The 124,662-nt window shown below is 35.8% G+C and overlaps 13 protein-coding genes and 1 non-coding gene across 25 annotated transcripts; 8 read left to right on the top strand and 6 right to left on the bottom strand.

Annotated features, from left to right (window-relative positions):
* Positions 1–1,169: 1,169 nt before the first annotated feature.
* TRNAR-UCG lies at positions 1,170–1,243 on the bottom strand. Its single transcript has one exon. It is a non-coding gene; the product is annotated as a tRNA-Arg (tRNA).
* Positions 1,244–1,739: 496 nt separating this feature from the next.
* On the bottom strand, positions 1,740–3,644 carry LOC121255989 (endochitinase-like). 3 transcript variants are annotated; one of them, XM_041156565.1, is made up of 4 exons: positions 3,511–3,644; positions 2,566–2,893; positions 2,324–2,473; positions 1,740–2,217 (listed from the first exon to the last, which is right to left on the bottom strand). In XM_041156565.1, the coding sequence occupies exons 1-4, from the start codon at positions 3,608–3,610 to the stop codon at positions 1,848–1,850; spliced, it is 948 nt and encodes a 315-aa protein (XP_041012499.1). In that variant the 5' UTR covers positions 3,611–3,644; the 3' UTR covers positions 1,740–1,847. The 3 variants fall into 3 exon arrangements, with proteins under 3 accessions (XP_041012499.1, XP_041012501.1, XP_041012500.1); XM_041156567.1 differs by having other exon boundaries at positions 2,324–2,471; positions 2,567–2,908; positions 3,526–3,644; XM_041156566.1 differs by lacking the exon at positions 3,511–3,644 and having other exon boundaries at positions 2,324–2,471; positions 2,567–3,034.
* A 4,432-nt stretch (positions 3,645–8,076) lies between these two features.
* On the top strand, positions 8,077–12,488 carry LOC121254100 (probable acyl-activating enzyme 1, peroxisomal). Its single transcript, XM_041154064.1, has 3 exons — positions 8,077–8,382; positions 10,552–12,122; positions 12,337–12,488. Exons 1-2 carry the CDS (start codon positions 8,182–8,184, stop codon positions 12,070–12,072), a joined length of 1,722 nt encoding a protein of 573 aa, XP_041009998.1. The 5' UTR covers positions 8,077–8,181; the 3' UTR covers positions 12,073–12,122; positions 12,337–12,488.
* A 737-nt stretch (positions 12,489–13,225) lies between these two features.
* Positions 13,226–25,306, top strand: LOC121256299 (protein DETOXIFICATION 45, chloroplastic-like). Of its 2 annotated transcripts, XM_041157044.1 has the most exons (15): positions 13,226–13,538; positions 13,818–14,153; positions 14,410–14,511; positions 15,112–15,255; positions 15,545–15,684; positions 15,916–16,051; positions 16,362–16,458; positions 16,546–16,646; positions 17,345–17,508; positions 23,276–23,347; positions 23,477–23,593; positions 23,707–23,802; positions 23,919–24,040; positions 24,494–24,551; positions 24,999–25,306. In XM_041157044.1, the coding sequence occupies exons 2-15, from the start codon at positions 13,892–13,894 to the stop codon at positions 25,008–25,010; spliced, it is 1,623 nt and encodes a 540-aa protein (XP_041012978.1). In that variant the 5' UTR covers positions 13,226–13,538; positions 13,818–13,891; the 3' UTR covers positions 25,011–25,306. The 2 variants fall into 2 exon arrangements, with proteins under 2 accessions (XP_041012978.1, XP_041012977.1); XM_041157043.1 differs by having other exon boundaries at positions 24,494–25,306.
* Positions 25,307–27,288: 1,982 nt separating this feature from the next.
* LOC121254119 (MLO-like protein 4) lies at positions 27,289–40,228 on the top strand. The gene is given in 16 exon segments (XM_041154082.1): positions 27,289–27,874; positions 28,411–28,468; positions 28,673–28,890; positions 28,967–29,083; positions 29,785–29,845; positions 30,987–31,078; positions 31,391–31,465; positions 31,721–31,806; positions 31,929–31,939; positions 31,942–31,977; positions 32,063–32,103; positions 32,199–32,369; positions 32,466–32,501; positions 33,215–33,282; positions 33,597–33,657; positions 39,700–40,228. Coding segments are annotated over 16 exon segments (1,695 nt in total). The 5' UTR covers positions 27,289–27,748; the 3' UTR covers positions 40,138–40,228.
* A 605-nt stretch (positions 40,229–40,833) lies between these two features.
* On the bottom strand, positions 40,834–41,369 carry LOC121254120 (ferredoxin-like). The gene has a single exon (XM_041154083.1). The coding sequence runs from the start codon at positions 41,313–41,315 to the stop codon at positions 40,878–40,880; it is 438 nt and encodes a 145-aa protein (XP_041010017.1). The 5' UTR covers positions 41,316–41,369; the 3' UTR covers positions 40,834–40,877.
* A 473-nt stretch (positions 41,370–41,842) lies between these two features.
* On the bottom strand, positions 41,843–49,284 carry LOC121254118 (transmembrane 9 superfamily member 1-like). Its single transcript, XM_041154081.1, is given in 13 exon segments — positions 41,843–42,385; positions 42,994–43,267; positions 44,457–44,830; positions 44,963–45,057; positions 45,287–45,453; positions 45,722–45,856; positions 46,033–46,047; positions 46,049–46,186; positions 46,273–46,370; positions 46,453–46,470; positions 47,165–47,269; positions 47,401–47,593; positions 49,079–49,284. Coding segments are annotated over 13 exon segments (1,776 nt in total). The 5' UTR covers positions 49,175–49,284; the 3' UTR covers positions 41,843–42,317.
* A 2,971-nt stretch (positions 49,285–52,255) lies between these two features.
* Positions 52,256–57,706, top strand: LOC121254979 (serine/threonine-protein kinase SRK2A). Its single transcript, XM_041155244.1, has 9 exons — positions 52,256–52,708; positions 52,968–53,042; positions 53,288–53,389; positions 53,762–53,815; positions 53,924–54,016; positions 54,104–54,196; positions 55,358–55,462; positions 55,581–55,679; positions 56,921–57,706. The coding sequence occupies exons 1-9, from the start codon at positions 52,589–52,591 to the stop codon at positions 57,242–57,244; spliced, it is 1,065 nt and encodes a 354-aa protein (XP_041011178.1). The 5' UTR covers positions 52,256–52,588; the 3' UTR covers positions 57,245–57,706.
* A 556-nt stretch (positions 57,707–58,262) lies between these two features.
* On the bottom strand, positions 58,263–64,063 carry LOC121255791 (thiamine biosynthetic bifunctional enzyme TH1, chloroplastic). 7 transcript variants are annotated; one of them, XM_041156310.1, is made up of 12 exons: positions 63,923–63,969; positions 63,562–63,606; positions 63,376–63,434; positions 63,075–63,260; positions 62,482–62,556; positions 62,079–62,154; positions 61,918–61,993; positions 61,318–61,452; positions 61,003–61,067; positions 60,756–60,883; positions 59,590–59,846; positions 58,263–59,123 (listed from the first exon to the last, which is right to left on the bottom strand). In XM_041156310.1, the coding sequence occupies exons 4-12, from the start codon at positions 63,222–63,224 to the stop codon at positions 58,580–58,582; spliced, it is 1,506 nt and encodes a 501-aa protein (XP_041012244.1). In that variant the 5' UTR covers positions 63,225–63,260; positions 63,376–63,434; positions 63,562–63,606; positions 63,923–63,969; the 3' UTR covers positions 58,263–58,579. The 7 variants fall into 7 exon arrangements, with proteins under 7 accessions (XP_041012244.1, XP_041012238.1, XP_041012240.1 ...); XM_041156304.1 differs by having other exon boundaries at positions 63,075–63,429; positions 63,923–64,045; XM_041156306.1 differs by lacking the exons at positions 63,376–63,434; positions 63,562–63,606 and having other exon boundaries at positions 63,923–64,063.
* Positions 64,064–78,754: 14,691 nt separating this feature from the next.
* Positions 78,755–91,029, top strand: LOC121255752 (ATP-dependent DNA helicase Q-like 4A). 2 transcript variants are annotated; one of them, XM_041156245.1, is made up of 27 exons: positions 78,755–78,895; positions 79,193–79,278; positions 79,685–79,777; positions 79,866–80,039; positions 80,409–80,466; positions 80,749–81,180; positions 81,640–81,810; positions 81,889–82,019; positions 82,225–82,600; positions 82,680–82,811; positions 83,114–83,200; positions 83,304–83,431; positions 86,485–86,605; positions 86,688–86,839; positions 86,906–87,041; positions 87,316–87,439; positions 87,513–87,583; positions 87,722–87,790; positions 87,916–88,044; positions 88,141–88,299; positions 88,414–88,494; positions 88,599–88,760; positions 88,977–89,032; positions 89,533–89,662; positions 89,833–89,927; positions 90,137–90,214; positions 90,291–91,029. In XM_041156245.1, the coding sequence occupies exons 3-27, from the start codon at positions 79,755–79,757 to the stop codon at positions 90,610–90,612; spliced, it is 3,597 nt and encodes a 1,198-aa protein (XP_041012179.1). In that variant the 5' UTR covers positions 78,755–78,895; positions 79,193–79,278; positions 79,685–79,754; the 3' UTR covers positions 90,613–91,029. The 2 variants fall into 2 exon arrangements, with proteins under 2 accessions (XP_041012179.1, XP_041012180.1); XM_041156246.1 differs by lacking the exon at positions 79,193–79,278 and having other exon boundaries at positions 78,764–78,895; positions 79,687–79,777.
* On the top strand, positions 89,525–96,263 carry LOC121255753 (RNA demethylase ALKBH9B-like). Of its 2 annotated transcripts, XM_041156247.1 has the most exons (7): positions 89,525–89,528; positions 92,939–93,131; positions 93,666–94,139; positions 94,834–94,919; positions 94,999–95,309; positions 95,582–95,653; positions 95,980–96,263. In XM_041156247.1, the coding sequence occupies exons 2-7, from the start codon at positions 92,939–92,941 to the stop codon at positions 96,125–96,127; spliced, it is 1,284 nt and encodes a 427-aa protein (XP_041012181.1). In that variant the 5' UTR covers positions 89,525–89,528; the 3' UTR covers positions 96,128–96,263. The 2 variants fall into 2 exon arrangements, with proteins under 2 accessions (XP_041012181.1, XP_041012182.1); XM_041156248.1 differs by lacking the exons at positions 89,525–89,528; positions 92,939–93,131 and adding an exon at positions 93,367–93,439.
* A 455-nt stretch (positions 96,264–96,718) lies between these two features.
* Positions 96,719–105,765, bottom strand: LOC121255567. Its single transcript, XM_041155939.1, has 12 exons — positions 105,742–105,765; positions 105,151–105,403; positions 103,418–103,542; positions 102,410–102,854; positions 102,153–102,268; positions 100,862–101,648; positions 100,053–100,520; positions 99,636–99,824; positions 99,325–99,552; positions 98,025–98,361; positions 97,710–97,893; positions 96,719–97,540 (listed from the first exon to the last, which is right to left on the bottom strand). Exons 2-12 carry the CDS (start codon positions 105,358–105,360, stop codon positions 97,060–97,062), a joined length of 3,570 nt encoding a protein of 1,189 aa, XP_041011873.1. The 5' UTR covers positions 105,361–105,403; positions 105,742–105,765; the 3' UTR covers positions 96,719–97,059.
* Positions 105,766–113,763: 7,998 nt separating this feature from the next.
* LOC121255569 (histone H4) lies at positions 113,764–114,251 on the top strand. The gene has a single exon (XM_041155941.1). The coding sequence runs from the start codon at positions 113,810–113,812 to the stop codon at positions 114,119–114,121; it is 312 nt and encodes a 103-aa protein (XP_041011875.1). The 5' UTR covers positions 113,764–113,809; the 3' UTR covers positions 114,122–114,251.
* A 7,728-nt stretch (positions 114,252–121,979) lies between these two features.
* LOC121254212 lies at positions 121,980–122,768 on the top strand. Its single transcript, XM_041154175.1, has one exon. It carries the CDS (start codon positions 121,980–121,982, stop codon positions 122,766–122,768), a length of 789 nt encoding a protein of 262 aa, XP_041010109.1.
* The last annotated feature ends 1,894 nt before the right edge of the window (positions 122,769–124,662 follow it).

The raw sequence follows: 124,662 nt of genomic DNA, 5'->3' as shown, positions 1-124,662 counted from the left end.
TATAAATAGTATAGTCTGAATTGAGGGTTAAAAAATAAGTTTGTAGTTTGAAAAAACGAAAAAAACGAAAAAAAAAAAAAAAAAAAAAAACACACAGGCCGAAATATCGGCCGGTACCGGCCGAAATATAGGCCGGTACAGGCCGAAATTGAGGCCGGTGTGACCGGTACCGGCCGGTACGGCCGGTATTTTGGCCGGTACGGAACAGATATAGTACCTGTACCGGCCGGACGGCCGAAACGAAAAATTTCGGCCGTACCGGCCGGTACGGTACGAAATTTAAAACTTTGCTTTTAAGGCCGTTTGTACGGTGAATTATTCAAACAAATTAAATAAAATATTATTTTTAATATTATTATTATTTTAAAACATTAAATTATTTTTATATTTTTTTATAAAAATTTAAAAACATTATAATAATGAGATAACTTTCATATTTTTATTTTTATTTTTATTTTTATCTTATCTTACCTTAAATTTTTAACCACGTGAAAGTAAACGAATACGATAAAAATAAGATTTTTTTTTTTATCTTTTTTTTTTAAGAATGATTTAAGATCAAATAGACAAATTAAAAGATACTGATTAATTATTTGATATCATATGGATAAATTAGAAGAATAATAATTAAACTCTTATAAATATTACGTTATTTTTAAAAAATGCTTATTGTAAACGTCTGGTACCAACGATGTACAAACGTAATTAACGTGGAGATACTGATGAGAGAGAGATGAAAGAGAGCTGTGGAGAGGGAGACCGAGATAGTTGATGAGAGAGAGACCTAGCTGATAAGAAAGAAAGACCGAGCTGATGAGAGAGGAAGAATTCATTTTAAATCTGACGTGATATGGACGACTGTACGCCGGTTGTATCTACCAACTGTATATAGAAGAACTGTTTTTAATAATGCATAGAATTAAAAGAAAACGTAAGATTTCTCTGTTTTTAGAGATGAAATGAAATGAGTTGAGATTAAAGTTAAAAGTTAAATAAAATATTATTAGAATATATATTTTTAATATCATTTTTGTTTTAAAATTTAAAAAAATTAAATTATTTATTTTATTTTATATAAAATTTTAAAAAAATTATAATAATAGTGTCCTATTACTTTCGCCGTCTTGCCGAAAGGTTATAATAAAAGTGGACAAAAACAAATAAAAAGTCGACCACAGTGGGAGTCGAACCCACGACCTTCTGATCCGAAGTCAGACGCGCTAATCCACTGCGCTATGCGGTCAAGATGCTTGATATGTTTATTTGCAGAATAAGGTCAAATTCTTCAAGCAGGGAGCTTCTTTGGATAGGCATTCACGAGTGCTTTATTTGACGTTATTTTCAAACCATGGCCGCGCCTTGTTGATCATGACTCTCCGTTGCATGAAAAGCTCCAGAATATTTGTTTTTATGTGAGCTGCGCGCATAGGCAACAATATGGAGTCCACCTGCATGTGGGGATTCGGAGGATGATCCAATAAATTAAGCACAATCACATCTTAATTAACAAACCTACAGAACTGGGCAGAAGCGTAAATCTAAAAATATCAAAGCTTCAGAGAAGAAAGCTGTTACCAATCATTGTCGATTGGTGCATGGGTCTCGACTGTAACAATTTTTCATTTACTTGCTAATTAATTAAAGTAACTCGAATATAGTTTGGTTAAGATCATATATGACAACTTCATCACCAAGAATTTATTCATAATTAATTCTTTTTTATAAGTACTGATCAACAATTTATTCGTAATTCATTCCTTCTTTATTCATGTGATTTAGAAGCTGCTTTCCCTCCAAGAAAACATATATGATCTGCCTGAGCTCGACAATATATCAATGTACGTAGATTAGGCAAAAGGCCTTTGATTATAGCAATCTAAGTTGTCCCCGTAGCTTACTCCCAGAATGTCACAATATCTCTTATAGAACCCAATTCTATCAGCCACTCTATTATCGGCACCGCGCCCACATTCAAGCCCACCGTTGATTATGTTAGTGATGACACCATAGCCTGGGACTCGACCGGCGGACCTGTCTGCAGCGGATGGTGTCCATTTCCCTATGATGACATCGTGGCTGGATGGCTTGTTTGCCTGTGGAGTCATCCAAAACCAAATTGCTGTCTTGAACGATATGGTCGGGTCTGTGGCCACCAGATCCGGATTGTTTATGAGATCAGCTCCTATGGCTTTACCTGCTTGCCCGTAATTGTAGTTGCTGACGAAGTCAATGCAAAAAAGAAAATCCAAGTCAGCATCAAAGTGCATGTTTAAATTACAAAATCCAGCCAAAAGAGCTTGCATCAGTAGTTGCAGAGACTTACTGAGTGAGTTGAATAGGACCCCGGCCATAGTATTGTTTGCCAGGAGCGCATGGCCAATCTTTGGACGTACAATAGTCTGCCTTGTTATTTTCCGTAATAAAACAATATCCCCATGCATATGGGCCATCCGGTGCACTTGACCACCCTCCTACACAAAGTAATTATCTTTTGCTAATGATTCTGATCGTGACCGCTTTAATTAACAAAGTTAGTGTTCAAAGCTGTATAACTAATAGTAATTACCTGTGGTCTCATGAGAAGTTTGACCCAAGAAAGCTGCAATCTCCCTTTTGCGAATATTAGCATCACCAGTTGTGCCAAAGCCACTGAAAGATCGGGCAGCAGCGATGAAAGCATTGTAGGTGTAGAATCCGTTGCTTTTACATCTCCCATCATTCCGATACTTGAGCAGTTGGTCAAAGATAGACGCGCTGATGATGCTGCTAACATCGCCACCACCACTGGGAGTAGGGGATGGGGTTCCACCAGGGCTGCATTGGCTCTGGCACTCAGTTCCACAGTGCTCAGTTGTGGTGCCACACCATCCAAATCGGCTGCAACATAGCCCATTTGGACAGACAGCACCTCCGGCCTGTCTTCCACACTGTTCTGCTGAGGTTCCAAGCAAGAAAGCTAAGAAGAGAATCAAAGAATAGAGCTTCATTTTCATCTTTGAGTGTCTGTATGATATGTACGTTTTGTGGAAGTGAATGATACTGGGTATTTATATTATGTATCGGTGGGGTTTTTCCTTGACCATTATTGTCAAGTTTCAAGTTTGGTTGGCTGGAACCTGACTTCATCACCCTTGGAGAAAAGATCAATAGTCCAGTCCAGCTGCCTTATCTTGCGGATAAACCTACTATCGTAGGGCCCCACTTGATTTTGGTTTCACTCCTGTCATCCACCAAAACACGTTAGCAAACAACGTAGTGTTCAAAATAAAGAAACTCGAGTACGCAAGAGGTGTGGGGCGCAATGTATAACTATATACATTGGAAGACTGCCTCGTTTCTTTTTGAGATAAGTTCTGATATGAGATAAAAATTAACAGTTAAATAAAATATTATTAAAATATATTTTTTTAATATTATTTTTTATTTTAAAATTTAAAAAAATTAAATTATTTATTTTATTTAATATAAAAATATAAAAATATTATAATAATTAAATTAAACATAGCGCATTTGGACAGACAGCACCCCCGGCCTGTCTTCCACACTGTTCTGCCGAGGTTCCAAGCAAGAAAGCTAAGAAGAGAATCAAAGAATAGAGCTTCATTTTCATCTTTGAGTGTCTGTATGATATGCACGGTTTGTGGAAGTGAATGGTACTGGGTATTTATACCATGTGTTTGTATTTTTAATAATTACTTTTCTTTCCATGGGCTTTAGTAGCCGTTGGTTAACGGGCTTATCTTTATTAAGGCCTTAGTTTTACTTTATTGGTTTTGATCGTAAGCCTTTATTATATTTAGACGTTGGCCTTTGATTCTTTTTCTGTTATATCCATTTCATCTAGAATTACTCTTTGTCCCGTTTATATATATTTGTTTTGTCTTTTAGTATGGGGTGACATATATTGGAGAAAATGTGAGATAAGAAAAATAAGGTTAGAGAATATATATTTTTGAGAGTATTTTCAGATAAAAAAAAAAGATGTTGAGCTTTGAGCTCAATCACTTGTGTAGAGTTAGTTCTGGTTGTCGAGTTCTGGTTATACGACAATCAGTTGGATTGTTGTATCCTGGAGGAGTCAAGTCAAGAAGAGTTCTGCTGTACCGGTTAATTTGAGACTTTGTATACTGTAGAGGGTTTGAATCTTCTTAAAGAGAGCGATATTTTCATACTTTAGTCTAAACTTGTTTCGTTTAAATGTTAATTTTATTGTAATTTTTATTACATTATTGTAGATTTTACTAACATTATGTATCGGTGAGGTTTTTCCTTGACCATTATTGTCAAGTTTCAAGTTTGGTTGGCTGGAACCTGACTTCATCATCGAGAACCATACTCGGATCAAGTTCAGTTGTGGAAAATATGGGCTCTTGGAGAAAAGATCGACAGTCCAGTCCAGTCCAGCTACCTTATCTTGCGGATAAACCTATTATCGTAGGGCCCCACTTGATTTTGGTTTCACTCCTGTAATCCACCAAAACACGTTAGCATACAACGAAGTAAAGAAACTCGAGCACGTAAGAGCTGTGGGGCGCAACTATATATATTGGAAGACTGCCTCGTTTCTTTTTGAGATAAGATCAAGAGATAAAGTCATAAAGTCAGAACATTGGTATTGAATTAATCAAATATTTTTTTTATTTTTAAATTTAATAAATATTATCTATATTTACTCTATATTAAATTAGTTAAATTATTTTTATCTAAATTATAAGTTATAATGAATCTATTCTTCTTTTTAAATATGAAAAGAATTATAGCAAGTCTAAAAGTATTTTTTGAGATTATTATATTATAGATATGAAATTTTTATTCATATGAGATTTTATCATCTATATACATATGAGATTATTATACTATAGATTGTTAGATTGTGAAAATAAAAATGAATATGATTGTTGGAAGTTATTGAATATTATAAAAATAAAATATAAATTAATTAAAAAAATATAAATAATAAAAAATAATAATATTTTTTTATTATAGAGAGTGTGATGACTAATTCAATATAGATTTTAAGTTTTAAATGATTAGTTAAAAGTGAAAAAGTTACATATTAATCAAAATTTAAAGAATAAGCTGGTTAATTCAATATTAATGCTCTTAATAATTGAATAAAATATTATGAAAATATATTTTTTATTTTAAAATTTAAAAAAATTAAATTATTTATTTTATTTTATATAAAAATTTAAAAATATTATAATGATTAGATAAGATAAAGAGAAATTATAAAAATAAACGTGGTTATATTTTAAAAGATTCAATTTTTAAAGATGGCTGAGGTCGTGCTAAGTTTCCCAGTTCCCACGAAACCATTCCATACATATCCTCATGAATTATGAGAAGTGACTAGGCCGTCTATTGTCTTCGTTCCAATCCAGTTTATTTATTATCACTATTATATATAATTCATACGTACTAATCATTTATTATATATATCAGAAAATGATGGAAAATAATTGATAATTAATTTTAATTGAAGTATAATAACTAAATAAAGAATATATATAATGCGTATAGTTTTATAATTTTAGTCGGTCCGACTGTCCCATATATATGTATTTATATTTTTCAAGTCATATATCATGTTGCATCACCCAAATAAATAAAATACCAAAAAGAATGAAGATATATTATAAGATATATATTTTCAGTACAAGTTGTACTCTTCTTCAATGGACAAAATTTTAATTTAAAGACCAGTACTAGTACTGCTAATGCAGGTTGCTCTCAAGTGATGTCAAGCATTAGCAGACGCTGTTTTTTTTTTATCAGATTTCAAGACAAATGAAGCAAGTGATGTCAAATAGTTAAAAAAAGTCACGAGATGGTGGATCGAGCATTATGCTATACATACCATTTAACAATAATAATAACAATAATAATAAATATAATAATAATGAATACTTCGATCTGCGTAAATATCGTTTAATCGTTTTAAAAAAAAATTACTATTAAAATTAAATTAAATTTTTTATGTGAATTTTGGATTTATATATATATATTTTAAATAAATTATGCGACACTTACGTATTCTACAACTATAAATATCATTTCTTTATACGTGGGCAATGACTCACCCTCATTTTCACAAGCACTTGATTCAGTGCGCTGCTACAGGTACGTACGAGCTAGCTTGCGATCGAATATTTCTACACGTTGACGTCTTTCAGTATCGAATTAATTAAACAATATATCTCGACTATATATATATCTTCTAAAACTTTATCTAGACCAATATAATGGGAAATGCATGATTATGCGTATGTATATTTTGTACAAATTATATATGCATTAATACTTATAATGGTAATTTTGATGATTTTATATATTATATATATCATGTATACACAATCTATAATCAAGATCTAATAATAAATATTGTGATGGTTCATGCATGCATGAATATATATATATATATATATAATATTATATCTAGAGACAAATAAAATGATCTTTGCAGTATTAATTAAATATTTAACGATACTCAAAAGATTCATTCAGAATCTCAGATAATAGTAAATTCGTACATTCGAGACTTATTTGAAGTGTTTATTTCTGTCACACTCTAGTATACGTATGTCCAGAAATTGAAGAGAAATTTTAAAGCATTATATTAATCCCACAGTACTGACAGATAGTGGAATATGCTTGATTATATATGCTTGAGGAGACAACCTAAGCTGCTTGCTCTTGGAAATACATCATAAAACGACACCTAATTAATGAAACATTAAAGAACAGACATGAGGAGCGCAGCATGCATGTCATTTTTTCTTTTATTTTTCTTTTTAATAAAAAAAATCATATATGTGTTGATATGCGATTTGATGTGCCAAACTGCTTGTACATAATAAGATTCTTTTCTAATTAATTTTCTTCCAAATATCCTCCATTTTCGAAGCTGATCAACGGATAAATTTTTTTTTATTCGTCATTTACACAAGGTTATAAATCTTTAATTTTCATTTCCTAATTCTCATCCAGATATCGGCCTCCATGGATCCATCGAGATATATATATATATATATATAATTTCTCACCAAGTACTATACAGGTATTGGCTTCCATTCATGTCTGCTAGCTTCTGGGTTTCTCAAAAGTCACGTACGGTTCCTCAAAATGGCCGACGTTGGATGACAAAGCAAACGGGTATTGACGAGGATATTCATGGTGATTTTCTAGTTTTTGATGTTCTCACTTTTCCTTTTTCCCTAGCAACGAGCTGGGTCGATAATTAATCCGGCCAGTATGGGAATGTGAGATGATTGTGTAACTAAATCATTTAATTTTGTAAAGATTTTTTGTCCAATTCTCAGATCGATATTTATATTTCATAGCCTTGACACGCACGTACAGCAAAAGAAGTTGTAGTACAAACTCATATTTTACCAAAAATAAAGATAATCGGCAGCAGGAACGCTGTATATGAACAGGAATATATACAATATTCGGACATAATATTTATTGGACGGCATTAAGTACTAGGTAAATATGGTATAACCCACCATAAGTGTTTATGTTTTTTTTTTTTTTTTTTCACTCTTAAGACATGACGTTGGATCGAATTTGGACAAAAAATGTATTTTAGGTATATATAAAATATATAGTATGGGTATTACTTGTACTTACAGTTTTACTTATAAGATTAATTTTCTTAGTTTTATTTTAAAACTTAAATATTTTTAAATTTTAAATTTTATAATTTTTAACGTATCAATAATTGATATATAAAAAAATAAATATTTTTATAAATTTTTCTTAAATACATTTAATATTTTTAGCGTTCATGACATGTTCATGACATTTATTCATGATCTCGATCTCTAATTACTTGGATCCACTGAAACACGCAATAGGTAGCTAAGCGAAAATCAATAAATGCTAATAAATTTAAGGGATATTGCTGACGAATGAATCCATTAATGAGTTCGTCCTCATCACAATCAATGACGTTCTATATATATCAATAAATAATACATTGTAATATAAACAAATATATATTATTATGGCCGGGTTATGGTCTGAGTCAGAGTACATTGTAGTGCGTGGAAGTATGTAGTAGAATCATTCTATATAAATAAATGTTGTGTGTGGAAGTATGTAGTAGAATCACTTAAATCTTGCAGTCAGCTTGGGGAAGAACCTGGCCGGGTATACGTACGTAAGACGTCATCAATGGAGGGTCTTGTTCAATGCTCTGCGAACTACATTGCTCTGTCACCCATAAGCTTCTTGGAGAGAGCCGCCATTGTTTATGGTGATGAGGTTTCCGTCGTCTATGGCTCTGCGAAAACTTCGTGGAGAGAAACGTATGAACGCTGTGTCAAGCTTGCTTCTGCTTTGGTTCTCCATCTGGGGATTTCTCCTGGTGATACTGTAAGTACTTTTGGCTTTTTGGTCCTCGATCAGTACTTTTATGTATTTTTTAAGCACTTTTCATGTCAAGTGATCAATGTATTTTTTAATTAATTGCACAAAAAAAAAAAAAGCAGCTTCTTCCTTAATCCCAACAAAACGAGTACTGATCATCTTGAGCCTGGCCTCCACAATCATTCATATATGCCTGCCTAAACTAGCTCCATGGCAGGCCCGAATCTCCAAACACCATATATATATATATAATCTATTTCACGGCGACTGCATGCATGCCGGAATGCATGCTCATGACCTGAGCCCCTCGATCCGTTTCGATGAATAATAAAAACTCGATGATCTAGCTAGTCACATTCCGATGATCAAAACCATTGTAATCGTGTGGATTATGTGACAAATCTTCGAATTTTTTTCTTTTTTGCATGTCTATGTGCAGTGAAATTATCAGAGTCGATCGAAATATTTCTGCCTGCCGCTGATATATATAATAATAATAGTAGAGTTGTTTAATTTGTTACATCAAGTTTAATTATGTTTTTTTTAAAGTTATTTTATAAACTAACATAATTTTGGTATATCACATATATATAATAAATATTTTATTTATTTTTATAAGGTTATAATTTCTCTTCATAAACATAGCCAAAACTCTTGATAAACAATAGATCATTTTTATGATCTATTAGTAATTGCACTATATATGCTAGCTGCTCTCAAATTCCTTGGCCTCAAATAATTAAATATGAAAGGCCTGAGATTGTATTATATAGTTAAACATGAACTCAAAGTCATGGTTGCTAACTAGGGGAGAGCTAGGGAGATCTAGAAATTAGAACTCAAAGAAGCCGGAGATGAACATTGAGCTTTTTCTAGAGAGGGGAAAGCCTTTTGGACTCGTTTATTTATTAGAGTTGCGTGCCAGCTTGCATGCATGTGGTGCTGATGATCAGTTTCAATAAACTACCACCCCTTTTAATCTTACTTGCGTCGGCATATATTTTCAAGTGCTTGTTTTAGGTACGTAATGCTGGACATCATGACTTCATCAGGGTCAGTGCATGTCACTTTTACCACCAGCGTTCTTATACCTGCTGCATGCCTTCTCCTCCTTTTGAATACTACTGAAAGCAGCTAGCATAACTTGCATCACCGATCACAACAATTTAATTTCCAAAGGAAGCAACATATATATATATATATATATATATATATATACACACGCGCACGCACGCATTAAAAATAACTTATACAAATCTCAAATATATAAGTTTCCTGCAATTTCTTTGTAAAGAATTTGGACCCACCTCAAAAAGTGTAAAAAATTCTATTATTATTTTTTTTTGAGACTTATATAAGTAATTTTTGATCTTTTAGTGGGATCTATATTTTTATAAAAGGAATATATATATATATATATATATACAAGCCAAAATATTATATGTTGATATGGGAAATATTTGATGGTCTAGCCACAACTAGGTGATAAAGTGACAATTAAGTTGCAGTTTGGACAGTGAGATGAGATAGAATATTTTTAGTTAAAAGTTGAATAAAATATTGTTAGAATATTATTTTTTAATTTTATTATTGTTTTGAGATTTAAAAAAATTGAATTATTTATTACATTTTATGTGTAAATTTAAAAAAATTATAATGATAAGATGAGATGAGATGAAATACTTTCACTATTCAAAACGGGGTATAAGACGATAAAAGTCACGAAGCTGAACTTATATATAGATACATATTACATATATCTTTATAATATGGATTGAAAAAGAAATTAGAAGGGACTTTTAATTGGAAATGTTTTTTATGAGTGATATTTTTTTGAAAAATTTTATTCATCATTTTTACACACTACACATCACATTTTTTTAAATATTTTTAATTTTTTACTCTTATCAAATGTGTAGTATGTAGATGATGAGTAGAAAAATTTAATAAGTTTAAGAAAAATAAAACTAAAAAAAATCTTTAAAATTTAAAAAATTAAAAATAAAAAAAAATGTGGTGTGTAGAAATAATAGGTAAAAAACTCTATTTTTTTAGCATTGATGTTGACAGTTGACACTTATAATTTTTAAAAGAAAAACGAAGCTTTATGCACCAACCATCTTATCACCCCATAATTTTTTTTTTAAATTTTTTTTTTTTATTTTTTATGAGCAGGTTGCGGCATTTTCACCAAACGTTCCTGCACTCTACGAGCTGCATTTCGGCGTTCCAATGGCCGGGGCAGTTCTTTCTGCACTTAACACCAGGTTGGATTCACCTATGTTGGCGCTGTTATTAGAACAGTTGGAGCCCAAAATAATTTTTGTATACCATGAGCTCGTTGAGGCTGTCGAGAAGGCACTAAACATACTCTCCGAGAGAAAAAGCAAGCCACCCCAGCTTGTTCTAATACGAGGGAATTATGATCAAACATCATCCTCAACTCTGACAGAAACCCCAGCAGATAGCCTGGATTACAATGGTCTTCTTGCAATAGGAAAAGCAGATTTTGAGACCATACGGCCAAACAATGAATGCGATCCTATCTCGGTGAATTATACTTCTGGCTCAACAGGCATTCCCAAAGGAGCAATATACAGCCATAGAGCTGCCTATCTTAATTCAATAGCAGCAATTTTTCGCGCTGACATGAGACAAATGTCAGTATTTTTATGGACTGTTGACATGTTTCGCTGCAATGGGTGGTGCTTCACTTGGGCAATGGCTGCTGCTGGTGGCACCAATATCTTCCTCAGAACTGAAGTACTCTCAGCAAAACTCATATTTGAAGCAATTGATATTCACAAGGTAACTCACTTCTGTGGTGCCCCCACCATTTTGAACATAATTGCAGACGCTCCGGCTAGCCACCAGAGGCGGCCATTGCCATCCAGGGTGGACATTATCGTTGCCGGTGCATTACCAGCACCCCAGGTCCTCATGAAGGTTACCGAACTAGGCTTTAACCTGAGCCACGGCTATGGTATGACAGAAGCCCTTGGCCCAGCCATTGTTGTTCCATGGGAACCCAGATTGCAGTACTCAACAAAATCGGATGAACAAACAGAAATAACAAAACTTCGTGAAGGGAATCACAATCTTCTGATGGATGGCGTTGATGTAAAGGATCCGAAAACCATGAAGAGCATACCTTATGACGGGAAAACAATTGGGGAGGTGATGTTTAGGGGCAATGCTTTGATGCTGGGGTACCTTAAAAACTCAAAAGCAGGTCAAGAAGCTTTTAGGGGCGGATGGTATCACACTGGGGACATAGCAGTCAGACATCCAGATGGGTGTATACAAATGAAAGACCGTGCAAAGGATGTTATAATCTCTTCTTGGGGAGAGGCTATAAGCACGATCGAGGTAGAGGCAGTGTTGCGAAGTCATCCAAAGGTGTTGGAGGCTGCTGTTGTTGGGAGAGCAAGTGATGATGATGATCTCCAAGCAGGGAAGACGCCTTTTGCATTTGTCGAGTTGAAGAAAGGGATCAGTGATGCATGTACGGCGGAGGAGATTATCAAGTTTTGTGGGAATCGATTGCCCAAGTATATGGTTCCGCAGAGTGTTATTTTTGGGGATATACAAGTCACTTCAACCGGTAAGATACAGAAATTTGTTCTGAGAGAGAAGGTCAAGGCCATGGGCCGTGGTTCTGGTATGGCTGATCATCTCCAGAATGGCATCCAGTAATTGTAGGCAGCTTGCATGCGCACAAATCTTTTGCTGAACTTAAAAAAAAAAAAAAAAAGAAAAGAAAAAAAAAAAAAAGAAAAAGAAATGATAGTTGCAGTCGTACGTGTACAAGCGTTGCGTAATCACTTTAAAAAAATAAATAAATATGAGACTTATATGAAAAAAATTAATTTTTTAATAGTGAATCCTACTCTTTTTTCAAAACAACTGTACGGTACTTGTGCACTCTACGACTGTATGTAATATTACTTTAAAAAAATATATGTATGTAGTATAATTGATAATAGATGATTTGGCTATGTTTGTGATTATGCTATCTATCCAGAATATATAAGTTCACTGGCAGAATGGTACTGTTGATCAGTGGTTATTGATTTTCTATTAGTACTAATTGTCTCTTTATTTTCCCCTCACTTAATTCTTCTACCATCTTATTACTACTTTTTCAATAAAGAAAAAACAAAACAAAAAACAATTTTATTATTTATCTCTTTATTTTTATTAGTTAATTTTGATGTATATTGAAATATAAAATTGTCGTTTCTCAATATTATAAGAATATTTTTATATTTTAGATTTGTTGTAACATAAATTTTAAATTTATAACGGTCCACCCGATTCTTACTGCCGGGCATGATGGAGAGCTCATTCTGCATTTTTTTAAAAATATGTTTTATGCCTACTTTGGATATTTTTTATAATATTTCACTACTATCTATTATTATTTTTTATCTATTTTTCATAATTATTCAGTACTATTTAATATTTTATTATTATTATTTTATTACTATTCACATAATACATACCGCTAACCTTAAACATTTAAGATGTATGTGTGATGATATATTACATCGTAAAGAGTACCCAAACAGAATTTATAAAGTGCAGTGCTCGTCTAAGAATACAATATCAATAATATGATATCACGTAAGACGTGGCCTGCTTTTACTCATGTGTTTAATGCTCATGCTGATTATTGGTGGCTCGAACATGTTTGGTGAATAAACACGACGAATCGACTCTTGGACATGATTGGCGAACGACAACATACATCAACTTTAAGCAACCGCAATCAATGCGCTTAACTGCCTACCTACCCACCCATATAATTTCCAAACTGTCACGTGGTGTGTGAAGCACAGGCAAATTCATGGCCATCCGTTATTCTTCTGTCAATTCCTCATCGCTCTCTACTAATGCTCCTACTACATCCCACTTCCCAGGTGATCTCAGTGTCCCGCATTTTCTAATTATTCGACGAAGCTTTCACCGACAGTCCGCTGAGTGTCGGTTCAATTTCCGGAAATACAGCCGCTCAGCATCCGAACGGAAATGTGTTACTTTTTGGGGAGCCTTCCTCCTTTCCCAGCTTTGTAATGCTGACCGACAATTGATGGGTTCGATATAGTAACAGTTGCAGAGCAGAGGTTACTGAGGTTGTCACTGGGCTTGTTATGCATAAGTTGTCAGCTTTGCTTCTTCTCTTTTTTCCTTTCTTTTTTTGCAACATTAGTTGTCTGTGTGGTTGCGGAGAAAATTGGAGATAAAAGTTAAACTATACAATTTTATCTTATGCTTTATGTGTTTTCAGAATCCATAATAGGGGAAAGTCCCATGTTTTCTTAGCATCCAAACAGTTGGGTCCTCAAATTCTTATATGAGAGCATGTCTTCATATGAACAAAATATGGACTTTGAACGAAAAATAAGAATAGAGGGGTATGGTATTAATGGCACGTTCTTTTATCATTTGCAGAGAGATCGCTACTGATCTTTACTCCAGAATCGGAGCTTTTCGTAGTTCGGTTCTCTGCAATATGACAGTTACTGGACTCTCTGGTTCCATTACTTGTAATATTAGCATTAACAGATGCGGAAGTAGATCAATTAAGAACGCAGCATACAAATTCGGGTCCAATACCTCAAGGAAAGGTCGTTATGATCGTTGCTTTGCCCCGTGTGATCCTAGAGGATTGAGCTTCAACAATGTTGCTAGGCGTTGTGGGTTGATAAGCGAGCAACAAACTTCGGATTATGAACTGAGTTCCTCTAGCGTGGAGGATAGCGTAGCATCGAAAAATGGGACTTTACTGAGTGAGAAAATCTTGTAAGATTCTTGACTTACAACCGTTTTTCATTTTATACATATTTGGAATTCATTTATTGCTATCGAATTTTGTTTATACATATTTGGAATGCACGAGAGCTCATTGGAGTTCTGAGGATATGTTGTAATCACGGAATTGTGATTCTTGTATTCCAATTATTGAAATCCTGAATTGTTTTCGCAGTGAGATTGCTGGGACGCCTACACGCAGTCAATCACCCTCGTCAAATGTCCAAACTGAGCTTATAATGCTTTCTTTACCGGCAATTGCTGGACAAGCAATTGAGCCCTTGGCACAACTGATGGAAACTGCCTACATTGGAAGACTGGGTTGGTTTCTTTACTCGACGAATACTTTCCATGAATAAATCTCTGTGGTTTAAAAACGTTTCTTAATTTTATCAGGGTAATTATAGATTGTGGGGATGAGATTGACTTTATGACATGTGCCTCATCCACAATTACTGCAGGGCTCCTCTTAGCTTGAAGCCTCGCTTGTTAGTTACGTTTGTTTTATTTGGGTAGCAGTTTTCTATCTTTATTTTGGTTGATGTATATAAGTGATCATTGAGTATTGACAGTTTTTTTAACTGACTAATATGGATCATGTAGGCTGATTAACAAAAGCTCCATTTTGTCACAGAAATAATGAAGGAAATGAAAATCATCTAATTGCTTGAGAATTAGCTTCCTCTTATGAGCAATTTAACAATTTTTTTTCTATCCTTCATTCTTCGATCTTCTGGAACTTTTGGGTAGGCCAATTGATAGATTCTTCACAGTAGAGCCATTAGATGTGAGGTGGAAATGGTGAATGCAGTTCAAATTTCATTTATTGGTTACTTCCTCATAATGATTATTTCCTTCAGATATAGTTATTAATATTGAGGGCATTACTAACTAAGCCTTTGATTTTATCTATTTGAAAAGGGCCCTTGGAGATGGCATCAGCTGGTCTTTCTATGTCAATTTTCAACATCATATCGAAAGTTTTCAATATCCCTCTTCTCAGTGTGGCAACATCATTTGTGGCCGAAGATATATCACAGAATGCAACCAAGGGATCCAACTCAGGTAAAACTACAATAGAAAATGATACACACACAACCCTTTACAGGTTACACAGCCCTGATTTAAATGAGGGGCATTTTTGTATAATAACTTATAAAAATAACATCGTTTTACAGAAATACCCCCAATTTAAAACATGGTTGCATAAAGTACAATATATGCTAAATGGCCTTCTTTTTTGTTGAGGTTAGACTGGTGCCATATCGATTTTCCCACATATATTGAGAAAATAAACACAAGAAATTACCTGAATTTTGAATTTTCATTCTAAAGTTGAAATAATTTGTGATAGGTATTGAAGGAATGGATGAAAGAAAGCAACTGCCCTCTGTCTCTACTGCATTGCTTTTAGCAGTTGTTATTGGTATCTTCGAGGCTTTGGCAATGTACCTTGGGTCTGGAGTATTTCTGAACATGATGGGCATTTCATCTGTAAGTAAAGTCTTTAGAGTATTAAGTATACATAAGATATCAGTGCATTCCTTCTTGTTATTTACCTTTTGGTGGACCAGTTGGATTTGATATCAGTGTCATCTCTTGGAAGAACCTATTGTCGTGGTGATCTCATCTTTGTACTCTCATCTGCTTCCATTTTTGCATATTTGTCCTTTTTCACTGGTAGAGTAAAGTATCTCATCTCCTAAAGCGCATTTTTGTAAACAGGCTTCATCAATGCGCATTCCAGCAGAACAATTTCTTTCGCTTAGAGCAATTGGTGCCCCTGCAGTTGTTGTTTCTCTGGCAATTCAAGGCATCTTCCGTGGATTTAAGGATACAAAAACCCCTGTATTATGTCTAGGCAAGTGTTTAGTTTTTCTTCTCAGACTTCTATGAGAAGAAATATGTAGGTTGTTATTACCACATTACTATTGTAGAGTCAAGCATGTGTCACTGTTTCGACATATCACTGTATCAAAATATCTGCAAAATCAAAAAATTTTCAAAATGCTAGGGGAATAGTCTGGTTATCTTTACATAAAAATTTAAAAAGCCTAATTAAGTATGGATCATAAGAATAGGATGTTGACCTCACAAGATAGTTTGTGCTTTAAATCTACCCATTTCTCTTCTTTTAATCTTAGTAATGGATGTAGATGATTGACTTGCAGGATTGGGAAATTTGTCGGCTGTTTTCTTATTTCCTTTTCTTATGTATTTTCTCCGCTTGGGCGTAGTTGGTGCTGCCATTTCCACTGTTGTGTCTCAGTATGTGCTTTGACTGTTTGTATTCATCTTTTTGCTTCTGTTATCTATGGTCTCAAAATTGATAATATGTGCTTTCACATTTTCCAGGTACATTGTCACATTTTTTATGATCTGGTTTCTTAACAAGAGGACTGTATTATCACTTCCTAGTATGAGAAGTTTGCATTTTGGTGGTTACCTAAGATCGGGTGAGTGTTTCCTGCTTACCTAAGATCAGGGGAGTGTTTCCTGCTGAGAGAGCTGGTATAGACAATGCCTTCTTTAACTCTTTAGCTTGATTCCATCTGCCTTTGGCTATTATAATATAGTGGTCATTTCATTGGACTCTTTATGTCTTTGACATGTTCTACATGTTAGGTACTGGTCCACAGAGTGATGTTGCAATCTATATTATCAGGTCTGAAAAATTTCACAGCATGCTTCTCTTGAACCCAAGACCAAATACATATTATTAACATTAAATTTTTATTTATGTCTCTATTTATCTGTTAAAAAATGGAGGATATATTAAACAATGTAGGATAGTGATTCACATTCGAAGTTTTTCCTTTTTTGTTTCAGATTGACTGGCTTTAATCATGCTTTGATCTTGCTGGCCCCTTAACAAATCTGAAGCTAGATAACATGCTGATTCTCATTTTTGGATGTTAGAAAATCATTTGATTATTTTCTTTGGGTAAGTAAGAATAAAATTGTATTGATTGAACAGTAGACATAGCTCAAGTATACAGGAACTACACACAGAAAATACCTAGCATTTGATTCTTTCTTCTGAATCCAAGTTAATTATTCAAATGGTAAATGGGAACATTAATATTTTCTAGGCTTAAGTGCGTACTTCTCTGTGCATTGGTTCCTCACATATACTACATAATTTTTTGCTTAGGTGGTTTTCTTCTTGGGAGAACCGTAGCTGCTGTTTTGACCATAACTTTGAGCACATCAATGGCTGCTCGTTTAGGACCATTATCTATGGCAGCTCATCAGATATGCTTGCAAGTATGGTTATCTGTATCTCTCCTTGCTGATGCGCAAGCTGCGTCTGGTCAGGTAAACAATGTGTAATCTCAAACCTTTTCAGTTTATTTTCTCTCGCTTTTACCTACCTAAAACCATTTATAGTTTCAAAATTGTGTTAAAAAAAACTTCCAAACATTGTTAACATCGCATCTGTGATACGGCGGCTGGGAGAAGAGCATAGGAACTGAAGTGAAGTTTAGTTTGGAGATAACCCTAAGTGGAGGGGACGGTCGGGATGCAAAACAGAAGTGATCTGCATCATGGGCCGTGAGTCGAGAAGGCTGGATCATCAAATGAAGAAATAAAATGGGCCGTGGGCTGTCTGAAGGCCCAACATCTATCTTGTTTTTATTTCAGTTAATCTAGTGTTGTAAGGGCCATGAGCCCATTTAAAGTAAGGACTTCTTAGTAAATTACTATTCCAGTATATTAACCTGTACGTGGGGTAGTGGGAGGTGATCAGAAAAGAATATTATTCTGTTAGACTCTGGAGGTGCCTTCCCTCGAAGAAGGCGTGGTACTGTTCATCTTCTGTTCCATTCTCTTGAGGAAAATACAGTTATCCATATTCATCAATATCAACCTTTTCCAATTAATTCTAAACTATTACAAGTGGTATCTCAAAGCCCAAGGTCCTGCAATGGCTGAAGGAACCCGTTTGAAAGACCTCCAAGAAGGATTCACTTCCTTCAAACGCACCACTGAAGCTCACATCAAGAACTCGGAGTCCCAATTTAGCTCTATTGGAGGTGAGTTGGGTGCTATGAGGCGGCAGATGGAGGCCATGATGCAGCAGTTTTCTACCCTCACTGCCATCCTGCACAAGGAAAAAGAAGCCAACTCAGAACAAACAAATCGTGAAGAGGACCAACAGCATCTCATACCTCATGGTGGTGAGCTACAACCAAGATCTGTGAGGCTTGATTTTCCTGTATTTGATGGAGAGGATCCACACGGCTGGCTTTACAAGGTAAACCAGTTTTTTACATTTCATCACACACTACCACAACACCGTTTGAGATTGGTCTCATTTCATGTGGCTGGAAGGGCATTAGTTTGGTTTCGGGATATGGATGAATCTGGCTTGTTATGTGGTTGGGAGGAGTTTGTGAAAGCCTTATTAATCAGATTTGGTCCTAGTAGTTATGATGACCCTATGGAGCAACTTACTAGGCTAAGGCAGGTTGGCTCTGTTGAGGAGTATAAGTCAGCCTTTGAGACACTCTCCAACCGCTTGAGAGGCTTATCTGAGCCATACAAACTAAGTTGTTTTCTCAGTGGTTTGAGGGATGACATTCGGTTAACAGTCAGAATGTTTAATCCCAACAATTTAATCCAAGCCTATGGCTTAGCCAAAATACAAGAAGAGAAATCCTCACTCCACAAAAAGACCCAAACACGACATTCCTTCTATCAACACACAGAACCTGCAGCAACCAAGTCCCAAACACAGCCTAACAATCTGTCCACATCACCCAATCAAACCTATCAAAAAGCTGTTGTACCGGTCCAGAAAATAAGCCCAGACCAGATGAAAAAACGTAGAGAAAAAGGATTGTGCTACCACTGTGATTCCAAGTGGCACCCAGGACATCGATGTACCAGTCCTAAGTTGTATTTGATTGAGGAAGTAGAGGATGAGGCTGAGCAACCTCCGGAAGGGAAGGACCAGTCCGCTGGTCAGGTGAGTGTCAAACCCCTTGGTCTGTTGGAAGGGACCCCTGAAATTTCTCTACATGCCATCACGGGTTCTCGGAACCCTAAGACTATGCGTGTCAAAGGAAAAATTGGTAGCCAATGGGTTGTTATTCTCATTGATTCGGGAAGCACCCATAATTTTTTGGATCCAGCAGTACTTTCAAGGGTTCACATACCCTTAATACCTGAAGAAAAAATTAGAGTTAAGGTGGCAAATGGGGAGTTGGTGGTTAGTGAAGGCAAGGTGACAGGAGTGAATGTTTCTATCCAAGAGTCTAGTTTTTTGGTGGATATGTACGTGCTGGTTCTGGCAGGATGTGATATGGTTCTTGGAATTCAATGGTTGCAATCATTAGGACCAATTCTGTGGAACTTCAAGGACCTAACAATGCAATTTACTTCCAAACAAGCTACGGTGCAGCTGAAGGGTCTTAATAGCAACACTTGGATTGAAGAGGGGTCCATCCATGAGTGCAGCCAATTGGAGAATAAGGGAATACTTTTACAGTTTATCGAAAGTACAGCCAAACACCAAAACAACCAGATTCCAGAATCTGTCCAGAAACTCATTAGCCACTATCCTGACATTTTTGCCAACCCAAAAGGCTTACCCCCAAACCGTTCCCATGACCATGCCATTACCTTACAACCTGGAACCAACCCTATCTCAGTTCGACCATATCGCTACCCTTACTTCCAAAAAGATGAAATTGAAAAAATTGTCAGGGAGTTGCTGGATTCTGGGGTTATTAGACCCAGTCAAAGCCCGTATTCATCACCTGTTTTGCTGGTAAGAAAGGCAGATGGTACTTGGCGGTTATGTGTCGATTATAGGGCACTAAACAGTGCAACTATCAAGGATAGATATCCTATACCAGTGGTAGAAGAGTTGCTGGATGAACTACATGGGGCTAAAGTATTTTCAAAGCTGGACTTGAGATCGGGCTACCACCAAATAAGGGTGAAACCCGAGGACGTTCCAAAGACTGCATTCCGGACTCATGAAGGGCACTACGAGTTTTTAGTTATGCCATTTGGCCTAACTAACGCTCCATCAACCTTCCAAAGCTTGATGAACCAGGTTTTTAAACCGTATCTCAGAAAATTCATTTTAGTTTTTTTTTACGATATCTTAGTTTACAGCCAAGATGCAGCAGCTCATGTAACTCATTTAAAAAGCACATTTGATACATTGAGGCAGCACCAGTTGTATGCTAAACTGAGCAAGTGTAGTTTTGGGTGCAAAGAGGTGTCCTACTTGGGCCACCTCATCTCGGGAAAAGGAGTAAGGGCTGACCCTGAGAAGCTGCGAGCAATGTTGGAATGGCCTACTCCACGGTCAGTGAAGGAACTGAGAGGGTTCTTGGGCCTCACAGGTTACTATCGCAGGTTTATAAAGGGGTACGGAGCTGTTGCAGGGGCGTTGACAGACTTATTAAAGAAAGAAGCTTTTAAGTGGACGGATAAAGCCCAGGCTGCCTTTGATCGCTTAAAGGAAGCCGTGACACAACCCCCTGTCTTGGCACTACCTGATTTTCAGTCACCATTTATTATCGAATGTGATGCGTCGGGTGAAGCGATTGGTGCCGTTTTGATGCAAGCAGGGAAGCCATTAGCTTTTTTCAGCAAGGCTTTGAAGGGTAGAGCTGTAGGGATGTCTACATATGAGAAGGAACTTTTTGCACTTGTTTCAGCGGTGCAAAAGTGGCGACCATATTTGTTGGGTCAGGCCTTTGTGGTCAAAACTGACCATCAAAGCCTTAAATTTCTGTTGGAACAAAGGATTGGAACCACTATGCAGCAAAAGTGGATTTCTAAATTGTTGGGATACGATTTTGTGGTGGAGTTTAAAAGGGGTAGAGAGAATGTTGTAGCGGATGCCTTGTCTAGGCAGAGAGAAGATACTACAGCAACTTTATCTGTGATATCCCTACCTAGTTGGGACTGGGTTAATGACATTAAGGCATTGTATGAAGAGGATCCAGCATTGCAAGAGTTATTAAAAAAGCATCAAAGTGGTGATTTGAATAGCCACTATACAGAAAGGAATGGATTGCTTTTCTACAAGAGTAGAATCTATATACCAGCTAATCAGGGCCTCATTCAGAAGATACTGGAGTTAATTCATTGTAGTCCTATAGGCGGGCATATGGGTTTTGACAAGACTTTACACAGGCTCAAAAGAGATTTCTATTGGCCTGGTCAAAAGGCTCATGTTAAGGTTTTTTTAAGAGAGTGCGATACATGTCAAGTGATGAAGGTTGACAACTCTTTGCCTAGTGGGCTTTTACAGCCCTTGCCTATCCCTTCGAAACCATGGACAGATATCACGATGGATTTTGTTGAAGGGTTGCCAAGTTCTGGGAAATTTAATGCTTTATGGGTTGTTGTTGACAGATTTACCAAGTACAGTCATTTTGTGCCTATTAGTCATCCCTACAATGCTAAGGTGGTAGCTCAACTTTTTATGAAGCATATATTCAAGCTGCATGGCATGCCAGTTTCCATAGTGTCTGATAGAGACCCCACTTTCACGAGTAAGTTCTGGAAAGAATTATTTTTGTTACAGGGGGTCCAACTGGTTTTCAGTACTGCTTACCATCCACAAACTGATGGACAAACAGAGGCGGTCAATAAGTGGGTGGAAAATTACTTAAGGTGTTATGTGGGTGACAAACCAAGGGATTGGGCCCAGTGGATCGAATTGGCAGAGTGGTGTTATAATTCAAGCATGCATGCATCTACAAAAATAACTCCATTCGAGGCATTATATGGGTATAGTCCACCCAAATTAACCAGTTATGTTCCAGGCACAACACGGCTAGAGGAGGTAGAAGTTACCTTAAGAAACCGTGATCAACTGTGGGGCTTGTTGAAGCACAACATAAATAGAGCTCAAGAGAGGATGAGAAAATATGCGAACAGCAAGAGAAAGGAAAGGATTTACCAGATCGGAGAGTGGGTGTTCCTCAAACTACAACCCTACCGTCAGTCCTCGATTAACCGTCGCCAAAGCCACAAGCTTTCTCCGAGGTACTATGGTCCGTATCAGATAGAGCAAAGGATCGGTGAAGTGGCTTATCGCTTAAAACTTCCGTCAACGGCCCAGATCCACAACGTTTTTCACGTTTCCCAGCTCAAACCGAAACTCAGCCATGGAGTTCTACCCCTTACAACGCTACCCCCTGTAGACAACAGTGGAGTCATTAAGCCTGAACCCGAGGAAGTGTTGCAAAAAAGGTTCAAGAAAATAAAGAACAAACCGTGGGAAGAAGTGTTGGTTCGGTGGCAAGGACAGAAGAAAGAAGAGGCTTTGTGGGAGCTGCATCACCGTTTGTGCGAAGACTTTCCCCACCTTGTGGGCAAGGTTTTCTGAAGTGGAGGAGAGTTGTGATACGGCGGCTGGGAGAAGAGCATAGGAACTGAAGTGAAGTTTAGTTTGGAGATAACCCTAAGTGGAGGGGACGGTCGGGATGCAAAACAGAAGTGATCTGCATCATGGGCCGTGAGTCGAGAAGGCTGGATCATCAAATGAAGAAATAAAATGGGCCGTGGGCTGTCTGAAGGCCCAACATCTATCTTGTTTTTATTTCAGTTAATCTAGTGTTGTAAGGGCCATGAGCCCATTTAAAGTAAGGACTTCTTAGTAAATTACTATTCCAGTATATTAACCTGTACGTGGGGTAGTGGGAGGTGATCAGAAAAGAATATTATTCTGTTAGACTCTGGAGGTGCCTTCCCTCGAAGAAGGCGTGGTACTGTTCATCTTCTGTTCCATTCTCTTGAGGAAAATACAGTTATCCATATTCATCAATATCAACCTTTTCCAATTAATTCTAAACTATTACAGCATCACAATTGTTTTCCATTAAGGAGATTGAGGTTTTTGGCAATTCATAGCCTTTCATGACTAGTTGGTCTGCCTACATTTGTGTTTTTTTGGTAGATATTTGTAGTTCTCTTGATCAGATAATTGCAAATGCTGCAAATTATTTTCTTCGCTTTTGTCCTTGTTAAATCTTGTGATTGCATTATGATTTTATAGAGCTTGGAAACTTTTAATTTACAAACTTGTCTGAAGAGCCTTTGTTGAATGTAGGCTCTTATTGCAAGTTCTTTTTCTAGAGGTGACTTCAGCACTGTGAAAGAAATTACTTACTTTGCGCTAAAGGTAAGTCATTTTTGCAAGTTCTTTTTGCTATTGTTTACAATTAAAAGACTATGCTTGATTTTCTTTTCTTTTTGCCCCATTTCCCCCCTTTCCAATTCCCTTTTATAACTTGTCATATATGTTTCTCAGACAGGGTTATTCACTGGCGTTTCCTTAGCCATCATATTGGGTGTGTCTTTTGGTTCTTTCGCTACGTTGTTCACTAACGATTCAGGAGTATTAGAAATTGTTAGATCTGGCTTGCTGGTGTGTATATCTGTTTGATTTGGATATTTCCTTTCTTTTTTGGGCTTACGATTTTCTTCTCTTTGGTGTTTTTATCATTCTGTTTATAAGCTCCTCTCTAAAATATGCTGCAGTTTGTAAGTGCCAGCCAACCTCTCAACGCTTTGGCTTACATATTTGATGGTCTCCATTATGGCATTTCAGATTTTTCATATGCTGCTTGCTCTATGGTCAGCTGCCTTCTCATATTGATTAATTATTTGGATAACATTGTATTCTTCTTATTACGTTTGCATTTTTTTTTTTTTTTATATTTTCTTGTAACAAATGTGCAAATAATTGACAGATGGTTGTAGGAGCAATTTCCTGCACATTTTTGCTCTACGCTCCCTCTATGATTGGTCTCTCAGGAGTTTGGTTTGGCTTAGCTCTTTTCATGGGCCTGAGAACAGTGGCTGGATACATGAGGTATGTACAGAATTGCGTCAGGTCTTTTTTTTCCCTTTATTTATCCCCACCTTTTTGGTAGTCTCTTGCCAACTGCTACAACATGCTAGAGTTTCAAATCTCTTTAAAATTTGTCCTGTGAATTTTATGCTAATTAGCAACCAAGTAAGTTGGTATGGTGCATAGATGATCATCCCTTGTGTCAAGCTCATCCCACACTTGTCATAAGTGCGATCGTGCTGTATTTGTTTGGGGTTTCGAATCTCGATCTATCAATCATGCTCTAGTTCGATGTGGATTAATTTGGATGGGATTAAGTTTAATCTGTTCATTTTGCTTAGCGGAAAACAAACTATGATCTTGACATGACTTACCAAGTCTATTTAGATTTTATGTCATCATGCTATGAGGTTATAGTATTAGCATGTCCAATTGTTCAAATTTCAACTAGGCCTTTTATTCGTGTCTTTCCAGATTATTATCAAAAAATGGTCCGTGGTCGTTCTTGCAGCAGGACATCCAAGACTTTGAGGTTGGTTCAGAGAGGAAGTGAATCCTTATTCATTGCATCTTGATAACTTTTCATTAGATCTTTATGCATCATTCATTAGATCCTATTCTGCCAGTTTTAGCAATGGCTACCATACAAAACCCTTTTTTTTTTCCCTCATCGAATAGTGCAAAATAGGATGGATCAAGGATACCTTTACTTTCTTTTTATAAGTGCAAGGGCAATGGCACCTTTACTACTAGAGTTGTTGATGAGTCCAAAATACTGATTAGCATACAAACTGAGGTTTTTAGAGGGGGTCCTTATATAAGTTGAGGTTAAATTGTGAGAGGACTCTCTCTCTCTCTCTCTCTCTCTCTCTCTCACACGCGCACACACGTGTGCAATAGCAGACACTGTCACTCTATGAAAATTTCTTGTAATGGACTCATGAGGTCTTAATAGTCTGTTTATTACTTGTGCATCCAGATTGCCACTTGAGCTGAGGACCGTGCGGCCATACATGCTATAGTAGATGTTTGGGATGTATACTCTTCTTTTCTTTTCTTTCCTTTTTGACCCAGATTGCAGGTTAATATGGTTGCCGATGTATACTTGATGTTTAGGCACTCAGCTCTGCAAATAGTTCCTTTTTTTTTTTTTTTTTTTTGCTACTTTCATTTGATATGGTCTTTAAATGTATGCCATTGGATCATAGATCTCATCACAAGGGATAAAATATGTTGAATGAGTTACTTTCAACTTCTTCAGTTTGGCATATGATTTTTAATGTCTTATTCTTGCCGAATATTACCTGAAACTGCATTACTCCTTCCTGCAAGCAAAACGAAAACATAAATAAATTATTATTTTTTAAAAAAACGCATATATTTTGTCAAGCATATTAATGTTATTAATGAACAAACCAAAATAAAAAGTAAATCAGGAAAGATAGATTTAAAAAAAAAAAAAAAAAAAACAGGCAATTGGAAAAATAAAAATGATGATAAATGATAAAATAATAAGGCCAAATGGGCTTTGCCTTTTTCCTTAGATATGGGCCTGGGTGGGACCGAGCAATTGGACTGAGTCGGGTGGGGTGAGAGTTTTTGGGTTGGGCTAGTTGGCCCGATCTTACTTAACAAGTCCAGCATAATAACAATTAATTTTTTATGGGCCAAGCAAGAAATCTCTACCGACTGTGTAAAACGCACTTTTTTTTTGTTTTTTTTCAAATATTTTTTATAACATCATTAAAAAAATATTTTCTAATCACGGAGTAAAATAATTTTTTTTTTATTTTACTTCTTGATTAAGGAAGTATTTTTTAATATTTTTTTTACTTTATGATTAAAGAAATAATTTTTAATGATATTCTAAATTTATTTTATTTTTTAAAATATTGAAAAGTATTAAAAAATTTATGTAAAAAATAATTTTAAAAAAATACATATTAGAGCCGGCAATAGCTCAAGTGGTATCTCTAACATTGTCCATTTTCTTAACGTAACCAAAAAAAAAAAATCCATACAAAATTTGGGTGAGTATTTTCGGTGGAAGTAAGTGTTTTCCTTTTTTTTCATTGGGTTGCGAACGAAGATGCCAACGGCTTGTCAGAATAGTAGCCCTATTTTAGGCTATTGGTAGATGATTTGTGAAAACTTCGCACATTTTTTTAAAAAAAAAAATTAGAATTTATTATTAAAAAATTAATTTTTTCTTACAAATTTTATATTTATTCATTTTGTTTTTAAAGAATGTGCAATTCTATGATCGTATCCCAGCATTACTCTTAAAAAAATATTATTCATTGATCACTAATCTCCAAGCATGGTGCTGTTTATGGCACATTCGCGGAAGAATCACGGCGACTGGAGAGGAGTGGACGTCTGAAGTAAGATTAAACAATATTTGATGCAGCTAGAACAATAATTGCATAGTTTTCGACATGAGATTGAGAAGATTCCAGGTCGATAATGTAAGAATTGAGCCAAGTTACTTCCAACTGTTAAGATGCTTTTATTAATGGATTACTTCTGTGAACAGTGTTTAATAAGAGGCTTTCGCGTTTGTCTAAGTTGATCGCTCCGAGCAAGAATAGTAAGGCCATTGTCATTGTCCATATGTTTCGGCTTCGACTCTTTAATTTTGTGCAGGCTTTAAAAATCTAACAATCATTCTGGTAGTGCACAGATCGATGTTGCTGATTTCGCTTCTAAAAGTTTACACTGCCAAGCTACACCTTGCTCCATCTCGTACTACTGCCATGATAGATAGATATGTTGAACAAAGCATTTAAAAAGACTCGTTTTTGCAGACACTCAACTCAGATTGTTTTTTATAATATGCTCCTCTGTTCGTGTTAATGGGACAATAACCGAATATTCAGAGGCTGATGTATTCTTGAATTTACACTGGTAGATTAACACCAATGAATGCAGGGAAAGTGGCTGTAAACTTTGATTCTTTTAAGGTCGGACCTTTGGTAAGTAATATCGTTGTCAGCATCTTCTTCATCTTTTTCCCCCCTTTGAAAGGGCACGGATTGGATTTCAGAAGCCTTGAGCTATTCGTTATAATATGCAGATACCTGCTAAATCTAAAGGCACCTGGAACTGGAAGAGCTCGTGGTGGGTTGGGAATTACATAATCGGATGAAGAGTTGCGGTAAGCTAGTGTTCGGGACATGCTGTTCATATAATTTTGAAAAGCACGAGGATTCGCAGATTTGGATGGCATCTTCTATTGGGTGAATCCGCTTATCATCTCATATCTATGAAAAAACGTAATTACTACGCAAGGAAAGAATATTCTACGTCTCCGTCAGGTCTTCAAATTTTCACAAAAAAAAAAAAAAAAAAGGAGTTTTGAGAGAGAGATGCCGCTCCATGTGGGTTGGTTGATTTGATTTGGAGAGATGGAGCGGCAATTTCAATGCAATGTAAGGTGGGTTTGTGTTGAAAACCACACGGAAATAACAATAAACTATAAATGAGCACATGTTGAAGGCTGACTATAATCCGACCACGAGATGATGCATGCACACCTGCACCAAATAAAAAAACTACACAAGAAAGTTGTCACATTTGGAATATTCACACTTCCCCATCTCCTGGATCTTCACTTTTCTCCATGGGAGTTGGGTCTCCTTTTTGCCCAACCGGTTCTGTTTTCCCGAGAAAGTGTTGAAGAATTCAACTTAATTGGGAGTTCACGGGCTGTTGCCTTTAATGTGAGAAATGGAGGACGCGATAAAAGAAGGAAGGTCTCTATCGGAGACTCCAACATATTTGGTTGCTTCAGTGGTTACAGTCATGGTCTTTGTGTGCTTTCTAGTGGAGAGGTCAATCTACAGACTTGGAAAGGTAAGCAGGAAAGAGGTTCTTAATAATCCTGTCCGGTATTTCAGAAAATGTGGGAGAAAGGGAGAGAATTTATAAAATGTGGGAAGATGAAAGGAAGATTGTGTTGTAAAATCAAGTATTTTCCTTTTGTTTTTTTTAAAGAAGACTTTGGACCTGTATGACTATTTAGCTTGAGTTTAGTGCTCAAGGGAACGGGGAGCAGCAATCTTGTAATAATGCTCTACGTGGTTGCTAAGAAAATGTGAGAAAATGATAAATGTCTCGGGTACTAAAGGAATCATCTTTCTTGGTTTTTGAGAGAAAAATTAGGAGAGTAAAATTTTTATAGTGATAACCTGTTAAGCCGCTGAGACAATGTGGGAGAAAAGAAATAAAGCCTACTGTTGAACTTTTCCGGTTATTTTGGATATGAAATGCTTATCTAGTTGAGCTAATAAAATTTAGGAGATTAAATTGGTTAAAATGAAAACGATCAAGAGAAATAATCTTTCTTCAATTTGAGGAAGAGATCTCAGTCTCATGTTTGTTGGGCACAGTGGTTGAAGAGGACTAGGAGGAAGGCTCTTTTTGCTTCTTTGGAGAAGATTAAGGAAGGTGATTAATTCTTGATGCCAGCTCTCACTTATGTTAATTGTTGTGACATATCTGATATGGATTCTTGGTTTCAAGCTTTGGATTTTTATTTTATTTTTTTAATCTTTGATGTAGTCATGTGAGTGAGAGTTGAGACACAATGAAAGCATCATTTATGTGGGGTTTTGACTTTAATTCTTGTTAACATTTTTTCCTTCTTGCTAGAGCTGATGCTGCTTGGGCTTGTATCTTTGCTGTTGGCACAAAGTGCAAGATGGATCTCCGAGATTTGTGTAAATTCATCTCTTTTCAGCAGTAGGTTCTATCTTTGTTCGGAGAAAGATTATGGAATTGAAGAGAACACTATGCTTGAAAGTTCTCTCTCTTCTACCAATGCCACTTATATACCATCGAGAGGTCTTTTATCCCATCAATGTGTTGAGGTAGACATGCTCAATATTTGAAAATTTAAGGATTTTATGGATGATTGACCTCACTAATGCTAGTGGTTGATTGCAGGGCCATGAACCATTCGTTTCATACGAGGGTCTTGAGCAGCTTCACCGCTTCTTGTTTGTTCTTGGGATCACTCATGTTCTCTATAGTTTTCTAGCAGTTGGTCTGGCTATGAGCAAGGTGCAGTCTCTTATCCCTGATCCCAAGAGCAGGCTCACATTTGTAGCCTCATGTGAGCGATTGTCGTCTTTGCTCCTTTGAGGGGGTGTTCAGATATTGCTTGAAAACAAGCCAACACGTTTTTTCTTTCTATACCATGAAGGAATGAATGCATTTCTATATGTTTGAAGGAATGAATGCATCCTTTGAAATGGAGACATTTAAAACTTAAAAAGATGAAGCCATTCACATTTGGAGCTTATGTATGGTTTTTTCTCCTTTGAGGGATTGCTCGGGATATTGTCTGAAAGAGTTCGATCTTTGTAGTTTTTCTATAATATTTGAGTGCATGGATCCCATCTCTGAAATAGAGCCTTTTAAAATCATCTAATATGAGTTTGTTTGATGATTATGAATAGTATAAGACTGGGTCATTACCAAAATGACATGAAAGCGCAAGCCAACTTTTTTTTGGAAATATGATATAGTTCAATTAGTGTCACCAGATAGACTCATTTGCTCTCATGAATTTTGATTCCAACCAGTACGGGTTTGCCACAGATCTTTTTCTACCTTTTTGTCTATCTTTAGGTCCATGCTTCCCATTATACAGATTCGGATATCTCTTAGAATACAGTAATATAAGGTATATTTATGTAAAGTTTCTTTACCCCTAAATTATTTCAGAGGTTTATCTGTCTCCAAATTGCTTGTCTTTGTAGATCTACAGTTGGAGAAAGTGGGAAACCCAGGCTACATTAGTGGCTGAAGGGAACTTTCAAGGTACACAGCCTAATTAAAGATTGGAATTATTAGTTGACTCGAGGCTTTGTTCTACACTTAAGTTAGTAACATACTGAATTTTTTTACCATCATATTTCTTGGTATGCCTGTTTACTAATGGAAAGTTCTGAGATATTTACCTGATCTAAGAGCCCAGACCTGCCGTCCCATCTTGCCTGCTTGTCCAAAGTTTGCTTAGTTAAATTAATTTTCCACTTGAGCCAAGCAAACTTGTACTTTGTTATTTTCAAGCAATATCTTAGGGTTGTCAATTCTGACATACATAAAAAAAGTAAAAATAAAAATTATGGCATACATATAGTGTCTCTAACATGGTAACCGCAGAAAATATGACCATGGAGAAATAAATATTGTGTTTGGCATGAATGCGTGTTAGACGTGAAGAAAAACTAAAATATGATGTTCCTTGTTTATTGTACCGAGTTAAAACTTTAATCACATGTTTCATCAGATTTGAGAAAAATGAAATCGGAGAAATTCTACCAAGTGAGAAGGTTGTTGAAAATTCCTTAGCAAAGCATGAAAACAAAATAAGAATACCAGTCTGCTATACAGCTTTGAAGTATCAGATATCAATTGTATGTAACTTGATGCAAGGAATCTGAATTAATACAAGTAAAATGAAGTACATATAAAAAAAGGTGTAAACCAATTTTTTTTTTTGTCTCAGTGATCACACTTAGATACAGTAGGCCATAAATGCAAAAACATTGAATAGATTTTTTAGTTAAGGTTTTGGTGATGCTTTCTTGCTGGCCAATGCACATAAAGGTTAGGTGTCTAAGATACATCCGGGCTAAGGTAGTTTGTGTACCCTTAGGAGTTGCTGCTTGATCATTCAGATCATGTTACCTAGCAGTGAGATTAGTAACCTTCAGAAGCTTCCTCTGCCCCTTCAGGTGAGACTTCATTCATGTGCTAAGGACACTCAGTGGGTGTTACTAACCTGTTGTATATCATTGCTTCTTTTCAATCTGTAGGTCATTCTGGTTTAATTTCTTGCTTTACCTTACCAAAATAAATCAAGACGCATGCGTGCATTTTCACTCTGATCCATAGTTATCTTTCCATATCCCTTTCCTAAACAATATTAGCTCTTTGATCTTGATTCTATCCATAGCAAAGAAAAACAAAGTGATGAGGAGACAGTCCACCTTTGTTTTCCATCACACATCTCATCCTTGGAGCAGGAGTCGGTTTCTCATTTGGATGGTAATTTTCATCCTCGAAATAAATATGAAAGCTTAGAATTAAAACTGATGTACTTCCTTTCCTTTTGACCTTATCTGTAATTGTGCTTCCCTTCTTGTTTGAACTTGTGTAGGTAAATGAGCTTAAATTATTTTTTTCCAAAAATTAAAATGGAGCCTTGAAATTCTATAAATGCATCTCCATTCATTAAGTTTTTCTGATTTTAAATCATCACAATCATCAATGACAATGAGTTTGGTATGCTCTTATAAATTAGTACACCGTACCAACCTAGTGTTTATATTTCTAATGATTTTCATTCCCATGATGCAGCTCTGCTTTCTATGGCAATTTAGGAGTTCTATACGAAAATCAGATTACTTGGCACTGCGTTTGGGTTTTGTCCTTGTGCGTATTTAACTTTTATTGATACCTTTGGTTTATGTTGTGCTTTGCTATATGGTTCTTTCCATAGCCAATAAATATATTTCCAGATCATTTTAATAAGACAGTATACTTTGCTTTTGTCATATATTGTGTAATGAGAACTGTAACATCATTGCATTATAATATTTTCTCCTCATCATGGAGTCATTTATGCTCTAGGTTAAACATCATATTTTATTTGTACTGAGTTTAGCCCTATTGTTCTTTGCTATTCAGAAGCACAAACTGCCACTTTCTTATAATTTCCATAAATACATGGTTCGGAGCATGGAGGATGAATTTAACGGCATTCTAGGGATTAGGTATGCACTTTCCTGAATTAGACCATTACTTTTACATGCAACTCTCGAATGGACCTCCTCCCAAGTCCAAAAAAGGGATCTTGATGGCTCAGTTGGAACTGAGATACCATTTAACTTTGCAGCTGGCCGCTTTGGGGTATGCCATAGTGTGCATCTTCATAAACATTCACGGTAAACTGTCCTATCTTCCAAACACAAATGCAGAGAACCTTGATTTTTTTGCTCATTAAACGGCTAAGTCATATAATTGCTGCAGGTCTGAACATATATTTCTGGCTTTCTTTCATCCCTGCCATTGTAAGTATACTGGCACCCGACATGTCTTTATATGGAACTCTATATTCATCTAAATTAATAGTTTCCCTGTTCAATTGTTTCACATTTTGAAAAAGCTTGTCATGCTTGTTGGAACAAAACTCCAACATGTTGTCTCCTCTTTAGCACTTGAAATTGGGGAACAAACAGGTCCATCTGTTGCTGGTCAAGTAAAGCCACGTGATGATCTATTTTGGTTTGGGAAACCGGATATATTATTACGATTGATACAATTCATCATATTTCAGGTGGTGACATGTGATTCGTATTTATGTCTCATTTAGGATTTGGATTGTATTCTCTTCATCTGACTCAAATCCTCATTGGCTTTCATGTGCATGCAGAATGCCTTTGAAATGGCAACATTTATCTGGTCCTTGGTAAGAACATGTCCTCTTTCCCTCTCTCTCTCTCTCTTCTCCCTTTGTGCATTTAATGGCAACATTTCAGTTGCTAGTATTACATTTTGGGGGGGGAAAAGGTACATAGATTTTTATAGGGGAAAAACTACTTAACTCCTTTCTTTTCTTTTTACAAATTTGTATGAGAATCTTTCATGCAGTAAATGTCATTATCACAAAAAAGCACCACTATGGGTAAAATGTTGTGGCCCTTATCAACGTTGATGGGGATAATGCACCATCATGGTTATCCCATATATCTATATGTCTGTGCATGTGCACTTGATCGCGTGCATTTGTGAGCATCTCAAGTTCTTAAAAAGTATTAACCAGTAAATCTAAGGATCAAAATCAGAAGATAAGGAGATAGCATTGAGAGTCATCATTATCCAGTTACTAAGGAACTTACGAATGAAATAGACATTATATATATATATATATATATATATATATATATTCAGAACTGCATGTCATGACTGACTTAAATCCACAGGATGTAAGTTCATGAAACTACCACATATTCAGAAAAAATACTTTGTAGTTCTATCTAAACTTCAAAAAACTTAAATAAACATGTATTTTCCTTATGAACTTCCATAATGGTTATGGCATTAGATATTATTTTAATATGTTGTTTTCAAACTTAGAAAATGCAGTTACAATGGTTATTTGTTGATTTTTTGTTTGTTTAGTGGGGATTCAAGGAGAGGTCATGCTTCATGAAAAACCATTGGATGATAGTCATTCGGTTGGCTTCTGGGTATGTTTCTTCCTTATTATGCGGTTCTGTTGCAAATGTGTTAACTTACAGTCATGCCACTGCTTTTGGTAGGGCTCATATGAATGCAGTATATTGCCAGGACTCTCAATACGAAAGACACCTGTGTGCGTGTGTGTGTGTGTGTTACCAGGTTCATGGACTTGGATGCAATTTTGAAGTTTTGGGGAATAAAAAAAAGAATGATGAATGGCTGGTGTTATAACTCAAATTATTTTATTTATTTATTTGGTGATCATTACGAATCCGCTTGGTGGTCATATGCATCTTACAGTTTTCCATTTTGGTAACTGCAGTATTCTTGTCCAGTTCTGGTGTAGCTACGGCACGGTACCGCTTAATATAATTGTTACCCAGGTTTGTTTATACTTTTCAAATGATACAGTTTTAATTCTCTAGGATGCCAGCATTATTTACATACACTAATATCTACACGTTGCATTACTTTGAATTGGTAGTTTAGACAAATAGCATATGCTGCATATATTAGATAACGAGTACTACTATACATCAGCCCTTATAGCATTGCACTCTTCACACACCTTACGTGGCTTTCTTTTTTTTTCAAAACCCTTTTCTCTCTTCTCACCCATTTCCCCCTCTCCTTCCCGTTTCTCTCTTCTCACCCGTGTCCCCGTCGCAGCCCAAATCCGTCGCCACCCTTCCGTTCGGCCTCCCACCGCAGCCAATCACCCTCGTCAAAGGGTGAAGAACTTGTTGACTATTATGAGTCCCCATCCTTTTCTTCCTCTCCTTCTCACAGTATTTTTCACAAGGATATTGAAATCCTTATACTTACACAAGTCAGTAAAAGATACACAATAAATTTAAAATTTACAACCTTTTCAATCTCACATGTCAATAGTGTGGAGAGTATATATATATATATTTATAGGTAAACAAACTTTATTAATCAATGAATAGGCATAGCCAAGTACATTACAAAGGTATGCCCTAACTATGTAGTCGCAATAGAGACAAGAAAAGCATGTAGATCCAGGCCAAAGTCAACAGCAATAGCCTAAGTACATAGAATTCTAATAAATAAAGCTTTTAGTTCCTCCTTCGATCTCTCATTGTCTTCGAACGTACAATCATTGCGCTCTTGCCACAAACACCACATGATGCATATAAGAACCATCTTCAACACATCTTTAATCTGTTGAATGCCTTTTAGATTTGTCCAGCTTGCTAGAACTGCCACCACTATCTCAAGCATAACCCAAGCCAAGTCTAGTCTACTGAACACCTCATTCCATAACACTCTAGTTGTCTTGCATTGTAGTAGGAGATGGTCCACAGACTCACCCTTGTTCCTACACATCCAACACCAATCTGCGATGATCACCCCGCGTTTCCTCAAATTTTTGGTTGTGAGGATCTTACCCAAGGAAGTTGTCCACACGAAGAATGTTGCTTTGGGAGGCGTCTTATGTCTCCAAAGCCTTCTCCATGGAAACTGAATATTCGGCTCTTGTGTGAGAGACTTATAGAAAGAGCAAACCGAGAATGAACCTTTACCTGCGGGTGTCCACCACAACATATCTTCTTGCTGGTTGCTCGATTTTATGGAGTATAAAAGGCTGAAAAAATCTTCAAAACTGCTCATTTCCCAATCTTGTGCTGCCCGACTAAAATTGATATTCCACTGGATTTGCTCCCTTAATATCACCATAACTTCAGCCACTAAAACATCTTTGGCACTTGCAACCCAAAAAAGTGAAGGAAATAAATTCTTTAAAGCACTATTACCACACCAAATATCACTCCAGAATTTAATCCTGGAACCCTCACTCAAAAAAAAATCTTGTATGTTGAGCAAAGACCCCTTATTCTCTTCTTATGTGTTTCTACAACCCCACTTCATAAGCCCATCTCACTTCTTTAGAACACCAACCTCCCCATAAGCCTCCATATTTGCTCTCAATCACCAACTTCCATAGGGCTTCTTATTTCTTATTGTATCTCTATAGCCATTTTCCAAGTAACTCTCAATTAAAAATTCTCATATTTCTAATGTCCAAACCACCATTGGATATGAGGCAATATACCTTCTCCCAATTGACTAGGTGGAATTTGAACTCCTCACCCACTCTACTCCACAAGAAATCACGTTGAAGTCTCTCAATTCGGAACGCCACACTTGCTGGGATAGGGAATAGAGACAAAAGGTAAGTTGGTAAATTAGATAATGTACTCTTGATCAAGGTAATCCTCTCACCTTTCGACAGGTACATTCTCTTCCATCCTACTAGTCTCCGCTGTACTTTCTCAATCACTGTGTCCCACAATGAATTCGCTCTCAAGACAGCCCCCAACGGGAGTTCAAGGTAAGTCATAGGAAGAGAGGCAATTTTACACCCTAGAGTGCTAGACAACTGTCTTATAAGATGAACACCTTTAATTGGCACCATCTCTGATTTGTCAAAGTTCACTTTCAACCTGGACGCTGCTTCAAAACAAAGGAGAAGGGCCTTCAATGCTCAAACCTAGTTATGATCTGCCTCACAAAAAATAAGCGTCATCTGCAAATAACAAATGAGAAATATTAATAGTTCCTCTAGGCTTCCATTTATCAGATTTGAGAATTTCATCCTTGATATGCACCAGTGGATCCACGACCACCATCTCTACCTAAAACCACACCTCCCGAGAAGGTAAAGAAGAAAATCTCAGTTAACGTGATCATACGCCTTCTCCATGTCTAGCTTGCAAATAATCCCTGCAGTGCCAACTTTAAGTCTATTGTCAAGACATTTATTGGCGATAAGAACTGCGTCTAAAATCTATCTACCATTTACAAAAACATTTTGGGGTTTTGTAATTATCTTCCCCAATACCTGACCTAGACGATTCGCAAGCACCTTGGAAATTATCTTGTATACCCCATTTACTAAGCTAATAGACTGAAACTCCCTAATCTCCGTTGCCTCAACCTTCTTTGGTATCAATGCAAGAAAAGTGGCGTTCAGGCTTTTCTCAAATTTTACAGTCGAGAAAAGATCCTGAAACACCTTCATAAGATCATCTTTTAACATGTCCCAACATGTTTGAAAGAAGCCCATAGAAAAACTGCCAGACCCGGTGCCTTGTCTTTAACCATTCTCCTCACCACTTCGTGAACCTCTGCCTCCTCAAAATGCCTCTCTAACCAACAAACATCATGTAGCCCAATGGAGTCAAAACCAAGCCCATTAAGCGTAGGCCGCCATCCCATCATGTGGCTAATTCTTCCTGTGTAAGAGTTTGATCCTCTTCTATCCTCTCTAACTCCTGGATCTCCAACACCTTGCTTTTCTTACATTCCCCTATATCACCAAAAGATTACATATTCCGAAACTTTAAATATTTTTTTAAAACTTTCAGTTTACTTGCAAATATGAAGCTAGGGGTACCCTGTATCTGATAAGAGGACCACCACTGTCTAACCCTGTCCACAAAGCCTTCAGATTTTAGCAACATATTTTCAAATTTAAAGTACTGACGCCTTCTTTGGAGACCACCACAATCCAACATGATAGGCCAATGATCTAAACAAAGATGAGGCATTCTCTTTTGCCATACCTCCGAAAAATGACTTTCTCATTCTGGTGATATTAAGAATCTATCCAGTCGAGACCACTTACAATTATTAGACCACGTGAAAAAAACCTCCCGTTAATGCAGATCCACCAAGTTCAAATCAAATATGCACTCTGAGAATTCTGACATGGCTAGCCGCACTCGTCTATTTCTAGAACATTCACTTGGAAATCTTATGATATTAAAATCCTCATCAATGCACCCTGGAAGGTCCCACCAGCTATGTACTCCAGCTACTTCTTCTCACAATAGTCTTATGTTGTTGTCTAAGTTTGGTCCATATACACCTGCAAAAGCTCACAAAAATTTATTTGTCACACTCTTAAAGGAGCATGCCGTCGTGAACACCCCTATGAATTCCTCCCTTTTCTCCACCACCCGTCTATCCCACATTACCAAAACACTTCCTGACGCCCCATTAGATGCCAAAAACACCCAATCCATGTGTACACAACTCCATAAACTTCGCACAATTCTTCTAGTAATTATTTTCAGCTTTGTCTCCTGTAAACATACAATGTCCGCCTTGCACTCACAAAGCAAGTTTCTTATTTGGAGACGCTTATTGGCCTCATTGAGCCCGTGGACATTCCACGACACAATTTTGGGTTTCATTGGGGGAGGCCAGCTCCTTCCCTTTTGACTTGTCCCTGTTGAAACTACCCTCATAATTCATCGACTATGTTAACCTCTTAAGCTCTCGCTGTTTTGTTTTTAGCCAGCTTTTCTATGTTTTTGGTGCCCCACTTTAATGGTGGTAAGTAGAGCCATAAACTGTTCCTCGAGCCTTCATAGTCCATCTCCACACATTGTTATATTTCCTTTTCCTTGTGAAATACTCAGTCTGAAACACTAGATTGAACTTGTAACATATAATTCAGAGGGATAGGCTCACCCACTCTGAATTCCATCGGCAAACCTTGTGTCTCTTCTGCAAAAAAAATTTCACCCTCCCCAATAGGCTCACTGAGCACCTGGACGAGTCTCTGTGAATTCTCTTCTTCAGAAAAAGGCAGTTCTTCACTGTCAATTGGGAAAGGTCATCTGAACACGCCTCTAAATTTTCCTCTGAGTGTTTGTCCATCTCAGAATCATTGAGGGTCCATGTTTGGGGGTTTGCCGGAGTATACCCTTCTCCCCCACATCCCATTAGCGCTTTTTGGCCACCGCCCAATGGTGAAATGACACACGGAGGTGTAGGAATGCTCATCGGATGCTCCACCGCCATTTTCTGGACACACGACATGTACTGACAACCTATTGTCTGTTCACCACCATCGCCGACGTCTTTTGTGTCCCCGTCGATGGATCCTCCACAGTCTGCTTGCTTCTCATCAAGTTTTTCGGTGGAAGAGTATGACTTCCGCCATTGGATGGAGCCCATTTGCGTTCTCTCCACACGGGTTGGGTTCTTCGATCATACTGCCCCATGGGCTAAGGCCCAACCCATAGGCCCACTTGACTTCTCCCCATGGGTTGAATCTCATTATTTCTCCACACTGGCCCAGGCCTTCGAGCCTCACCCCCTTACTTGGTCCAGCAAAATTCGAGCCCACCCCCATATTCTAATGTTTATTTGTGACCTTATTGGGCCTCTGATCACCTAAGCCCACCCTAGCCCATTTACTTTCCCGGTCCCTGTCACTTTCCTTATTACCCTCAACACATATCAACACTTTTTCCACCTCATCTTGCAACTTCCACAATTGTGCCTGCATATCCACCAACGTGATGTGTACGTCAGTCTCCTCTAGGCCAACACCTTCCCTACCAACGCCCCCTTTCCGTAGAGCAAAACGAGGGCTCGATGCATGTTTCCAGTAGTGTACCCATTTTCAAACCTACCACAGCCATTCCCTACTTGCAGTTCACAGTGAAACACTGCCAGCATGAGCACCTCCTTATAGGACCGTGTATTAGGATGAAGCTCTTCCACCATTGGCCTCAACTGTGCTCCTTCGCGAGACCCATCCATGTTTATCCCTTCCTATAAATACTCCCACAATGCCTCCCTCAATCTCCTCCATCCCTTCCCCCTCCTCTTCAGATATAAAGATAAAGCTTTGCCTTCCTCCCTCACTATATTATACTATCACCATATATCGACCACGACTATTCGAGCACTGTTGTGCTATAAAACTATGATATCCCTCCCTAATCGTCTCATAAAACTCCTTTTTAGCTCCTTTCAAACAGTCCTCCAATGCTATCTCGAGCCATTGCACTGTGGAAAATCCCAGCAGTAACTCATGCTCAATCTTCCAACCTCTCTCTATGATACGTAGCAAACATTCTTCCTTCACAAGCGAAAATAACTTTGATTCAATCACAAGCTCTCTTGTAAACCCCATCGGGCCATCTGGATACCACCGTTGTGCTACTACGATCATTAACATAGCAACATCATCGACGGAACGGAGAAAAAAAACTAATTTTCGCAAGTGTATGGAGAGAAAGTGTCCCGCTTTCTATACTGGAGGATGTGATGTGGAGAGTATATACTTTACCAACTTGCCAATATAATTTTTCCCTAACTACCCCACACACAAAAAAAGAATTCGTGTGCATAGTCGCCCACAAAAAAAAAAAACATAGAGAGAGAGAAAGCTAATTGTCATTCATAGAAGTTGGCAGAAACCAATTAAATGTGAGGATCAACTTGACCCAACCCAAAATTATAAACAAGGCCAAGTTCAAACCGAATTAAAAAAATATGTCTGCAACGTGGGCTCGGGTTATCGTAGAAATCTTGATAGTCATTGCTATTTTTGTACCATATCATATATATAATGCTATTAGCCTTAAATGACTTTTCAGATGGGATCGCGGTATAAGAAAGCGTTGGTTGCGGAGAGCGTGAGAGAGTCACTCCATAGTTGGTGTAAGAGAGTGAAGGAGAGGTCTAAACAACGTGATTCTTTGCATTCACACACCACAAGATCTATCTGTTCGCTTGAATCAACCATTGATGAGAGGGATGAGATAACAGTTGCATCCGCTACTACTTTATCCCGTAGCTCTTCCTTGGGCTCCCTGAATCAGGTAATTGTGGCTTCAAATGAACTAGCCGAGACTGTGCTTGAGACTTGTGACACACCTGTCAGAGAATACTCATTTCGAGTGGTTGAGTATTTATCTAACTCTGCAAGGGTAAGTGCATCAGTACTCCCTCCCACCTATGATGAAGAAGAAAATGCAGGCTGTATGGATGAAGGAAAAGTTGAGACTCTCTTCGACTTGTTTCAGAAGACTTGAAGATACTTGTACATATATCCAGTTAAGGTTTAAATTACTCTTTGACGGCCTTGTACTTCAAGCTTCTGAGAAAAAGATTTTTTTTTTTTTTTTGAAAAAAGCTTATACTTCAAGCTCTCATTGTTGGCAAGATTGGGAAGTTAATCTGATTAGCCTTAGTTAAACACACTCAAAGGCCCTACTGAACCAAATTTTGGTACACGTATTGAGAAACCAAAGCATCACTTTGCTTCTGCAGCTTCCAAGATGAATATATAATTATATATAATTAAGGGAGAAGTGAAAAAAATAATACATTTTTTTCTTTCTCCTGTCTAGTTTGATTCATTCCCCCCACCAGCTGACAGATCTCTGGTTGCTTTAGCTGAAATATGAGTGATCTTTCCCTCCCCTTGTTTTCATTTTAAATTCCTCTTTCTATAGATTCATGGCTTAATTTGTAGGTGTGGTATATTGGTTCAAACAAACTACAATTTCCCACTGAACCATTCTGAAAAATCTAAATCCACGTATTTTCCCTTTTTATTGCATATAAATGGAATTCTGAAATGTATCCATTGCCTGAATTAATGACATTTAGTAATTGTGTGTGTGCGAGCGCACGCTAGGGGGGCGGAGGGGGTCACTCATTCAAAGCATAAATACGACCATGTCCACAGAACACGCTAAAATCGAACCAACAAAAATGTTGGGAAGTGAGAGAGCAACCAAAGTGAAGATGGACTAAATAATCAATTTTTCTAAGCAATGAGCTCCTCCTCCTTGTGGGTCTCAATGACAACGTTTGACTGTGGATAAGCAACACAAGTGAGGACCCAACCACCGTCGACCTGGTCATCATCGAGGAAGCTACTATCAGATTGATCCACAGACCCTTCCACAACTTTCCCTGCACATGAAGAGCAAGAACCAGCTCTGCATGAGTATGGCAGCTCTATTCCATCCTCCTCGGCCTGGTCTAGGATGTAAACATCATCCGGGCAATCAAACTCCAGTGGCCCCTCAGGTGTAATGAGCTTAACTGTGTGAACAATAGCTGTTATACGCCCTCCGCACACCCCCTTTACCCCAAAAAGAGCCTGCCCTACACCGGGAAATGACCGTAGGCTTGTCACCGGCTGTCGGCGAAGGAAGGAGGTGCTAACCATGGTGCCAGAGAGAGCAGCTGTGGTTGCCATTTTTTGTGGTTGGTTGGTAAGGGTGAAGAAGAGAGAGTTGGGGAGATTATGAGAGGCAACCGGTGTTTATAACGGGGAGAGCCAGGGCCTGTGGAAATAGTGTGGCCTGGAACGAGCAGACAGTTGCATCACAGCAAAAACCCCCCCACCCCTATCTGCCGCGTGGGCAACCTTTGGAGGCTCGCTTTATCCTGTTTTTATCACCTCAGAATTATAAATGGTGACTGCGGTTGACACGATCCTCCTTCTCATACGTTTTATGTTGTTGGCATCTATTTCATGGAAGTCTGAACTTTGAAGGGCTTTTCTTTTTTCTTGACTGTAAATTTCTTAATAACGGGTCGATTTCTTTCCTTGGTCTAATTTATGGATCGATCTGGATAGTTTTCGCCACCACACAATTGCAGCCAAGTGTTTAAATAAACCGAATACACGTGTTCAGATGAAAAAGACAAAAGGAAAACATATAAAGAAATGAACGTTGGGCACACATAGAACCCAACCATCTATCCACAGACGCAGGTATAAACAGATCAAGAGACAAAATCTTATAAATCCTCACATATTATGAAGCACAAAAATTCATTGCTTAAGTCCTCCCTCCCCTTCACAAGTTCCTTTGCCCCAGAGTGTGCCAAGTAGCAGAACAAAATAAAAAAGAAAGAAACGGGGAAATTAGGCATCGATCCTTACACAGGCACTATTTGTAATGGGGCAGAAGAAAATAGCTAAATTGACAAGCGAGTCCCATATTTGCTAACCTACTAGACTGTAAAAACCAACTTTTACATCCTAAATTAGGGCTTTCACTTACAGCCGGGGAAAACACGAAAAATCTTGGGGGCATCATCCCCAGTCTAGAGAAAGAAGAATGCATCCCCATCACTAAACCATGTGATTTTAATCTATAGACAATGTGGAGGCCCTTGTAGACGACAGCAAGCTTCCCCTCAAAATAAGTTCTCAGGGGAAGTGTACGTATCTTTCCTCTTCAAAAGAGTCCTAATCACACTTGATGTTTCTGTAGATCCTCCTTACAAATAAATTCGAGCCCAGGTACCCAACAGCCCCTACACATATTAGATGACAAATTCAATGTTCACGGAATAATAAAAAAAAAGATAATGACCCTTCATAATTTATTTGGCCAAAAGTAGGAGTGACCTATCAAACTGGCGTTCATGGCTTTAATATTAGCAGTAAAATCCACAAGCATGAATGCAAAAGAAAAATCAAGCTCAGAAGTCAAGCATGGAAAATTCAATGTGAATATGGACAGAGCCTGAGGCCTACTCAGAACCACAGGCTCATAAAATTTGTAAAGATCCTCCAGAAAATTTCATTTCCACGTTAGCTTAAAATTCAAACCAAGTCTGTTCAGTTCCTCTACAATTTAAGCTTAGATGAAGACACCAATAGAAATCACGATTTTCATACAATTTTAAGCACACGAGGATTCAGTGACAAATAAATTATAAGTTGGATCCTCAAAAGAGCACAAGCATTCCAAGATTTTTTTTATATAGGTAAAAGGCAAAGAGACAACCATTCCATGAAAAATAAATAACATCTAAGGAGGAAGGTCTTTTCACATTATGAAATCCTAAAAGGTCCTCAAAGAAGCAACAAAGAAAGATACATATTAATCTAAAAATTCCATTAAGCTGAAGAAACTCACCACATAGGATTCCTAATCCGAGGCAAAACATCAAAGTGTATCCAAAATAGAAGCTGGTCTGAAAGAAGCCTGACATCTTGGTCTTTACGTAATAGTAGTATATTGAGTACAGATATACGTACACAGCGGTCGAGGCAGCAGAGAAGAAAGAAGTCCACTGCCAATTATAGTTTTCAGCATTTAGCAAAAAGTATGTCCCCACAATGGTCACGCAAACTGTGACAATAATGAGAATCAAGAAAACCAGCAGCATAAATCCGTATACATAGTACACCTGTTGCACACAGAGCAAAGAGTTGTTACTCAAGTTCATCATTTATTGAACTTGTAACTTATCAAAAAAATCATTTATTGAACTTGTATTGTGTACACCCACTCATTATTATTTTCAGCAAAAAAATTTAACATCCATCTGTCTGAAAAACTGACAAAGTATCCTTGGGCACAGACATGTATGTCACAGTTAATTGTATGTCAAGAGAGAGGCAAATTGGTTCCAGGAAAACCTTTATCCATACTTGTTAAAAAGCATTTTACAATAGCACAAAATGACATTTTTCTTCTTAGGAAAAGCTTGGGGAATGAGATGAGATGAGAAATTTGTGAATAGTAGTGAAATGGTTTGAGTTAAGATGTTTTATGGGGTTTTGGGAAAGGAGGGAAAAAAGTTGAATAAAAATATTATAAAGTTAAAATATGTTAGAATATAATTTTTTTAATATTTTTTTGTTTCGAGATTTGAAAAAGTTGAATTATTTTTTGTGTTTTGTTTGGAAGTTTGGAAAAATTGTAATGATTAGATGAAAAAAATTTAAATTTTTTTATAAGTAATAGTATTATATATATATATATATATATATATATATATATATCAGTAGGAGTAACCAAGTATACTGGACGTATACAAGAAAAACACCTAGCCCATACAAGAAAGCCCCTAATGACCCAAAAGCCCATAAAAACCTACCCAAAATACACAAAGTCCGAATTGGAAAAACTGTCGATACACCTCCCTGACCCCATCCCCTAGATTCCATGAAAACAATCCTCTACCCAAACATCCCACTATGAGAACGTCTTCACAAAGCCCTCCCTTTAGCCTTTCCTCGACTTGAGCTAGCTCCCTTAGTATCGTAGTTGATTGCCCAAGAAAGATAGATGAAAAAATTAAAAATTTGAAACTGAAAAATATTGGTGTTTGAGTGATGTTTGGGAAGGAGATGAGATGAGATGAAACCATCTCTATCCCCAAACAACCCCTTAATCTTCACCAGCTAAGTATGGTAGTGATTCCACCATCTTCTGTAACACCAAAATGAAGTACAGATTCATGCCTTCAAATGCCACCCAGAATAATCACATACTACAAATGATTCCCAAATCTTTCTTGTCAACCAAATAACCCTTACAAAAAATAAAATAAAAAAATAAAAAAAAATAACCCATAGAATTGTACAACTCACCTTGTAATTCCAGAAGGACGTGAAGACAAAATACATCTCAATGAATATGCTGCCAAAGGGTAGCAACCCACCCATAATTGAGACTACAGATGGTGTAAGATACCATTTCTTCTCAGGGATTGGACGAGGGATTGTCTTCACACGACAAGGATTGTTTGGAGCACCACTCCAGTTTCTTCCAACAACAGTACCAAGAAGTGCCAAAGGGAAAGAGATGAAAGCCCATATAACAAAGACAACTACAATTGTGCCAAAGGGAATAGCTGCTAGAGACCCGTAGAAGATAGCAATCATGTTCAAGATGAACCCAATACCAAAGCACATAAACGGAAATAGAGATGCTGTGAGGATCATGGACTTTATCCAACTTTTACCTGGCAAAATGAGTGGTGTCATGATAAAATGTGCTAATGCACAAAATTCACCCATGAAAGGCATTACAAAGCTAAACCAAAATCCTAATATATGAAGTAACAGAATCAATATTTGTTAGTACAAATGCTTACCCCCATTGCGTGAGTACATCCCACCGCTCACATAACCAGAAATGAATGATGTAAGAGCATAACATACAATGAATGTAGTGACAATCGCTCCTCTCCTGAGCAACATAAATAACGATTGAAGAACATTATGACAGCAATTAGAAAATGAAAGGAAAACATGTGCAGTAATTGATAGTTGATAGTGGGAACTGGAAAGATTGAGCTACCACAAAAATGTATGTATGTAGCCCAGGATTTACACACCAAAAAAATTATAAGGTAATATGATGAAGCGAATGATACGAAATAATGTCCCAATTAGACATGAGTCACTTCTCAACATACCCGACATACAACATTCCAACAATTGCCAATAAGATGACAAGGAGAACGAGCAACGCTAGCTGGCCACCTGTCCCGACAACAGCCGAAAGAAGAACTAAATTGCGAGGAAGCCGAAAAACATCCCCATGCACAAGTTTCCAACCAGACTCTTCACTAACATCTCTTTCCTTAGAAATAAGTGCCAAAATAACAACCAAAAACTTCTGTTAGTAACAGTGACAGTTTCTTCAATTTCCAAAAAGATAAATTAAATATAAATGTATTCCACACACACATACACATAGACATATATATATATATATAGAGAGAGAGAGAGAGAGAGAGAGAGATAGAGAGAGAGATCAATAAACCATTAAAAAAAGGAAAAAATGTCAACAGAATTTTTTGCCAAGTACCAAAAAAAGACGACATAAATACAAGTGAATAGAGCATTACCAGAGTCTCTAGGTCATCATCTTCCCGAGCATATTTTGCATAGTCATTCCTAAGAGTTCGCATTAATATCATTGACACCAAACCAGTGAGGAAGATAACCATCATGAAAGAATTAAAAATAGAGAACCAATGGATCTGCACATCAACAATGCACACGCCATCACAATAACAGAAACAAGTATCGGTGGATAATCAAGCAGCCAATGAAAACACCATAAAAACGTCTGAAATGCTTTAGTCAGAAACGTGAGATTTGTAGCTCATGATATTGGAATAAGTGATGCACAACTAGAAAAGAAGCAACACATTACCTGGTGCTCAAAAAAAAGGGTAATCCAAATAAACATCAAAGCGACGTGCAAAGGTCACATTAGTTGGACTCCATTTGACAGAATATGTCATGTCTAATGCTTTTCCAACTGGCAAGGGCTTTGGGATCTCTTGAGTGAGATTCACGTGAATAATCTACAAGAATAGAAGCTAAATTATGATCCCAGGATGAATCCAAAATTCCGTCACAGAATTCATATGCAATTTGAAAAACCACAAACCTGATCTTTGTTGTACTGGATGACAATATTCTTATGAGTATAAAGGACATGCTTGCCATTATCACCGTTCTTATCAGAACGCAAATCACCAACATAACCTGAAATATTGGAAACAAATCATGAGATATTGAATTCTATCAAGACACAAATACAGCAGACAAAAGTGAGTCAAATGCATACCCCATAAAGGCAGATCATCTGTACTTGTATTTGGCGTGCCAAGACCAGCATTAGAAAAAGAGGCAAGATATCAAGAGTAAGTGCTCCAATAAAGTAAACAATAAAGAAAAAGAAAGACCAAAAGCAAGCCAAATGAATGCATAAGACATATATACTACCCACAGATGCATTTTCTGATATTTCTATAGTACAAGGCTACTACAAGGCAATACTGCCATTAGATTAATATACGTACACTCGCATAGAAATATGCAACAACGAACATGTGTAAATTGTGCATTCAAGAATACTAAAAAAATATATATACCCTCCACCTTGCACCGGGGGGAATAACAGTGCCTCTGGCAAAGTATATTGTCTCCCTCTCTCTTTTTTTTTTTTTTTAAATTTTTCCCAAGTAATGCAATTTTATTAAAAGCGTAGAGGGGTGCAACCCTAGTACAAACTCTATTCACTACAAGAGTCAAAATCAAGTGTCAAAGCTTCAATGCTGAAGATTGCTGGAATGTTGATGATGACTACATGCATGCTCCCAAAAATTGGACTTTCTAAAGCATTCCCATATGCAACAGCTTATGAAGAATCAAAACCAAAACAATCTTCACATTCTGTTAGGAGAATATCAAACAGACTTATCATAAATATATATAGACAGGTACAGTGAAGAACATACCCACGAAGAATTCTAACCAGTAATTAGTGAAGAACATACCCACGAAGAATTCTAACCAGTAATTATTCTCAATTGCCTCCTTGAACTGTTTAACGTTTGCTTCATCAAGGTCCAAATGGCAAATGACAGCCTTGTCCACATTTTCTGTGCAGGTGAAACAGTCAATATATAGAGCTAAATTCAGCTCAACTAAGCCTTAATCCCAACTATGCTAGGCTCAATCAAATGACCCACTTCAACATCAAAATAACGGGATAAGATATAATTTTACATACTTTTAAACTTTATTTGAATCTGGCTATCGATCAGTTCATTTCCACCAAGGACCTCACCGAGACCACCCCATTTGTGAGCAGCACTGCCCGGAGGACGGCAAAATGGAAGGCTGTAGTAATTGTATGTTTCTTGTGGGTTATTATAGGGACCAACTTTATTTACCCAAAGGGTAACTGGGTCATCTGGTTGATACTGCAGAACAAATGAAAGAGGTGAAAATGGTATCGATTAACTTCTGTAGCAGTTGCAGTTCAGATTAGAATGTACATACAACAAAAAAATTAGAAAATCATTGGTCTAGGCTGAAGAAAAGGCTGCACTTCCGGCTAGTTTTTTTTAGGTAACAATGGCTGCCATTTCCAGCTAGTGTACACGTTATAGGTTCAGTTCATCCAACACAAACTACGAAACTACAATGCATAGACAGAAGTTAATTGGAAAATATGAAAAGTCCAACTCATCTTATAAGTTATAAGACTTCCTTCAAAAAAAAATGTGTAGTGATAGTTAAAACTTAAACCAGAAGAAAAGAAAATGGAAAGAAAGAAGGATAGGAAAAATAATAAAAATAAAATAAAAAATTCATGCACCCATATCAAACTTGTTACCTGCTGCCCCTCGTTTAAGAAAGGAGTAAATGCAACTTTTGACTTGAACACCATTCAAAATTAATGTGCTTCTCATGCGACAAGCAACCAAAGGAACAAAAAGGAGAAATTGCATATGATAACTACTAGTGTACGTGTCTTTTTTCTTGAATACACATCAAAAACATCTTCTCCTTGAATATAGATACTTCACAAGGAACCACGATAATGGCATCTCCCAAACCTTCGTGAATAACAGTTGGAGGTGCATATTGGATAGCTCTGTCGTTCATTATTGTAACACTTGTGGGTGGCCCTGCTTTTGAATTGTAATTAGATCAACTAAACTATACGGGAGTGATCCCCATCTATGAGTCAAACTACTGATTACTATTTTCAAAAACTGTGTAGGTTGAGTCTCTCAGTATAATTTACATACTCACGTACAGCATTATCCTTCCAAATGAAAAATGCCTCAGGGTACATCCAATCAGAACCAGATCCATCTTATAGAAGTGGGTCACGAGCAATCTCGTGTCGTGAAATCGTATGATGGTGGTCGAGATTCAAGGTACATAAAACTCATGAAAACATGTCTTAACTCACAATCACGGGTGCATATATAACTACAGGAAATCAATATTACCACTGTCGCTATTAGAATCATCAGCACCACCACAATCCCATCATCCCCACAGCCAATTTTGCCACACCCTCACTGGCAGGTCAACTATCCTGCAACCAATGTCTATTGCGAACCCAACTCAATCACATAGACAGAGATAACACTCGTAGAATGTTAAAACCCTCGAGATCTATATATGTATACGAAATGTATGCATTAGGTCCCAGCGCTTGAGCAAGAATACTACTAAAACCACCTAAATGAAATTCCAAATCTTGGGAAACGAGCCAATGGGAATGAAATCCAAGAGCTTAACGGTCGCGAAATTGGTCGATCTGAATCTCTAACAGCAAATAAGAAGCATTTAAAAAGATCTACGAGTTGAATGGGCGAGTAAAAACTCGGAAACAAAGTCATTGCTAGGGTTTGGATGGAGAGCAAGATAAACAGAGAGAGCAGCTTTACCTTGTGATCCGACTCGGAGGCGAACACGGAAGATGTGATGAGGAGGAGCAGGAAGAGGAAAGGGAAGGGGAAGGGAGATCGGACGGCGGATGACATGGAGATCGACGGTACCCAAGGTCGCTCTGAGACTTTCTTTGCTCCAATTCCTGAGCCCCCAGTAAGAGACTCGAGAAAGACTCATAATCTGGCTTTTTTCTTTTCTTTTTTTTTCCTTTTTTTTTTTTTTGGTTCAGCATCTCAGGCCCGATTATACCCAACTTTTGGTTTATTCTTGGGCTGAGATCGGCCAGACTTCGTTCCTCGCCCCGCTAGGTGGTTCATAAATTAATTACTTAGTTGGGCCTATCAACCCAATTTGTTCTTTTTCTTGCCCAATAACCCAACAAATTTATCCTCCAGTATACGATCACAAGTCACGCGTGGATGGGAGGATTACACCCAATGTTTTGAATACCGTACCGGATAGCGTACCGGTCAAGGCACTGGAACGAAATATTTCGATACCGGTATCGTTTCGAAATAGCGTTTCGAGATAACGTTTCGGGATAGTCGATCTATAAATAAATTATATATATAAATATATATAAAAATTATATTCTAAAATAATAGTCTATATATAAATAAATTATATACAAATACATATATATATAAATTATAAATAGTCTAGTCTGAATTGAGGGTTAAAAAATAAGTTTGTAGTTTAAAAAAATGAAAAAACGAAAAAAAAAAAAAAAAACACAGGCCGAAATATAGGCCGATACAGGCCGAAATTGAGGCCGGTACCGGCCGGTATTTTGGCCGGTACGAAACAGGTATAGTACCTGTACCGGCCGGACGGCCGAAACGAAAAATTTCGACCGTACCGGCCGGTACGGTACGAAATTTAAAACTTTGATTGCACCTCCATCTGATATTAAGGCTGGTTTGTTTAACAAAATCAAATTATCTAGTCTCATTTTATTTTATATAATTATTATAATTTTTTAAATTTTTTTATATAAAATATAATAAACAATTCAATCTTTTTAAATCTAAAAAGATTAGGCCAAATACTTTTTTCCTATAGTAGACCAAATATTTTATTCATTAATTATTATATTTTCAAGTCAGTTTGTATGACACACCATTCATATCACTTAAATTGTAATATTTTATTTGTAAAATTTAAATTTTAAAATTTATCTTTTAAATTAAATAATGTCATTTAAACATTTTACTACTTGTACTCTACACACATTCACTTTGAGAATACAAATTTTCTTTATACATTTTGGTATTCTCAATGTCTTACCATAAAAGTATTTCATCTTACTTGTATCACCAAAAACATTTGTTTTATAAACGAATATTATAAAAGTAAAGTTTATAAACTAATTTAATTTATTGTAATAGATTAGATCGTAAAATTTGATCCAGCATATTATATTTAAGTACATTAATATGTGAACTTTACTTTTACGAAATCTCTTCATAAAATTAACAATTATATATTAAAAAAAATGATTCTCCAGTTCAATTAAACCTCATTTGTTTTTGTAGGTAATATGAGATGAGTTGAGATAAAAGTTGAAAGTTGAATAAAATAATATTAGAATATATTTTTTTTAATATTATTTTTGTTTTGAGATTTGAAAAAATTAAATTTTTTATTTTATTTTGTGTGAGAATTTAATAAAATTGTAATGATTATATGAAATGGTAAGAGATGAGATGAAAAATTTCATGAAAGTGAACGAAGTCGACACAAAATAAAAAAAATGACTCACGTGATAGTGTCTTGCAAAATAATCAAGGAGGTGATCTATGTGACGTTTCAGAAGGTATCCTCTAACGATTAGGTGCTGCCCTTGTGAGTTCAAAGGTTCAGAGAGAATATCGGAGAAACCGAGAATGAGAGTATGAATGCCCTTTAGTCCTTACTAGATTTGTTGGATAAAAACTTTTACCTGCGATTGCAACTAGGAATAGCAGACAACTTTGTTTTATTTGCATCAACAGACACGTTTAAATCGACCAAAAAAACTAGACATTAATTGAGATGGGACTCTTCAACCAACATGCTATTCCAAGTTATCCTCAATGTGATTGTTTGATCACATGATGAAGGGAAGCTTGCGTGGAGAGATTTGGAATGGACACTGCCTCCGAATAGAATTTTAGTTGGCTAGGTGGAGCCAAGTGGATTGGTGGTTCGGCAAGTGGAACAGGAAAAGCACCCAAAATAAGATAAGTTGCTTTCTAGTTAAGTCATAATCTCTTACGTAATTTCAGCTATGTTCATGTACGCAATTTTTCATACAGCTACGGGGCAGGTCTTGGACGGAGAGATCAGATGGTCGTGGACGCAAGTGCACGTGCCCCTCCTTAGCCCCATGCGCGCCAACCAGCCATCCAGGGCCACCACTCCCACCCACTTTCAATTGTCATCATCATTTCAAGCCCTACTTCAACTTGCATCATGTTTTGCGGCTGTTTGTTTGAGAGAGTTCCACACAATCTTTCTTTCTTGCTCCTGTGCCAGCAGCCAGCGTTATTCGCCACACACCTCTTTTTTTGTGATTTTTTAATTATTTTATCTTACAAAATATGTGTTATATCGATAATGAGTAAAAAAATTTAATTGTTTTAAGAAGAATAAAATTAAAAAAATTAAAAAAAATTGTGATATGTGAAACTTATGAATAATAATACTCTACAAAAAGACACTACTTTCTTGCTCCAAAGACAACGTTATAGTATTTGACAGATGCAGGACGTGTTCTTCCAAAAGTTTTACCAAATTATGTTTTTTAAGGAATTCTCGCTAATTAAAAGGCACGTTTAGATAAACACTTTTAATTCATCTCCTCTTATCATTATAAATTTTTTAAATTTTCATATAAAATATAATAAAAAATTTAATTTTTTTAAATTTTAAAATAATAATTTTATTCAATTTATTTAAAATAATCTCATCCAAACTGTCTAATTGAGACTTGGAAAAAATAATTACAAAACTATTTTTAGTACATACAATATATAGAGATGTCACGTTCACACGAACGGCGTGCGAGATTTGTAAGCTAAACGTTTTTTAGGGGGTAGAAAATCACGCAATAAAAAGTAGATTGCCCAATGACGTCGATGATAGACGACAATGCTTTGCGACGCGTGTCACTCTCTCTCTCTCTCTCTCTCTTTATTTGCTACCTTACTGTCTGCTAAAGGAGACATCGCATGCAGTTTCGCATCTCTCCCTGAAACAACTCTCTCAGAATCTTTTGCTTTCCTTCAAATCCCCAAGTTCCCCCAAAATTATCCCTCTCTCTCTCTCTCTCTCTCTCTCTAGGATTCTGATTCTTAGTTAATTAGGGTTTGGAGTTGGAGATTATTGCCGTTGGATTTTGTGCTTCTTCGCAAGCTTGAAGTCATGAATTGAGTGAGGCCCAATAACCGGGATTTCTTAAAAAGCGTGACACTGAAGTTAGGGTTTGGCACATTACGAGAGGCGAAAGATAAGAGATAATATCGATGGAGAAGTACGAGCTGGTGAAGGACATAGGGTCTGGGAACTTCGGAGTGGCCAGGCTTATGCGCGATAAAGAGACGAAAGAGCTCGTCGCCATGAAATACATCGAACGGGGACACAAGGTATCCGCCCGTCCAAGTCCATTCCATATGCCAAATAAATATCCTCATATATTTGTTGCATTCTACTTGATTAAATTGATAATTTTTAAGATTAACTTCCCCGAAGCTACCCTGAAAAAAAGCCATAAATTGATTTGGGTAGTTCAGTAATCATCGAATCCCCATTTCCATTGTCTAAGCAATCGGGAAATTTTCAGAATGTCGTTATGCATGCTTGGGCGGCGACTTATTACCTGTGTACCTGCTTGTTTGTTGGCAGATTGACGAGAATGTGGCGAGAGAAATCATAAATCACAGATCGCTCTGCCATCCAAACATTATTCGGTTCAAGGAGGTGTGTGCTTGCGTTGCGTGACGTATGAATAAAGTTTTTTTTTTTTTTCCTTTTCCTCTTTTGATTTCAACACTCAGCGCGCACACACAAGATATGTATATGTTTCTATGTACGGTTTTGTTTGAGTTTCGAAGATAGTTTTAATTCTATAATTTTCAGTGGTCCAATTTGGTTTTCTGGATTTTTCTATGAATAAAACTTCTTGATTACTGATAAAAAAAAAAAATGGTTTTCTGGATTTTTAGGTGGTTTTGACTCCTACCCATCTCGCTATTGTCATGGAGTACGCGGCAGGTGGAGAGCTATTTGAGCGAATTTGTGCTGCTGGAAGATTTAGCGAAGATGAGGTTTGATCCTTGTTCTTGACTGATACTGAGCTCCAATTTCATAAAATTTCTGGTTCCCGAATCATTGATTTATACTTTCATGTTTGTTTGCTGGGAATATATAGGAAGAAAACAGAAGAATTATATTTGGATCTTGAAATATATGTGATTTCAAAGACCTCCCTTTATCAGAGTGCAGTCTAGCTAGTTGGCTTAGTCGGGCTGATGTGGCTTATGAGATAAAGAATTTGCAACATTATAGAAAAAATGAAGATAAAGATCTGAATTACGTTTCCCTTTATTTTCTTTGCGGTTTCCTTTGGTTACCAAGCAACCAAACAGAAGTGAACTACTATGAATCTTATTCTTGTATATTTCTCTGCATCTTGTCAGGCTAGATATTTTTTCCAGCAGCTTATTTCTGGAGTGTGCTACTGTCATTTTATGGTAAGAACTATTAAAGTATCCATGATTTCCTTTATTTTCTTTGCAGCTTTCTATTTCCTTTCTCTACTTGGAGTTAACTTTTCACTTTAATTTTGCCTTGTCCTGAAGCAAATATGCCATAGAGATTTGAAGCTGGAGAACACCTTGCTGGATGGAAGCCCTGCTCCACGTCTGAAGATTTGTGATTTTGGTTATTCAAAGGTTCAGTTATAGGCTGTACTTAGTATCTGAAGTTTTCTATGAGGTAACTATGAAATTTATAGCCTCTGATTAGCTTTGTTTGTGTAGTCATCTCTGCTACATTCAAGACCCAAATCAACCGTTGGAACTCCAGCATATATTGCACCTGAGGTTCTTTCTCGGAGAGAGTATGATGGCAAGGTAAATTAGATATTGGATATTGCTGAGCCCTTACATTTTTAAATAAGTTTTTCTATACATGCTTCATTTCCCAGTGGTTAATAAGTCAGATTTACTTTGTATTTAGACCAAAAACGATGTTTTGAATACTGTACTTTTCAAGATTTTCAGCACTTTTTCTTTTCCTAGATAGGTGGATCTCTTGCATGCTTCATGCAGACGGAGGTAACACTGTCTTCTGTCATGTTAATATATATCCTATCTCAAAAAAAGGAGGCAAACAAAAAGAAACCTTTACAATTTTAGTGGTCTTGGGTGAAATATTTTATAATTATACAGATGATTGATGCTGGTTTAATGACTACACTATTATGTCTCTATGAGGCCTTTATTGTCACCATAATTGCTGCTATGCTACAAATTAGAATGAAAAAATTCTATAATTTGTAGATTGTGTTTCCTCAAACTTCTCAGTTCAAATATTGCTCTTTAAAACTTGTTCAATATCACATCCAGAAAATATATACCTATCCAAAAAAAAAAAAAATCCAGAAAAGATATGCTTTCTGCTTTGAGGGCTTGATGCTTGAGCCTTTGTGCATTTGCCCTTGGTTTTCTGCCCACTGATGTTCCTGTCTCAGTAAATTGCAAATCATCTATTGCATACATGACTGTAGTCTTTTATCAATTGATTGATTGGAAAATTAAACCATATGAGCTAAATGGTGTGTGCCAACCAATAATAGCATATAGGATAATGATCCCAATTTCTCCATATTTTAATGAAAAGCCAATGGCATAGTGCACAATGAGGGTCTTGCTTCCCTTGTTATCGTATGTCTTTTGTATGACTTCTGTTATATGTGATCCCTGTTGGTCTTCTTCCTTATGTTGCTGACTTTTTATTTTGTTTATAAATAATCACACCTACACCAATTATAGTATGATCAATTGAGACTATCCTTTTTGTAATAAGATACAGACTTCAGTGACCACAGAGCCCATTCACGTATGAGACACGTTCAGAAGGAAAGCAGTTAAACGCTTGTCCGGCCTGGGAAGAACAATAAAACTTCTTAAATTACATTTTGCCCTCTTGTTTGACGAGTTTCTTACTTGTGCAAAGAATATAAATACCATTTGCTTTGCAGGTCTATTTAATTATGCTTTGTGTATGTTCAGTTGGCGGATGTATGGTCATGTGGAGTGACTCTTTATGTTATGCTGGTGGGAGCATACCCATTTGAGGATCCCCAAGACCCGAAGAATTTCAGGAAAACCATCAATGTAATTCATCTTCATTTGGATGGCCTTAAAACAATTAGGTTTCTTATTTTGACAGTTCAATATCTTTCTCTGTCATTCTTTTGCAGTGAATAATGGCTGTTTTTTCATTCTTGTGCAGCGAATAATGGCTGTTCAGTACAAGATTCCAGACTATGTTCACATATCTCAAGATTGTAAACAACTTCTTTCTCGCATTTTTGTTGCAAATCCTCTAAGGGTATGTGTGAGACTAAGTTGCTGATCTTTGCTAAGAATTTTCATCAGCTTATTCTAGAAGGACATGAATGACATCAAGTTAATTTGCATATATAACTGTTCTAAAAATGATCTTGTTACTAACTTGGAAGATTGATTTGCTGTTGTTAGGTATGCTACTGTGCAGTTTTGTTGATTTCAACATCTAGTTTGTAGGGTCCACTTGCCATGTTCAATTAAAGCAAGAGAACTATGGTTTTTGAAGGCTGTGTCGTTGGCTAAGAGAGTTATTAGGTATTTTATGTGCTGGGACATAGATGGAATTTATGAGATTCCTACTATCTTAATAATGTTTGCTCTGATTTATAGGGCCAAGAGTCACAACCTTTAGCCCCCTAAAGATCACCATAAGCATTATTTACAGATTTCTAAGTCTGTTGTATGCCATTGTGCCTTCTAGAAACATGGACAGTGGTCCCTTTTTCTAAGAGATAATTGTAGGAAGGGACTAGTAGAGTCTCGTGTTTGTGGCAGAAGCACCATCCATAAATCCTGAAAGGTTCTGATTGTTATTGGCTTTATTATGCTCACTTCTTTTTAAGATGACACCAAATTTTTGGGCAGTGTGCCAAGTTACTACAAAGTTCCATTTAGCAATAGCTGCCAGGCTATGGCACAACCTTCACACTGGCAGCCATGCTGAGGCTGATCCTTGTATGTTCTTTGAAGACGATACTACAGAGACGCTGTTTTAGGTTTTTTGTCCTAGGCTCAAAAATCATCTTTCTATACCTGCCTCCTTTGGATAATCTGCAATGTTTGGATATCATCTACTCTTATTTAACCTTGTGAAATTGTTTGGTACCAGCTTCCGTGGATATATAAATTCTCTCTTAATGCCTGTACCCTTGGTGACAGTAAATCAGATTTGTATGACGAGCCATTTTATGGCCATCCTAATTGACAGAATTCTACTATGAATAATCCAAGATAATTTGAAGTGCACAATGCATATCTAAAATCTAGATTCATGTAATCAGTTGCATGAAAAATTTCATGTTCCGCGCTAAATCTCATGTTCCACTATATGATTTCCATTTGGAACAATTCTACATACTATTTCCTGTTCATTTTTTAAAGTGAGCAAAGTGGAAATAATTTTGTTATAGGTTGATTGTTGGAGTGGGGTTGTTTATTGTTATTGTATACAATAATGTGTCATATAATGTTTGATTTCCTTCTTTTTCCTTTCCCCCTTGGCAGAGGATCACCATTAAAGAAATCAAGAGCCATCCGTGGTTTTTAAAGAACTTGCCAAGGGAACTAACAGAAGCAGCTCAAGCCGTGTACTACAAGAAAGAGAATCCTAGCTTTTCCCTTCAACCTGCGGAAGATATAATGAAAATTGTCAAAGAGGCCAAAGTTCCTCCTCCAGCTTCCCGATCTATTGGAGGTTTTGGCTGGGGAGGAGAAGAAGATGGTGACGGCAAGGAAGAAGATGCTGTTGCTAAGGAGGAGGAAGAAGAAGACGAGTATGAGAAGAAAGTCAAGGAGGCACAGGAAAGTGGAGAAGTTAATGTCAGTTAAGACCAACTATTGGTTCTTAATTATTAGAGACCTAAAGAGTTTTGAGTTCTTAAATCTCCTTTGATTTCATAATGGTTTCTTATTTGTATAAAAGTCCAGTTTTCTGCTTAGGTCATGGTGTTTGATAAATGTTTGTAAATTTAAAGTGTCGTGGTCGGTCTCAGCACCAGAACTTTAAGGGAATGTTACTCTTGTCCTATTACTATTATCCTGGAAAGATTGGGATTTGAAAATACTTTTGTGAGTTTGACTTGGTATAGTGGTTTTTCCCCCACTCGTGGGTATGGAGGGGATGGGGTTGAGTTGTAAGGTTGGCCTTGAATTAAGGGTTTTGCGTGGTATAGGTTTTATTAGAGAACATAAAATTATTGTAAGATGAATCCACCCCCCTTCAGTTGTATGTACGGAGGCTTGTACTGATTAAAGGGCTATATCAATAAAATTGACTGTTAGTTTATTAAATATAGTTTTTTTTTTTTCAATCTTGTTTGGTGGACTTTGTATTCCAGGATAAGGTATACCACCCGAGATATACAGATGCCTGATTTGTTTTGTTGCATGAGTGTCCGAATCGGTGAATCAAGTGAATGGCGAATAAAGGCGCACTGCTGGAGAATGGAGTCTCTCTATTCTCCATTCTGAGCTGATAAACGTTTTCAACTTGGATCTTTTCTTTAAAAAGAATCAAGATGGATCTTTTGTCTGGGTATTATGACGTGTGGTTGGCTATGACGCAAAGTGAGAAAATAAATTGGGGATATTCTACGCACTATCCTTGCCAATGCCACCCATAAAAGTAAGAGAGCGACTTCGATTTTCTTTTTCTTTTCATTTTTCCCCATTTTCTCCGAAGGTTACTCGGAGTCTCTGTGTGTTAAAAATGGCTTGATGCGTTTATTGGGAGCCAAAAGGAAACATATCGGGATATGACCGATATTGCCTTCAACATGTACCTGGAGAAACTTACAAGCCAAGTAAAATAACCAATCTGTCGACCATACATGCAAAAGCCACAAAATACTCATGAGCCAATTATCTTTCACAAAGCAAGCATACAGATCGATCATCAAATGGCCATCATATATCAATTCTTTTGTTTAGATTGATTGGCTGAAAGGCAGCAACTTGCCTTTTAGTTCCAATTGAAAGCAATTGACGCAAGGCTGGTATCACTGCCCCCAAACACAATCAGTTATATCACATTGTTATTCTATGGAATATGCACTCGTTGTACCAATTATTAAACATACCAAAAAAATCATTTCTTCAGCCCCAGAATCTTTTGATGGGTGTGATAACTTAAATCTGCAGAGGATGAGCCAAACTAATATCATTTCAATGGGTCCTCTGTATTGTCATCGATGCTGCCTTCTTTAGCACTGCATGCAACTTCCTGGTTTCCGTCAGAATACATTCCCTGTCAAAAAGGGCCGACACAACAGCAACTCCCTTCAAATTCTGCACGGCAGTTTCCATCACAGAGCCTGCATTTGAAGCACCAATACCACCAATTGCAACCACAGGTAACTTGGAAGCCTTACAAACAGTTTCCAACCCCTCCAGGCCAACAGTGAGATTGGTTGCTTTAGTATTAGTTGGATATACACCACCACAACCAATGTAATCAGCACCGTCAATCCATGCTTGATGGGCTTGCTCTAGTGTCTTGCATGATACACCAATGATTTTTTCAGGGCCAAGAAGAGTGCGGGCCACACGAGCAGGCATGTCTGACTGACCAACATGCACACCATCAGCGTCACAAGCAAGGGCAATATCAATGCGGTCGTTTATGAGTAGAGGTATTCCATGTGAATGGCAAATTTCACAGCATGCTTTTGCTGCTTCCAAAAACTTCTGAGTTTCAGCATCCTTTTCCCTGCCAATCAGAGGAAAATATTATTAATAACTACAAAACTGAATTCATATACAAAAAATTTTGCACAGGCAGAAATGAGTGCAGAAAAACAATCCTATTACGGTACCATTCAATTACACACATGGGAGAACATATAGGAACAATAAGGGAACTCTTCAAACTTGTGACCCACAGTGACTTTTTGTAAGCTCACAGAAATGAAAGTGGGAGGCATCTTTTTGCTACTCTTAGGGAATCTAAGATGACATTTAATAGACAAAGCAGAATGTGCAAAATTAAATGATGGCTGAGGCTGACCACTCAAATTAGAGGCAGCACTTTTTTTTTCTGGAGGTGGAAGGAGCGTGGAGCAGAAAATCCTCACTGAGTAAATTGAACAACTCAAAACTTTCCATGAAAATTGAAGTCAACACTAAAATATAAATATGATGTGACTAAGGAGCAAAGTATATTAGGAGCAACAAACCTCAATTGAACAATGGTAGCACCTCCCTCTATGGCAGCTTTAACAGCATCTGTAATAGAACGGCCCCACTTTTCATTCATCCCAGAATCCGTAACAGCATACAAGAACAAGTCACTTGGATTAAATCCAACTTGCCTATGGGACTTCTGAACATTACTCTTAAGCCTAAAAAGGTGGTCAAAGGGGCCTTGGGTCCCATTTCCAATAGCAATGTCTTTGCTGTAATCCAAGGCAGTCTCAACATAGCGTTTAGCAACCTGTCAAAGCTCAAATAGATAAACTGATGCTTATCCTCCATTTTATTTTAAAGACAGCAGAATTACGCACATGGACATAAATGTTTAGCTACCGGCCAACCTTGGATATATATAAGAACTGACATAATGATGGGAAATTCAACCTACCATACTCTCATCTCATTTTCATCCAACTATGTTGAGGTGGCATTGCCTATCAACCTTTGGATTTTTCTTTTTAAGAAAAAAAAAAAAGGATGATCCAAGGGTGATAAAAATGCCACATTTTACATGATAGTGTGGTGAAAGTGAGATGTAGCATTACTCTATGATGATACCACTTTTTATTTTAAATACATGCACACTGATATCCACTCGCCACTTGAAGGGAGTCACACAAAGCATTGGGAATTAGGTATTGCAGACGAATAAAAATTAAGTTACCATCAAGGTTCAAGCAAAATTAGAGGCCAAAAACATACTTCACATTTCTAAGCTCACAAATAAATAAGCAAAGCATGACAAGGTAGTAAGAACTAAAGCCACATAAATTGGAAGTAGTTAAGGTGGACTTAATGCATCTCCCTCTCCAAATGGCAGGGGTACAGATTTGTTGATAAAATTTATTATTTTTCTCAATGTTATTTTTCTTCTTAAAAAAGACTCCAACTGAATAGTAAAGCATGCGGTCATTGTACCCCCTTACAGGTTTCTATTCCACCCCATAAGTGACACCTGTCTGCACCTATACAAGCATGCTAATCCCCTAACTATTTCTATTATGTCTCTTTTGGAATGCTTTTTGATAGGTATATTTTTGGAATACTGAAAACAAAGAACAAATCATACTGCATAAATAACATAAATAAAGAACAGTGAAATAAGCACCCGCCTCATGCAGGAATTAGAAAATGAGAAATACCGAGTCACCTTAACAGCAGGGAGCATTGAAGAACCTTTTGCCAGCTCAGCTGCTATACATGATGCCAAACTGCATCCAGTACCATGAGTGTTGCGAGTTCTAATGCGTGAGGAACGCAGCTCATAGAAGCCCTGGCCTGCAAAATCCACTCTTAAAGTTGACTATGTAACTACATGAACTATTCCCAACTACATTGAAAGGACAGGAAACAAAACTATCATTGTCGGTGAAGGATTGCAAAGAGTCTAAGCCTACCATCAAAGAAAATATCAACAGCATCCAATGAATCAGGAAGATCGCCACCTTTGACAATCACATATCTGAACAAATTAACAGTTTGGTTAAACACACTGATTTACCACCAATGGATCTCAAATTCGGCAGTCAAACCAGCAGGTTAAAGCAGACCTAAGCACATTTTTCTAAGATATTTCAATGGGTTTATTGCCCCAGCCAAGGGTATACAACATAGATTGATGCCTATAACGGCAAGAAATACAAAATAGAGCAGTTCCATAATGTCAGCTCATCAAGAGAGAATTAACATTCAAAGAATTTTCTAATATCTACCTTGGCCCCATCTCATGCAGCAGTTTTGCAGCAGAACGCATGTCAGAAACTGTTTTCAGTTGCTGACAACCAAGTAAAGCAGATGCCTCTTTTAAATTTGGAGTGATTATATCAGCCATAGGAAGAAGCTCCTCTCTGCATGCAGTAACTGGAAAGTATAATTACCACAGATTTCCTCTAGGCCAGAAATAATATACAAAGGAAATTAAAATGGGACTTCTTCACTCCTTGACCAATAACTTTAATCATTTCAAATACTTATAAAATTAAAAAAAAAAAAAAAAAAAAAAAAACCTTTAATCATTTCAAAAACACAACAAACAATGCAATAAAAAAAATAAGATGCAAGGATTTCTGCTGAAGATAGGAAAAGAATTACAAAAGATGGATAGCAGTGAGAAGCTATAGAGATACAGACATGCAAAGAGAACAAACATAGTGTCTCTGCAAAGGACTCAGATGGGTAAGAACTCACTAACAGCAAAATCACGTGACCGAGAACTCATGGGTATCAAATTAGCCAAAGGGTCACATAAAACTGACAGAAATAGTTGCCAGGACTATCAATTTCACGAATGTTCCCCAGAAAGTTTAGCATACCGAAATTCAGCAAGAATGGAAGGATCAGCCAGTACATCTCCACTTGTAGATACCATGACAGGATCAACCACTAAAGCTGCCTTCATTGATATAACTAAGCCAATTAGAATGCCACCAGGAGTTTTATCATATACACAATCCATTACCAAAAGTAGGCATACCTTGAACCGGAAATTCACGTAGACTTTGACTAAGAACACTGACTATGCCAACAGATGGTAGCATGCCAGTTTTCACCTATGTTTATTTCATAATTTGGTTAGAAACAAATCAAATCGTAATAACCTTTAGAAGGAAAACAGGATTCCGACTAAACATGGAACAAATGTCATGTCAAGTTAAGTGGAAACCCAAAGTGACCAGCTGTTTTTAATTTATAACAATGTGTACCACACCACCTATATCAAATTATCCAAAACTACAAACTAAAATGTCTTTTTTTTTTTTTTTTTTTGCACAGTATTCTTTATTGACAAGGAAGACATTATTGCACAATTTTTTGAACTCTTGTATACATCCAGTGTACATTCCAAGAATTTGTGGCAACCACCAATTCTGACTTACCACGTCAACTTGCATATCAGATAAAACGGACTTTAACTGCTCTGCCACAAAATCCTCAGGCACGATATTTACACCCTGAGAATTTCAAAATAATTACAGACAAGAACACAAGCACCAATGCAAGTGTGAAAACTGTAATAACCTGCAAGGCATCAAATTGTAAAACCTACATTTAAGGTTTGGCAAGTGGGATGAGACATAAAATTCTCATCTCATCTCATCTCATCATTACAGCTTTTTCAAATTTTCACACAAAATATAATAAACAATTCAACTTTTTCAAATCTCAATTCAAAATTTTCAAATCCAAAACAATAATAATTAAAAAATAATATCTTAAACTTTCATCCAAAACAAAAAATTCTCATCTCACAATCCAAACTAGGATGCATGGTTCAAATAAATAAAACAGTTACAAATGTAGGTTTGTTTGGTTTTGTTATGTTTAAACGATTCTAAACAACAAAACAAAGTTATTGTATTAGGATTAAGTTGAATAGAGCATATGCTACTCGAGCGATAAAGCAAAATATAATTTCCTCTCTCAGAAACAAATGGTGCGTGGCTCGTAAAACTTAATAATGAACAGAAACCTGAACTCCAACAGTGTTTTGGGCAGTGACAGCAGTTATGACCGTGGAACAGTAGACTCCACGTGCTGCACAGGTCTTAAGATCGGCCTGGATTCCAGCACCGGCACCCGAGTCAGAGCCAGCAACGGTCAATACATGTGGAGTTTTCATCTTGGAGTGATCACTTGTAATCGGAACTCTATCTTCCTGCATCTCCACAAAAAAAAAAAAAAAAAAAAATAGTGTTTGAATGATATGGCTGATTCTTGAAATAAAAAATGGTAAGATCAAACCCAAGATTGTTGAAACCCGAGTAGAGCACCTTGAAATAGATTTAATGCCAGGAAATTCTATGAAGACAGAAGTGAAGAACTTACTGCACTGAAATAATCAAAACCTTAATAGTGTTTGATAGCTAATAAAATAAAATAAAACTTCTAGCTCTTCTCTGAAATGAAATGCTTTTGCAAGGAAACTATGCTCGTGCAAGAATAAATTCACTATTAACTGGGTGCGCACTCTTCCGCTTTTACGCGTCATTATAAGTGAGTACCTAAAAGCACAATCAAATACTATTATTACTCTTTTGTATTCTTCGTTTTCTATTGTTTCGTGGAGTCAGATTTTGGCTCTCCTTCTTTTCCCAAATTTTCTAATCACCCAAACGGAATTTATAAAATATATAAATAATCGAAAGAGGACGAAGAAACCTGTCTCCATTTGGACAGTTTCAAAAATGAGACAAAAAATATTAGGTCAACGAGTTGAAATGGACAATGGATTTTTTTTCTCCGAGTCAAGAGTTCGATTCCTTACCATTCTCCGAACATTTTCTAGGACACCAAACAGTGTAAAACAAAGTAGCGTACCTTGTAGAACATGCAGGAAGTGGAGAGGACCTGCGTGTAGGCCATGGAATGTTACGAAGGAGGACGCCGCTCCTTGAAACAGATGAAAAAATACTCATGGATTTGAAAAGCGGGCTGTCGTAAGATGGGCCGGATCAGAGCAACTCGTTTGAGTATTAAAATCATTTTAACTCATCATTATAATTTTTTAAAATTTTAATACAAAATATAATAAACAATTCAATTTTTTTAAATCTCAAAATAATAATAATATTAAAAATAATATTTTAATAATATTTTATAATATCAACTCAACTCAGTTTAACATCTAAACGCAATCTAAAATCTTAATATTGGATTAGATATTAGTATATAAATTTGTGAATGAGCTACACTAACTCAACAATTATATTGAGTTACCTTTTAACACTAGTCCTTCTTTTCTCTCGTGGAAAGTAAGGCGGTTTTCCTTTCTTAGGCAAGGAATTAGTCTCTCTTTGTTGAGAGCGTGGAGTAGAAAGCTATGGTGGCGGAAGAGGAAAATCTGAAGAATCAGTGGGAAAAACTTCACTTAACTAATGAAGAAAGTTCAATTTTTCATGCTTCTTTTGCAAATGAGGATGGAATTCATGGAAAACATTGTGTAATTGATAAAATTCTGACAGAAAAATGAATGAACAATGAAGCTTTTAAGAAGACTATGGCTCAAGTATGGAAACTAGTGGGATGGGTACGGTTTAAGGAATTGGAGGATCAAGAATTCCATATTGAATTCCAACACTTATCTAATAAAAACAAGGTACTCAGTGGGAGACCTTGGTTTTTTTATAGGAATTTATTGACAGTACTAGAGGTGGCAGAATCTAATGTTCTTAACTTAATACAATTCAAATTTGAACCTTTTTGGGTTCAATTACATAAAATACCTCTAGCAGCCATGACTGAGGAAGTGGGAAGTCAGTTTGGAGAAACTATTAGACATATGATCAGGGTAGATGCGGACTCAGATGGTTTAGTGTGGGGAAAATGTCTTAGAGTGATAGTTGCTATTTATATAAATAAGCCTTTGCTGAGAGGTCGTTGGCTGAGTTTTGAAGGGCATCAATATTGGATTTATTTCAAGTATGAGAGACTACAATCTTTTTGTTTTCACTGTGGTATCTTATTCCATCAAGGGAAGGGTTGTAACATACCAAGGAATGAGCAGATGAGAGAAAGGGTGAACAAAGAGCAACTTGGACCTTGGCTTCGAGCACAACCAAGTAATACCAATATATTTGACTATAGGAAGTATGGTGGTGTAACTGAATCTACTCAGTACCAATGGGAGTCAGAGACAGAAGCATGTGGTGGCAGAAGGGATGAGGTTAAGAGAGAAGTACTGAGAGGGTGGGAGGTTCAAAGGATGATAAGAGTGAGTTTATTCAACAGCAGGCTACCAATCAAGAGAATCCAATGAGGAAGGGGGTACAGGTGGCTGCAGAGTTAGGAGACTATGAAATAAAAAAGGCAATAAAAGACAGTTATGAGGACCAAGACAAAGAGGCAATAAAAGATAGTCATGAGGGACAAATGGAACTGGAAGATACTCTTTCTGGCTTGTCTAGAGTCACCAATTCTCAAGATCTTATGACCTCAGCACAATCAAACTCAGCTATGGAAGGGATTAAATCTAAAGGGTCCACATGGAAAATAGGGGCCAGGGCAGCAAATTGTAACTCTCCAAGTGGTTCTGAGATGAAATCTTTGAATAGTAAAAAGAGAGATGGGAATCTTCATCTATATGATAGGGACCAAACTAGTAAAAAGCAGAAAATTGGGGAAGTTTTAGAAAATTGCAGTTATGAAACTGGGTTGGTGGAGGCTGTTGTGCAGCTCCACCAACAACAATGATGGGCCTGAGTTAGAACTATAGAGGACTTGGGAACCCTCGTACAGTTCGAGAACTTCATCTTTGGGTGAAGACTAAGTGTCCCAAAGTGGTTTTTTCTGATGGAAACCAAGTGTGGTAGAAAGAAAGTATAAGAAGTAAGCAACCTAGTGGGGTTTGATAGGAGTTTTGTAGTTGAGAGAAGAGATCTTAGTGGAGGACTTGCCTTTTTTTTGGAATAATACTGATGATATTAATTTAGAAACTTTTTCTCAATACCATATTTCATTATCCGTTAAAACGAATGAGACTAATGAGGATTTACTGCTGACTGGGTTCTATGGTCACCTTTCCACTTCTCAAAGGGAGAGTAGTTGAAAATTGTTGAGAATGCTTAAGTCAAATTCAGATAGATCTTGGATCTCCTTTGGAGACTTTAATGAAATTTTGCATCAATATGAGAAACAAGGGACAGCTTTAAGGCCTTATAATCGAATGGAAAAATTCAGGGAGGCAGTAGAGTCTTGTGGCCTCTGTGATCTAGGATATAAGGGGGCTAAATTCGCTTGGAATAATGGAAGGGAGAGAGATTTTTTCACCAATGAAAGAATTGATCGAGTTTTGGGAAATATAGCCTGGATTAACCAATTTTCTGACACATGGGTTACTGCTCTTCCAGCATACTCTTCTGATCATAGTCCACTAGTTTTTTATATGGGAAATGAAAAGGAGAGATAGAATTGAAAGGGGCGGTAGAACTATGATATTTCGATATGAGGCAAGCTAGGATCTAAGGGATGAATGCAAGGGACTTATTCACAATATTTTGACTCAGAATTCATGGCAAGGAACTCATTTGGGGATTGTGCAAAATAAGCTACGAAATTGCAGGGATTCTTTAATTCAATAGAAAAAGCAATCTTTTATAAGCAAAGGAATGAGGCTCAACAAAAACTTTACTTTCTCAATTGTAGAATGCTAATAGTGGTGATCTAACTATGGAAGTGAAACAACTACAAAAGGAGGTGGAAGTTCTATTAGAAGAAGACAATGTAAGATGGAAGCAAAGAGCTAAGCAAACATGGCTCAGACATGGCGACAGAAACACAAAATTTTTTCATAGAGCTGCAAATCAGAGAAGAAAAGTTAATGAGATCCAAAGAATTGTAAAGGAAGATGGCAGTGTGGCTTGTATCAGGGAGGAAATTTCAGATACATTCAGTTCTTATTACAAGAATCTTTTTTCCACCTCTCTACCTGACAAGATTTATGAATGCTTGATGTATGTAGAAACAAGGGTGGATAAGCAAATGAACAACCTTTTATCAAAGACATTCACAATTGCTGAGGTAAGGACAACTTTATTTCAAATGAATCCATTAGGATCTCCTGATTTTTATGGATTCTCAACTGTGTTTTATCAAAATCATTGGGATGCTGTAGGTGTAGATGTTACTCAAGTTGTGCTAGAAGTTCTTAATTATAATGGGAATATGTCCTGCATAAATGAGACTTTCATAATGCTTATACCTAAGGTCAACAAGCCTCAATCAGTGTCTGATTTCAGACCTATATCCTTATGTAATGTCATTTACAAGATCATATCAAAAGTCTTAGCCAATATACTTAAGCTCATCCTGCCCCAAATCATATCTCCCACTCAAAGTGCCCTTGTACCAGACTAATTATTGATAATGTGATGGTGGCCTTTAAGGCTATGCATTCCATGAACTCTAGATTAAAGGGGCATCAAGGATATATATCTTTGAAACTTGATATGAGTAAAGCCTATAATAGAGTGGAATGGATATTTTTGAGAGCTACTTTGACAAAGATGGGATTCTGTTCAAGATGGATTGGTTTGATGATGAGGTGCATTACAACTGTATCTTACTCACTACTCATCAATGGTGTTCCTTAGACATATTTTCAGCCTAGAAGGGGACTAAGGCAAGGAGACCCTCAGTTTCCTTATCTTTTTATCCTTGTTTCAGAAGTTTTGAGTTCATTGCTGCATCAAGCTAAAGTCTCTAAGCACATTCATGGGTTCAAATTTGGGAGGAGTAATTTAAGTATTAACTACTTATTTTTTGTAGATGATAACTTGTTATTTTGTCGTGCAAATGCTATGGAGTGGGCCGAGATAATTGACCTTCTTAATCTGTATAAAAAGGATCTGGTCAGAAACTCAACAAGGACAAAACTTCAATTTTTTTCAATGCAAATACTAAAAGGGAGACTCGTGATTATATCAGTGATATGGCTGGATTTAGAGCTACCTCTAGTTATGAAATATCTTGGCTTGCCTGTCTTTATAGTCAGGTCAAGAGTACAAGCATTTAAAGGGATTTTGGATAGAGTAAGAGCACGGACAAGTAATTGGAAAAATAATTTGTTAACACAAGCTGGAAAATAGGTCTTACTTAAGGCTATCATTCAAGCACTGCCCACCTAATGTATGAGAGTCTTTAAATTGCCTAAAACTCTTATCAGAGAACTCAATAGAGTCCTGCACAATTTCTGGTGGGGTCAACAACAAGGGAATAACAAGATACATTGGGTGGTTTGGCAGCAAATGGGCAAGGCTAAAAGTGCTGGAGGGTTGGGATTCAGAGATTTTGATAGCTTTAATTTGGCTTTATTAGCTAAACAAGCTTGGAGAATTGTACAGCAGCCACATTCATTGGCAACCCAAGTTCTCAAAGTGAAATATTTCCCTAAAACATATTTTACGAAGGCCAAAGTTGGTGGTTGTCCTTCCTTTATCTGGAGAAGTATATGTTCAGCTAGCATTTGATTGTAAAGGACACCATGTGGAGGATTAGTAATGGACATAAAACACTAATTTGGCAAGACAGGTGGTTGCTTATCTCCTCTAGTTATAAAGTCCATTCTAGACCTCAGTTTCTGCCTAAGGATGCTAAAGTTACTAGTCTGATCAACCATACTATGAAAGAGTGGAAGAATGATCTAGATAGGGAGCATTTTGGAGAGGCTAAGGCTGAAACTATCTTGAAGATCCCTATTAGTTGCACTGGTACCGAGGACAGATTAGTCTGGTTAGGAACTAAAGATGGGATCTTTACTGTCAAGAGTGCATATCATCTCCAAAAGGAATTAAATACTTTTATGAGTGGTCAATCTTCTTCTGTTGTTAAAAAGAATATTGATTGGACTAATTGTTGGAGTTTTCAAATTCCTAATGCTGTAAAGACATTTTTGTGGAGAGCATGTCTCGAGTCTTTACCCACATGGGTTAACCTGGCCAAGAAGAAAATTTGTGAATCTTCTAAGTGCCCTATTTGCTTGGGTGAGAATGAAACAATGATTCATATTCTATGGAATTGTCCATCTGCTATGGATGTTTGGTGTCAAGGTTCAATTGGTTCGCAGAAAAGTTCTATTAGACCTGCTACTTTTAGTGACTTAATTGAGGCTTTAATCTTAACATGTGATCAAGATACTATGGAATTATTTGCTAGAACAGCAATAAACATTTGGCACAGGAGGAATCAATTTATTTTTGAAAACTCTTTTATTCATCCTTGTGTCTTGTTTCAGACAGCTCAGAAATCTTTACTAGAATTTAAAGCAGCTCAACAAAAACATGATATATCTTCTGGAGGGATGACAGTGGACCCTTGTAACTGGAATCCTCCTCCTCCAGGTGTTACTAAGATTAATTGGGATGCAGCTATGACTGAAGAACAAGGCAGGGCATGTTTTGGTATTGTAGCACGTGATTCTCAAGGCAGAGTGATGGCCTACAAAAGATTTTCTAAACCAAGTTTTTTTTATCCACTTCTTGCTGAAGCTCAAGGTGCATTATATGCTGTACAATTAGCTATTGAGCTGGGATGCAATTCACTTATCTTTGAGGGTGATTCTCTTTCAATTGTCAAAGGATTAAAGCTACCTATGGATAGATGGGAATAGGGTGGGAATGATCCTCAGGGATACTAAGATATCTTTATCCTGTTTACAGAACTGGAAGGTCTCTTTTGTTAAACGAGCTACTAATACATATGCTGATCATCTGGCAAAATCTACTCTATTTCTACCTCAGGATGTAGTTGATCTGGCTGCTAGTCCAAAAAACTTGAATTCTGTAACTCTTGTTTAAGTGAATGAAGTTTCTCTTTTCTCAAAAAAACAAATATATTGACCTGCAGTAACTTAGGTAAATGAATTTTATATTATTTCTTATTCTTTTGTGAATATATTTTGTAAATATTTTAATATTTTGTATTTGAAAATGAAGTTAGTTTAGGTTGATAGATGAATTTTATGTATTTTAATATATAGCTTGTTAGAAATTATGAAGATAAAAATTATTTAAAATATCTAATAATTTTAAAAATATTATTAGATATTTTAAGATTTTGAAAATATCTAATAATTCTTTTTAAGAAAATTGATTTAAAACTTACGAATATTTTTTATTATCTTCCATCGAAAACTAGATAATTTTAAAATTCTTTTATCATTCTAGGAATAGTGGTCACATATAAAATAAATAAATAAAGAAATAATTTTAAAAATAGTGATCCCATAAAGGTTTACTAACTCGGCCTTTTCATTTTTTAGATATATCTTGTAGGTTAAGTTTTGATAGTAAATTGAGATGAGATGAGTTGAGATTAAAATTGAATAAAATATTATTAGAGTATTATTTTTTAATATTATTATTATTTTGAGATTTAAAAAAATTGAATTATTTATTATATTTTATTTAAAATTTTAAAAAAATTATAATAATTATATGAGATGAGATGAGATGGATTAAAATAAACTCTGAATCTAAACGGAGCCTAAGCTTACATGGTCAAGGGACTCGTAGAGTAGTACGGGGGATTGCGTTTGAGGGACTATACATAGCATAGCTCGTGCGTAAATATTCAAAGATGAATTGATAGAGTAGCTCTTATGATAGACTTACATGCGGTTTGGATAGTGAGTTGAGATGAAATTTGAAAGTTGAATAAAATATTATTAAAATATTATATTTTAATATTATTATTATTTTGAGAATTGAAAAAATTAATTATTATTTATTATATTTTATGTTAAAATTTAAAAAATCTATAATGATAAAAATTAGATGAGATAAAATATTTTTACCATCCAAACATAACCTTAAAGAGAAAAGTTATCAGACCACCTCTTTCTTACCGCTTGACTTATTCCTTGATATGCCAAGTTATTAAAACAAAAAAAGCACACGAAATGGAGGCCTTCTCCTTTTTCTATATTTTCCTCACAAATACGGATATCATAGAAATGACGAAGGAAAGGAAAAGGCATTTGCATTAGACCAATTCATGTTGGCCATACATGAGATTATATTCAGCAAAAGAGTACTGATATTTGAAGGCTTTTAAATTGTACACCATCAATATATTTTGATTTGACTTATATTATTTAAATTTTAAAGAGAAATGTTACTTATTATTTTCACACCAACATGACTACTAGGGGTGTATACAAATCGAAGAAACTGACTGTAATTGCCTTAAACTGGTTGCCGAAGCATTGAACAAGTCGAAGTTGACGTAGAACTGGTCGGCCAACAACATAATTATGTCAAAACCACCGTCGGCCGGTTCGGTCCCAGTTTGAAGCTGAACCGATCAATTATATAAATTATATATTCTTTTAAATTATACATATATAAATGAAACAACGTCATTTTGAAACGTCATTTTGAAAAAATATATATAAATGAAATGGTGTTGTTTGATTTTAAACCAAACGACGTCGTTTCGATTTTAGATCGTCTTCTTCCCCTCCCTTCTTCGCCGGAGCACGGAACCAGTCAAAACCGGCGTAGAACCAATCAGCCGGTGGCAGAATTATATCAAAACCATCGTTGGCCGGTTCAGTCCCGATTTGAAACTAAACTGGACTGCTGAACCGATTGATTATCTAAATTATATATATTTTTTAAATTATACATATATAAAACGATGTCGTTTCACTTAAGTAAGTGAAAAAAAAAATGGTGTTATCAGTTTTTGGAACGTCAGTTTGAAAAAAAAATGAAATGAAATGACACTGTTTGATTTTAAACCAAATGGTGTCGTTTCGATTTGAGATTATCTTCTTCCCCTCCCCTTTTTGCTAGAACATGGAACCGACCGAAACGGGGTGTAGAACCGATCAGTCAAAGGCAAAATTATGTCAAAACCGTCGTCGGCTAGTTTTGTCCCAGTTTGAAGCCGGATCGGACTACTAAACCGACCGATTATATACATTATATTATATATTTTTTTAAACTATACATATATAAAATGATGTCGTTTCACTTAAGTGAATGAAACGACGCCGTTTCATTTTAAACCAAATGGCGTTGTTTCGATTTGAGATCGTTCTCTTTCCCTCCGCTCTTCTTCTCTGATTCTCTCTTTCTCTCTCTCTCTCTCTCTCTCTCTCTCTCTCCTCTGCAACACTATCTCTCTCTACTCTCTCAGATTAACTTCGTCGTTAGGGGGATAGAGAACCATCGAAGTCGATACGGCCGGTATTTCTCCTCCCCATCGACCAGTACGGTTAGTTGTTTCATGCAAGTCTCCTTCATTAGTCATCGTCAATTTTGGTAAGAAACTAGGCCGATAGCATCGGTTTTCACTTCTAATGACAACATGATAACATGTGATTTATCATTTTTATTATTTTATTTAAATACACATTTTTACATATGATAGCTTGTGTTTAAATAAAATGACAAATCACATATTAGTGTGTAATGTAGGGGATGATAAATATAATTTTAAAATTTATCTTTCAAATCAAATTATGATACGTAAATAGTATATGGTGTAAAAGTGTGGAGATTTGTTCCCTTCTCATTAGTTTATTCATTATATTTTTGAATTTTTTTATCTCCAAATTCTCACTTTAATTTCATTGCTGAAGCACAATAAGAACTAAAAATTCTATTTCATTTTCGTCTTAAGAAAATGCTAGTTTATCCCTTGAGTTTGCCTATTGGCTTTGACTGTTAGTGCATTTTTTTTTTTTAATGTTTAAATAAGTTAGTACTAATAAACTCGTGTATATTTTTAAATGTTTATAGATGTTTAAAAAAAATAAGAAATTAACTAGTTGTCAAGCTCAGTGTTAAGAGTTGAATTTGGGTATGAATGTTTTGGGTGAATGTTTCTCGGTGGTATGGATTTTGTTGGTTAGAGGTTTTGATTGGATGAATTTTTTGGGCGTATTGTAGGGGTTGGGTGGGTGAAGGTTTTGGGTATGGGTTTTTTGCAATGAAGTCTGCCATTGTTGTTGAGAGGAGTGTTGCGCTGTTTTTCTTTTCTTTTCTTTTTTGCAACTTTATTATTTATAAAATCGGTGCCAGATTCACGTGTTAGTGAGTTTGTTCCCATTTTATAAATAGTAGATGATGTTTTCAATCCTATAATCCAAGTGATTTTCTTAGCAAAACTCTCGTTGGATAGTAAAAGTGTTTCATTTCATCTCATATAATAAACAATTCAAGTTTTTCAATTCTCAAAACAATAATAATATTAACAAAATAATATTTTGACAATATTTTATTCAACTTTTATCTCAACTCACTATTCAAATGATACATGAATCTCAGTATGATTTCCATGTCAAGATTTTGAATATGAGCAACAGATTATAAAGTGAAACTTCTCCATTACCAAACTACCAAACTCTCTCTTCCTAGCTGTACAATTTGGACTCTATGTCTCTTCCCAACAAAAAGAGAAAAAGGGAGAGAATAAAGAGGAGAGAACGTGGGGAGAAAAGAGAGAAAGGAGGGTAAGCTGTAATTCACTAAACTCGCACATACTATAAACACACATCAGTTTTATATGTGTTGTATTAAGGCACATGCCTCAGCACATGCCTTAACACATGTTGCTTGTCCAAAGCCTTCTAGAAGACCTCTTCAACAACCAGACACAAACACAACATAAATGCTCACAACAAATGAATAACAAACTCTGCCAAAGGAATATTCTAGAATAGGTTTTTCTATTTTCTGGTTGGACACTGTGATCTATAAGTATTGTGTAAATATACATATTGTATTATTGAGGAAGTATTGAAATACAAAGAGCTGTGAATAGAAGCTACAATTGATTGTGTCATTTTATCGAACACATATGGTGCTTTAGCATGGTATCAGAGTTGTAACAAGGACTCGCGTCCCTTTCTTCCTCTACTCCTCGCCATGGAAGCCAAGAAAACCACTCCTTCTGTAAGTCCTACAATCCTTAACTCAGTCTCTCATTTTATCACCCTAAAGTTGTCCACCGACAACTATATACTCTGGAAGGCACAAATCCTTCCATTTCTCGAAGGCCATCAACTTTTCGATTTTGTTGATGGCTCCATTCCGAAACCTTCCCTCACCATTGATGGCCATAGCAACCTAGATTACAACAAATGGGTGCTACAGGACCAGCTTATCATTTCGGCAAAATTTGTCACTCATTGAAACAGTGCTAGCACAAGTGCTCGATTGTACCACCTTAAAAGAAATCTGGGACACTCTTCACAACTTGTTTTAGGCTCAGACCTCCACCCACCTTATGCAAACACAATATCAGTTGGCCACCCTTAATAAGGGTTTTCAGTCCATCATAGAGGACTCCCATAGAGCAAAGTCCCTAAGTGCCTCCCTTAGTGCCGTTGGCCAACCCCTCTATTCCTCATAAATTATCACCTATCTTCTAGTAGGATTAGGCACTGACTTTGAGTCTATAATTACCTCAATCACTACTCAGCTTGAACCATTGACTTCTTCCCAAGTGCACAACTACCTGTTAAATCACGAGTCCCACCTCACCCACCAAACCCATACATTACTCTCAAGCAGCTCCCTTACTGCCTATACCACCACGGTTCGACCCTCGTTTAATCCTTCTAATCGAGGTCATGGTAGAGGTCCTCGTCGAGGCTGTGGAAATTGTCATGCTACCCAATTCTCCCTTTCCAGCTTTGGTTTTAACAATTCTTCCTCCCGACCTGTTTGTCCTGTGTGTCACAAAGCTGGCCATACAACCTTGTCTTGCTACCATAGGTTCAACCAATCCTATCAAGCATCCACCCCTCCATCCCTCATGGCTCACTAAACAACTCTTCCTCCTCCCAAGCCTCACTCACCTCACTGGTTCCCATACAAGGTTGCCACCAACCATTTTACCAATGACTTTGCTAACCTCAATTTGTATTCTGTTTCATACCAAGGCACAGACCAATTTAGCATTGGAGAAGGCTCCTCCCTCCCAATTCAACACACTGGGACATCTCACTTTCATACCACTAATGGCAATTTTCTCCTTCATAAACTCTTGCATGTTCCATTGATTACTCGTAACTTGTTGTCTGTCCGTCAGTTTTGCTTGGATATTCCTGTCTAATTTGAGTTTAATTCTTCTGGTTTTTGTGTGAAAGACCTGCATACTCAGGCACTACTGCTCCAGGGTCCCGTTAAGGATGGCTTATACGTGCTGCCCACCGAAGCCGAGTCACTTACTTCATCGACCGAGTTTTCCTCTCCCACTGCCTTCCTTGGCGAAAGAACATCATCTCACATATGGCACTTCGTCTTGGGCATATCTCTTCCCGAACAACCTCTTACACCATCAACAAATTTCAACTCCCAATTATGTCCAAAGTTGCACCTCATCCTTGCTCCGGTTGTGCTCAAGCCAAATCCTATGTTCTCCCTCATCCTCATTCCCTATCTCTGTCTCTCAAACCTTTTGAATTATTATTTTTGGATGTATGGGGACTAACCCCGATGTTATCTACTGGCAGTCATTGTTTTTATCTTTTAATTGTTGATGACTTTAGTAAATATGTCTAGTTATTTCCACTTCATACAAAGTCTGATGTATCTTCCGTTGTCTTAGCTTTTTTACGTTATGTGAGCAACACATTTTCATCAAATGTTATTTCAATTCAATCCGATTGGGGCGGTAAATTCCGTCCTCTTCATCCCTTACTTCACTACTTTGGTATTTCTCACCATGTTACATGTCCCTATTCGTATGCACAAAATGGTAGTGTCAAAAGATGCCATCGCCATATTGTTAAGACTAGGTTGTCTCTTTTGGCCAATGCATATGTTCCAGCGAAATATTAGACAAAAGCATTTCAAACTGTTGTGTTTCTCATTAATCGCATGCCTACACCCGTCCTTCATAATGTCTCTCTTTTTCAAGTCATTTTTGGTCGCCCCCCAGATTATTCATTTTTACGAACCTTTGGGTCTGCATGTTAGCCTAATTTATGCCTCTTTAATCGACACAAAATAGATCTCCGATCTCAATTATACGTCTTCATGGGCTACAACCCAGACCATAAAGGCTACAACTACCTTCATATACCCACAGGTCGACTATATACCTCTAAAGACGTCTAGTTTAATGAGACCTTATTTCCCTTTTCATCTCTCTCTAGCTCGACCATTTTGGATAAGTCACATTTGTCAATGCCTCTTTCCTCCTCATTGCCCCTATTCTCCATTGGGCCTCCTCATACGTCCTCTAAGCCGACACCTGATTATGAGCCCACCCATGCCTCTCGCTTTCTCACACATTCCGACTCTATTGTTGGGCCATCCCCTTCTCAATCACTTGCATCCTTGTCTGCAATACAACCTAACCCTAGCCCGTTGTCTCTCACCAGTTCTTCCTCTTCTACTCCACCATCTCTTCCCCCACGGCCTCTCATTAAACACCCTATGGTTACTCAATCTTAGAAACAAGTTTATCAGCCCTGTCGCTGCATTGCTGTTCTTGCCCCTTTTCATCTCTAAGCATTGCCCACTCTGTTTCAATTCCTGAGGAACCAACCTATTACACAGAGGCATGAAAGTTCCTTGAATGGCGTGATGCGATGGCATCCAAATTCCAAGCCCTTCTCCAAAATCGCACCTGGTCTTTAGTTCCACCTACCTCCACCCAACATGCACTTGGCTGCAAATGGATCCTTAAGACCAAGAGGAGTGTTGATGGCATCATTGAGCGCCATAAGCCTCGCCTTGTCGCCAAGGGTTTCCATTAGCAGGCTGGTCTAGATTATACAAAAACGTTTAACCCGGTTGTTAAACCAGCCACTGTTCGTTTTCTTGTTTCCATTGTTGTGCAGAAACAGTGGCCTCTCCATCAATTCGATGTACAAAATGCCTCCTTACACGGGGACCTAAAGGAGGACGTCTACATGCAACATCCCCTGGGTTTGTGAACTCTAACCTTCCTCATTATATTTGTAAGCTGCAAAAGTCTATTTGAGTACTAAACTGTCTACCTTAGGTTTTCAAGGTTCCAAATCTGATTCTCCTTAATTATTTATTCAAATTCATATGATTGCATCTATGTTATTATATATGTTGACGATATCATTGTGACCGATTCTAATACTTCACTCATTATCGATTTTATCGCTACTCTTCGGTCCTCCTTTCTAGTTAAAGATTTAGGAAATTTGCATTACTTCCTAAGGATAGAAGTTTGTCACAATACAAAGGGTTTATTCATGCCTCAAACTCTCTATATTTTCGAGCTTTTAGTTCGGACAAACATGCATAATGCGAAATCCATGTCAACTCCAATGTCTGTATCTATCAAACTTTCGGCCATTGATGGTATCTCATTTGAAGACCCACAACTGTATCGCATTGTTGTGGGCACTCTTCAATACCTTGTCTTTATTAGGCCCGATATCTCTTTCGCAGTCAATCAATTCTGTCAATACATGCACTGCCCCCATCTCCCTCATTGGCAAGCAGTCAAGCGAATTCTTTACTATCTGCGTCTTATTGCTCATTATGGTCTCTATTTCTCCTCTGCCTCATCAAATACCTTGACAACCTTTTCCAATGCTGATTGGGCTTGTTGCTCGGATGATCGAAAGTCTACCGGAGGGTTTTTTATTTACTTTGGCTCACATTTGGTCTTTTGGGGATCTAAGAAACAACCAACCATTGCCCATTCTTTCACCGAAGTTTAATATAAAGCCATGGCTAATACGACTTGTGAATTACTTTGGTTACAATCTTTACTAATGGAACTTGAAATTTTTTCAACTCTTCCACCTACTTTATGGCGTGACAATATTGGAGTTACTTACTTATTTGTAAATCCTGTATTACACTCTAGAATTAACATGTTGAAATTGATCATCATTTTGTGAGGGATCGTGTGGCTGCCAAAACACTCCAAGTTTCTTTTGTTTTAAGTAAAGATTAGATTGTGGACATTCTCATCAAGTAACTCTCTTCAGCACGGTTCTCACTTCTTCGATCAAGCCTCACAATTATGCCTGTGCCGCTTGAATTGAGGGAGGATATTAAGGCACATGCCTCAACACTTATTGCTTGTCCAAAGCCTTCTGGAAGACCTGCTCAACAACTAGACGTAGACACAACAAAAATGCTCATAACATAGGAATAACAAACTATGCTAAAGGAATATTCTATAATAGGTTTTTATATTTTCTGATTGGACATTGTGATCTATAAGTACTGCGTAAAGATACATATTGTATTATTGAGGAAGTATTGAAATACAAAGAGCTGTGAATAGAAGCTTCAATTGACTGTGTCATTTTATCAAACACCTGTGGTGCTTCATCATGTTTAAATTCTATTGAGTGGTGTAACGTGAGAAATAACATCCGGCTAGTTTGAAATTTTTGTCTTCTTTGTAACATAAGACCTCGTTTGTTTTCATAATTCCTCTCAATTAATTTCACCTCATCTTATCATTACAACTTTTTTAAATTCTCACATAAAATAAAATAAAAAATTTAAAATTTTCAAATCTCAAAATAAAAATAATATTAAAAAAATATTTTATAATAATATTTTATTTAATTTTTAATTTTAATCACAACTCAATTCAATACAAAAACAAACGAGACCTTATCTTAAAAACAGGCGCGTGGTAGGTTCTCTCGTTTGTAAATTACTATTTTGTCCCTAACCTCACCTCAATCAAACGAAACAAAATATCCCGCCACTCCCACACCACGCAACATTTTAAAGCGCTCTCTCTCCCCGGAAACTCGCCACAGTTCTGTCCGGAGCGTCGCTGTCGAAGACTGATCTATCCGCTAAACCCTAACAAACATCACATTAGAAGGTCAGTCCCCCCTTTGAATCAATTTAAAAAATAAAAAACTATTCGTTCTCCGAATCATTTCCATATTTCACACGCAGACAAATATTATATCTTCCATGACGCTTAGGGTTTCAACAGGGGCGTGTTTGGAACACTTGTTCTGCTCCTTTTTTAGATATTCCTTACTGTCAATGCCTCCTTTATGCGTCACTCGGCACTCTTACTTACATGTCCTTATAAGTTACTTCTACATGCCTTTTTATTTTTGTTATTTTCTTTCATTTATTAATAGCAAATGTTGAATTGAATCATTTTCAGGTTTTTAATTTTTGGATGTGATTTCTACATTGCGGAAGTAGTTGAATATTGTCACCTTTGAATTAGAAGCAGAAACTAAGACGCATTAGTAATGGGTCTTGTTTTGGTTTATTTACTGTTTTTTGTTTTTAACTTTGAATTTCATTACGTTTAGTTAGTATGGACTGATAAGTCTTTTACCTAGGAGCTTTCAATGTTGACTTTTCTATATCACTAAGGGTGTGTTTGGATGTTAAAATGAGTTAAGTTGAGTTGAGTTATGATGATAAAATATTGTTAGAATATTATTTTTTAATATTATTATTATTTTGAAATTTGAAAAAGTTGAATTGTTTATTATATTTTGTGTTGGGATTTGAAAAAGTTATAATGATGAGTTGAGATGAGTTGAGGTGAGTTTGGTAACCAAACGCACCCTAAAATTAATCGTAGACTTGAATTCTTTTCTTTTATTAAAGGAGTTAAATTTTAATCGACATGGTTTGATATGACAGGTTTTTGTGTTATGATGTGGCTTTCAAGAAGGGGCAGCCACTAGCCTAGTAGGCGAATATGTTTACCAATGACTGCAGAAATGTGTATAAGGCAAGAATAGGAATTTTTTCTTTGCATCTTATTGCCTTTCCTTTCCTTTTCATCCTTGAGTGGTTGAGCATTTGTTATTTATCTGCAGTGGAAGCAATCCTGGTCAAGGGTTCAAATACAATGATAAACTTCTGAAAGTTAATTGGTCACAACATGCTAATGCACACGAGAATTTCTCATGCCAAAATAAGTTCTTGAGTTCAAATTTCCTCTTCTCATTATCATCACAAAAACCTTGTGCTGAAGGAGAAATGGGTACATGGTATGTTGCCATTAAAGATATTGTTTAATTTTTATTTGGTTATGTGGAATTTAATATCTAGTCAATTGAAAATTTCTTTTAGATGTAAAATTTGACCATGGGAGTTTGGACTGTGTAGTTAGTAACTTATTTTACAATCTTATAGTCACAACCTGATGCAAATTTTTGTATTCAATGATTGTGGTCTTAAGGTTGATATAAAATACGCCCTCGTTTGAACCTAATCACAAGATTTTGCTGGTGTTGGATTATTTTTTTTTGCCAAGCTACATGTCTACTTGCTTACTTGGGCTATGTCTTTTGCATTTCTTAATAAAATTTTTGATTACTCCAAAAACTTCTTTTAAGATTTTCTTTTTCTTTTTCCAGGTCAATGGCTTGCCAAAGTCAAAATATTCAAAAATTGCAGAGTACACAATTGGAAAAGGTAAAAATTGCTAGGCAGGATCCATGCTCATTTTCATTGGTGCTCTTTCATTTGAACTTTTTTTTTTATCAAAATACTTTGTTTAATATACAAATCAATCTGTATTTTCTATTCCTTCTCTTATTGATTTTGTAGTCAAAGCAGCCCAAATTATTTGCATTGTTAAGGTTAACTCAATAAATAGTTAATGTTCTAAACTTTTTTAACAATTTGATGGCCATTCAGTGGTAATATATTATGACTTCTGATTAGGTAATTACTTTTGATGGAAACTTTTTGCAGGCTTGGCATGTTCTTTCCAATCTTCAGATTTCTGGCAGGAACTACATAAAACCTGGAAAAACTGTAAAAGTTAATAATCTTGGTAATAGCATGTCTCTTAGCATTGGAAAAAGATCTATATCACAAAGCTCATTTGGCATTGATAGGGGCTCAGAGCATATGCAAACCCATAAAAATTTCAGTAAAAGTAATGGCAAAGTCAGTGAATCTGTAAGCTGCATGGGCAATCATTTTCCATCAGGTAACGTTAGAGCCATGGAAGCCGAAAAGAGTCTTGTGGGCCAAAGCAAGATTAGAGCATCAACAGTCGACCATTCTCATTCTCAATTTTTGGATAGATCATTCAGCAGTCATACTGTTTATATTGGCCAAGTAAGAGAGTCTGCAGCAGAAGTTTTGGCTGGTGATGTGGATGATGATGACCTACTTGAGGTAATTCTTATCCAATATGAGTTGCATTGAAACTTTGTTAACGTGAATTAGCTCTGTTCAATTGAATTGGTTACTAGTAATTCAGGATTCTGAATTCTATAATTGTTTTTACATCATCAAGTTTGTATAGTTTTCACAGCATCAAATTATCAATATTGTTTAGCACGTGAGTTAAAATTTCTGTTGAATTTGTATGTATCTGTTTAACTACATTCTAAATAAGGTTGCTATTACTGTTATTATTTTTTGTTTTACTTGTGCGCCCATACAAACTGAAGATTTTTTATTTTTCTTTATGTCTTTTATCAAGGTAACTGGTTAAAATTTATTTGTTGTGCTTCAGGTTTAAGTTGTGAAGGACTCCCCATGCTTATATCTGGAGTCATGTCATAATTGTTTCCTCTTTTTAATGTTGATTTCTGTACATTCATCTGTCTTGTGTACTTATTTTGGGCTCAGAATATTGATGTGGACCAAATAGTAGAACAGTATCAATCTACTTGCACACCACAACCATCAATTTCAAAGCTGCCACCCATTACTCCAACTTTAGATGAAGACAATTTTATGAGACAAGATGGGAATGGTTTGCCACCAGAATTGTGCTCAAACTGCAGTCATGGTCTTAAGGTACGTGATTCTGTACTATTGTGACTCCATCTTAATTTGCTGTTAGCTTGATACGCCTGATTCCTGATTTTAATACAGCTAGGACTGTGCCCCGAAGCTGCAACTCATTTGCAGGAAATAAAGGACATGCTAATTGTTATATCAAATGAACTGATTGACAATGTTAATGAACTCAGCCAGGAGCAGATTGAGAAGCTTCGCCAAGATAGGTTTTCTTCCCACTCTATCTCATCATATTCTTATCGTTGTTGTTCTGAGTAAACAAAGAATTAAGAAAACAGATAAAATGAATAAGCAAACCAATGTGCAGTAGTTTATATTGCTCATTGTTGTTATTCTTATTACTGGCACTTTGTCATATCTTGTTACACACTCATCCCCAATGAGAGATACAAGTCATTTTTTTTTTGTTAGGTTACAGCTGAATAAGCAAATCCAGCAGCTTGAGAGGTATCTTCGTGCCAATTTAGTCGATGCGGAAAGGCAAAGATCGCATTATTCTGCATCCACAGCAGCTGCTGTATCTTTTCAATATGGAACACCTCAAGCAACTACATTTAGAACTCCAATGAAATTTGATGCCCCGGTTAATCTACCTAATGAGGTGGGAGGGTATGAAAGGTGGAATTCTCCATTGGTTTCATTCTCTTCCATAGATAGCTTTGGTATTTCTTCAGGCCCCATAGAGAGGGAACCGTACATTCCCAAGTATGTTGAAGTTAACTATATTGAAGGTTCTAATGACAAAAAATGGAGTAATGTGAATTTCCCGTGGACAAAAAAGCTAGAGGTGCTTTTCTGAATTATTTTCGAGTTTCTTATTTGCATAGATGTCATCCTAATTGTTGTTTACCTACTTCCACTCTCAGGCCAATAATAAGAAAGTCTTCGGAAATCACTCATTTCGCCCCAACCAAAGAGAGGTTATTAATGCTACAATGAGTGGATATGATGTTTTTGTTTTAATGCCAACTGGAGGGGGAAAGAGTCTGACATATCAGGTAAAAGAATTCTTTTGCGAATTTCTTATGATTTAGGGTTCTTAATTAAAACACTGTTTTCTAGTTTCATTATCGGTAGATCTTTATGGTTTTTCCATCTTAGTATATTGTTGATTGTGTGTGCATGCTTTGCTGCTTCATTTTCTTAGACACAATAGTTTTAGTGGTATTCTAGATCAAACAACTTGCATCTCCATTATCAAATTTTTTGTAGGTTTAGATTCCTTGTCAATGTCAGGAAATTAAATCCCTTTTTCTGTTTTCATTATGGGAGTTTACACTTTAATTTTGTTATTTTGCAGCTCCCTGCTCTTATTTGTCCAGGTATAACATTGGTTATCTCTCCCCTTGTGTCACTTATCCAAGATCAGATAATGCATCTATTACAGGTAATGTTTAGTTTACACTAACTTCTACCCGTTACTTTCATCCTTTACAGCATACCTTATACTTGCTTTTGAACCTTGTTCTTGCTTTTGAGTTGCGCTATAGGCAAACATACCTGCTGCCTACTTAAGTGCCAACATGGAGTGGACAGAACAACAAGAGATCCTCAGAGAACTAAGTTCTGATCATTTCAAATACAGGCTATTATATGTCACACCGGAGAAAGTTGCTAGGTGAGTGCTTATTATTTACATGATTACTATATTGCAAACTTCATCCATTAATATGCCCAAAGGGCCCTGCCTTGGTTAGGTTCCACATAATAAAAGAACTGTTTTCTAGTTTTTGCTTCGATTACATATTCACAACTGATAGAAAAATGACTAACCCAATTGTATGTAAAATAACCCAATTTAAGCATTTTTTTTGGTGCTTTAGTTTCCCTTTGACAATCCTTTTTTCCCCCATAAAAAACCAATTAAAGTAAGTGGAGATATTTAAGAGAAGAACCAAAGGATGCTATGTGAAATCAAAGTTAGGCTCAAGTGGCTTGTGACAATGGGTTGCAATAGCATTGACTATTGAGGCATTAACTCGGTTGTGCTAGCAAGCTTCAATGTGCAAGGTTAGCAGGTAGAGCAGCCATGACAATGATGTAGCTTAATGGCTTGTGATAGAGATTTTGGTTGTGGGTCTTTTGATGGGTTAAGGGTGAATGTTCATGGTTGTAAGTTTGTGCAATGGTGATAATGGATGGGAGTTTGCAATAAAGATGATGGGGTGATTTCAGGTTGTGACAATGGGGGTCACCAGCGGTAGGTTTAATTTGAATGACAGTGGGCATTTGAGATGTTGAGGTGGCTAGGTAGACAGTTGAGTGGCTGTAAAAACTGTGGATTCTCTGAAGATGGTGAGGTTTTTGCGTGATGGTTGTGACAATTTGTGTGGTTTGATCAAAACAGATATATGGCGATATTGGAGACTGATGATGGTGGTATCCAAGAAAGATGCTGATGGAAAAGTTGGGTTGTAATGATGAAAAAGTGGTGCTTGGATTTGGATTTGAGGTCTGCAGATTGTTGTTCAACTATCTTACAATTGGAGGATGGTGGTGGCTTGGAATAAAGTTGGGTATTTAGTGTAGATTAGGGGCAATGGTCTATTTGCAACATCTGAGGTGAGTTATCCTGTAATGGTAGGTCTCAAAATCATGTGATAGTCACATTTAATGGAAATTTGGATGAAGATGCTATTTACCATGCACTCTGACTTTAGGAGCTATGAAGTTGTACTTCACGGTGGTGCCATGTCCATGTGTCTCATTGGGTTTGAAACTTTTTTTTTTTATAAGGTAGTATACCTTTGGGTTTGAAACTCATTTACCATTGGGTTTGAAACTTTTCAGACACTTCTAAGGTAGTATACCTTTAAATAGAAGTATGTATTTGATTTGGAAATGAGTTGGGCACAAGCACAACTTAAATGTTATTTATAAACACTTAAACATCAACTAAGCCACTTAAATTTAGGTTTTTATGAGTGCTGGCTTTCTCTTTAAATAATATATATTTTTTTTTGATACGTAAGAGATAAATTTTATTAATATGAATGAAATAGGCCTAAACCATGTACACAGGAAGTATACCACAGGACACCTAAATACATTCTAAGAGCGATGAACTAAAGACAAGAAGTCATGAATATTATCCCCAATTAAAACAATAGCAGAAAACCAAAGCAATAAGGTATTTAGAAAGAAATTCTTCAGCTCCACCATTGTGCGTTCCTTGTCTTCAAAACAACGCGCATTTCTTTCCATCCAAATGCACCACATGATACACAACGAAATCATCTTCCAAACTGCTACCACTTGATGACAGCCCTGCAATTTGCTCCAACAGCCCATCAAAACCAGCCTCAAAGGCATTACCTAAGCGACGCCAACCCTCCGAAAGATCTCATCCCACAACACCCTCGCTACATCACAATGTAGTAATAGGTGATCCACCGATTCTCCATTCTTTTTGCACATGTAGCACCAATCCATCACTACACATCCTCTCTTCCTCAAATTGTCCGTGGTCAAGATCTTCCCAAGAGCGGCATTCCAAACAAAGAAAGCAACTTTGGAAGGCACACGAGACCTCCAAATGTTCTTCCAAGGGAATGGAGTATGGTCCTGTGTTATCAAAAGTTTATAATACACCTTAACAGTACATAACTTATGCTCCCTAGACCTCCACTTCAAGCTATCATGTTGTGCCCTAGTAGTCCCCGAGAAATGTAATAGGCTGAAAAAGTCAGTAACCATATCTAGTTCCCAATCGTGAAAATCCCTATTAAACAGAATATTCCACTGATAAACCATGAGAGAATATCCGCACATCAGCTACTGAAACCTCCCTATTAGCTGCAAGACGATATAAAGCCGGAAAAACCCTTTCTAATGCATGATCTCCACACCACACATCCCGCCAAAAACTGATTCGGTTGCCCTCACCGACTACAAAGCGAATATGATTTTCAAAACATATCCACCCCTTCCTTATGTACTTCCATAACCTCACTCCATACCCCCCTCTCACTTTGTTGGAACACCATCCGCCTCAAGCAACACCATATCTCGCATCTATAGTTTCCTTCCACAATGCTCTCCCCTCCCGATGATATCTCCAAAGCCATTTCCCCAATAGTGCTTTTTTAAAGGTTCTCAAATTACAAACACCCAAACCACCATTCACAATTGGGGCACATATCGTCTTCCAACTAACCAGGTAGAATTTCTTCTCCTCCCCTATGCCTCCCCATAAGAATGTCCTAAAAAGTTTCTCAATCTTATTCACCACCCCTGCAGGCATAGGAAAAAGAGATAAGAAATACGTGGGGAGGTTAGTGAGTGTACTCTTGATAAGAGTGAGACGCCCCCCTTTTGATAAATACACCCTTTTCCATCTCGCCAGCCTTTTCTCTATCTTCTCCACCACCCCATCCCATATAGCTCTACTCTTGAAAGATGCTCCTAAAAAGTTTTCATTACAAAATTTTTAAATAATGAATCTAAAAAGTTTTCATTACAAAATTTACAAATGAACAAAAGAGTTGCATTTATATTACTTTGCTGATATTGTTATATTTAAAGAAATATGCACTTGTGTGTCTATGCTTAATAGAATAAAAGTTGATTGAACAAAATGGATGGCTTGAAGGGATACTGCAAAGTGCAATCAAGTCTTTGTTTCATTTTCTTTATTTTGTTCATTTTGTAAACCGTTCTTTTTTTCTGCAGGAGTGATGTTCTTTTGCGGCACCTGGAGAGTTTACATGCTCGTGAGTTGCTTGCCAGGATTGTTATTGATGAAGCTCATTGCGTGAGCCAGTGGGGGCATGATTTTAGGCCAGATTATCAGGTTGGTGCTTATAAAAACTTTTCAACTTCACGCTACCGATAATATAACTGCTTAGTGTTAATCTGTTCTGTAAAATGTGTAGGGTCTTGGAATCTTGAAACAGAAGTTCCAAAATACTCCGGTGCTAGCATTAACAGCTACTGCAACAGCCAGTGTAAAAGAAGATGTTGTGCAAGCTCTAGGTCTTGTCAACTGCATTGTTTTCCGGCAAAGTTTTAATCGGCCAAATTTGTGGTAAGTGTTGAATAAATGTAACTTGTCTCTGACTGTTAAATTCATCACTCATTGTGAACATCCTAGGTATTCTGTTATTCCCAAGACTAAGAAGTGTGTGGATGATATCGACAAATTCATTAAAGAGAACCACTTTGATGAATGTGGAATAATTTATTGTCTTTCAAGAATGGACTGTGAAAAGGTTGCAGAAAAGTTACAGGTTAGTTGGCAATAATTGAACAATCTTTATTGTTCATGTGCTTGTTGCATTTAACAGGGTGTAAATGACATTTATCCATCTAATTTCTAAGATGTGTATCCTTTTTCAAAGTATGATTTTGAAATGGAAAATTCTAGAAAATGATCAAATCTGACTATTATGGTGGTGAGAATTCTATTTTGAGGCCAAAGGGTGAGCCAAACTCAAAAAATAAAATCAACGTGTCTGTTAGTCTCTTGTAATTCATGCTTGCTAAAGAGTCTATTTCATTCAGGAATGTGGACATAAAGCGGCATTTTACCATGGCAGCATGGATCCTACTCAACGTGCCTTCGTCCAAAAGCAGTGGAGTAAAGACGAAATTAATATAATTTGTGCTACGGTGGCATTTGGAATGGGTACCATAAACTGTTGTTGCTTTCAGCTTTTTTATTAACTACAAAGAACAATGTACTGATGTATGCATTGCAGGTATCAACAAACCAGATGTCCGATTTGTAATTCATCACTCTCTCCCAAAATCTATTGAAGGCTACCATCAGGTAATTACTATAAAGCATACCACTACCTTGAAATTCAGATACTTGTGCCAATAATTTAGATTTGAGATACAATATTGTGGGACTTTTTATATTTAGCTTACTAGTTCTTTTAGCTTATTGCGTTCCATTATGTTTCAGGAATGTGGCCGAGCTGGTAGAGATGGTCAGCGTTCATCCTGCGTGCTGTATTACAGTTATAGTGACTATGTAAGTTGTACCTGTAAAACTAATTCATCTTGTTGATTCCTGCTAATTCTGTGCATGGAGGAGTTTGCATACAAGAGTTGCATCCTTATTGCTTTTTCTCCCATGTTTCTCATCTTCTTTTGCAGATACGGGTCAAGCATATGATTAGTCAAGGAGGAATTGAGCAAAGTCCATTGCCATCTGGATCTAATCGTGTAAATATTAGTAATTCAGGGAGGATACTGGAAACAAATACAGAAAATCTTTTGCGCATGGTACTGAATATGAGCTTTGCATCATAGTTGTTGTGTTATGATATCTATATTAATTCAAACAAATATGTTCTAAATCAACGACTTAAACTGTCTCAGGTCAGTTATTGTGAAAATGATGTTGATTGTCGACGTCTTCTACAGCTCATTCATTTTGGAGAAAAGTTTGATTCTGCAAACTGCAAAAAAACATGTGACAATTGTTTGAAGATTAAGAGTTTTATTGAGAAGGATGTCACTGACATCACAAAGCAATTGGTTTGAAAGTGTTTTCATTTTGTTTCTTGCTGTCCCCACTATATAGTTACTGTTGTTTAATTTTAGTACACTGTTTTCATTTCCTTTTTTTACATTTTTATTTGTCGTGCTTAGGTTGAACTGGTGAAGTCAACACGGCAGCAGTTCTCATCATCTCATATTTTGGAAGTCTACAGGGGCTCCTTGAGCCAATTTGTATGTTCTAATGAAACATATATTTTGCCTTCTATGCCCATGTCATTTTACATTCTCTAATTTTCTGCATGTAAAAATAACGTTGTCTGCCTAATGTCAACTAGGTCAAGAAACACAGACATGAGACTTTGAGCCTGCATGGAGCCGGGAAACATCTAGCAAAGGGTGAAGCTTCCCGTATATTGCGTCATCTTGTTACTGAGGATTTTCTTGTGGAAGATGTCAAGAAAAGTGACATCTATGGATCTGTATCATCAGTGTTGAAGGTTGTTTTAATCCTTTTTATGTTTCCTTTCTCACTTTTTCATGCATCATTTTGCTTGAAAAGTGTGATGAAATTGCTCCTTGATGCCGTTTGCTATGATAAGTTTATGCACATATTTTTTTTTATAGGTATGATAAGTTTGTGCATATAAAACAATCTGCCTCTGTTGATTTTGTTTCTTGGTAGTGACATTTTGTTTATCTTAATCTTTGTTCAGGTGAACGAGTCCAAAGCCAAAAATCTCTTCCTGGGTGGGAAGACAATCATATTAAGGTCCTTTTCTATGATGTTTCTTGCTTAGTTATGAACCTGATATGTGTCAAGCCTAGCAACTATAATTGCAATACTTTATGTCCTATTGATTTGTAAAAAGTTTGTCAAATATGTCAGCTGTGTTATGTGCTTTTGCAGTTATTTGACTATTATTTTCAGGTTTTGATCATTTTTTTCAACTCTGTCGGGTGAAATGTGAAGTCTAATATTTATGTGTTTTTGAAGGATCCAGATATTATAGCTATTTAAGTGGACAAAAAAGTTGTATTAACACTCATTTGATTGAGGAAATCATGTTCCAACTGAAAATCTTTTTAATAATGTGCTTTTCGTATTTCAATCCTGTTCCTTTATGAGGTTGTATCGGGATGGGTAGACCCGAGCCATCCCTGACCTATTATCCTACTGTTTATTTCCTAAATAGAATTTGTAAGCCATTTTTGCCAGCTGGCATGTATTAATTACCATATGTTAACACTCGCATCTTGTATACCATGTAGATTCCCGTCCCCTGTAAAAGCATCTAAACTGAGCAAATCTGAAGTGACTCCAGCAAAAGGCTCATTGATATCTGGGAAGCTAAGTCCTCAAATCGATACTCCTGCCCAGCCTCAACCTGAAGTAGACTTGGTATTTTGATTAGATATTATATGCATACATGCATGCATAGATATATCTGGACACATTTCCCATCCTTTTGAGTCTTTTGCCTTGTGAAATTTATGACTTCGATGAACAGCTAAACTAACTCTTTTTGTTTTTTATTTTATTTTTTCTTCTACCAACATGTCCTGCTGCAGAATCTCTCTGCCAAACTATTTTCAGCTCTGAGAATGCTCCGAACTATTCTTCTCAAAGAAGCTGGCGAGGGGTTCTTGGCATACCACATATTTAGGTTTGTTCTTAGCCATTTAATTCTGTTCTTGTTCTTGCACATTATTTTCTGTTAAGAATTATTTTTTTGTTGAGAATTTTGAGCAAAAAGGAACTCTATTGAATTTCTAAAATTCCTTCGGGATACAATATTTGTTTCTATCTCCTCTCTATCCCACCACTCCATTTTAAGGCAAGTCCTGACAAGTTTCCTTTTTATCCTGGACTTAGTACTGCTACGCTGCAGCATATCAGCATAAGGATTCCCAGAACAAAGGAAGAACTCCTTGACATCAATGGCATTGGCAAGTAAGTTGCGAGGTTGGTTTATCTTCTGTTGTTTACTCCCAGTGACAGGTTAGTGATCTTGCTGGCTCTAATCCAGGGGTAAGGTAAGCAAGTATGGGGATCGGATACTACAAACCATCGAGTCTACCGTCAACGAATACTACAGGACAGAAAAAAATAACAGCAGTAGCAATGACAGTAATGATTCAATAAAGAGAAGAAGGGATACAGATAGAGACCGAGATTCAAACGCTGAAGATGATGACTTCACCAAGAGTACTGGTAGATCAAAGAAAAGGGTGGCAAAAGGGCAGAACAAAACTGCTGAGCTTTCTAATTATATGGAGCCAGATGTTTACGACCAATGCATAGATGATGATGTAGAATTTTATGATTGTGCTTTTGAAATCAATGGCTGATGAGAATGGTGGCGGTGGAAGAGTGCTTCCATCATGGTCAGCTCCTGGAAACGGGAAAGATTGTTGATTGTAAAATGTTTCCGAGTATAGTATGCAATTATGTGGATATATATAGCAATTTTTCGTTGCTCTATTGGGATTTAAAACGAGTAAGAATCTCTTCGCGGCAACCGTGCATCTCTGGCTGTCCATGACAAAGGCGGCTGCTGCTGCTGCTGCTATATGTACCATCCTTGAAGTGGATTGATTCTGTCACGAATTCACATAACTTGGCAAGCAATTTTCGAATGTAAGTGTGATAATGAGAGGTACCTCTCTGTTCAGGCAAGTAATCTACGTATCTAAATAGGATCTCATTGTACGACGAGTCGAGTTACGTTTTTTTCTTTATTCTTTTTTATATTTATTTTTGTCCTTAAACATTCGTGACTGTCTTTTAACAATTTATTTTCATTTTTGACAATAGAAAATTTCTTTTATTATATAAAAGACCGGAGCTAAAGGGTTTCATTTTGTATTTTTTTTTAAATGACAAAGCAACCAACAGCGGCAGAGCCTCTAGAACAATCACATTTAAAATATATTTAAAAGTTAAATATGTAAACTTTTATCCAAAAAACACCTCCAATGGATGGATCACGTAAAACTCTTCTATTTTACATTCAAGTAAACCCAATTGGGTACTATTCACCCTGTAAATAATTTTTTGTTATTAATATTTATTTACTCTTATTTTCTTTTACTTTCATTTTCACTATCTAAGCAGGTTCTTTTTATTATTAATCATCTAGATCAGCTCTATTTCTTTCACTCTTTTCAACAAAATATTTTCGTAACATTATCCTATTTTTTCATCTTTTGATTTTATTTTTACTTTTTATTGTGAGTATACAAGATTTAATTATATTACATTGTATATAAAAATATATTACAAATATAAAAAGATATAAGGATATTTTAAATTTATTGATAGTTATAAGAAATATTTAAAAAGAATAAATCAGATTAGTTAAATGATATATGGATAGAATAAAGGAACCTTTGAGAATGTTCTTAGAACTCACCCATAAAACCTGAACTTTGGAAAGAATAGCACAGCAACCTACCGCCATTACCCCCACTTAAATTGCAGTTTCCTTTCTTTTTTCTTTTTAAATAATGCATTCAAAAGTTGATGAATATTATAACATCAATTTAAGATAAAAATAGAATAAAAATATAGTATATAACATTTTTTTTTTTTATGAAGTTTCCAGGAATAGCACGATTATAAATTGCACCGTTGCAGCAACTTTGACACATAATTCTCATCCTTTTCTCGGCGCCCACATTTTCGCATGAACCAACCCACACGGCTAAAGTTAAACCCACTCATGTTTTCCGAGATGGTCTATAAAAATAATTATTGAATAATACCCCCTATTCAAGATAAAAGAGTGTATTCATTCATTAAAGAACTTCATATTTTATTTTAAATTAAGTTTATAAAACTTGAGAAATTGTATTCGATAATTATTAGAAAAACAAAAATAAATTATTGAGACATTGGCGCTAGATTCTATTTAAATACGGGTGTCGTTTATTTTTACAATTGCTCTCAATTTATCTTATTTTATTTTATCTAATTATTATAATTTTTTTAAATTCTTACATAAAATAAAATAAATAATTTTAATTTTTTAAATATTAAAATAAAAATAATATTAAAAATATATATTTAAATAATATTTTATTTACCTTTTAATTTTAATCTCCATACATCTTATTCTGAATAGTTCAATAAATACACAAAGCAAAATGTCACGAAGTAATCCGCTTTTATTAATCATTAATCATTTGCCTACAAAAGCAATGATTTGATGACAAAGTAACGAAGACTTCTTTTCTTTTCTCTTTTTTTTTTTTTTTTTGAATGCAACGACTTGACTTGGTTGAGTTTTTTGCATTACGATAAGGGAAAGTACCTGGGAAGTATCACTGCTTCATCTGACGTTCTCCACGTGCAGGCAAAACATATCCTACGGTTCATAAAATAGCACGTCATTTTTGTACCCGCGTTTATAACAGAATGACAAGCAGGAGGACCAAAGCCATGCTGTCGTTCTTGCCTGCTCTGTTCTAACTTCTCTCTTAAGTTCACTCTCTGTCTCTACCTCTGTCCCCCTCTCTCTCACTACTACGAAGCAAAACAAGCTCTGAATTCCATCTTACCCGAAGACCCAGTAGTAGTCTTTGTTGGATTTCGCATTTGGTTTCTGAGTCAGAAGGAAGACATCGAAGAGAAAGTCTCAAAATCCCACCTCCTCGTACAACAACCAAGGCCAAGATGATACCAGGATCGAACAGAAACTTTGAGGATCGTCGCCGGACGTATCGCCATCGCCATAACCATCGCCATCTTCGAAGTCCCGGAAGAGGACCATTACGGATGCTCGAATGGAAGAGAAGCTCAGGAGAACATAGTCAGAAGAGATATTGGGATCATTCTGAGTCGCATCTTTCAGAAATAAGGCGACAAGGTACAAGCTTTTGAATTGTTATTTTTCTTAAATTCAAGTATTAACTTGAGTTTCAGGATTGCTTCAGATTTCTGTTAGAATATTTTCTTTCAAGAATTTTGGCCCAAAACCGAGAAGTAAAAGTTTTTTTCTCGAGTTCCTTAAAGGTTGTTCCTTCTCTTTTATTTTTTTTGTCTCAAGCCAAGTTTATTTTTTATTTATTTTTCATCCTTCGTAGATTACCATAAATACTACGTGAGGTAACCAGAAAGAATCGAATACAATACACAAATCTTCATCTCCTTCTTCTGCGCATACTCTGTTTTCTTGTAAACCTTGCTTCTCGTCCTCTTCCTTTGTTCGATCAAACTTTTCTCACTGCTTATGATTTACGTTCTGACAGTTTCTTTTTCCTGTTTAATTCAATTGAGAAAAATCGAAAGATTCAAGTTGTTTCCTTTTTTGAGTTCTATGTTTTACAAATTACCCAGAAAGTACTGAAACGTGTACAAGCTCCAATTGACCCTTTCCTTTTCTGGTTCCTTTTTTATGCAGAGAATGTCAGGGAAATACCCCAGTCAAATGATAGCATTGAACGTTCAGAAAATTTCTATAGGAAGCCTTATAAGCGAGTGCGTACTTCCGAGAGCATTCCCCAAATGCCTGAACCTATCTACTCGTCTCGTCAAAGACGAAAAGGGTTCGGCTCTGATTCTTTGCGTGAATCAGCAAACAACAAAAATAATTCATATGAACATTCGGATTCTGAAATAGTAGGGAATGATAGAGTCAGCAGAGTTCTATCTGGGGCTGATAATGGGTTGTCTGAGGAGAAAAAGGAGCATATCCGAATATCGAAAGTTTACAGGAAAAAAGACTTCATCTACCTTGACAGAATAGATGGAAAACCAACAAATGTGCTTCAAGGTGTAGAGCTTCATACTCGGGTTTTCAATGCCGAGGAGCAGAAGAAGATTGTGGAATGTATCTACGAGTTACAAAGAAAGGGGCGAAAGGGGCTGCTGAGAGGTTTTTATAGAAATTCTTGCTTTCTTTTGAGATTCATTCAGAGGCTTCAAAATTTTTTTGACTTCAGTAAATTTTCCTTCATTTAATATATTCTACTGCGCATTGCACCTTTCTTTTGTGTTTTGCATTTAAGTTCCGGGGTTTTATCATGATGCTAGAGTGACAGTTAGTCCTTGGTGTTTTTTTTATAGGTTTATGAAGTAGGATTTGACAATAGAGAAATTTTATTTGCAGTCCTGAGTAAGGAAATGCATGTGCAGTTCATTGATGAATGGTAGTAAAAGGAGAAAAATTATCATTTTAAAAAAGATATTATTGTAATTTTAAATTTTTGTAAAACATAACTGTATGGACTTGCATGGACTGTATGTAGACTAACTCTTGACAATATTGCACCATGTTGTTCCAACAAGAGAACACGTTAAATTGAATTCACAGAGAGCCTGTCCTTTTTGGTTAGAAAACTTTGATAGGTCCTCAGAATATACTTTTGCATTTGTTCTTGAAAGAAAGGCATTGGTACTTGATAATTAAGCAATCTTGCACATCATGTGCTGTCAATAGCATAGAAGAAACACGTTTCTGGTGGGAAAAAAAGTTATGATTCATGTGAAGCTGTTTTGATATGTGCTATGAGCTTGAGAAACAAAGGATGAAAATGAGATGGTTAAAGCTTTATCTCATGTGTGAACAGAGCGTACATATTCAGAACCTAGAAAGTGGATGCGCGGCAAAGGACGCGTGACCTTACAATTTGGCTGCTGCTACAATTATGCAGTGGTAATTGGAATTCCAATGCTTACATCTTTACAACCATAGCCAAAAGTGTGTCTGTGATATTAATTTAGCGACCTTACAGGATAAAAATGGGAACCTTCCAGGCATTATAAGAGGGGAAGAAGTGGATCTGATACCGCCATTGTTTAAGCAAATTATCAAGAGGATGGTCAGGTGGAATGTCATTCCCCCAACATGCATCCCTAACAGCTGCATTGTGAATATATATGAAGAAGGCGATTGCATTCCCCCTCACATTGATCATCACGACTTTGTTCGACCCTTTTGCACTCTTTCCTTGTTGACAGAATGTAACATAGTTCTTGGGTCGACTTTGAAGATTGTGGGACCTGGAGAGTTTTCAGGGCCTGTCTCTATACCTCTGCCTGTCGGGTATGCTTCTGTACTCCTCTTTCAATGAGAAATGCTTTATTAGTTTCTTGGTGCTTTTTTTTCTTCTCAAGGATCATAATTCCATAAACAAATACGCAGTAGAATTCATTGTTATCTATCTTAAGATGTTGCTCAAACCAGTTCATCATGCAAAAAAAGTTCAATGCTTCTATTGGGGATATTGAAGTAGGAATTTAGTAAGTTGTATGTTTGATAACTTTCATCTTTGATCTCATGCTTAAAAAAAAATCTGCCATTTTTCTTGTTTGCAGGTCAGTGCTCGTTCTAAATGGTAATGGGGCTGATGTTGCTAAACACTGTATTCCAGGTGTCTCAAGAAAAAGGTACCCTTCAATTTGGGGCAGTGCTAGGGCCAGTGAGAGGTGTCCCGACATTGCCCACCCATAAGTGTATTTTGCACTTTTTAATTTTGTGTAATTTTTTTCAAGCATTTTTTAAATCATTTTAATTGTTTAAAAAAGATTACAAATTCATTAAAAAATACTTCCTTGATCATTAAGTTTAAAAAAAAAAAAAAGTCAATATCGGGAGAATCTCTCGGTGGCTTTAACTTTTTCCTTTCATTTGCCTCTCCCATGAGCAAAAAAAGAAAGATGTTTATATATTTAATGGAAATCATTCCTTATTTTTGCTTATCTTAAATTTGCAGGATTTCCATAACTTTTAGGAAAATGGATGATAGGAAACTACCCTACAAGTTTATGCCCGACCCTGAGTTAATTGGAGTGAAGCCTCTAACACATTCTCCGGTAACAAGGTCACAGATCCAACATGACCGGCATGGAAAGAGTCTGTGAGGCAACAAAGCCAGATCAAGGAAATGGAGGTTTTTTTTTTTTTTTTTTTTTTTTTTTTTTTTTTTTTTTTTTCATTGACTTCAAATAATTTGGAAGATTGAATTTGTTGGTGTATGGAATGGGTTATTCTTATTAACCTCGTGTGACTTGTTGCCTAGAAAATGAACGAGTCTGTTTACCTCTTTTCTCCTCTTTTACTATAAATGATTCTATTTTCTAAATGAATTTCAGAATAAAATTATGAGTTTTGCCAAACAGATAGACATTTATCTTAGGACCTATAATTAAAAAAAATAAATAAATCAAAATCAAAATACATAGTTTCATGGTAATAATTTTTTTTTAAATTAATTAAAGAAATCAAAATAATATTTCCAACTCTTAATATGATACGATATATTTACTTCATAACAAAAATAACTTTAAAATATAATATACCGCATTATGTCATCAATTTTTGGATTCACTTTTATGCAATACGTCTTATCTACTGATAAGAGAAGCTTTAGAAATGGACATGGAAATATATAAAACATATAGAACTGGCCTACTTTGAATCAAAGAACTGCAGCAATAGAACAAGAGACAGACTGCGAGAGAGTTTGCTGTCCTTTTTATTCAAAGAAATCGAATCCGTACACACATATACATAACATCCTTTCGACTTTTCAAAACTTCCCACATCAATTAACCTACGACTTTCCAAACGAAGGGAAGCAGTTGAATAAATACAGAATCAAATTAGTCTTAGATACCATTTACATCTTACCTTTTTACATCAAATCATTCTGCATAATAATAATAATAATAATAATATTTACATATACGCTTTCCATGTACAACTACCCACACACACTAGTATGTACAGCTGTGTATGTTTTCATTATCATTGTCTTCTGTACTTCCTACACTTTTTATTCTCTCAAATCCAATCACATATTAGCAGTCAGATGGGTATACCATGGCTCATGAACACCAATGGTAACGGTGGCAGCCACCACTAAAACTTCGGCCGCTTCCACCACCCTCTGTGTCAGCAAAACAGCTCCAACTCGACGCAATGCCATTTCTGCTAATTTCTTTCCCTGAGGCCCATTTCCCCCCAGCATGACTCCTCTGGCAGCCAAATAAACCGCACGAGACACCTTTTGAAACACGGGATCCCCCGCTTGCAAGCTCTTTGATAACATCCTGGCCGTGACCACCCTCCGCAACTTAAGTTTCTCGGTGTCTGCCTTCTCCTCACCCTCTATTGGGAACTCACTAATTATTTCAACAATTTCTTTAATACCTGCATCTTCAACTCGATCCAGTAGATCCAAAAGTCGCTCAACACACTTTGCGACTATGCTTTCCATGTCTGTTGGGGCTATTACTGCCTCGCTCAGGAGGGTCTGCTGGCAAACTAAAATACTGCATTTTACATAACTTCAAATTAATAAAGCATTTCAATCAAGAATAAGACATGCAATATTTCATGGCTAACATATATTAATTAAACTATCAAGATAAGATACAAATTTTAAAATAATTCAGAATTAGATCTATATATTGTTTTCCCCACACAGCAAAGCTATTTTACCTTGTGGAAATTACAATAATCTTCTGAATTTGAGCTTGAACAGACCTCAACCTAGAGAGGTTAAGCATTAAAGTTTCAGGCAGAGCTGCTTGTGTGAGACCTTCTACCCCATTTACTAATTTCAACACCCCAAGTCTCACGAGTAAGTCAACTTTTGCTCCCTTGCATTCAGTTAGTTGATCACCTGATCCAACGACAAAACAAAGAGAGTATCAAGAACTCTTGCATGTCTATTATCAACTTACACAGAATACTGGAAACTCAAAACCCTTTGAATATATACACAATACTTAAATGTTGATTCCAGGATCATACCATTACTTCTAGCAGCTGAAGTTGTAATTTGATTTCCATTTGTTTTGACCAGAAAGCTTCCACCAGTTCTTAGGGCGGTGGAAGGAAGAAACCCTGGAACTGAAATTTCACTGCCCATCAAAGAGGAGAGGAAATTTTTGTGTTCTTCCCATTCCTCATCTTTGCAACCTATAATGGAAGAAAGCCACTGCACTGTCAATGGCAAAGAGGTATTCGCATCAGATGGAGATCCATATCGGTTGGCAAAAGCATTTCTAAGATAATCCAAGCCAGTAGGACCCTTTAACAAAGGCTCCATAATTCTTAAACGTGCTTTGCTTATCTCCTGCTTAAGCACCTGCCAGAAAATGTCCAGATTATATTAAACGGTTGCACATTTAAAAAAGGGCAAACAAAAAAAAAAAACTCATATTGGCTATTAACTCCATGCAATCACTAAAATGTATCTCAATGTAGATATATATATACAAACAGTACAGTACAAAACCTTTGCCGATCTCATTTTAAAATAGGAAAATGATACTGTGCCGCCTCAGTTTGCCCGCTTATGCATTTTATTTAATTTTTTTTACTTAATGGTTAAGGAAATGACTATTAGTGTATTGATTTTTTTTTTTTTAAATGCTTAAAGATGCTTCAAAAAAGTTTGAAAGAAAAAGCAAAAAAAAAAAAGAAAGTGCAATTTACACTAGGGGGCACGCCCAGTGGCCAAACCTGGGCGGCATAGTAGAACTACCCTTTAAAATATATCAGAACTCCTTTAGCAAGGTGCAAAAGATATCCTATCGCGCTCGGCTATACCAACCAATAAGATTGGTGGTCAGCACCACTTCTGACTCATTTTACTCAAAGCTTGGCTATAATTAGCAAGTGTGAAGGCATCAAATATAAGGAAAATTACCTTAAACATCATGATACAAGAGTAAAGTAATAGCAGAGTCCCATAAAAATATGGCGGTAGCCATGGGCCATCAAATGATTCTTAAGGCCATCATAGACTAACCATTTGTGGGCATCGAACCCCATAATAACCAAAACTACAGAAACAATATAATAACCAAGAAAGTAAGGCCGTATATATTTATATGCCCTGGTCAATTAGCAATTCGAACTAGTGCTGCCGCTGGGCATGGAGATAAAAGAAAAGAAAATTTCAAATCTCAACGTTTTACTAGCATATGATAACTTTAGACGTGTTTGAGCAACATACTATGAAGAAACACATTTTTCTTCTTGCAGGGTAACTTAAAAAGGGAAGACAAAGTGCAAAACCAATAGAAGAAAAGGCATGAAAACACACCTGAATCTGCTCTAGGACAAAACGCAGGCCCCTGATCGTTGCAATTACGCAGGAATATCTTGACTCATCACTGGCTTTACATATCTCGGATAACTCATTCATTAACATCTGATGGTTGGCCTTCAGTTCATCATCATTAACTGGAGCAGAGAGCTTTTGCAAAGCGACCAATGCAAACTCTAGAATCCTTCCAAGGTAATCAATGTCCAGGTTACCTGACTTTAGCACCTTCAAAAGGGGAAAAGATGGGTTAATATCAATATATGATGATTTTATGAGTAATTACTGGCTGCAGCTAAGGAAGGAAGTACCTGAGAGAAAATGTCTATATCAATAGCATCAATAATCTCTTGCTTCCAGTTCTGTGGAGCCATCTCGCAAATTTCATCTCTCACCTCCCTCATGAGTTGAACAATCCGATCATAGTCAGGATCATCCTGTTTCATAGATTCCATCACGCCATCCCAGAATGCCTTCTCCATTGCCGCTTTTATGTTCACCTACACAATAGTAAGCCAAGAAAACATATTACCACCAGATGCTTGTAACTAACAGTAATAAACTACATGCTTTTGCATATTGATGACAGGAAAAATACAAACTTTTTTTCACAGGTAAGTAAAAGATGACCGTAATATATATAAATGGATCATGGAGTTCTGCTAATTTTCAGTGACTATTTTTTATGTAAGTGTTGTGCAGACTATCAAAAATCAGTAGATAATAACCTTAATATTCTTTTGATCTTCATCAGTGGCACTCAAGCTATCATTAAAAGCATGGCGTTGCTCATGGAGGAATTCATTTACAATCAGCTCATTCTCGGAGATCAGATTTTCATCTGATGAACCCAGCTGACGGTCTAAACTGCTTCTATGTGAGGAGAAACCGAATCCTCTTGTTGAGGAAGCATCATCTTCCTTGAATAAGGTGCGAACTACGCGGCTTGGCCGTTCAACACTTTCACCCACAACACTTACTTTATCTGAGCTAGCAACATAAGAAGGTTCACCTGAGGAGCTCGATGGGCTAGGAGAAATGAAGTGTGTGATTGGAGATTCTATGGGGCTTCCATTCTCCTTCGCTTGAAAGTATTTAGACCGGGTTTCAGATAAAGCAGATTCCATACGCTCGATCCCAGCATCCCCACTCAAATGTCTTACTTTTTCCCGCAGAAGTCTTTGATCTTCTGTGACCTGCAGTTCAAGAAATCCAAACATGACAATTAGCAGGATGTTTCTACAGAACTAGGAACCATCACAATATTATCAACTCCTTCTAAAGTCATAAATTAAACTGATAGCAAAATTCAGTACTTTCAACCTGCAAGGCTTTATCAAATCGAAGATGGAAAAGTTCACAGCCATCAAAACATTGACTATTGGGACTGACGGATCTTTCAATCTTTTCAAAAGTCCAAAAATTAAATCTCCAATTGAAAACCGCACGCATATGTGTAGTTCACCAAATTGCAACAACTTTAATTGCATGTTTGGTGATTTCCCAAAATAGATTATATAAAGGGTCAAGGCAAGACCTGTTTCTGAATAGCCTTCATGTCATGGGTAAGAGCAACACTCTCTCCTCCTGGAGTTAGCTTACAAGTTTGAATCATAGAGAGCTCAAGCTGGCATGCTGCCCTCACCAAATCCTTCTCCAACAATTGAGCATCCTTAACTTTCCACACCACAAAGCAATTTAAGTAGGAGCACCATGCTTTGTCAAATGCTTGGAGCTGAGACCTGAAGGTCCAACACTTTTTTAATTTGAGGTCAGACTCTTCATCAAAACTTTGTACTGGACCCTCCAGTACAATCTTTATCAAAATCTCAAACTCTCGGATAACATCCTCCGCAGACTTGGCCAAAGCAATTTCACGCTCTCCTTGGTCACTGAAAACCGCATCTGGATGACCCAATATCATGTAAGCACAAAGAACCACTCTCACAGGATACCTTGATAATTTATCTGGACTAATGGCTGCCTCTCTGACAAAACCTACTTTCTTTGCGTCTTTGCTCCTCCTAGAAGTACTGGGAGTATCCCTTCTCTTAGGGGAGGCAACTCGTTTGAGAAGGTGGTCAATGTTATCCATAAAGGACGGGTGATGATTAGCAGCAGAAATAGCTCTGGAGACCTTCAGCCGGCTCTCAAACCTGTCAAGTAAAGCTTTCACTGTCTGAAGGGTGGCAGATGATTCGATCAGAAGTGCAAGCTGCTCAAATGGCAATGATTTCACAGACTGCTTATTCATTTTCAATGCATCATAAGCTTTTGCCAAGGTTAAGGTAGTTTTCCTCACCCTAAGGAAACGCCTCCAGCACCTAGTGAAAGCAACACAATTAGAATATGTTGTTTCATCCTCGAAATAATGTGCAGTATTGTACAAGAAAAAAAATCTTGGATATGTTTAATATCCATGCACAGCACTCACTATTTATATGTTTGAATTCATATTCGATCAACTAATATTGCCAAATATATGAAAAAATATTAAAAAAGAAGTCACATTAATGTCCTACAGAAAAAATAAAAAGCTCTTAAAATATAAATATTTTCATCTCCAGATCAATACCTGTAAAACTGTATAGAAAATGTCACAAACTCAACACTCTGAAATGTACTCGCCAAATATGCATTAGATCACCTCATCAGGTTCAGGTTCAGGTTCACATACCAAGGAAAAAAAAAAACTAGCAACTACGAATACAGAGCTAAATACTTAACCCAGCTCAGCAAATCTTTTAAAAGTTTAACAGTGATGCTTTAACTTCTGCAGTTTCTTTTAAGATAAATAAAAAATTCTGTAGTAATGACAGGCTATATACCTTGCTAACTTTCGGGAAAGATGATCAGCCTGTTTGTGCAACCTATTCCACTTTGGGGGAACAAGACCATGCAGCCTACCTCGCTGCCTCAAATATTCTGCTCTTTGTCTCTTTGCCTGATTATCATGAAATTCAATGAGAAATGATAATTAAAAAAAAAAAAAAGCCCCATAAAAGTCACAACTCACACCAAGTGAAAACTAAATAAACACCACACAGTAAAGAAATTATAACCACAATTCAGAAAACAGGCATACCCTCTGAAGTCGATCTTCCAACTTATCCCTCATACTCCTCCTTTCAATCTCACGTTGGTGAGAGACAGACTTAGCCACCCGTCGCACTTGCAACATCCGAGCACGTGCCCTCTTTTTCTCTGCTTCCAGCAAACCTAGTCGCTTTGTCTCAGCAGCTGCACGTTTTTGTTGAATTGCAGCACGAACACGCTCCTTGTACTTGCTATCCCGAGCCATCCTTCGCAATAAGGATTGAGATGACCTCTCCTTTAGTGTGGCTCTCCTTTGCCTGTAAGCCTTAAGCATAAGCATTCTATTTGCCGCTGCCTGCTGAACCCGCGATTCCACTTTTGTTCCAAGCTTCTCCCGTTCTTTCTCATAACGCATTTGTACCCCACTTTTAGCTGCTTGCCGCAACTCATCCAACTTAGCTAGTCGCATCTGGGCCTTTGCCAAAATGCTCAACCTGGTGATGCAATTATCGGTAATTACCATTCTCTTTTTGGGCTGCACTCTTTTAATTTACATAATTGACACAAGTGTGATAGTTTCTTTTGAATTTTATTATGGAAAAGAAACGGCCCACATGAAATCCACTGACAGGCAAAAGAAGTTGAAAGTCACAAGCAAGTAAATTTCAGACATCAGTCCCATGCAGAATTATTGGTCTTTTAAAGTTATGCAATCCGAGTAAATTTGAGGCATCTGGCATGGAAATTTGGTAATCATGGTAGAGATGTTGTGTAGCAGTTATTGAGATCACTGACAGGTTTTTAAGTTATAAAGGTGAAACTTAGCGATGTGGATATTGGGAGGAACTCAAAAGTTCCAAATATACAGTTCAAATAACTAGTAGATAATCCAAAGTACATCCATAGATCATGACAATAATAATAACAAAATTGGTTACAGCAAACAAAAAACGTGATGCACAAAAAAATAATACAGAAATGCCACAACTTAATTGCAGAGCTGTGGCATGAATATAGAAATGTGGAAGTTGTGGAAATTGAAACACATAGATATTACCTTTTCTGCTCAGCAGCTTGGAGCTTTGCTTCAAGACGCTGGCCAAGATCTTCCTCATGAGATGAAGACCGCGATGGGCTTCTCGGCTTTGCTCTAGCCTTGCTTGACAGTTTCTCATAGTATTGCTGCATCCAAAACAAAATTGTAGTGTAAGCCAATGTAGAATTCGCAGAGATTTAGACAAACGAGGAGTTTTAAAATTTTCACGTTTGATTATGGTGCATGCAAACCAAAACCAATGACCTATAGGATTCAAAGACAAAAAATAACACCTAGAAGTCGCTGATTTTATCAAAATCAAAATAGGAACGAAAATTTAATAATTTACTTAAAAGAAAAGGTAAGCATGAAACATCAAAGGGACAAAAGAATAAATGATAGTTTCAGAAAGAGAAATTCAGAGTTGTGCCCTCTGTGTTACTAATAAGATTGACTTACTTATCAAAAATCAAAGAGAAATCCAAGTAAGGCCAGCAAGTATTAATTATTACCTTAAATTAAAGTGTTTAGAAGCATTGAGCAAAATAAAAACCAATGATACCAAACTTCTTAGACGTAGAGGAGAAGAGAATTTAGGGCATGTTTAGATGCTTGGAGTATTCAGAATTTTGTGAATAGTAGTAAATAGTTTGAGTAAATATGTTTTATTGGGTTTTGAAAAGAAGATAAAAATTTGAATAAAAATATTATAAAGTTCAAAAATTGTTTAAATTATAATTTGTTAATATTATTGTTTTGAAGTTTGTAAAGTTGTATTGTTTTTGTGTTTTGTTTTTAAGTTGATGTAATGATATGATGAAAAATTGAAACTGATAAGTGTTTTGTAGCTGAGTGATGTTTGAAAATGAAATTATGAGAAGTTTTTGAAAATTCTCATGTTTGCCAACATCCCCTTAATCAATTTCAACACAAAATCAAGTGAAGAAAATATATTTGATATGTGGGTGTCATAGAGAGAGAGAAAAGGGGGGGGGGGGGGGGGTGTGTGTGTGGGGGATGTTCTTGCGAAAAGAAAGAGCAAAACGGACATATCCAAAGTTCCAAACAGAATAAGCACCCACTCTCACCTAACACAAGAAGGAAAAAAAAAAGCTTCGGTACAAAGTTTTAACCAAGAGAGATAAAAATTATTTTTTACAAAAGCAATATATATGCGACAATTCAATGAGATTCAGAGTGAAAAGTAAGTAAGAACGTTTTTTTGCCGTGTTTGGTTGCTGAGAAAATTAAGAAAACGGTCATTTTGATAAATTTAATCTACTTCCTGAGAAAATTACGGACTGCACTAAACTGATCAACAAAATCACAGGAAAAAAATTAATTATTTTAGGTGTGACTTTCTCAGGATTCACAACGATCGGAAAAAGAATATAAAAACTATAATCATGAAGTATATGTTAGCAAATCGTTGTAAAAAGGTACCCGATTTGACAAAATTATCAAAGAATGAAAAATATATGAGTCAGAAATTATTTAGTAAATCGCGCGAAACCAAAAAAAATCGAGAACGAAACAAATTAAAGAGCTGAGGAAACAAAAAAGAAAAAATCACACGAGTCTTCAATTTCGAGAACGAAACCAACAGCAGTGCAGCACCGAAAAAAAAAATTGTGGAAGAAAAAGAAAGCCTCAAAATTCTATGTTATTTCTTCATATCCTCGGTAAACAAACAGAAAGTCGGACAAAAATCATAGTCGAAGTGAAAATTAGGGAAAATATATAATAGTAGAAACCTGGCGCCGAAGATCAGCGTCGCGGAGCTTGGCTTCGATTTCTTCAACTGTACTCTTCGGAGGAGACCTACACTCCAAGAGCCTCCGCTGAAGCCTACGAGGTAATCTGGGAGAAGAGTTCGAAAACGAAGTCGAATCTTCAAGGGGAAAATCCATGGCAAAAGCAACAGCCTTCCCGTCCTCCGGCGACGACTCCACTCTCGCAGCCATCACATCTAATGATCCCTCCCCACCACGACGCCGACGGATGACTCTGAAAACGTATATACGAAAAAGACAACGACGATGATGATACGTACGGATGTATGTATGGATATCCGATGATGATGATGATCTGAGAGTGAAGAGAAAGAGAAATCAGAGGATGGTGGAATGGAAATTTTTTTCCTCTCTCTTTGTTTTAGGGGGGACGGTGTTTGGTTGAGAGAAGAACGTAAAGGGATAGATAGTAGAGTTTTAGAGTTATGGAGAAGAGACTATAAAGCGGTGCGTAGGTGTGCAAAAGTAAACGTTGTGTGCCGATTACTTATCCGAAATATGAGGGTGGACTTTGCCACGTCAGCGGAGCCCCAACGGCACTCTTTCGGTTACCTTTCCTTAATTCCTCTGCCTTCCTCTGTCTCTGATGCGGTGCGGTGCGGTGCGGTGCTTGCTTTCCCACTCCTCTCTCTCTCTCTGCGACTCCAACCTTTTTTTCTTTTCTTTTCTTTCTTTTTAAGTAATGCATCTCCAAATTTTCAACTACAATCATGTGCACACAAAAGAGGATTTTCAAATAAGAAAGTGGCTTCTTTGTGTGTTGACACGTGTTAATTGGCGTGCAAATGGCCAGCTACCTTTATTGACCATGCCTTCGTCAGGTGGTACTTAAATAAGAAAAATTATGCACATCTATCATTATTTATTATTCTACATTTATAAAAAATATTCTTACATTTTATAAAAGAAATTATAAATATAAGATATGAAAGTAAATAATGACTTATGTATATAATTTATTTTTAAATTAATTATTTTAAAAAATATTATAAAATTTATTTATTTGATTGGATTATTGATGAATTAATATTTCCTTTATTTTTGGGCTGAGGAAATTCATGCGTCAAACTATCATATCTTCAATCCAATGATGGTTATTGAATCTTCCAAGTAATGGTCTTCAGATTGGAGAATGAGAATTGGGTCATTCTTAAATGATTGCTACACGATTGTAGAGGTTCAATATTAGGTTAGGTCGTGTTTTTTTTTTCCAAACAACCTTTTTGAGGTCAAGGATTTTGATTGGTCGGTGAAAGATTCAATGGAGCAATTAAAACTGTCAAGCATTAATGCTGTTAGTTAGATGTCCTTGAAGATGCTGCATTGAAAGATTAATGTTACTCCTCGATGCGTGTGCTAATAACTTGACTATAATGTTTTTTACCTCAACTAATCACTTTTGCTTTTTAAAACCAATTACCCGTGACGACAAGAACTATTTACTGTGTTTAAATTTAAATAAATAATATTTTATGAAAAAATTAGGAATGAATTATAAATTTATAATTGAGTTGTCACCAAATAAGAAGGTTATCATTTATTTTAAATGATATGAGATGAAATAAAATATTTTATTAAAAGTTAAATAAATTATATTAGAATATAATTTTTTAATAATAATTTAAATTTAAAATTTGAAAAAATTAAATTTTTTCTTATATTTTATATAAAAATTTAAAATAATTATAATAATTAAATAAAACGAGATAAAAAATTTCGTATAAAGGAGCTCGAAAGCTCCGAAATAGAAAACTACAGGCTCTGGAAGCTGGGTAGGTGAGGCCGCACGCTCCATTCATATCGTGTTTTCTTCATTTCAATATTGGATGAGGGGTGATGTTAGGTACTTCAAAAGTGACTCTCGTTCATTTTGTTTTTTGTTTTTTTTTTTTAAATATTAAATAATAAATAAATATACAAATTCGTTAGTAATAAATTTGTAAGAAATTAAAAAAAAATGTACTAAATACACTTTTAAGACACTTTTTAAGAGGAAACTCGCATTTTTCTTTTCTTGCATGAATGGCCTCTACGGGACCACGCGTACCTTTCCTATCAAATTAACCCAAGGGTGGGCCATCTGTGGCTCCCTCTTATATACCACGGCCGCGCATTTATTTATTTTTAAGAAGTAAATGGTCCCACCGAACCCCACATGCCACCTCGGTTTTGTTTAAATAAATGGCCCACATTCCGTGTCTGCCTTCCTGCCTGCCTGCTGGCTGCTCCGACCTCCGTATGCTTTTTGTGGCATTTCAGGCTCGGCGTTTGAGCCCAACTCAAGTGCTTCGTACATACACCACGGTATCTCGGCTGCTCCGCCCACTATTTTATTGATTGAAAAGTGTGTTAGAAGGAGCGAGTACTTTTGTTTTTGTTTACGTGTGGCGAGTGGGGTTGGAATTCCTTCCGTGTCCTGGTCGAGAACAGACGTCCCATGACGTGGTTAACGTACGCTGAAAGGACGTGTAATTGTAATGCTCACAGCGTTCTTTTTATTTTCCTCTCTTTTCGGTGGTCTCCGAGAGTCATTTATTTAGTAAGCTATTGAAAACAGAGATTATTAAAATTAAATTTATAAATTAAAGTAATTTTATAAAACTTATTACATCTACTTTTTTAATAAAAATAATTTTATAATTTCATATATTATATCAAATTATATCAATTTATATATTTATTTTTATATAATTTATTTATAACTATAATATTTTTTAATCGAAAAATATTTTCATTTCATCTTATTTTATTATTATAATTTTTTAATATTTTTATACAGAATATAATAAATAATTTAATTTTTTAATTTTTTAAATAATAAAAATATTATAAAATATTATTTTATTAAATTCGTTTAAAACTATTTTATTTTATTTTACCATCCAATTCAGACCTAAATAATAGTCTTAAATTATTATATTACTCTATTTGATTAATTAATAGTCACGTAGAGTTTTTGTTACTTAGTCGAGGTTCATGCACGAATTTTAAGGTGTAAAGGGAATGGGAATATATAACGTGTTGATGTGAATTTTTAAATTCTTTAAATAATTTAAGCTAATGTTTGAAAACTAAACCAAACTCAATAATCTCAATTCATCGTTATAATCTTTTTAAATTTTAATATAAAATATAATAAATAATTTAATTTTTTTAAATTTTAAAATAATAATAATATTTTAACAATATTTGATCATCTCAACTCAATTCAATTTAACATTCAAACGTAGTTTAAAATTGATCTTTTCAAAAAGGCAATTTAATATTTTAGTAATCTTTACTTAAAATAATCGGAAAATATCTGTCTTTTATTACCTTTTGAGAATGTTATATTTTGTCATCTCGATCTGAAAATTTTCAGCGATTATTTATTTAACTATAGACATATTAAGTTATTTAAAGTGACATCTAACAAAATATATTAAATACAGAATATTAACTGTTAACTGCTTTACTTTTATCTACGTCTCTGTACCACATCAAGAGCTAATCCACCGAACACTATTTGAAAATTAAAATGGCTCTTCTATTTAAAAATAAAATGTTCTAAAATATTTTTAAAATTTTAAGAAATACTTTAACAATAAAAAAAAGTTTCATAAACTAGAATCATAAATTAATATGATTTAATATATTACGTCAAATTGTAACTCTATGTTTATTTTAAAATAGATCGAACGTATTACATGAATCTATATTAGTTTATAATTTTATTTTTATAAAAAAAATTTATAGCTAAATCATAAATTAATATGATTTAATATAGCTAAAAATTTTATACTACGATTGTAATGCTACATACAATTTTGGAGTACCCAGGCGTCACACAAATCTTTAAAAAAATAATAGGGTTCATTGTTAAAAATTAATTTTTGTATATGTATTTCATATTTGCTCAATTTTTTAAAGTAATTGTACTGTGTTTGCGTATTTTAAGATTATAAATATTATTTATCTAAAAATTTTAATGTTAAATACAATGATATAGTATATAAGTCTCAAAAACTTATTTTATAAAATTATTTTTTTAATAATAAATCCTTATTTTTGAAAAAATAATACCTAAAATTTATCCTTCTTAGTACTATTCATGCGTGAAATAAAGAATGTAAATTCATAAAGGTGGTGGGAAAGACCCTTTGGGCCTTAAAAGAGAGAAATTTCAAAAAGAGCGGTGCAGCGCCGCTCCATTTGACTGTCATGTCAAATCAATCTTTTTCTTAATTTTTTATCATGTTAAAATAATTTTAAAAAATATAAAAAAGATATATTAATACATTAATAATTATTAATTATTAATAATAGTTCTCTATTATTAATTATTAATTATTAAATATTAATACTAATTATTATGAGAAATTAATATTTTAATATTTGATGAATCAATTATGGTTCTTCATCTTTGGTCAACTACTGTAGCAAAAAGTCTAAATTATTTTAGAGATACCTAATCTAATGTGGAGTATTTTTGGCACTAACTATCTAAATTTTAACTATCCTTCAACTTTGATCAAGCCAATAAAAATGCTGTAAAGTGTACATTTTGACCATGTACCATTATTTCGTAATTGTAATTTGGACTATACAATATTCCATGCTCCCCCGAAATAAGCACGAAGCTTCAAACATGATGATTAAGACTGTGTTTGGATGTTGAACTAAGTTGAGTTGAGATGATAAAATATTATTAGAATATTATTTTTTAATATTATTATTATTTTGAAATTTGAAAAAATTGAATTGTTTATTATATTTTATATTGGAATTTGAAAAAATTGTAATAATAAGTTGAGATGAGTTTAGAGGAGTTTAAATTCCAAACGTACCCTAAATGCCACGCCTTAAGATTCTCTAATCATTAAGATTCATTTTTATTTATTTATTAATAAATTCTTATTTTTGTAAAGTAAAGTAAATCACTAAATTGTAATATAGCCTTGGTATAGCAATAAATAAATAAATAAGACTACACGTCCAACCCATTTTACACTTAATGCTTTTAATCATAGTGACAATTGCATAGATTTAGCAAAACTTAATGAAGAAGTATAGTGGCGTGCACGTCCAACTAGTTCTCATTCTCGAAAAGGAATATGAAACAAACACTAAAGTGGTTGGCCGATACTCAGAAAAATTACTAATTCATTTAATTTAGTAAGAATAAAACAAAAATAAATATAAATTAAAAAAAAAAATTAAGTATGATGAGCGGTGTATAAATAATACGTAGAATGGCTCTTTGACCCAACCCGTTTTCTTTCATGCTTTCATCCTATCCTTCTTGTCCTACAATTTCATATGTTCCTTTTGTTTTGTTTTAATTTTATTGTAATTTTTAGATAATATAAATATTTAGTAATTTAATTTGCATATTATTATTGTAGGTGTATAATTTTTTGTATGTGAATTTCAACTTCTTAAAATTATATATGGGCTTTTAACCCGACTAATGATATTTGTTAAGGATTTTTTTTTTTTGGACTTCCAATATTCATATTATAATATTTGAATAGAGATTCTCTCTAATCGTTTATTTGAAGTAAATGATTCGGATGGGGAAAAAATAGACACGTTATTAAATGTCTCTATTTGTTTATTCTGTTAAAAATTTGGAAATTGTATGGCTCATATGATATTTAAATTTTATCTGAGATTAGACCAAATAATTCATCAAACAATTGTAAATAATTTATATTTATAATTTTTAGGCATTAAAAAGACACATATACACCACAAGAAGTAATTTTCAGTTACTTCTAATTTATTAAAATGCATCGTTTTGCCAGACTTGTAGTGGTTTAGTTATTTTTTATTGTATTATTTTAATAGAAAATACTTTAGTCACAAATAGATTACACAAAAGTAAATTTTACAAACTGACGTGATTCAATACAATACGTTAGTTTATTGTATTACAAACTAAAATGGATCTAACACAATACGTGAAGCAACGTCAATTTATAAGTTTACTTTTTTGTAATCTGTTTGTATTTATAGTAGTTCATTTTGAATTATTTACCTTTAGTCACAAAGGAGTTACACAAAAGTAAATATTCAAACTGACGTGACTTGATGCAATATATTAGATTGTAAAGTTACTTATAATGTAAAATAGATCTAACGCATCACGTGAAGTCACACCAATTTAAGAGTTTATTTTTATATAATTTGTTTGTATATTTAACATTTTCTCTTTAATTATTTTGCCGAACTCAAAACAGCTAAATTTGAACCAACATATTAATAAAAATGATCACATCCGAGCATATTAAATTAAAAAAAGTTAAATACAATACAATAAAAATGAAGCCCCTGAAAATCAACTCAAAACGAGGGATGGATGTTGATATGAATGGATAATAATGATTACGTCGCTTTACAAAATGATGGATGTCCATATCGATCATGGACATGCACCATAATTATTATGTTAACATGAATGCTCCAAATTGGTCCCCCCATTTTCATTAGCCACCTCTGCATTTAAAATTTTAAAGTATGCATGTATCTCTCCCAAGGTAATGAAATACATACACAGCTTTTGCTACAAAAAAAAAAAGGTTTGGTGTGCAACACACCAAGACACATTATAACTTAAAAAAAAAAAAATCAATCATTTTTTAGCATAGCTAACTTAAAAGGTTTTCACATCCGTGGTGTATTGGGTATGTTAAAAGATAGAGAATACTTGTAAACCGGTCCGCTGCTTGTCTTCAATAAACAAGCCTCTAATAGTTGGGCGCCACGTAAACCTTTTATTTTAATTAATCTGCATTTGCCTACACTCGATTAGAGACCCCAAATAGCCCTCCTGTGCCTCCCTCACTTCTTCGTCTTCCACTCTTATCACATTCCCAAACAAAGATCTCGACCTCCACACTCGTCCTGGCGACAACTCGACCCCCCGATGGAGCTCGTATCTCGACCCCACACTCATCCCGACAGCAACTTGAACCAATTGGTGGCACGGATGGAGCTTAATTTCCATAGAAAACTGGGAGATCTCCACCCCTAAACTAAATTGATTCTCACTATTTTTCTACTTTACCAGTAGTTTTTTAGGTTTTTGATTTTTTAATACAATTTATTTGTTGCGAGGGGTCGATTTCCAGCCAACTACTTTACCAATAGTTGTAAGGGGTCTCCTTTTTTTGGCTGTGAGATCTCGACCGCTAAACCAAATTTGCATCTACTAAAATAAATTTATTAAATTTGCATTTGCAGTCAGTTGTGGGTCTTTCTCATCTCTCTCATCAGCCCCCTTTCTTTGGTCTTTCAAATTTATGCATACAAGCTATAATTTTTGGTTTAGGGGTCTGCTTCAATAGTTTAGGCTCCTATAATTTTGCAAGATATGAACACAAATTAAATGCATTTAGGAAAAAATGTGAAACATAACGAACTCTTACAATTGGTATAGGATTCTGATATAGCTTGGAGAAATATTGAATATTCATTAATCATGTATTATATTGTATCATAATTGTACAGAAAAAAATATTTACTGCAATATGTGGATCATGTGGATATGTTCTATAGAAAGTAGAAGACAACAAGAATTATGGAAGTTTCTTTGAGATTTATTCACCACAAAGAAGATGCATGATCTTGAAGTTTGGGCTTGGGTGGTGGATTAAGATGGTAGCGGTGGAAGACAGGCTCAGCAAGGAAGAGGAAGAGATGAAAACACGAAGTGCTCTTGGGCGAAGTCAATGAGGGCTGCTTTTGCTTGGAAGTGTTTATGTGTAATGGAGTCTATTTCTCTTATAATGTATTTCCTTACGTGGCAAGTAGTGAATAGAGGGCTGCTATTCTCCGTTTATTAGCCCGACCGTTGCAAAGCTACTCTCTAAAAAATATGCGTGCTAAATAGATTTTCTCATCCAGTAATAAGTCATTTTATTATCTAGTTGGTGTGAACCATCCACATCATTTAAATGATAAATTTTGATTTATGAGATTTAAATTTTAAAACTTATATTCAAAATCAAATTATTTCATATAAGTGTTTTATTATGTATATTCTATACATTGACTTGAAAATAAAATTATTCTAAAGTAATAGAGTGCGTAAGATTTGCGCACTTATTTTTAAAAAAAGGGACAAATTTGGGACCTACGTGAAAAGTTGTTTTAATAATAAATCTCATTTTTTTAAATAACATACTACATAATATATTTAGTAATTTAATCAAGTCCCCCAATCTCCAATAACTAAACATAACGGGTATTCGTCATATACGCAAGAGTTGCTGCCATTGGGCCGAAGGCCGTTGGCACCGTCGTGGTATTATTCTGAGTAGATGGGTTGGGGTTTTGGGCCCTTAAGCTTATTGGGCCTGGAATGAAAATTGTTATAATTACCCGTTGGTAGTCCAGATAAGATGATCAAAGGCCCGAAATTCGGGCAAATTTTGCGCTCGGTTATATTCAACATTCAAAATATTTTTAGCCGGGCCAATCCGCCAAAATCATTTCCCTCCAATCACATTCAATACTTATTGGTCACGCGGATTAATGCCTCATCCAACGGCCACCACAGCACATCGCCCCCTATAAAAACCTTCAATCTTCACTGCAAATACCGAAAAGACGCAGAATAGAGAGCAAGTAGCAGAAGATGTCAGGAAGAGGGAAGGGAGGCAAGGGATTGGGAAAGGGAGGTGCGAAACGGCACCGTAAGGTACTGAGGGACAACATCCAGGGCATCACCAAGCCCGCTATCCGACGACTCGCGAGGCGTGGTGGAGTCAAGCGCATCAGCGGCCTCATCTACGAGGAGACCCGTGGCGTTCTCAAGATCTTCCTCGAGAACGTGATCCGCGACGCCGTTACCTACACAGAGCATGCTCGCCGCAAGACTGTAACCGCCATGGACGTCGTCTATGCCTTGAAGCGGCAGGGCAGAACCCTCTACGGCTTTGGGGGCTAAGGAGGTTTGAGTTCCTGTGATTAGATGGCTTAGAATTAGGGTCAATTAAAATTGGGGGTTCATTGTATCGGGCTTAATTTGTTGACATGTCACTGAATCGAGAAATGAACCAACATCACTATTTAAGTTCGTATTATTCTCTGCGAAAGTGTCTTGAATCTCTCGAGATGTTATCTAAAGTTAGATACTTGCTGTTGTTTGGTTTCCGAGAAAGTGTTTGGGAAAAGGAAAAGGTGGCGTTGTTTCTCAAATGTGTAGTTAGGTATTGACTGCCTGGAAAAACTAAAAATTCCTTCAAATCTGAGGTGCGCTATAATTTTTTACGTAAACAAAATTTTATTGAAGATTAGGATAGGCAAAAACTAAATGTAGATGGTATATATACAAAAGCTATACAAGAAATTCGTAGAAATTTATTTTATTTAAATCAACTACAATCGAGCAATGAAAATAAAATGAAGTAAAGTATTGAAAATCAATTTCTTAAATGAAACGATCGCCTTTCATTAAAGGCAACAACAGCAGATGAAATCTGTTTTGGGCGGGCGGGGAATTTAAAATTTTTTGTTTTCGTACAACAGCAGTTGAAATCTCTTTAGATTTCACAGATCTTCGGCTTCGTTTGTAACTATAAGGCCGTGATTGAATATTGAAATTAGTTGAGATGAAATGATAAAATATTATTAAAATATTATTTTTTAATATTATTATTATTTTTAAATTTTAAAAAATTGAATTGTTTATTATGTTTTATATTGAAATTTAAAAAAAATGTAATAATAAGTTGAGATGAACTGATAATCCAAATGAAATCTTAAGTTATCTTAATTTATCTTACTTTATTATTACAATTTTTTTAAATTTTAAAATAATAATAATATTAAAAAATAATATTTTATTATTTTAACTTAACTCAAATCATTTCAATATCTAAACACAACCGAAATCTCATTTCCTGGGAAAATATGAGATTGAAGAACACGTACACCGAACCTTACTTTTTTCTAGCATTAAAGCCACAAACTGTGAAGGTTTCGGTGAAGATTTGTTTTCCTGGCCGCGAGCTGAAGGCACCAAACCTAGCTATATAACGGTGAAGATTTGTTTGTGGTCTTCACCGAAATCGCCTTCAGCTCAACAGTAAAGCCACAGACGGTGAACAAGAACACCGAACCTTACCTTTTTATCTTGGAAAAAAAACCAACAACAGATTATAGGAAAACACTACGATGTCCACTTATTTTAATATCTCTATTTGACCATTGATTAATTTTTTTTTTATTTAGTGATTAAGAAAGTGATTTTAAATATATTGATATATATATATTTTTTTAAATATATTTAAATATGTTAGAAAAATGTGAAAACAAAAAAGAAAAAAAAAACTTTTTACCGCCTAGCGATCAAGTTGGGACGGTATAGTAGTTGCACCCTAGATTATATATCTAGTGTCGTCGAAAGAGTTGGGGAGAAATCTCAAAATGAAATTTACCATAATCAAAGTGAAATATGAGAAATAGCTTAAATTGTCGAAATGGATATGAAATCCACCGTTATTATACAAAACTTAAGAAATGAGTTTTATGGAAAGCGTAGAATCGGTTTGGAAGAAATATTGAAATGAAATGCAGCATTTTTCATGGAAATCTTGGAAATGGCCACTAGAGTATTGTCAATGAACTAGTCATTACCAAGTTCAAGTCTAAATTTTACATTTTTCTGAATTAAAATCTCTAATTGAACTCACCAAAGGCATATTTTGTTAGCTTTGAGCTACAGTGAATTCTTCTCCCTAGCTATTCTTGGCGAGTGATTGTAGAAGGAACAAACTCTTATTTTATTCTTTTCATCACTTTTCTCTTTGCACTTTATTCTCTTCTTTCTTCGTGCTGGAAGCTTGGAAAGTTGAAAACCCTCGCTCTTCTCTCCCTCTTCGCTCCCTCTTCTTTTCGTATTCTTGGAAATTTCTTGAATTTCTGATTTTCCTAGTTCCCATCGTCCCAAGATTTCTGATATTTGTTGAGTCCCACACCACCTTAAGAAAGAGACAATGACAATGAGAGGAGGAAATTAATGAAATTAGGGCCAAAACTACGGAAGAAATCAACAAAGAGGTGGTCGACTTGTGGAGTTTGGGAGGGTAGTGGAGGCAAAACAACATGTGGTTTCTGGAACAATGTACTATATAACACTGGAGGCAACAGATGGTGGGAAGAAGAAAGTTTATGAAGCCAATATTTGGGGGAAGCCTTGGCTGAACTTCAAGGAGTTGCAGCAGTTCAATTTCATTGCTGAATTCTGATGCCCCTTCAGGCTCTATTGCTTAGAGCACTCTTATTGGATTAGCTAAAAGTTAAATCTATTGAATATTTAACTATTAGAGAGTAAAATATGCTTACAATGGATTAGCTAAATTTCAAATATTTAGAATTTAGCTACAGTGACTTTCAAAATTTTTTCCAAATTTGAAGGTTACTATACATACATCAAATACATATTTTATTAATTATTTCTCTCTCCCTTTCTTTCCATCATATATTTTATCACAATTGGTATATTAATTTAAGTTAGTAATATATTAATTTAATAAGAATGTGATTATTAATTAATATATAATAAGTAGAATAGTAAAATATGATAAAATAAAATAAATTAATAATTAAAAAAATTAAATATTTTTGAAATTATTAGTTATTCATTGTTATATAATGAATAAATGTATAATCTAATGTAGAAATTTGATGTGACTAACCAAAACCAAATTCATCTTATATTATTTTATTGTTATATAATAAAAAAATAGCTATTCCAATATGGAGATTTATATGAATGGAATATCTAAAAGTCAAATTTTTCTTACATTCATAAAAAAATATCCTTTAACTTTGGCTAATCCAGTAAGAGTGCTCTTAGCTAGGTATTAATTACATAACACTATTGGTCTGTTTTGAGTTGAAATGTTGATTTTCTTGTGGATCTATTAAGACAGCTAGTTGACTTTAACTGTTAATAAAAATAAAAGAGTTAAGAAATTGAATGTCCTTTCCAAATTGATGCTTCCATTGGTTTGGAATTATGGGTTTTGTGCATAAATGCATGTAAGAGATAACTTCTAAACAACCAAATTTTGACAATTTTCTCCTTATTGAAGATCTGATTATTATTTAATATCGATGAAAAATATGATACATGGCATATAGGTAACGGTCAAAACTTAATTGATTATGCAAATTGTCATAACTTGGTAGTTTAGAATGCGAATGGATAGTTTTGGTAGTTCAGGGAGCAAATTGAAAAAGAAGGGTATCTGAGGTTGCAAAATGTAAATTTTGCTTTTATTACACCATCCACAGCCGTGTTTCAAGCACCATATTTATTTATTGGCATAGCCTTGTAAAACAGAGTCTTTGGAAATATTGTTTATTAATATGGCAATGCTTCTATATGAACTGGTTAAGGTAGGATCTTTGATTCTGGCGGTGCTCAATTTATGTCACTAATAATATTTCCTTGGTATATTTAGATGACTGAAGATCTTCAAGTTGAGATGAAGTAAATATGAGCACTAAAGGCATGTTCCTATGAAATAAATGTAAATAAATCTTATCCAGAACAGATTCTGAGCCTTTAATGTATAATTCTGGATATGATGAATTCATCTTTCCCTGTGACAGTATCAACTCTTTGAAGAGTTGGGTGGAAGAAAGGTTGGCATCTTTGTATATGTAATTATTGGGTGTGAAAGGTTGACAAAATGTATTTATTGAATAATTAGGTTGAAGAAAAAAATATATGAAGTGTATTTACCAAAAAAAAAATATATATATATCAAATATTATTAAAATATATAATATTATATTATTATTTTGACTTTAAGATGGCTAGTCTAATATAGATTTACTTGACTAAAAATTAATGTTATAGTCAAAGATTAAAATTCTAACCAAATTTTAGACTTGACAATTGCCTATAGTCTAATGGGTTTGGGAAACTTTCCCTTTCTTCTATAATGACGCCAAAAAATCTTGTAATCAACTTCTCTCCTTATCCTTATGTGATTGGAATATATGAGATCATAAAACTCTGTTTTACATGGCTATACGTTTCATCAATACTTAAGTGACACTATTTCTCAGCATTAGAGTAGTCGAAAGTAAACATTGGAATCCGCGTGTGAAACGACAGGCTCTCTTCTTGTGTATTTATTTTAATTTTTTGAAAGTAGTGACATTTGAGAATTAATATGACTATAGCCGTTAGAAAGCGAAGTAACACTGATTTGTTATGAAAATCTTAAGAGGTTAATACTACCGTTGGTAACTTGTGTCGTTGTTTGCGTCGTTTGCCCTTTTACCTTTCCAAAGGTTCCTTGTGAAATAAGTTGCTGGACCTTCTTTACGGATAATTGGCAACATCGAGTCTTCCGTAGTGCAGACCAAAGCAAACTTCCTCCCATGAGCGTGGAGAAGAGTCCGGTGCATTTAGATAATGTGTTTGAATTAGATAATTTTAGATGAGTTGAATAAAATATTATTTTTATTTTAAGATTTGAAAAAATTAAATTGTTTATTATATTTTTTTGTAAAAATTTAAATAAAATTATAATAATTATATAATATGAAATGAGATGATAGGAGTTGGAATTACATTTCAATTCAAACGGGGCCTACATGTATTAATTTGCCTTTGAAAATCGTGAGAAAACAAGTGCAAATCGAAGAGAGCTAATGAAAAATCCGACGATGTTTCTCGCCGTGGAGTCTTGTCTTGTCTTGTTCACGCAGGGGTCATTGACAAGTAAAATGAATCTGCATCTAAAGATGGCTATGGCGGAACAACCGACTTTTGTGGATCCTTCCATTTCTGAATAATAATTAATTTGATGACTTTGGAGCTGAAGTAGGTTGGAAATTTCTCAAAAACTAATCATCTCGTCTAATCTCTGGGCTACATCTTTCTGCGTGGGAATTAACTCTTCTGGGTCAGACCAAAACCCATTTCCTAGACCTTTCAGTCGCATGGATCAATCAAACAACCTTTGTTTTGGTGTTTGTTTTGCTTTTTTTGTTGTGTTCTTTTTTAGCTAAAGCTACAATTCTTTATATCATCTATCTAGATTACTTGCATTTATCACTATTTGAGGAGTAAAATATGAGAATCCTTGTAATTAATTGGGCATAAAGAGAACACGAAAATTAAAAAAGCAAAGAAAATAGGGTCTCTAAATTCAGTAGCTTACGGATACGGGTCCCTTTTACAAGACCTGCCTACATTAATGTCTCCTGCTTCCTCTAGAATCCTACAAGATTTTCAACACTGTAATTACCGGTAAAGGACGTGAACCGCAACCAAACGATATAAATAGGGGCCCCGATATTCATTATAACGCCTAAAAAAAGGGAAGAGAGATCTTTTTGACTGAGTAATGATGCAAACACAATACTTTCACAATAAGATATAAAATAAGAGTATTTTTATAAAATAGTGTTATTTTTATAAAGTATTTTACAATAATATCCCTCATTTTAAAATTTGATTGTGAAATATTTTATGAAAAGTATTGGGTGTTTATCATTTTTCTTTGAGTTAACCCAAGAGATTGGAGTGGCTTGATCAGCGTCAACACTTCATCTGATTACGCCAAGTTCAGCCTATAATTAGCACGATGCTTAGAAATAACCATTCTCGTTTAATTATTGTCAGACTCTCTTTCATATAAAATGCAACAGCAACGGAAGAAATTGAGTTACCCATGCATCACAACCATTAATTCAATTTAAATCCATATATACATATATAATTAGAAGTTTAGAATTAGACCTCTGCTATGATATATTATATATATATATATATATATATAATTTTTACTTGTCTAATAAATTTAAGCTAATGAAAAAATATATATATATATATTTAATTATCTGTTTTATATTATTAATTAATTAATATTTAATCTAAAATCAGCATCCTCAATAGATTAGCTAAATTCTAAAAAATTACTTCAAATTGAAATAGCTATTAGGACATAAAAACTACAGCATTGGATTAGGTAAATTCTAAAAAGATAGACTTTAGTTACAGTAAGTCTAAACTTTTGGTCATATTTGGATGTGTAATGTAGCACTACCAAATCAGTTGTTTATAACTATTATTTCATCTCTCTCATTTGGCTTTTTCTCTTTCTACTGAAATCTATAAAGGAAAAAAAAGGGTCTAATTAAAATTAAATAAATAGGTAGAATGGTAAAATATGATAAAATTAAATAAATTAATAATTAAAAAAATAAAATAAAAATTATTTTATTACTATATAATGAATAAATAGATAATTTAATATGAAGATTTGATATAAATGGAATAACTAAAGTCAAATTCATATCATATTATTTTATTATTATATAATGAATAAATGAATAATCCAATATGAGAATTTGATGTGAATGAAATAGCTAAAGTCAAATATTTCATCTCATATATATTAGCTAAAACTTGAGTTTAGCTTTGATTATTCTAATGAGAGTGGTCTAACACGTTACACATCTTAAGTTGCTGATTTAAGAAATTTCATAACCACTCAAAATTAAATGCATTATATTAGTAGGTATGATTAAAGATAATAAATTTAAGAAATTAAAAAAAAAAAATATTTCTTATGAAATTATCAAGTGCCCGATATTAAAGTTGCCACTAATTCGATGTTGGTTGTAAGGAAAAATGTGGATGATAAAGTTTTTCATCCCCTCTAAGATAAAAAGAAACAACACTCTCCTTGTAGTTCGATATAAATTTATTATTAGCAGACACAAAATTTAAGGCTACGTTTGGAGAGTGAGAATACTTGAGAAGTGTTGAGAATGTTTGTGAATAGTAGTGAAAAAGTAATAATAAAATATTAAAAAATAGGTAAAAAGTAATGAATAGTAAAAAAGTAGGTAAAAATTAATAGTAAAGTAAGGAATAGTCTCACTTGCCAAACACACCCTTAGAGTTCCCTCTAATTATATCATGCAGCAGTTGTTTGTTGCAAAGTTGCCGATAAAGTTTTTCGACCCCCTCTAAGATGAAAAGTAACGCTCATCCTCCAAGTTGATAAGGAAACATTAATGGCCGGGGGCGATACAATATGTATATGCATGACTCATGTTTATGGTGAAATTGTAAGCAAGAGCTCTTTAAAAAAGTAAAACCAGTCCTCTACGTACGTACCGCGTACAGCCGGTCGTGTTGACGACGACGACAGGCAAGCTGTGATCATATATTGAGGGTATTTTGTGGCCGCCCGGCCATGCACAAGACCTCCAGAAGCATAATTTGCATTAGGAAGTTCCTAAAATTGAAATATCTTAAGCCGTCATGCACACTCGAATTTAATTTCCTATACTTCTCTCTCTCTCTATCTCTTTCATAGCAGATCCAATTTCTCTGTCTTTGTGTTTCTAGATGCCTGCCTTTGTCATATTTTTTCTCTTTCTTCTAGAAGCCATCGACGAAGGAAAAGCATTTGTGATCAGAAAAAGAATTGAAAATTAAAAAAAAAATATATATATATATATATCTCGCTTTATACGGACTCCAAAGACATACATAAACTCCAAATACATCCATAAAGAAAAGATCAAAATCTGTGATACCAAGAAGATATATAGGAAGGAAGTTAAAGCCGGATTTTTCCAATTAAGTTCATCTCTTCTCCAAGACAAACCACACATATATACCTCCCCAATCTCCATCTCTCTGATCTCTCTCTCTCTCTCTTCGAGTTTTCTTTTTATACATTCCCTTTGATCTCTTCACAGTTTGCAAGGTAGTCCTTTAACGTTATTCTCCCTTCCCATCTAACGCTCCTTATCCCCGAAATATGGGAGATCACCTAAAGAATCCTCATCTTGAAGAAGAAGATCAAGAAGGAGCGGAAGAATTGGAAGAAGCAGAGGAGGCACTTTCTCTCTGCGACCTTCCACTCAAACCCAACAACGAAGATGAAGAGTACTCTTCCAGCCACACCCCACGATCGCGCTCTGAGACGCCGGATTTCTTCGAGTTCTTCAGCGACTTCAGTTCCGATCAGATGTGTCCAGCCGACGACATCTTCTTTTGTGGAAAACTCATAGCCATCAAAGAGCAATATTTTCCTACTCCGGCCTCCCATCAAATTCCCAAAGCTTCCACCAGTACCGAAGAAAGCCAAACAAATAAAACCACTTTTCGTCGACGATCAGACTCGTTGTCCAAGCTACAAAGGCCCGTAACTCGATCAAACAGTGGTTCAAACCCGGAGCTGATCATGAGGAACAGCCGCTCTTTGGATTATAAAAAACTGCACCGAAGTTCAAACTCTATGATCTCAACCGCACCGGAAATAGAGAAAAACTCATCGGCGAAAAGCGTGCAGGGAAAGTCCGATACGGTGCTCAAAAAGGCTGGGAAGCCTCGGCGGTACTTTTTCATGTTCGGGATGGTGAAGTTTCCTCCTGAGATGGAGCTTAGTGACATAAAGAACCGACAGGTTCGGAATAATCCTCCGTCCACACTGTTTCCAGTGAATCAGAGCTCCGGCAAAGGGTCCTGGAGGTTGCTAAAAGCACTGAGCTGCAAGGACCATGCTAGCGTCGCCGTAACGGCGTCGTTTTGCATTCCACATGCGTGAAAGTTGTCATATATATGCTTGACTCCAGTTAAAAGTTGGATGCAGACATGATCAGGACGGATACCATAATTACGAGTCTCTATTACTTTACGTAGAAGGGAAGATCTTGTACAGTGCCGGACCATGGTTGATCATAGCGTCCAGCTCCTAATTATTATAAATTTATAATTATAGTTTTTTTTTTAAATTAATTGAAATGATAGTTTATATAATTGTTTTGTATTGTTAGGTGGGAATAGAAGTGAATAAAAATTATGATATATAACCCTGATCGAGTTGGTCTCTACTAGGGCTGCAACTCGACCAACCCGCTCCATGTTTTGGCCCGACTCGAACCGACCAGGCATAAAAGCGGCACAATTTGCTATGGGCCGACCTGACACGATATTGGAAGTAGGTAATGATAACCCGAATCATGTACAAACAGATAAAAAAAAAAAACCTTACAAATCCCACTATCCCTATACAATCTGATCAAAATCCAACATCAACCAATACAAACAGAGCAAATTTTGAATTCATGGATAAATGCACAATCTCTATACAATCTCTTTCCTGAATTTTCAAATTTAACCAGCGCTCACTATTACAGACATAACTTGAAAGTATCCTCACTCCATCACTTCAAATTTTCTAGAGAAAATAAAGGAAAATCGAAGTTTGGAAAGTAAGCTAAAATAATGGGAATTAAAAAAAACAAAAAAAAAAAAAGCTAGGAAAATCGAACCCCCGTGTTTGATCCTTTAATGCTCATTCGCACGATGTCTCTTGCACCTCAACGTTGGTAACCAAAACCAGATTAAAGTAACGAAAGCCGTTAGTGAATCTGATGCTTCCTTGCGAATCTCTATACAAATCCCCTTGAAATCTCATCTCTTGAAACGTTTTCGACCACAAACCCATCGAAAGAAGAAGAAAAAGATGAAGAAGAAACTTCAGCAGCGTGATTCTTAGTGGAGGAGCCGACACCACTTATATGCAATTTCTCGAGCAGGGACTCGATGTCGATGTTGTTCTTGATGGTGACATAGAGCCCGGTAATGGAAGCCGCAGAGGTTGCAGATGGCAACGTTGTTCTTGATGGAGGCTAGGGTTTCTGAGTTTTTATTTCAAGTGAGTAAACTTCAAGTTTCAATGATGGAGAATAACTATCCCTTTTTTTGGTCTTTATATCGATTTCAGCAAGTTCGACCCTCAAGCTACTTCAACCCGCTGTTTTGGTCCGGTCGGATCGGGTCATAAGGACGGGCCGGGTCCTAATGTTTTCTACATAGGCCTAGTCCCTACAGTCTAGTACTGCTATTAATATATATATATATATATATATATATATATATATACACACACATATGTTCTTATTTATAGTTATTTATTTTGTCTTCCATTAGAATTTCTGTTTTTTCGAGGTTGTTTTTGTTTTATAGTCATATGTTATATATATAGGAGTCGGTGGTAGAGACAAAAACTGATCTACTTGTTTATATCCTCCACCATTTAATTCTTAATAGCATATATATAAATATATATATATATATATATCAATTGGTACATCTTAATTAATTAACTGCTCTTTTGTTTATTATTTGTTCATTCCTATCCCCTTTTTGTTTCTTGCTGCATGCGACTAATAATCATGATATATATTATTATCCAGGTTTTCAGCAATCGTACACGCAAACACAAACACACAAGAAGCAGACATATATAATAAGTAGTTTAGTTAGGTTTTAGTATTTGCCTGAGAATATTAAAACAACTAATTACTTTATTTTTGTGTGATATATATATCTATATAACATGAAAAACAAATTTTAAATAATTTTTTATAACATATTATTACTTGATTAATATTATATATTATACTTACAATTTTACGTATAAGATATATTTTATT

This window comes from Juglans microcarpa x Juglans regia, chromosome 3D (genome assembly GCF_004785595.1).
Source record: "Juglans microcarpa x Juglans regia isolate MS1-56 chromosome 3D, Jm3101_v1.0, whole genome shotgun sequence".
NCBI lineage: Eukaryota > Viridiplantae > Streptophyta > Magnoliopsida > Fagales > Juglandaceae > Juglans > Juglans microcarpa x Juglans regia.
Note: the sequence above shows the minus strand (reverse complement) of the source record. Positions and strands in the feature narration are given on the sequence as shown.

Bases quoted from the DNA above. Each gene is read 5' to 3' on its own strand.
- LOC121255989 (XM_041156565.1), bottom strand. From the start codon at position 3,610: ATGAAAATGAAGCTCTATTCTTTGATTCTCTTCTTAGCTTTCTTGCTT. The intron at 2,474-2,565 runs TAATTACTATTA...ATTACTTTGTGT, and splicing joins ACTTCTCATGAGACCACAGG to AGGAGGGTGGTCAAGTGCAC. The intron at 2,218-2,323 runs GTAAGTCTCTGC...TGACTTCGTCAG, and splicing joins GGTCCTATTCAACTCACTCA to CAACTACAATTACGGGCAAG.
- LOC121254100 (XM_041154064.1), top strand. From the start codon at position 8,182: ATGGAGGGTCTTGTTCAATGCTCTGCGAACTACATTGCTCTGTCACCC. The intron at 8,383-10,551 runs GTAAGTACTTTT...TTTTATGAGCAG, and splicing joins GGATTTCTCCTGGTGATACT to GTTGCGGCATTTTCACCAAA.
- LOC121256299 (XM_041157043.1), top strand. From the start codon at position 13,892: ATGACAGTTACTGGACTCTCTGGTTCCATTACTTGTAATATTAGCATT. The intron at 15,685-15,915 runs GTAAGTAAAGTC...TTTTGTAAACAG, and splicing joins ACATGATGGGCATTTCATCT to GCTTCATCAATGCGCATTCC. The intron at 23,803-23,918 runs GTCAGCTGCCTT...AATAATTGACAG, and splicing joins CATATGCTGCTTGCTCTATG to ATGGTTGTAGGAGCAATTTC.
- LOC121254120 (XM_041154083.1), bottom strand. From the start codon at position 41,315: ATGGCAACCACAGCTGCTCTCTCTGGCACCATGGTTAGCACCTCCTTC.
- LOC121254979 (XM_041155244.1), top strand. From the start codon at position 52,589: ATGGAGAAGTACGAGCTGGTGAAGGACATAGGGTCTGGGAACTTCGGA. The intron at 53,816-53,923 runs GTAAGAACTATT...CTTGTCCTGAAG, and splicing joins TGTGCTACTGTCATTTTATG to CAAATATGCCATAGAGATTT. The intron at 54,017-54,103 runs GTTCAGTTATAG...TTGTTTGTGTAG, and splicing joins GTGATTTTGGTTATTCAAAG to TCATCTCTGCTACATTCAAG.
- LOC121255791 (XM_041156304.1), bottom strand. From the start codon at position 64,020: ATGAGTATTTTTTCATCTGTTTCAAGGAGCGGCGTCCTCCTTCGTAAC. The intron at 62,557-63,074 runs GTTTCTGTTCAT...TGAAATTCTCAG, and splicing joins AAAACACTGTTGGAGTTCAG to GGTGTAAATATCGTGCCTGA. The intron at 61,994-62,078 runs GTATGCCTACTT...CAATGAAGGCAG, and splicing joins ACGTGAATTTCCGGTTCAAG to CTTTAGTGGTTGATCCTGTC.
- LOC121255752 (XM_041156245.1), top strand. From the start codon at position 79,755: ATGACTGCAGAAATGTGTATAAG. The intron at 82,812-83,113 runs GTAAAAGAATTC...GTTATTTTGCAG, and splicing joins GAAAGAGTCTGACATATCAG to CTCCCTGCTCTTATTTGTCC. The intron at 87,440-87,512 runs GTACCATAAACT...TATGCATTGCAG, and splicing joins TACGGTGGCATTTGGAATGG to GTATCAACAAACCAGATGTC.
- LOC121255753 (XM_041156247.1), top strand. From the start codon at position 92,939: ATGATACCAGGATCGAACAGAAACTTTGAGGATCGTCGCCGGACGTAT. The intron at 94,920-94,998 runs GTAATTGGAATT...GCGACCTTACAG, and splicing joins GCTGCTACAATTATGCAGTG to GATAAAAATGGGAACCTTCC. The intron at 95,310-95,581 runs GTATGCTTCTGT...TCTTGTTTGCAG, and splicing joins TCTATACCTCTGCCTGTCGG to GTCAGTGCTCGTTCTAAATG.
- LOC121255567 (XM_041155939.1), bottom strand. From the start codon at position 105,360: ATGGCTGCGAGAGTGGAGTCGTCGCCGGAGGACGGGAAGGCTGTTGCT. The intron at 102,855-103,417 runs GTAATATCTATG...TTGCATCACCAG, and splicing joins CAAGCTGCTGAGCAGAAAAG to GTTGAGCATTTTGGCAAAGG. The intron at 100,521-100,861 runs GTCTTGCCTTGA...CTTGAACTGCAG, and splicing joins TGAAGGCTATTCAGAAACAG to GTCACAGAAGATCAAAGACT.
- LOC121255569 (XM_041155941.1), top strand. From the start codon at position 113,810: ATGTCAGGAAGAGGGAAGGGAGGCAAGGGATTGGGAAAGGGAGGTGCG.
- LOC121254212 (XM_041154175.1), top strand. From the start codon at position 121,980: ATGGGAGATCACCTAAAGAATCCTCATCTTGAAGAAGAAGATCAAGAA.